Raw genomic sequence first — 143,775 nt, 5'->3', positions numbered from 1 at the left:
TGATGACTCTGGGCTCCTGTCCTTGTTTCTCTAATGGTACCCATCCCTGCATACGATACCTTCTCGATAAATGCTGGTCCAACAAATGAAGCCTTGGGGTACAAGTTCTCTATGCTATGGGCATTCAAAGGTGAGGGAGACCAGGGAAGGCTGGGGGTGAGGGGAGGGCTTCTGGGAGAGCTGAGCAGTCTCTGGAGTGAACAGGTAGAGTTTGGAGGGTTGGGAGATGGAGGCAAGGGCAGGGCAGGAGCATCTTGACCTGAGCCCAGGATTCTTGCTGCAGGCCCTTACAATCATGCAAGTGTCCAGATCTGGGGAGGGCAGTGAGGATCGAGGCTTGAACCATGCACATCTGTGGACAAGGTCCTTCTGAGGACCTGATCCATATAGTGAAGCAAAGGAGGACAGAGAGACAGCCAAGTCTCCTGCATGTTGGGTCAGATGCAGGCACAGAGCAGGGCTTGGGAAAGTCATGCATTCATTCATTCAGCCTTTATTATTATTTTTTATTTTTATTTTTATTGTTTTTCGGTACGTGGGCCTCTCACTGTTGTGGCCTCTCCCGTTGTGGAGCACAGGCTCCAGACGCGCAGGCTCAGCGGCCATGGCTTACAGGCCCAGCCACTCCGCGGCATGTGGGATCCTCCCGGACCGGGGCACGAACCCGCGTCCCCTGCATCGGCAGGCAGACTCTCAACCACTGCACCACCAGGGAAGCCCAGCCTTTATTTTTAAGGTTTAAAAAAATTATAAAATGAATACTTGCTCAATATAGGAAATTTGGACAATATAGAGAAACAGGAAAAAGCTAGAAAAATCGTTCATAGTTCTTACCACCCAAAGACAGCCTTAGTTTACATTCTGTGTGTCTCCTTCTAGCCTTCTCTCTTTATTATTTAAATAATTGTCATGCAATTATTTAAACAGCTATTTAAATAATTGTTAATTTTTATATTTAATTTTTAAGGAAAATTCATTCAATTGAATAGTAAGAAATGTAATTATGAAAGTAAAACAGACTTTATCATTGTAAAAACATATTGTAGACAGGAAGAAAATAAAGGTGCGAATTCTGCCCCACCCTCCAAGTGCCATCCTCCGGGGAAAACCAGTGTTAAGAGCTGCTATGTGTCCTTCTGAACCTTTTTTTCTGTGCATATACACTCAGTTTTATTCTTTTAAAATAAGATCATAGAATACTGTTCATATGCAGTTGTTTTTCTTTTTACAAAGTTAAGGTAATTTTGCATGCCCAATGTTGCATATCCTTTTTTTAACAGCATTTTTTAATGCTATCTAAATTTACATATCTGACATTATGCAAAAAGAATCCATACTATTTAATGCATTACATATGACACAGTTATAGATTGTAATTTACAACTGTTTGAAAATATGGAGTAGTTTGCCTGAAAACACAGGAATATCTAATTTGTACATTTTAGAACATGACTGAAATATCCCATTGATTAATCAAAATGATTTTTTTGTTGTTTTGTTTTGTTTTGGCCGCACCACGAGGCTTGTGGGATGTTAGTTCGCCCACTAGGGATTGAACCCGGGCCCTGCGCAGTGGAAGTGCGGAGTCCTAACCACTGGACTGCCAGGGAATTCCCCAAAATGATTTTTAAAACTTAACATTTATATCTAGTTAAACTATTTCTTAAAAGGAAGGAGAGGAATTTCCCTGGTTGTACAGTGGTTAAGACTCTGCACTTCCAATGCAGGGGGCACGGGTTCGATCCCTGGTCAGGGAACTAGGATCCTGCATGCCAGGCAGCGAGGCCAGGAAAATATAAATAAATAAATAAAAGGAAGGGGAGATACCTTTTAAATTTTGTTTTGGGTATATAAAACTAAAGGAAAAAGTTATTATTCTAAAATCTCTCAAGTGAAATGAAAATGGCCTCTCAAGTGAATATTTTATGGCTAAAATATAAAACGTTAATTATTATTTTGGAAAAATTAAAAATTCCCAGACCTTGACTTCTATCTACATACCATTTTAAGAAACAGTTTTTTCTATGTCAATATGTAAATTTTTGAATACCTGTGTAACCGTTCACCCATATTTTATTCAGTCATCGCAGAATTCTCGCAGACCTTTCCTAAGTTCTGTGCTAGGCCCATGAGACAAACTGTCTGCCCTCTGGAGCTCCCAGGCTGGTTGGGTCCCTAATACCTGAGCAGTTTCCACTTAATAAATACATGGCTGGACTGGATTCTGTGCTGCTTGCAGTAGAAGCTTGCAAGAGGTGGGGGGCTGGGGGTGCAGTCAAGGAAGGCTTTGTGGAGAAGAGACATAGCTATACTGGGTCTTGAAGGACAAGTGGGAGGTCCCAGATGCAGAGGCTGGAGGACAGAGCGGAGGGGCCCCAGCAGTGATGTGACTTATTATCAGCCATCCTCCCAGCCCCGGTGGTTTCTTCCTACTTTTCCCTTGGACATGACAGATTCTGCAAACAAGGGCTCCAGCTGTTTATCAGGGGCCATCCCAGGGCCAGGGGCTCCCACTCCCTGCTGCAGAGGCTGCAGGGCCCTGATTATGGAAACAGCTGAGGCAAGGGACCCAGGGCAGAGGGGGAGGGAGAACTCGAAGGAAGGACGCCAGAGAGGAGAGGGTGCAGGGCAGGGGAGAGCCAGGGCGAAGGACAGGAACGAACAAACTGTGCCCCTCTGGGCTTCCAGGGCGTGCCCCTGCCCTCCTCCCCTTGGCGAGACCCTGCTCCATCAAGGCCCCTTCAGATGGCATCTCCTCTGTCTTCATTCATTCATCACACGTCTCCTGATGACAGCGCTCAGAATTGATTCCTCTCCTTTGCTCATTTAGCAAGTCAGCCTGTTGCAGTGGAAAGAGTGTGAACTTTGGAATCAAGAATCGTAGCAGCAGTAGCTACCATGTAAGAAGCATTTAACTGTAATGAGCACTGTGATGAGTGTTTTGAATCTATTTTCTCACTTAATACTTGCCAACAGTCAGTGAGGTGGGAATTATTATCCCCATGTAGTAGAGGAAGAAACTGAAGGCCAAAGGGGTTAATAAGCTCGAAGTGTCACAGCAGAAATTCACACCCCTGTCTGAGACTCAGTTTCCTCCTTTATAACACAGAGATGAAAATAATATCTTTTTCCCAGAGTAGCTGCAAGAACGAAATGAGGTAATGCATATCAAGCACCTGGTACATTCAATGAATGTTGACTCCCACCCTCCCCATTAGAGCCTTCACCACTATCATTCTGTACCATCATTCCTTGGTTTGTGCTAGTTTGAGTTTATATAACATGGTAGAGTGGTTAAAGAACATCCATTCTGGAGCTGGACTGCGTGGGTTCAAAATCTAGGCCCAGATCCATGACCGGACTCCAGTAAGTGACATTGAGCAAGTCACTTTAATCTCTTTGACCCACAGTTTCTTCATCTATAATATGGAAATGATAATGGTACCGTGTGTGTGTGTGTGTGTGTGTGTGTGTGTGTGTGTGTGTACTGATATTAACTAGACTGGAAACTTTCTGAGGGCTGGGTCAATTTCAGGAAGGTGTCACCTGAGTTCTCACTGCCTTGATGAGGATATGTGTGGCTAAGTAGTCCAGATAATGGTACGACAACAAGGACAACAGGTAGCCATATGTCAGTATTCTTCTCCCTATAAAAGAAGTACTTGGCTGGGCTTCCCTGGTGGTGCAGTGGTTGAGAGTCCGCTTGCCGATGCAGGGGACATGGGTTCGTGCCCCGGTCCGGGAGGATCCCACATGCCGCGCAGCGGCTGGGCCTGTGAGCCATGGCCGCTGAGCCTGCGCGTCCGGAGCCTGTGCTCCACAACGGGAGAGGCCACAGCAGTGAGAGGCCCGCGTACTGAAAAAAAAAAAAGAAGTACTTGCTTATTGTAGAAACTTTGAAAAATATAAGGAAAAAATGAAAATGAACCATGATCCCACTACTCACAAATAATCACTGTTAACATTTTGGTATATTGGTATATTTCTTCTCAGTCTTGTTTCTTTTTCTAAAAATTAATTAATTAATCTATTTATTTATTTATTTGGCTGCATCGGGTCTTAGTTGCGGCATGCAGGATCTTGCATCGTGGTACACGGGCTTCTCTCTAGTTGTGGTGCATGGGCTCTCTAGTTGTGGCGTGAGGGCTCTCGAGTGCGCGGGCTTAGCTGCCCCTCGGCATGTGGGAGCTTAGTTCCCCGACCAGGAATGGAACCTGCGTCCCCTGCATTGGAAGGTGGATTCTTAACCACTGGACCGCCAGGGAAGTCCCTCAGTCTTGTTTCTATGTAGACAGCTATCTTCCTATAATTGGAACCATGGGCTATATTACTGACCACATGCTATACTATATCCTCCACTGACCTGGTTGTATATAAGATGAGCATTTCTAAATGCCATTAAAATACTTTTTGAAATAGGGTTATTAATGGTATTTTGTTTCATTTTGTTTTACTGATGGAAAGACGATGCACTGAGGAGGTTAATTAATAAATTGATACTGTTCTGGAGGGAGGGAGGTCTGTCCCATTGCATATTTTCACCAGTGACTTGGGAGATAACACAGGTGGCATGTGATCAGCTGACCTCTTTGTGTCTTACTCATCTTGGTGTCACATACATTCCTGGGTCCAGAGCAGTTGTCCATTCATTCATTCCACACATATTTATTACATGTCCATTATGTGCCAGGCATTGTTCTGTGTACTTGGGATACATCAGTGAATAAAACGGGCAAGAATTCCTTCCCTTGTATAACAAGGGGTGGGACTGGTAGGGCAGACAGCAAGCAGTACATGCAATAAATAAGCTAGATTACAAAGCTCATTAAAAGGTGATAAGCATTATGGACAAAGCAAAAATATGGAGCTGGGTAAGGAGGATAGTATTGGAGAGGGGGACATTTTGCAGTTTTATGTAGGATGACAGTGTCAGTCTCACTGAGAAGGAAGCATTCAAACAGTGATTGAAGGGACTTCCCTGGCGGTCCAGTGCTTAAGACTCCATGCTTCCACTGCAGGGGGCAAGGTTTCAATCCCTGGTCAGGGAACTAAGATCCCGCATGCCGAGTGGCATGGCCAAAAGCAAAACAAAACAGAAAAACAGACAGTGACTTGAAGGTGAAGAACTGGCAGTGTAGCTATCTGGGGTGGGGGAGGGCGTATAACAGCAGAGGGAACAGCCAAAGCAAAGACCCTGGCACTAGAGCCTCTTAGAGTGTTTGAGGAATAGTAAGACCAGTGTGGCCGCGGTGGCGAGTCATTCTTTTTTTTTTTTTAAGAAGATGTTGGGGGTAGGAGTTTATTAATTTACTTATTTATTTTTGCTGTGTTGGGTCTTCGTTTCTGTGTGAGGGCTTTCTCTAGTTGTGGCAAGTGGGGGCCACTCTTCATCGCGGTGTGCGGGCCTCTCACTATCGCGGCCTCTCTTGTTGCAGAGCACAGGCTCCAGACGCGCAGGTTCAGTAGTTGTGGCTCACGGGCCTAGTTGCTCCACGGCATGTGGGATCCTCCTCTGTGTCCCCTGCATTAGCAGGCAGATTCTCAACCACTGCGCCACCAGGGAGGCCCTGTCGAGTCATTCTTGAATGAATGGCTGGACACTGGGAGGGATAACCAATATGCTGGTTTCAAGAGCCAGGAATTAGATCTCAACAGGCTGTAACTAATGATACAAATTTAATAAAATATAAACAAGAACAAAGTTGGCTCTGAAGTTAAAAAGGCCTCTGCAAAGCAAGTTATCTCAAGTCCCTCGTTAGTAGACGATAAATTACACAAGTATGGGATAAGTGAGATATGGCTTATACGTTATAAATATTCATTTATTCAGCATGTATTTATTGAATGTCCACTATGGGCCTGGACTTGTCCTAGGTGTTGGGGATTCAGAACAAGCCAAAGCCCCTGCCTTCATGAAGCTTACATTCTAGTGGGTAGAGACTGACACTGAGCAAACTCAGAGACGTAATGTGATACTGGGTGGTGATAACTGCTGAAACCAAGAGCAGTGAACCATGGTTCACAAGAGAACTGTGGTTTAAGTTGAGTCTAAATTCATTGAGTCAACTGTGTGATGCAGTCGCCAAAAAGCCTAATTCCATCTGTGGTTGTGTGAACAGAATGCCCAGCACTAGAGAGGTTGTGTTCCCCCTGCTTCTGATTGTCAAGCCGGACCTGGAGTATTGCATTTACATTCTAGAAGGACACTGACAAACGTGAACTTATTCAGGGTAGAATAGCTAAGATCATGGGAGGGGTGAGGGTAGAGGTGCTATAACACCATCCAGAAGACAGGACCAGAATCAGTGGGTAGAGGTTCCAGAGGGTAGGTTTCAACTCAGCAAGTTGAGGAGTTTTCTAGTGGTCAGAACTGACCAGTAATGGAATTGGCTGTGAGAGAGGATGAGAGTCCATTTTCCAAAAGTATTCAAAAAGAGCCTGGATTCACCTGTCTCAGGATATATATGAGGATATAACGAATCTGGTAGAAGCTTGGATTTAATCTGTATGGCTCCTTCAAGTTCCAGGTCATACTGTCCATGAGAAGAAGAAAGGATTTTCTGCATATAACTTGTAACATAGAGAATTCCACATCAGCCACATATTATTTCCACAATAATTTCCACAATAGCCAACAACCACCAAGGGTATAAGTAGAATCTCAACATGCAAGAATCAGAAGTTTTGAGAACTCTTTCACTCATCACTTTAGTTTGGTGTCCAGATCTGGGCTCCAGAAGCTTTGGAGGGTTAAAAAAAAAAAAAAAAGTTCAACAGGAAGGCCTTGGGCTGGTCAGTGGACTTCTCCCCCCTCACCTTTTTATTTTGATAATTTCAGATAAAGAAAAGTTGCAAGAATTGTACAGAAGATCCTCATATAGTCCACGCAGATTCCCCAGATGTTAACATTTTATTACATTTGTTTTGTCATTCTATCTCTCTAACTCATACACACACACACACACACACACACACACACACATGCATTGACTGTAAACTGAAGACATAATGTCCCTTTACTCCTAAACACTTTAGTGTGTATTCTTAAAACAAGGTCTTCTCTTACATAACCTGAATGGAATGATAAAAACCAGGAAAGTAACACTGATACAATACTAGTATCTAATCTACAGACTTTATTCAAATGTCACAACAGTCCCAATGATAAGCTTATAGTCGAAAAAGAAAAAAGTCCCAGACCACATGTTGTATTCAGTTGTCATGTCTCTGTAAGTTTCCTTTAACCTGAAATGGTTCCTTAATTTTTCTTCGTCTTTCATGACGTCAACGTTTTTGATAGGTAGGTAGTGGCCTCCCTCTCTGAGATGGTCAGGGCCTGAGAGTGCCCATCTTCCCCCACCACCTCAGTATATACTGATCCATACTGTGGGTCCTCAGTTCTCTGGTGGGGGTGGGGGATGGGATTCAGGTCTTTTATGTTCACTGTTTCCTCCCTTCCCACCGGATCCTCTGGCCCCTTGTACCTTAATCAAGCCTGAGTTTCTCAGAGTGGGGCCCAGTGTGTGAAACTGTACGAAATTTATCAACATCTGCGGGGTGTGTCAAAAATACACAAGCCAGGACCCCCCTCCAGACCTCCTGAATCAAAATCTTTGGTGGGGAGACCCAGAGCCTGCCTCTTTAATAAACTTCCCAGTGATTCTTACAAGTTTGAGAATTGCTGTTGAAAGCCCTCATCGGATGATTATAAAATGATGGATTGACTGACCCCATTGACTGCTTGGATGAACAGCGGAGGTGTGTTTCTATGGGGCACAGACCAAGAGGAAAGTTTAAGATTTTCCTGCCAATTTTCACAGATCTATTTTTCTGTCACCTAAAACTACTCTAAAAATAAAGTCTATTCTTTTTTTTTTTTTTTTTTTTTTAATGAACGTTATTGCCCACAGAGTAACTAAAGAATGTTGTGGAATGTTGTAGGACTGAAAAACAGAGCGTATGGTGGGCAGGGACTATTTCTACTCAAACTTCCCTCTCTGCAGCATGTCCCATCAGAATCAGAGGGAAATCGGCAGGTCCCTGACCTGGTTCCAACACCACCACCCCCACCCCCCGACCCCTTGCCCAAAACTCTAAGAGCCTGGGGGTAACAGGAGACAGTTGCTCCACACCCCCAGAGGAGTCCAGCTGTTTCCTCGCCCCTCTGTTCAGCCACCTGAACCCATTCACAGTTTTCCTGTCAGTTAACCCGGCCGCAGGGCAGTGTGGGAAGGGGCCCCTCCAGATGGGGTGGGGCTGTGTTTCATTTACTGGTGTCTTTCCTCCGGCCTTAGCTGAACAGGTGCAGGCAGAAGCAGCTGGGTGAGATGAGGACAGCCTTCCTCTCCTTTCCTTTCTCCTCTCCCTCCAACTCCCTCCTCCAACCCAGCCACCCTGAAGCCACATCCAGTTTCCTCCCCAACATTCAAAAGCTTTTCTCCCCCTACACGTCCACCCTCCATCCATCAAAGGGCAGCACCCCCTGGGGAGGGGTTGCTTTAACTGGCAGGGGACATGGTTAAGGGAAAGTGGAAAGCAATAGGTTTGCACTGCCACCTCCCTTTCTGTTCTGGTGGGTTTTGTTTTGTCTTTTTAAGAAGGCAAGGTGGAGAGAGGGAAGTGGTGTCTTAGGAAAAGAGGGGAGGGCTGTTCCCGGGCCTGGGTTGCTGACTTTACCTATGGCCTCTAAGGCATTGAAGAAGCCTGATTTTGAAGTTGGCCAACCTGTCCCCTTCAGGGCAGACTCCTCCCTGTCTCCTCAAAGAATGAGACTGGTAGTGATGGGGAATCAGACTCATATCCACATTCTAGAACAAAGGTACTTGAAGTTGAGTGTACATCCACATCCCCTGGAGGGCTAGTTAAACTGAGATTCTGATTCAGCAGGACTGAGATGGGGCCGGAGAATTTGCATTTCTGATTTGTTTCCCAGTTGATGCTGCTCCTGCCGGCTCAGGGACCGCACTTAGAGAACCAGTGTTCTAGGGCTCCCCTTAAGACTTCTGATAAGTGGGCTCTGCCTAGCCACCGCTGGGAGAAGAACAGGTCACTCAAGGAAGTTGGGCCCCCAGCGGTGGCTTATCACTGAGGCTCAAATCACAACCCTCCCCCCTTGCAGTTCTGTGTGATTTAGCTCAGTTTGGATGGGACTGTGGCTTAAGGGAAGAGGACGGAAAGAAGACCCTGTCTGTCTGCTTTCTCCTCACTCCCATGGCCAGTCCCCTTCTAAGTGATGCCTCCTGCCATCTTGAATCTTTTGTTCCCATATCTTCTTCCCTGCCAATTGTAGGGAAAGAGATGCCCCTGTGTTCTCTGAAGCTTACCCTTCAACTATCTGCTATGGAATATTAGGCAGCTGTTCAAATCATGAATTTAATCTCTATGTAGTGACGTAGGAGTGATCTACCATGACATAGTTAGTGTAGAGTGAAACTGCTCAACTCTAGGTAGAAAATATTCCTGCTTTTGTAAAAAACCACCAACCATAAAATTATAAACGAATATAGACATAGGTATTTCCATGCATTCAGACAAAAATAAAGTCTGGAAGGACCCTTTCCAGACTGCCAACAGAAATTAGCTCAGGAAGATGGGAGATTTCACTGTTTACGTTCTCTAATCCTGTATTTTAACAAGCCTATCTCACTCTAATTTAAAGCCAGTGACCTACTGTATAGCACAGGGAACTCTACCCAATATTCTGTGATAACCTATATGAGAAAATCTAAAAAAGAATGGATATATGTATATGTATAACTGAATCACTTGGCTGTACACCTGAAACTAACACAATATTGTAAATCAACTATACTCCAATCAAGTTAAAATATTTTTTAAAAAGCCAGTGAACTGCAAATAATAGAAAATGGCACAGCTCTGGAAAGCTGTACTATGAACTATCAACAGTAGGAAGTAGGAGGTAGGGCTGAGGGGTCTTTCACTGCACACGCAAACACACACTGGACTGTTTGAATTTGTTAAAAGGAGGATTATAAGTTTTTTAATTAAAAAAGGAAACATAGGCATTAAAGGAAATAGATGGCCTCCCCTTCTCCTCCACCCTTTCCCTGGCAGCCCCTGGCTCGCCTGTGCCAGCTGCTGCCCCAAGCCCTCCGCACTCCTCCAGCTGCTGTGCCATCTCATTCCTTCCTGTCACCATCAGATTTCTCCACCGAGTGGCCTGCACTTGCTGCCTCCATTTCTTCAAGAGCCATTCTTTTGATTTTAAAGAAACATTACATGTTTTTGTTTGCCGATGGCCAGCATTCCAAAGAAGAAAAAAAAAATCCTCATAGCCTTAAAACAGCGTCCACAAACAGGGCTCGATCTGGTCCAGTCCTATCTGCTTCTCACTGCACCCGCATGTCCTTTCATCATTGTAATCTACACAAATGCTATTTTGTGTCCTGAAATTGTTTTACGTCACCTAATTTTGTAAGCCTGTCTGTGTATGGACACAGCATCATTTCTTCTCTGAATGGTACTATGGTTGTTTAACCAGGCCCTGATTGTTAGGCCTTTGGGTGGTTTCCAGTTTTTTGCTATTTATTCATTCATGATTTAACCCCCTTCTTTTGGGCCCCGCCTCCTGCCAGCCTATAAAAACTGCCCTCTTAAAGGTCACTGCTGTCTGTCTTCCCTCCAGATCTACCAGCCTCTTCTCAGTCCTTGACTGAGCCCTTGTCCCGACTTTAATTGAACTTGGCCTTGTTAACCATCCTCACTGCCACCCACCAGCCCATCCATCAAACCCTTCGTGAAATTCCAGCCTCCCTTCATTGGCTTTTGTTTTTTTCTTTCTTTAATCTTTTTTTCTTTCACATACAGACATTTTTACATTTTCATTGTAAAAAAAAATAACATCACTAATAAATGGGTAATATAGAAAGTAAAAATACATTTTATTTTAAATTTCTAAATTGAATTATGAATTATATGATTTGAAAGAACATGAATGCATATATATGAATATATGTATGTGTATATATGTAAATTATAAAGCAGAAATACAGCATCACCAATTCCACGAACGCTTCCTGTGTCCCCCTTTTGCATCATCCATCTAATAAACCCCACTGAGATACTCCAAATTTTGTTTATTTTATCATTCTCCTAATTAATTTTAATAAGTTGTCAATTTGAAGGGGTTATAGCTAGACAAACGTATCATCTATCTATAATAACATTGTTTCCTTCCAATTCTATACCTTTATTTTCCTTTGGTGTCTGCTTTTGCTAGGACATCCAATTCACTGTCAACTAGAAGCAGGAATAGCAGACGTACTTGACTTCTTCCTGAATTTAAAGGAAATGCTTCTAATGTTTTCCCACTAATAATAAGGATTGCTGTAGGTTTTTGGCAGATGCTCTTTAACAGATTAAGGAAGTTTCTTTTTATCTCTAGTTTATTGTTAGATTTTATGAGGGCTTCCCTGGTGGCGCAGTGGTTAAGAATCTGCCTGCCAATGCCGGGGACACGGGTTTGAGCCCTGGTCCAGGAAGAGCCCATATGGCCGTGGAGCAACTAAGCCTGTTCGCCACAACTACTGAGTCTGCCCTGTAGAGCCGGCGAGCTACAACTATTGAGCCCACGTAATGCAACTACTGAAGCCCGCGTGCCTAGAGTCCATGCTCCACAAGAGAAGCCACCGCAGTGGGAATCCTGTGCACCATAACGAAGAGGAGCCCCCATTCGCCACAATGAGAGAAAGCTCACGCACAGCAACGAAGACCCAATGCAGCCCCAAAAAAAAAAAAAAAGTTTTTATGAAATGCTTTTTGTACATCTATTGAAATGATCTTATGGGCTTTCTTTTTCATCTATATATGCTATAAGTTACATTAATATTTTTATGTTAAACTTTCCTTGCATTTCCAGGATAAATTCAATCAGAACATGATATATTATCTTTTTTATATACCACTGGGTTTGATTTGCTTATATTTTGAACAAGGTATCAGCATCTATGGTCATATGTGATATTAAGCTGTAATTTTTCTTTCTCATATTATATTTGTCTAGCTTGGAATTAAGGTTTTCCTAACCTCATTGAATAAGTTGAAAATATCTCTTCCTTATTAAATTTCTAAGAAAAGGTGGTATAAAATTGGAATTGTTGTTTTCAGTGTTTGGTAGAGCATTCCTATAATACCTTCTGGGTTGTAGGAAGATCTTAAAGTACTGATTCAAATTTTGTTTATGGCTATATGTAAGGTAACCATATGCATTCTGGTTTGCCTGGGCTAATAAATCTTAGAATTTATTCTGCTACTCTTTGTTTAACTTCCTAACTTCTATCCTTGATTTATCAATTTTGAATTCTTTTTTCTTTTCTAATATATGCACTTAAGGCTATATATTTCCCTATAAGTGTTAAGTTGCATCCTGTAAATTTTTTTCTTTGTTAACCATACTTGTAATAAAATGCACAGATCTTAAGTATACAGTTTTATGAATTTGGGTACAGTAAACACGCACATTACAATCATCCAAATCAAGATATAGGATATTTCCCTCATCTGAGAAAGCTTTCCTTTCTCTTGGGTAGGTACCTACAAGTAGAGAAGCTGAGTCTTAGTGTAGGCATCCCATAAGTTCTACCGTGTGATATTTTCATTATCATTTAGTTCTGGTTCTTAACAAGTTTCCATTAAGATTTTTTTCTTTGACTTTTAAGTTATTTGGAAGTGTGTTTTTAAGTTTCCACATGTGGGACTTTTTGTTGTTGATGATGATTTCTAACTTAATTGCATTTTGCATTTATAACACTCATTTTTTGAAGTGTTTTGAGACTTGCTTTATGACTTATGTTGTAAATTTCAGTGCTTAAAAAGAATATGGGAACTTCCCTGGTGGTCCAGTGGTTAAGGCTCCATGGTCCCAATGCAGGGGGCCTGGGTTTGATCACTGATCAGGGAACTAGATCCCACATGCATGCTGTAACGAAGAGCCCACATGCCACAACTAAGAGTTTGCATGCTGTAACTAAGAGCCCGCACGCTGCAACTAAAGATCCTGCATGCCACAATGATGATCCCGTGTGCCACAACTAAGACCCAGTGCAAATAAATAAATAACTATTAAAAGAAAAGAATATGTATTTTTCAATTCACACATACACACATATATACATTTATTTAACAAGTTTGATAATATATACACACACATACACATATATAAATAGATATACAAATATATTAGATGCATACATACAGATATAGGTCTCAAGCTTGTTAATGGCATTGTTCAGATCTTCCAAATACTTTCTGATTTTTGTCTGTCTGATCTATCAATTACTAAAAAAGATGTATCGGGCTTCCCTGGTGGCGCAGTGGTTGAGAGTCCGCCTGCCGATGCAGGGGATGCGGGTTCGTGCCCCGGTCCGGGAAGATCCCACATGCTGCTGAGCGGCGGCCCGTGAGCCATGGCCACTGAGCCTGCACGTCTGGAGCCTGTGCTCCGCAACGGGAGAGGCCACAACAGTGAGAGGCCCGCGTACCGCAAAAAAAAAAAAAATAAAAAAAATAAAATAAAATAAAATTAAAAAGATGTATCGATATTAAAATCTCCTACCCCAATTGATAAATGGTGGATTTATCAATTTCTCCTTATAACTTTGTCAAATTTGGCTTTATATATTTTGAACCTTTGTTATTGGGGATGTACAGATTTAGAATTATTATATATCATTCTAGTAAACAATATTATTGTAGCAAATTTTCAAGTCATCCTATAGTGACTATCTCTTACAATGCTTTTTGCCTTAGCACCTATTTTATCTCATGTTACTATTTGGCGTCAGCTTCCTTTCAGTTAGTATTTATTTAGTATATTTTTACCATCATTTAACTTTCAGCCTCTCTATATATTATTTCTTTTCTATCAATGCTTTTAATGAGGCCTAGATTAGAAATCAGAAGACCTCTGTTCTAGTCTCATCATTCAGTTGGGTGTAAGAATTCTTGCATTGCACACTCCCCTTCACCAGTGTTGTGAGATTCAAATGAGATAAGATATGTGAAATCACTTTGCAAACTTTAAAGTATTCTGCAAATTATTGTCTTAGCCACCTAACAATGAGCGTCCTCAAAAGCTTGCTTAAAGCCATAGTGGTTAAGAGCTTAGTTGGTTAACAGAGTCATGCTTTTGCGTTTGCAAATACTATTTCATAGGGCAGTTGCAAGATTAAATGTATTGGGGTGGTGGTGGTGGTGGTGGGATGAATTGGGAGATTGGGATTGACATATATACACTAATATGTATAAAATATATAACTAATAACCTACTGTATAAAAAAAATTCAAAAAAAGATTAAATGCATTAAAAGTACTAAATTATGTGGGGCAGAGTGAGTGTTCAATAAATAGTAACTCAATATTTTTATGATTATGATTATTATGTTGCTTTTGCTTTTACCTGAATTCTAGCTCAACTTACCAGTGTATGACCATACGCAAATTCCTTAACCTCTCTAAGCCTCAGCTTCCTCATCTTTGAAGCTAGAATAATAATAACTACTTCATAGTGTTGTTCTGAGAATGATGTAAAATGATGATGAAAAGAGCTTGGCACTGTGCCTGGTTACCGTGATCTTGAGGATCTCTTCTGCTATTATAGTTCTTTTTAAAAAATAATTAATTAATTAATTAATTTTTGGCTGTGTTGGGTCTTTGTTGCTGGGCATGCGGGCTTTTCTCTAGTTGCAGAGAGCAGGGGCTACTCTTCGTTGCGGTGCATGGGCTTCTCACTGTGGTGGCTTCTCTTGTTGTGGAGCACGGGCTCTAGGCACATGGGCTTCAGTAGTTGTGGCATGTGGGCTCAGTAGTTGTGGCTCAAGGGTTCTAGAGTGCAGGCTCAGTAGTTGCGGCACACGGGCTTAGTTGCTCCACGGCATGTGAGATCTTCCCGGACCAGGGCTCAAACTTGTGTTTTTTTTGTTTTTTGTTTTGGTTTTTTGCGGTACGCGGGCCTCTCACTGTTGTGGCCTCTCCCATTGCAGAGCACAGGCTCCGGACGCGCAAGCTCAGCGGCCATGGCTCACGGGCCCAGCCGCTCTGCGGCATGTGGGATCTTCCCGGACTGGGGCACGAACCCGTATCCCCTGCATCGGCAGGCGGACTCTCAACCACTGCGCCACCACAAAACTGTGTTTTTAAAGCATTCTGTCTAAAGCTAAATTCTCCATCCTTTATCCCCACCAAATCATCTCAGCTTCTTGAGCATCAAAGTGATGGGCTTATGTCAAACCCTATCCTTCAAGAGCTCACTGCCTAGTAGAAGACTGACCCTAAAACATCTGCTAGAAATGCCATTGTAGAAATCCATACAAAGTGCTTCAGGAGACTCTACAAAAGAGATGAGCCCTGTGGGGACAAGGGTGGCCAAGTCGGGGAAAGCTTCCCAGACCAGGGGAAGCCCATTTCCCCATTTCCACCAAACATACCAGAACCATTGTCTATCATTCTGCCAACATATAACAGATTAGGTTTCATAAAATTAAACAGCTCTTTTCATTTCATAACTTCCAAGCAGTGACTCAGGCATCCAGGCTCTTACTTCTTCTGATGACACAGGGTTCATGTTCTGGAAGTCCTTTATTAGCTTCTTCTGCATCCTACTCTTACTGAGAGAGTGTGAGGGCTGTGCTAGGTGTGCTATGTGCCTAAAGAGGCATCATCATCGCTGCCCACATTAATTGGTCAGACCCAGTGGCTGGCTGCAGCCTAACTGCATGGGAAGCTGGGAATTGTAGTTTCCCTGTGTACCCAGGAAGAGGAAGAGGGATTGGTGGGCTTCTAACCGGTCTTAGCCATAGCTGCCTCAGAGACATCTTTGACAGCAGCCTCTCCTGACTTGCTCCCTTTGCTGCTCTTGTGAAAGCCTGGGCCACAGAGCAGAGGGCCATCACCTCAGTAATCCCAGGTGTTCAGTCCCAGCTTGATAAGACCCACAACTTTTTTTTCTGCCGTCTTGTTCACTTTAGTAATCCTTCCAGCTGAGAAAAAGTTATTTTGGCACCCGGACCAGTGTTTGGCACATAGTAGGTATACAAGAAGTATTTTTGAAATGTGTGAATTCTCTCAGCTCTAGGAATTGCTTAGAGGTTACTTAAAAGTGTAAATTAAATTGAGCAGTTGGGTGGGCTAAGAGAGAGAGAGAGAGAGAAAGGGAGAGAGAGGGAGGGAGGGAGGGGGACAGGGGAGGGGAAGGAGGAGGGAGCTTTTGAATGCTTCATAATCAGGGCTGGGAGGACCTCCTTTTTTTTTTTTTTTTTTTTTTTTTTTTTAAGAGCTTGTTTATTGGTCACAGCTGAACTGCTCCTGAAGGCAAATGAAAACAACTCAGTGCTAGAAGCTTTCCAGCATGGCTGCTTCCTTCCGTAGAATCAGAAAGGAAAAGTGACAAGGCTGAGCAGAGGCCCCAAGGGACTGGCGCTGGAAGGGAAGCTTTCACTGTGCCCTCTTGGCACTTAGGGAGCCCGCAGAGCGTGGCTGAGCACAGACTCTGATGGGTTCACAGTCTAGTTTGGCCACCTCTATCCGTGGGACCCTGGACAAGTTACTTAATCTTTTTGTGCCAGTTTCCTCATCTGTACTATGAAGATAATAATACCTACCTCCCCTGGTTTTTAGATTAAGCAGGTTAATGTAATAAAAAGCATAGACCAGTGACTGGCCTGATATAAGCGCTATGTAATTGTGGATGTTGTCATCATTAGGCACAGAAGAGAAATGGTCATAAGAAATCCTAAAATGATAGACTGGAAGGGCCCTTAGCGGGGACTATGTCTAATCCCCAGCACCATGGGCAATTCTTGGTGTCCAGCTGGATTCTTGTGCTGCCTCTGGTTTTCAGCTCACACCATGGCTCTAAGCTATTTGGTAAAGTAGGTGAAATTTATTTTAATGGCTTCCTAAGTCCAGGCTACCCCAGCCCAATCCCTGCCCCGCCTTGCCTGTTTTGCCCCCAGTCTGCCTTTTCTACCCCAGAACACTCACACTATTCCCCACCACCCAGATCTTCCCTCAGCCACCCCCTCAGCACTCCACCTCAGTTCTGCTGGATCTCTGTCCCAGGATCGCAATCTGCGCATCAGTGCCAACTAGTTAATCTGATAAAAAGATTGTTCTGAAAGTACTAATTGGGGATGGTGCAAAGGTTGCTGCTTCATACAAAGGTGCATTATGACTGGGGCCCTTGAGAAAATGCCCCACCCTTTGTGTCCTGGTTGGTGGGAGGGAGAGATGGAACAGCTTTCTAGCTGGGAAGTTGGAGAGATTTAAGGCCATCAACCTTCTCTGAAAGAAGACATCCTCTCTGAGCTTCCATCCTGTTGGCTGGGGAGGGGATAGATGAAGATACTGGCAGAGACCTGGCAGGGGAACATGGTAGGGACCTTTAATCAAGATTTCTAGACACAGAGCTAGGTGCTGGAGTGGGTAGGGCAGGATATAAAAATGGGTTAGACTTGTACCTGCCTTCCAGGAGTGAGGCAAATGCAAATACCCATTTAATAAGCATACAAAGTAAACTATGTCACATGCTAACACAGATACAAATCAGAGTATAGACAAGGATGAGAGATCCATTCAAAGTGGAGGTTCTTGATGATTCCATGAAAAGGCTGATGGTAGCCTTAGAACTGAGTCATGAAGAGGATTTTTTTAAAGTATATTTAATTTTTTACCAGTACTAGAAAATCTACAAATACTAGAGCACAGAAAGAAAAGAAAATCATTCACGGTCTCACTATTCAAGGCGACCTCTGTTATCTCCAGATAATGGGGTTATAGGTAATTTTTGTTTGCTCTACATTTCTGTATTTTTAAGTTTTCTATCATGAGTTTTACAATTTAAAAATATCCCTTCATAAAAACAAAAAAACTAAAACCCAAAGACAACTCAGGCTAACCTTTCAGTGTGTTATCCTCTTAGTTATTTGCAATATACAATTTTTTCATTCCATTCATACAATGATACATACCTGCTCTTTTCAACTTCTCAACATTTGCCCAGCTGTTATAAATGCTTCGTAAATATAACTGAGTGATTGTAGATGTAGTTCATATGGTAATTTCCTTCCATTGGGCTGTAAGCTTGTTTACAAAAATTTGCTGTTCTAAATAGCCCTTGTACATTCCTATGCATAAGTCCTTTTTTTAAATCAATAAACTTTATTATTATTATTTTTATTTTGTGGTACACGGGCCTCTCACTGTTGTGGCCTCTCCCGTTGCGGAGTACAGGCTCCGGATGCGCAGGCTCAGCGGCCATGGCTCACGGGCCCAGCCGCTCCGCGGCATGTGGGATCTTCCCGGATCGGGGCACAAACCCGTGTCCCCTGCATCGGTAGGCGGACTCTCAAGCACTGCGCCACCAGGGAAGCCCAATAAACTTTATTTTTTAGGTTGACAGCAAAGCTGAACGGAAAGTGTACAGAGTTCTCGTATAACCCCTGTCCTCACACGTATACAACCTCCTCCACTACCGACCCCACTCTTGACATCACCCCCCAGAGGGTACATTTGTCATCATCAGTGAACCTACAGTGTCACATCATTTTCACCCAAAGTCCAGTTTACTTTAGGGTTCACTCTTGGTGTACATTCTGTGGGTTTTGACATGTGTCCACCTCTGTAGTGTCATACAGAGTAGTTTCACTGCCCTGAAAGTTCTCCGTGCTCTGCCTGTTCATCCCTTGCTCCCTGCTGAACCCTGGCGACCACTGATCTTTTTACTGTCCCCATAGTTTTGCATTTTCCAAAACGTCATATAGTTGGAATTACACAGTATGTAGCCTTTTCAGATTGGCTTCTTTCATTTAGTAATATGCATCTCTAAGATTCCTCAATGTCTTTCCATGACTTGATAATTCCTTTTTTTTTTTTTTTTTTTGCACTGAATAATATTCCATTGTCTGCATGTACCACAGTTTATTTATCTATCCACCTACTGAAGGACATCTTGGTTGGTTTTAGGTTGGGGCAATTATGAATAAAGCTGCTGTACACATCCATGTGCAGACTTTTATGTGGACATTAAGTTTTCAGTTCATTTAGGTAAATACCAAGGAGCACAATTGCTAGATCATATGGTAAGAGTATGTTTAGTTTTGTAAGAAACCACCAAACTGTCCTCAATGTAGCTGTACCATTTTGCATTTCCAACAGCAATGAATGAGAGTTCCTGTTGCTTCACATCCTCACCAGCATTTGGTGTTGTTAGTGTCCTGGATATCCAGTAGGTATATAGTGGTGTGAAATAATAGAAAAAATGTACATTGGTTTCTGCCCTGGGTTCCTGGCACAGAGGAAACCCTTGTAATTTCCTAAGTGATAAGAGCACGAGGAGCATCTTTTGTTCTAATATTTGATCTTTGACCCCAGTTCCTGATGCAGGGCTCCTAAATCCCTTGGAATTTCCTGGGTGATAGGAGAGTCTTTTGTTCTAATAAGGCAACTCTGGGTGGGCTCCTGGATGGCCTCAGGATATGGGTTGGCCAACAGAAAGATCACGCCATGATTAGAAGCTTGGAATTTTCAGCCCCGTTCCCCCATTCTCTAGAGAGGAGAGAGTGGCTGGAAATCAGTTAATAATTGATCATAGCTACATGAGGAAACCTCCATTAAAAATCTCAATAGCATAGGGTGGGGAGCTTCCAGGAGCGTGAACACGTTCACGTACCAGGAAGGTGATGAACACCACCTCCACTTGGGACCCTCCCAGACCTTACCCTATGTATCTCTTCATCTGGCTGTTCATTTGTTATCCTTTATCATATCCTTTAATAAACTGGTAAACTTAAGTAAGTGTTTCCCTGGGTTCTGTGAGCTGCTCTAGTGAATGAATTGAATCCAAGGAGGGAGGAGGTCATGGGAACCTCTGATTTGTGGCCACGTTGGACAGAAGTTGTGGGTAACCTAGAGACCTACTACTTGCAATTGGCATTTTTGTGTGGGGCATTCTCGTGAGACTGAGCCCTTAATCTGTAGGATCTGACGCTACCTCCAGGTAGATAGTGTCAGAATTGAGTTGAATTGTAGGACACCCAGTTGGTGTCAGCGAATTGCTTGGGTTAGGGGGAAAAAAACACACACATCTCATGTCAGAAATGTTGTGGTGTGGTAATAGTGTGAGAGTAAAGGAGAAAGACGTACAGGAGGAGGACTGTGAGGTTTTTCTTATACAAGTGGTATCTCATTTTTGTTGTAATTTGCATTCCCTAAGGACATACAATGTTGAGCATCTTTTCATATATTTATATGCCGTCTGTATATCTTCTCATGGTAAGGTATCTGTTCAGGACTTTTGCCCACTTTTTAATCAAATTGTTAACTTTCATATTGTTGAGTTTTATCAGTCCTTTATCAGATGTATCTTTTGCAAATACTTTATCTCAGTCTGTAGATTGTCTTCTCATTCTCTTCATATTGTCTTTCACGGAGCAGAAGTTTTAATTTTAAAGAAGTCTAGCTTATCAATCATTTCTTTCATGGATCATGCTTTTGGTGTTGTATCTACAAAGCCATCACCATACCCAAGATCATTTAGGTTTTCTCCTATATTCTCTCTCTATTTTTTTTAATTTTTAAAAATAAATTTATTTATTTATTTTTGGCTGCATTGGGTCTTCATTGCTGTGCACGGGCATTCTCTAGTTGTGGCGAGTGGGGACTACTCTTCATTGTGGTGCGCAGGCTTCTCATTGCGGTGGCTTCTCTTGTTGCGGAGCACAGTCTCTAGGCACGCGGGCTCAGTAGTTGTGGTACGTGGGCTCTAGAGCAGAGGCTCAGTAGTTGTGGCACACGGGCTTAGTTGCTTCGCGGCATGTGGGATCTTCTCGGACCAGGTATCGAGCCCGTGTCCCCTGCATTGGCAGGCAGATTCTTAACCACCAGGGAAGTCCCTCTTTTTATTTTTTAAAATTAATTAATTAATTTTATTTTTGGCTGCATTGGGTCTTTGTTGCTGCGTGCAGGCTCTCTCTAGTTGCGGCGAGTGGGGGCTTCTCTTGTTGCGGAGCATGGGCTCTAGGCTCGCGGGCTTCAGTAGTTGCAGCACACGGGCTCAGTAGTTGTGGCTCGTGGGCTCTAGAGTGCAGGCTCAGGCTCAGTAGTTGCGGCGCACAGGCTTAGTTGCTCCGCGGCATGTGGGATCTTACCAGACCAGGGCTCGAACCCATGTCACCTGCATTAGCAGGCAGATTCTTAACCACCGCACCACCAGGGAAGTCCCTCTCCTATATTCTCTTCTAGGAGTTTTATAGTTTTGTGTTTTACATTTAGGTCTATGATCCATTTTGAGTTAATTTTTGTGAAGGGTGTAGGTCTATGTCTAGATTAATTGATTGATTTGCATATGGATGTCCATTTGTACCAGCACCATTTATTGAAAAGAGTATCTTTGCTCCATTGCATTGCCTTTCCTTTTTTGTCACAAATCAGTTGATTATATTTATGTTGAGCCTATTTCTGGGCTCTCTCTTCTGTTCCATTGACCTATTTGTCTATTCTTTTGTGAATACCACAGTGTCTTGAAGTTGGGTAGTGTCAGTCCTCTGACTTTGTTCTTCTCCTTAATATTGAATTGACTATTTGGGGTCTTTTGTCTCTTCATATAAACTTTAGAAGCAGTTTGTCAATATCCACAAAATAAGTTGCTGGGATTTTTTTGGAATTGTGTTGAATCTTTATATCAAGTTGGGAAGAACGGACATCTTGATAATCTTGAGTATTCCTGTCCATAAACATGGAATATCTCTCTGGCTGTTTAGTACTTCTTTGATATCTTTCATCAGAGTTTTGTAGTTTTCCTCATTTAGATTTGTACTTAGGTATACATCTAACAAAATAAATAAATACTTTGTTTTTGGGGGTTGCTAATGTAAATGGTAATTTCAAATTCCATTTGTTCATTGCTAGTTTATAGGAAAGGAGTTGGCTTTGGTATATTAACTTTGTATCTTGCAGCCTTGCTATAATCACTTATTAGTTCCAGAGGTTTTTGTCGTTGTTGTTGATTCGTTCAGATTTTCTATATAGACAATTATGTCATCTATGAACAAATACAGTTTTATTTCTTCTTTCTCAATCTGTATACCTTTTATTTTATTTTCTTGTTTTGTTTCATTAGCTAGGACTTCCAGTACAATGTTGAAAACAGTGGTGAGAGGGGACATCCTTGCCTTGTTCCTGATCTTAGGGGGAAAACTTCAAGCTTCTCACCATGAAATATGATGTTAGCTGTAGGTTTTTGGTAGATGTTCTTTATCAAGTTCCCCTCTATCCCTAGTTTACTGAGAGATTTTTAAAAATCATGAATGGGTTTTGGATTTTGTCAAATGCTTTTTCTGCATCTATTGATATAATTATGTGATTTTTCTTCTTTAGCCTGCTGATGTGATGGGTTATATTAATTGATTTTTGAATGTTGAACCAGCCTTGCATACCTGTGATAATCTCACTTGGTCGCGGTGTATAATTTTTGTATAATTCTGTATTATTGGATTCAATTTGCTAATATTTTGTTGAGGATTTTTGCATCTACATGAGAGAGTTGGGCTGTGGTTTTCTTTTATAATGCTTTTGTCTGGTTTTGGTATTAGGGTAATACTGGCCTCACAGAATAAGTTAGGACATACTCCTTCTGTATCTATCTTCTGAAAGAGATTGTAGAGAATTTAATTTCTTCTTTAAGTGGTAGAAAGAAGAAATTAACACCCATCTGGGCTTGGTGTGTTCTGTTTTGGAAGGTTATTAGTTATTGATTTGGTTTCTTTAATATACATAGGCCTATTTAGATTGTCCTTTAGTAATTTTTTTAAGGATATATTTCTAAAGGTAGGATTCCTGGTCATGGGTTTGATGTGTGTGTATGTGTGTGTGTGTGTGTGTGTGATTCTGAAAGTAGTACATGCTCATTGTTAAATAAATAAACTGGATAGAAATATACCAAATAAAGAAGTAAAAGTTTCCCAACAACCCCCTTCACCAGGCAGACTCCACAGAAGTGATCACTATTAATTTCTTGCTGTGGATTTTTCCAAACATTTTCTATGCCTGGTTTGAATATTTTCAAAGGCCTTGATACCTACTGATAAACTGCTTTCTAAAAGACCTGTAATAAGGCATGATCATTTCTAACTGGAGTGAGGTTTAATTTTTTTTTTCATTTTTTTAAAGTATAAAAATAGAGCATGTTACTGTAGACAATAAAGAACATTTTTAAAGGAAAATATTTAGATCACCCATAATTCCGCTATGTAGAGATGACCAATAGCAATGTTTTAATTTTATTTATTTTTGGCTGTGTTTTGGGTCTTTGTTGCTGTGCGTGGGTTTTCTGTAGTTGCGGCGAGCAGGGTCTACTCTTCCTTTCAGTGCTCAGGCTTCTCATTGTGGTGGCTTCTCTTGTTGCAGAGCATGGGCTCTAAGCGCAAGGGCTTCAGTAGTTGTGGCGTACGGGCTTAGTTGCTCTGCTGCACGGCATGTGGGATCTTCCCGGACCAGGGATTGAACCCGAGTCCCCTGCATCGGCAGGTGGATTCTTAACCACTGTGCCACCTGGGAAGTCCCAATAGTAATGTGTTTTGTTTTTGTTTTTTTTGTGGTACGTGGGCCTCTCACTGTTGTGGCCTCTCCCGTTGTGAAGCACAGGCTCCGGACGCGCAGGCTCAGCGGCCATGGCTCACAGGCCTAGCCGCTCCGCGGCATGTGGGATCTTCCTGGACCAGGACACGAACTCACGTCCCCTGCACTGGCAGGTGGATTCTTAACCACTGTGCCACCTGGGAAGTCCCGGTAGTAATGTTTTTGAATGTCCCTCTCTGGGCATAAAACAGGAGCACAAATCACAGATGTCATGTGACAAGCACAATGCACCAGATCAAGAGATAGAACATGTCAGTTCCCCCCGCCAGTCATGCATTGATACTTTAGTATAGTCAGAATCATCTTCTCTAGCCAAGTTTGTTTATTCGTTCTTGTTTTTAACCATCTTAACATTCTTTCTTTGCTCAATTTTTTTTTCTGATAATATAGTGAATATTTTTCCATATCTTTAAAAATTCTGTATAATCTTGGGATGATTATCCAAGTATATGTAAATATTTATATCCTTCTCTGGCTTTCTTAGACCAAATTCCTAGAAGAATATGAGTGTTTTAAAAATATCTGGGGGAGGGGCTTCCCTGGTGGCGCAGTGGTTGAGAGTCTGCCTGCCGATGCAGGGGACGCGGGTTCGTGTCCCGGTCTGGGGGGATCCCACATGCCACGGAGCGGCTGGGCCCGTGAGCCATGGCCGCTGGGCCTGCGTGTCCGGGGCCTGTGCTCCGCAACGGGAGAGGCCACAACAGTGAGAGGCCCGTGTACCGCAAAAAAAAAAAAAAAAAAAAATATCTGGGGGAATTCCATGGCAGTCTGGTGGTTAAGACTCGGAGCTTTCATTGCCAAGGGCCTGGGTTCGATCCCTGGTCAGGGAAGTAAAATCCCACAAGCCACACGGTGCAACCAAAAAAAAAAAAAAAAAAAAAAGTTTGGTACTTATTGTCCAACAGTCTTCCAGAAACATATCAAGTTTACACTCTAAAGATAATATTTTAGTGGGGAGGGAGTGTGAGAGGGAAGGAGAGAGGGGGAAAGCTAGGGGATGCCCAGCACATGGCCATTATTCATGGTGACTTTGCTGAGACGTGGCCAGCTTGATGGCTGGTGTCTCCTTCCAGCAGGTTGGCGCCCTCAACTTTGTGGGTCCATGGCTTGAACATTCATTTAGTCATTCAACAAATATGATTGAGCGCCTTCTCTTGCTCTGCATTGTTCTAGGTGCTGAACGTACTGCGTGGAGAAGGCAAAGTTCCGGCCCTTGGAGAGCTTACATTCTGATGGGGGCAGTCAGACCATAAGCATCTAAACAAATGAATATGTAATATGTCTGACAGTGAAAGAATTAAGAAAAAGAAAACAGAGTCTGGGCATGGAGAGTGCCTGCCTGGGCATGTTGGTGCCATTTGAATTGGGCTGGTCAGGGAGGGCAGTAACATTAAAGTTGAGACCTGAGTGAGGAGCTATAGGAAAATCTAGAGCCGTTCTGAGTCTCAGTCCTGGCTGGACATAAAATCACCTGGGAGAGGTTTAAAAAAAGAATCCCAGTCCACACTCCAGGCCATTTGAACATGAATCTCTGGAGATGGAACCCAGGCACCAGTATTTTTTAAGTTCCTTGGGTGATTCCAATGTGCAGCCAGAGTAGAGAACCAGTGGTTTAGGGAAGCTCTGTCCAATAGAAATGCATTTCAAACCACATATATAATTTTTAAAATTCTAGTAGCTTCATTTAAGAAATAAAAAGAAACAGGTGACATTAACTTTAATAATTTTAATTTATCTAATACATCGAAAATATTATTTCATCATATAACCAATATAAAACATTATTAGTGTGATATTTTACATCTTTATACTAAGTCTTTGAGATCCAGTGTGTATTTTACATTCAGAAGTGCATCTCAGTTTAGACCAACCACATTGCAAGTGCTCAATAGAAACTTGTGGCCACCGTATCAGCCAGCACAGAGGAAGAGCTTTCTGAGCAAAAGACCCGAAAACTTCTTGAGTCTGAGGTGCAACTGGGAGGCAGGTGTGGCTGGAGGGGAGTAAAGGATGGGGGGAGTGGTAATAGACGAGGTCCAAGAGATAGTCAGGGCCTAGCGTTTTGGATTTTATTCTAAATGTGATGGAAAGCCATTGGTGACTTTTAAGGCCAGAATAGGTTTGCTTTAATTTACTTTTTTAAAAGACAGTTTGGCTGCTGCATTGGAAACAGTCTGCATGGTGGCCAGAGTGCAGCAGAAAGGTCTAGATATAGGCTATTACATTAGCATGGATGACAGATACAGGCAGCTTGGATTTGAGATGTCATGGGGCAGGTACTGAAAAGTGTCAGGATTCCCAGCAGATATTCCAAGGCAAAGCCCTTTGGAGTTGCTGATGGACTAGATGTGATATGTGAGAAAGAGAAAAGTCAAAGATGACTCCAAGAGTTTTGTCCTGAGCAAATGATGTGGAGCTGGGTTTGGGGTAGGGAGTGGAAATAAGTTTGGGAGGAAAATAAGAGTTGAATTTAACCAACAGCCAGTAAGAAGCCAGGGCCTAATACATCACCAAAGACATGAATCCTGCCAACTTGAATGAACTTGGAAGCAAATTCTTCCCCAGTGGAGTCTCCACATGAGAACGCAGCCCAGCCAAAACCTTGGCTGCAGTCTTGTGAAACCCTGAGCAGAAAGCCCAGCTAAACTCCTGACTCATTTGAAACTATGAGATAATAAATGTGTATTGTTATAAGCCGAAAACAAAACAAAGAGTTGAATTTAAGCATAGACCAATCAACATTGGGTGGTGTCCTCTAAAATCTAGAACGTGTGTGTCAGCAAAGACCCAGGGGGTATGAAAAAGTGCAGGAAGTGTTCAAGCAATGGAGATCCCAAAAGGCACGAATATGTGTTGGGGTAGGGGCCAGGGTATGGAAGAAATAGGAGATAAAACACACTGCAATAGATCATAGAGGGCCTTGAATGCCAAACTAAGGAATTTGAAACTTATTTGATAGGCATGGGGGGAACTCTTGGAAATTTTTGAGCAATAACTGATAGGATCAGAGCTTAACTTTACACTGACAATTCTATGTTTAACAACATGAAAAATGCCCATGAGATAATTTTCACTAAAATTTTAGGTATAGGATGATTAGAGCCAAGGTTTTTTTTTTAAATCTCATGTCTGAAAAAAACAGGCTCATGTATAAAAAAAAGAAGCTGGAAGGAACATTATCAAAATGTTTAATAGAGATGGTTTCAGTGGTTGTAAGACTATAAATAGATTGGTTTTCTTTCCTTTTCTTTCTACTTCTTTATATTTTCCAATTTTCTTTAATTGAACATAACTAATTTTATAGTGAGAATAAGTTTAAACTAACAACTTAAACGTGTCCAGGATTGGAGGAGTATTTTGCATGGAGAGAATGGAGGTAGGGATAGGAGAGGATGAACTGGGGCAGGGGCCATGGGAAGAGGGGGGAAGTGGAAAATGTATTTTTTTGCCTTTGAATTGGATACATAAGGACGCCTTACCACAAACGAGAGTGTCGCGGTTAAGAGGATGGGCCCTGGGGCCAGGCTGCTGGGGTTTGAATCTGAACTTGGCCACTTACTTGGGCAAATTACTCTCTGTGCTTTTTTACAATCTGTAAATAGGAATAACAATTGTACCTACCACATAAGGTTGTTCTAGGAAGTAATTGAGTGAATATGTATTACCCACTTAGAGAGAGCAGTGTTCAGCTCACAGTAGGCACTCAATATATTAGCTATTATTCCTGTTACCCCCAGGGACCCGGCCTCAGTGGAATTGGTGCTGAAGGTGGGTGCAGAATATGTATTGGAGTGGAGTGGGTAGACAAAGGTTATTGAAGCATTATTCCTAATAGTTTAGATCTAATTCTTTTTTACACTTTTAAAAAAACGTTTTAAATTTATTTTTTGGCTGCGTTGGGTCTTCGTTGCTGCGTGCAGGCTTTCTCTAGTTGCAGCGAGTGGGGGCTACTCTTCGTTGCAGTGTGCAGGCTTCTCATTACGGTGGCTTCTCTTGTTGCAGAGCACAGGCTCTAGGCGCACGGGCTTCAGTAACTGTGGCACACAGGCTTAGTTGCTCCGCGACATGTGGGATCCTCCCGGACCAGGGATCGAACCCGTGTACCTTGCATTGACAGGCGGATTGTCAACCACTGCACCACCAGGGAAGTCCCAAGAATATAATTTTTATAAGAATATATTTGTACATTATACAGTTTAAGAAAATCTTAGTAGTTAAAGGTTTTTTTTTTTGTTTTTTTTTTTTTTTTTGCGATACGCGGGCCTCTCACTGTTGTGGCCTCTCCTGTTGCGGAAAACAGGCTCTGGACGCACAGGCTCAGCAGCCATGGCTCACGGGCCCAACCGCTCCGCGGCATGTGGGATCTTCCTGGACCGGGGCACGAACCCGTGTCCCCCGCATCAGCAGGCGGACTCTCAACCACTGCCCCACCAGGGAAGCCCGTTAAAGTTTTTTTGAAAATAAATTGGGCTGTCTCAGAAATTGTGAGTTCCCATCATTGAAGAAGTTCCCACAAGTGCTGCATAGATCATAGGGGGGCGGGTACAGGACTGTGACTGCAAACTAGTTTTCATCAGAGGATGTACTGGGTTTTATACATAACTAGATTCATTCCATTAAAGGTATTGTCCTTTATTCTGAGCCCTCTCAAAGGGTTTGGTGTTCAGGTATTCTTTATTTTATGAAATACGGTATATATAGACTAGGTTTTTTCCCTGATAACCTTACTTGACAACATTCTTACTTTTTGGTCTCCAAAATTTTGGGGGAAATTTTATTGGTCTCTGAAATGTAAATTTCTGGGAACTAGAGTTGTGGGGAAAGTGAATAATTTGGTTAGGCTCAATGAGGTGCCCCTGACTCCCCTTCTGACCCTAAGATTCTCTCATTTCAGGGCCCAGGCTGGACCCCTCATGTCAGTGAGTCATTCTGCAAATGTGAGCTTTGAGATGGGGGGATTGGGTAAAGATGTGATTGGAGCCACACAGCTCTGCCACTACAACTGTCATCTAGTTCTTCGAATATACCCTCCTGGCAGAGAGTCAGACTATTTTCGGGACAGCTGCCCTGTGGCCCCTGAGCAAAGTACAGCCGCACACAGCCTCGCATTTGAACTGGCAAGTGGAAGAGGAAGGCTCCTGGCGGGGAGGCTCTGTGCTGTGCTGTGGTGCCAGGAGGTGTTGTCCAGGTCAGTCCAGTAGGATCTCCACCCCAAGGAGCTGATAGTCTGATATCTTTCACGTGCAGAAGACAGCTTTGTTTTCACAACTTCTCAGAGCCTCAGTTTCCTCATATATAAAATCAGAATAAGAGCAATAATAATACAATCTAACAGCTTCAGTGATGTATTTCTCCCTGCTTCCCTCACCTCCATCCAGAGCTGGAAAGCAGAATCAGACTCTGAGAGGTAGACATGGGGTCAAAAGAGGATGGATGGAGCACAGGAGTGCAGAGTTACTAGAATGGCTTCCAGACCAACAAGACCTAATTGTCATTGGACCAGGAAACTAACATATCCATCTACTTTCTAAGAAAGGTCCATTAGCCCTGGATACTTTTTTTTTTTTTTGGTCATGCTGCGCAGCTTGTGGGATCTTAGTTCCCTGACTGGGGATCGAGCCCGGGGCAGCACTGAAAGCACAGAGCCTAACCACTGGACTGCCGGGGAATTCCCAGCCCTGGATACTTTTTAAAAGAGGAAAGAGGTCACTGAGTGGAGAGGGGGCCTGACCTAGTGATTATTACCTATTGTGAAAAGAGTCACCACTCGGGCTGTGCCCCCAACACTGGAACCCTGTGGCCCCTCCCTTAGTTCAACCCCATACCCCCCTAGCCCCCTTTTGATTCCCCTCTGGTCCCCCCTGGGGAAGGGCCTACCGGGAGAGAATGTGCTGACCGGAGGCCCCTGGGTGCCTCTGTCCACTCAGCAGCTGTGTCTCACACTGTCGGTTAATACTTGGCTGTGTGGGGTGCGCAGCTGTCTTAGGGTGCTGGTTACCTGGAGTCCCCCCAGGAGTGGGGGCCCCTCTGAACATGTTGGTAGGTCAGATTTTAGAGGCTGAGGAGGTAGGTCTGGCATGAGGTGCCTTCGCTAAGGTCACACTGCCTGGGTGGCCCTGAAGCCACCTCCCCAGGCAATGCCCTGTCCCTTCCCCCACTCTAGTTTCTCCAGTTCAGCTCCCAGTGTTCCTGTGAAGATGAAATCAAGACTTCCCTGGCGGTCCAGTGGTTAAGACTCTGCGCTTCCACTGCAGGGGGTACGGGTTGGATCCCTGGAGGAGGAGCTAAGATTCCCCAAGCCAAGCTGCACGGCCGGAAAAAAAAAAAAAAAAGGGTGAAATCAGTTAGTGGAGGAGAAAGCAATTTCTAACATGGTTAAGCATTGTACACACGTAAACGATGATCATTTTTAAATGGGGTCATGTGTGTGTAAACTCTGAAAAAGTATAATGTGCCATATGAATTACCGTCATTCTGCTGGAAGCCCAGAACCATGGGGAACTGACAGTTAAGCTCAAGAGAAATAGCAGATTGGCCCCCACCCCCCTGCCCCCTTTGCAGGGTTAAATTGATGACAGGGCCCGGGTTTACGCAGAGGAAGAGCCAAGGTGGGAACTGAACCGTGCTGTGGTTCAGCAGGTGGCTGCCTCCCTGTGACCCCGGCCGGCCGAGTTGGGCTGTTGTTGAGGGTAATGAGGCGCTTGGGACCCTCCATCAGAAGCCCGCTGCAGACAGCCATCGAGCTTCCAGTTCAGCTCAAGGGCAGTGCGCCCCATCACGTGGCTCACCAGGCCCTGAGCTCGGACTGCTGTTTTTCCGGACCAGAGTGGGCCCCAGCCACCCCCAGCTGCTCGCGTTAGAGGGGAAGGGACGAGGGTTAGCGCCTGCTCAGCCAGTTCTTAGGGATGACGGACGCCCCTGCCAAGGCACCCACCTGATCTGGATGCAGGCACAGCTGGAGTAGCTCAGGTGTTCCTTTTCGAGGTGGCGCGTTCTAAGTGACTTGGATGTGCATTTATATTTAGAAATCACTTGGGGGAGGTTAGAGGCAGGGTGGCAGTGGGGAAAGATAATATCAGATTAGCTGTTCTAAGGGTTTTACATGTGTTAGCTCATTTAATTCGCACCTCCCAAAATCCCCGTGGTAGATTTCATTTACAGTAGAAGAAACTGAGGCACAGAAGGCTTAATTCACCTGTCCAAGATTGTACAGCTATTAGAACGTGACAGAATTGGGATTTAAATCAGGCAGGAAGTCTGACTGCGGAGTCTACAGCTCTTTTTATTATTATTGTCATTTTTCGGATGCACACCTACGGCAGAGAGAGACTTGTCAAGGCCACACAGCTGGTACGTGGCAGACATGGGGTCAGTCCACCTCCAGGGGTCACACTGATAGCTAACACTCTATTTTACATCCATGGTTGATATTATGGTATTCGACCATAATATATAATATAGTATAATATTCTATTATAGTATAATATTTTATTGTAAGGTTATAATTTATTTAATGAATCCTCTATTGTTGGACATTTAGGTTGTTTCCATTTTTTAGTATTTTAAATAAATGCCAAGATTTTTTTTTTTTTTGAAGAGAGAGAAATGGTAGGAATGTTGTTTGTTTTACCAGTTTATTTGTTTGTTTTAAAGGATTTAGGGCAGATGGGCTGGGCTCTCTGAGGCTGGAAGAGTTGGAGGCTTCGAGCTGACTGCTTGAATGGAGAATGAAATTCTGATTAGGAATGGTGCCAATGTGGAGGGAAGGAAAGAACAGATTCTATGCTTGAGCCCAGAGATTTGGCATTGCCTGCTGAGATAGAAAATTTGGAGTGCATTTCAGAAATATCTGTCATTCCCACTTTGGATATTTTCATGTTCTCCAGCATTTTCCAGCCCAACATCTCATTGACGTTGCCCAGACACACGTGGGTGGGGCTGGACAGAGAGTGAGGCCCTTCTCTTCCCCAGATCAGCCAGGTGCAGCCATCCGGAGTCACACCATCTGTCCATCCTATGTCTCTTGCTTCTTCTGCACCTCTCCAACTCAGTCTTCCTTCCAGGGTACCCCTTTCGGTGTCTATATACCAGGTCAAAAATAGACAAGGAGAGCTTCCCTGGTGGCACAGTGGTTAAGAATCCGCCTGCCAATGCAAGGGACACGGGTTCGAGCCCTGGTCCAGGAAGAGACCACATGCCGCAGAGCAACTAAGCCCGTGCGCCACAACTACTGAGCCTGCGCTCTAGAGCCCTCGAGCTACAACTACTGAGCCCGCGTGCCGCAACTACTGAAGCCCGCGCGCCTAGAGCCTGTGCTCCTCAACAAGAGAAGCCACTGCGCACCACAATGAAGAGTAGCCCCCGCTCGCCGCAACTAGAGAAAGCCCGCCCGCAGCAACGAAGACCCAATGCAGCCAAAAAAAAGAAAAAAAAAAAAAGACAAGGAGGCCTGAGGACATCACACATGGTAATGATCGTAAATGGCCTTCTTTCTTGAGTCCTCAGCCTGGCACTAAGTGCTTTCCAGGCCCCATCTCTTTTATCCTCACAACAGCTTTATGGGATGGGGATCACTATGAGACCACCATTTTGTAGAGGAGGAAAAGGAAGCTTCAAGAGGTTAAGGACTTGGCCTTCCCTGGTGGTGCAGTGGTTGAGAGTCCGCCTGCCGATTCAGGGGACGCGGGTTCGTGTCCCGATCCAGGAAGATCCCATGCCACGGAGCGGCTGGGCCCGTGAGCCATGGCCGCTGAGCCTGCGCGTCCGGAGCCTGTGCTCCGCAGCGGGAGGGGCCGCAACGGTGAGAGGCCTGTGTACTGCAAAAAAAAAAAAAAAAAGAGGTTAAGGACTTGCCCAAGACCATGTAGCCAGGGCCTGGGGGAGCCAGGATGCAGAGCCAAGGCTAATCTAAACTCCACAGCCACCTCGTGTTAACCACCATATCTACCTTGCAGCCTTCATGATGCACTATAAACAGAGAACACTCTAGCTCTGGGTGGGGGCAATCTTCAGAATATCAGCAAGAATACGTTCAATAACCTGCATATATGTACTCCAGATGGGCTCACTTGGAGAATGTCAGAACTGCAAAGGATCCTGGGGGTCTGTTCCTACCTTATTTTTACATTGTGGCAAATGAGGTCTAGAGAGGTCCACCAACTTGCCTAAGGGTGAGATGGTGGCCCAACCAGATTAGAACCAGAGTCTTCTGATGCCCACCCCATAGCTCCTCAAGAGGGCAGGCAGCTCTTAGCTCTACTCTGCAGGGAGGATTGGGAGCAAAAGGATGAGTCAGTAGGCAAGTTGAGGGGAGGCAGGAGTAGTTTGGCACCGCTGGGCAATGCTGGGGTTCAGGGGAGCTATGGAAGCACAAGGGTCCTCTAACTGTCCACTCTTGACTCCAGCACACACTTGAGTTCCAATTCCACTGTCCTGAGAAATATAGGAGGGGGCAGTTGGCAGGAAGACAATGTTGTCTGATGATTAGGAGCCTGGGCTCTGACATTAGACAGGTTGGGATTCATATCCAGGCAAGGTGCTTCACCTCTCTGAGCCTCAGTTTCTTTATCCACAAAATGGGGGTAATAACTACTTAACATGTGGAGCCACAGTGAGGAAGAAATGAGATAATGCTTGTAAAGAAACTGGCACAAGTTTGTGGAAAGAAGAGAAGAAACTTGGGGTTGTCTGAGTTGGTGGAAAAAAGAGAACGTAAAACTGGTAACCAAATATATGATTTCAACAAAAGGCCAAGTGTTTCTTCATTTCATCTGATTCATGATTTCTCACAGGCACTGTCAGGATGGGTGCTCGTTTCATATTCCCCACGTGGAGGCGGGTTGTACTGGTGGTGGGAAATGGCTCTGTGACCTCTCTTTGGTGAAGAGGAATGGGTTAGAGTTAGTTGGGCTCACGGATAACATGGGATTGCTTTTTACTTCCTGTCTTGAAAGGGGTGGGGGAGATAGAGAGGAAGGAGGATTGTTAATATAAACTTGAAATCCAGACTTTTTTTTCTAAAGTACATGTCCTCAGCTGTGTGACCTCAAATGAACCTCTCACTGTCTCAATTCTCTCTTTACCACAAGGTCATTGAGATGGCCACATAATAGCCACTTTACATGCAGCATCTTGTTTAATCCTTGAGACAAGCCTGTGAGATAGATATTACATCCCATTTTAGATAAAGGAGAAAACTGTGGTTCACGGGAAGTTAAGTTACTTGTCTAAGGCCACACAGTACACAGCAAGGGATATATCTGTGATTTAAGCCCAGGACTGATACCAAAGCCCATGTGCTTTCCACTCTGCCCCAGGGTAGATTCAGATTTTGTTGGGTGTAAAGCTAATGCAATTTTGGGGGGCCCTCTTTAAGAAAAACACTGCAAAATCCCAAATATAAAAGGTACAAAAGTGAATATTTATTTAGATTTTGAAATGAAATCACGAGATATTAGAAAAATGTTAAAGATGAAAAATGTCACAAATGTCACAAAATCCAGAAAAATAACAGAATATTTGTGTTATCTACTTGATTCCCCTCTATAATACTTTTTTCCTACATCTTTTGGCTGCATCCTCTTTGTACCTTCTTACGACAGTTTCCATAGAGAAAATAAAAAAGATAACCCAGTGTTATCTAGCATGGTTGACTGGAGGTTGTTAAAATTATCGATGGTTTAGAAAAGTTTATTCCAGCTTCACAAGTGACTGGTGATATCATATAAGTATTAGGATAGTTGTCAAATATGGGGAAAACTCCATCAAAGTTCCTGCCATATGTGAGCCATAAGATTTTAGGGCAAGTTATGTTTTCTGGTGCAGTGATTTATCTAAAATAATCTTTGAATTGGTGACACATCTTACCCTGTTTGCTGTCAGCTAAATGTTATCTTTGTTGATAACCACTGTTTTATCAAAATCAGCAAAAAATTCTAATCTTTTCCAATAGTTTCCCCTCTCCTACCCCTTGATATGGAATGAAGATGGTTTACATTAATAAAAGACTCATAATTAAACTCCTTTCTCCTAAATCTATGACCTTTTAAAGGGAATTCATTACAAAATACCGGATGTGAAAATATCTGAAGCATTTGGATGATCTGGCCTAGAAAGGGGAAGGCTGGAGGAAGCAAATAAATAACCACCTTCAAGGACATGAACCTTAGTGGGCAACAGAGTCACCAGGGTGAATCTGAGACTTTGATTCTGGGATCTGGGGAGGGGCTCAGGTAGCTGCCCAGTTACCAGGTTCTGCAAGTCACTTTGAGCAGGTGTCCTAAAATGGATACAAAGAGTAATAGAGAAATTTGTGAGTGTGAGGACAGCTGACAGCTGCCTTGCTGTGGACTCAAAGTGTGATCTCTGGTTCAGAATTGCTGGGGGAGCTGGTTAGAAATGCAGAATCTCAGGCCCCACCCAGAACCGCTGAATTGTAGTCTGCATTTTCACAAAGTCCTGGGTGATTCTGTGCAGGTGATTGTCTGAGAAGCCCTGGACCAGAGACTTCAGCAGAAACTTCCAGATGTGCCCCACCCCAACTTGGAAGCCGGTCTTTTCCCCTTCTGTGTCCTTTGCCTTGGGACCTGGCCTGTCTTCTAGCACTCATCCATTGTGTTGATTCATTGTATCTCTATGTCCCCTCCCACTGGGCTGTGAACTAGAGGACCAGGTGTATTCCTCTTTGATTTCCAACCCCTCTCGGTGCCTGGCACACAGGAGGTACCATTTATGGAATGCCACCGGGTGCCAAGAGTTTTGCCTCTCTTACCTCCCTTGGCCCTCCCCTCAAGCTTGTAGACTGAAACAAACACCCCCATTTTACACGTGAAGAAACTGAGGCTCCGTCGCCTGCCTAGTGTCATGAGTGGCAGAGCTGGAATCCAAGGGGTATCTGATTCCAAAGCCTTCAGTAGGGGATTAGTAAATGTTTGTCCCATCACTTATTGACTTGATCATTCAAGCATTCATTCGTGTTTTAATTTATTCACTGAAGAGACTCAGGGGAAGATGAGGAAGAAGAGCGTAGAATATACTTCCTCCTGGTGAACTATTTTTAGAACAGGTGCTGGGTGGTGTCAGCCTTCCAGGGGCAGGGAGCTGGGCTGCCCTGGAGGCCCCCAGCGAGTCCGGCCTTGGGAGTGGGGACTTGATACTCCGCCACCGCCCCACCCCTTTCAAAATGTCCTCCATGACTCAGCAAAGAAACCATGGGTCTGAAATCAGAGATGAGGGCAAAAAGCCCTCAAAAATGCTGTCTTTTCCTGGAGGAATTTCCCTTTCATGTCTCTCATTCCTCTGCTAGGGAATCCAGGAAGCCTCTGGCCTGTGGTCAGCTGTGACCCCCAGTCTGGTTTCCTGGGACTCAGCCCTCCTCCTCCTGCATCCTCCCCAGGCCTGGGAACAAGGTCAATTTTTCTTCTTCAATGGTCTCTGGTTTGAGGCCGCTGGGGGCTTGCCCAGTCCATGTCTCCTTCGCTTGTCCTTAAATCATTAAATCCAGATCCTGGACCTCTCAGTTTCCTCCTCTGTAAAGAGGGGATAACAATAAATTTGAGGATTAAAATAATTAATTTATGTAACACATTTAGAACCATGCCTGACACACAGTATATATAACTGTTTCTGTTGTTCTTGTTATCATTAATTATGAAGCAGATATTCATACCTGGAGGAGACTTGGATGAACTTGTGCTAAACTTCTTCTCTTTCCATTTGTTCCAACCTCACCCCAGAATGTGTGTGAATTCTCAATTATCCATGTTGTAGAGAGCTTAAAGGGGCAACTGCAAATGAGGGAATATATGAATAAATTAGAAAGCTCCCCGGTTGCCCTTTGACAATGAAATTCTTGTAAATGGATAGGAGGCATGACTCAATAGATTGTTGGTTTGGGAATAACCACATTCATCCTGGGAGGGGGTGGCCCTCTGAGAATGTACGATCCTAGGAGAGACAGACCTTCCTTCTAAGAGGTACTTTACGGATAGACTGAGAAATTCAGCATGAAGATATATAGGAAGGAGGGAGTAATTCCTTGCTGGAGCGGGTCTTGTGGCTCAGCCCTGGACGTGTTTCATAACCACCTGGGGATAAACATACAGAACCTGGGCCCCAGGCCTAGAGATTCTGGTCTCCCGGTCTGGGAGTGGAGTAGGGGCATCAGAATTCTTCATAAGTTCGGCGGTTCCCTGGTAGCCTAGTGGGCCTAGTGGTCAGGATTCCAGGCTTTCACTGCCATGGCCCGGGTTCAATCCCTGGTTGGGGAACTGAGATCCCGCAAGCCACGTGGCGCCGCTAAAAAAAAAAGGATTCTTCACCAGTTCACCAGGTGATCAGGAATGAAGCCAAGCAGTAAATGGAGACAACGTAATAATTACAACACATACCATAAATTGGACGTTGGAGGTGCATTTCTCTCCCTCAGAACCACCCCTGCAAGCAGCTTATATGATCCCCGTTTTATAGGTGAGAAGGCTGAGGGTCAAGGTCACACAGCAGAGCCTGTATTTTAATCTAGATCTGAGTCTACAGGCCTAATAGATAATATTTTTGTTACATTCCACACTGCACGAGGTCAGCCTGGAAGAAACTTCCCAGAAATTGAAATTAAGATCCTCTGCTCTGAGGTAAACTATAAAATCGATACATAATGGGTCAGAGCAAAAATAGGCAAACTGATCTAAAGAGACACAGAGGCTTCTAGAGCCAAGGAGGGCTTGACCTTAACCCTTGGCCTCTGTTAACATATCTGAAGAAGGAATGCGTCAGTGGGGCTGGGGGGTGCTTGGGCTGAGAGAGGGGTCCTGGCCCTGCTGACCTCTGGCAGCATCGTGATCTGGCATCAGCTCTTTGCTTCAGCTTTCTCCCTTCTCTCCCCACCTCTCGGGCTGTTTTGTTCCTTTCCGAGGCTCCTCTTTCTCCACTTAGCCCTTGAATGTGGGTGATCTCTGTATTCTGCTCTCCCCCATTTCCTAGGTGGCAGCATCCAGTCCAGGGCTGGGTTGCCTGTGCTGAGGACTTCAAAGGTGCATGCATACCCCTGACGTCCAGGCTCAAGGCATCAAGGTCAAGGTCGGAGAGAGGGGAGGGTGTCTGCAGCCAGGGCCAGAGTTCACACTCCAGCTGGGCCCATGTTGGCTGTGGACCTTAAAAGTTATTTTTTTAGTCTCAGTCTCTTTACCTGTGAAATGGGATAGTAATGCCTACCTTAAATGATTGTTGTGAGAATGAAAATAGACTCGGCATTCCAAGCACATGGTAAGGACTCTATAAATGACACCTATTTATTATGTCCAGCCGGTGTGGGACTTCACTTGAATGTGGACACTTCAACAGCAACCTGTGAAATAGAGAATCTTTTCCCCCTAAATCTGTTCTTCCACTTAGATTCCTAATTCTAGGAAATAGAAACACCTTCCTTCAAATTGCCAAAGCCAGACTCCCAAGAGTCAGCCTGGACTATTCTCCCCACCACCATCCAAATGGCCACCGAGTTCCAGTGATTCTGTCTCCTGCATTTCTTCTATTATCATAAGCTGCCCTTGGAATCTCTCACTAAGTTATTACAAGAACCTCTTAACTGCTCACTTAGTTTACTCTTCCTGAAACTCCAAATGCTTATGTACTCAGGTTCTGGCACAGATGAAAACCCTTTAATAGCTTTATTGCCTTTGGGGCACAACTCAGATTCTGCTGCAGCCACAAAGCCCTTCATGATCTGCTCTGCCTTCTGTCCGGCCTCCGTTCTTGCCACCATCCTGTCTTGGGCCCTACCTGCTGGCAGTGCTGGACCACACACCAAATATTCCTGGTCCTCACACCTCACTAAGCATCACTAAGTCTTCACTAGGAGAAAAACCACATACACACACACGCACACACACACACACAGCCTGGAGCAGGTGCCCTTCTCCCAAGGTTTCCATCTGTTTTTCCAACAGGACTCTGAGCCCCCAGCTCCGCTTGGGCATTTCTGGGTGCCTGGTATGTGGCAGGCTCTCAGTAGGAGGCTCTCCTAATAAAGTGTACCATTGCATGGGGTGGGCCATGCACAGTTCTGTACAGTTTACAGCCTCACACCTCTGTGGGGTCTGTTTGCTTCATTCATCCATTCTGCTGTATTTGTTGAACACTTCCCTCAAGCCCTGGTCCAGGCACTGGGGATGTGGCAGGGTTAGGAGGATGGGAATTCTAGAGGTAGGGGAAGTGGCTCCCATTTTATCTAAAAAGGTCAGGAAAGCCTCTCTGAGAGGTGAACAATGAGCAGAGGCATGAGAGAAGGGGGAAGGGTGCTGTGTGGGAATCTAGGGGAAGAGTGGTCCAGGCAGATGGAATAGGCAGGACAAAGGGAATCACTAGCCCCATTTGACAGATGAGGAAGGCAACAGTCTAGGTTAAGTCATCCAAAGTCACAGAGTAAGTGGCCACGCTGAGTTTCAAACCCCAGTTCTGTAACTTTTTTTTTTTTTTTGGCGGTACGCGGGCCTCTCACTGTTGTGGCCTCTCCCGTTGCAGAGCACAGGCTCCGGACATGCGGGCTCAGCGGCCATGGCTCACAGGCCCAGCCGCTCTGCGGCACGTGGGATCTTCCTGGACCGGGGCACGAACCCGTGTCCCCTGCATCAGCAGGCGGACTCTCAACCACTGCGCCACCAGGGAAGCCCCAGTTCTGTAACTCTTGACTCACAATGTCGACCATTGCTCTACATGGTCTATCTATCTATGTATCTATCTATTTATGTATGTATGTATGTATGTATGTCAGGTCTTAGTTGTGGCATGCAAATTCTTAGTTGCAGCATGCATGTGGGATCTAGTTCCCTGACCAGGGATCGAACCCAGGCCCCCTTCATTGGGAATGCGGAGTCTTAACCACTGCGCCACCAGGGAAGTCCCTACACGGTCTTTTGTGGGAACGGTGGGCGCCTTGGCTGAGGACAGGCTGCTCTGTTCACCGTGCCGCACTCTGGTTGGACTTTGACTTCCCATGTCAATGACAGCATGGGCGGATCAGCTGGTATTGAGGTTCACCTGTGGCTCTGTTTTTCTGTTTTGTCTCTCCGTTTCTTTCCATGGCCTTTATTGGAGACAATTAGATTGTGTCTACTCCACAGGCAGCCTCAAGAAACACATTTTCTCCTGCAAAGCTGAGGACCCGACCCTGAATTATGATGACTTCGCAAAGGCACACTTCTCCTGGCTGGTCAGTAGTCAGAGTGACCTCTGTGGACCCTGTATCTCACCCCACAGCTCCCTTCAGACTTCAGCAGAGAAACTGAGGCGAGCGTCTCTGCAGAGGTGATATATGAGCTGGCCTTGAAGGACATGGAGCATTTCAAGAGCGGTGGGGATGTGGGGTTTAGGCAGAAAGCAGTGTGTGGGCTGAGCAGGAGCATCCGTGTTGGACACTCAGTGGCCCTGGAGTATAGGTCGGAAGGGGTGGGGGGATTGGAGGGGAGATAAAGCTGGAGGGAGAATTTAGGGTAGATAATGGCAGCCTTTTTTTTTAATGGCTGACTTCGCATGTCCGTTTCAGATAAGTGGCCTGGATTTTGCCCTGTAGACATAGAGATTTTAAGGTTTAAAGAAGCAGAGGGAGCACGTGTGCATTCCTGAAGTTTTGAAAGAGTGGTTGGGCAATCCTGGGGAACACAGGCTGGAGAGGGTGAATGGAGGTAGAGAGACCATGGGAAGAGAGTATTGCAGCAGTGCTAGGCTTAGCTGGGAGTACCGGAGCCTTGAATGGAGGGGCCAGATTCCAGAGACATTTTGGAAGTAGAGGTGACAGGATCTGCTTATAGGCTGATGTGGAAACTCGGAGCCAGAGGAGCTGAGAAAGACTAATGTCCACATTTTCATCTTGGGTGACCCAGTGGATCATGGTTAACCAACACAGAATGCAAAAAAAAAAAAGGAGAGATAGGTTTTGAGCATCTTGTGTTCGAGGTGTCTGTGTGACATCCAGGTGGGGGCGTGGGCTGGGAGTTCGGGATGAAGGTTAGAGCTGGAGAAACATGAAAGCTGAGGCTGAAGGAATAGAGTGAGGTTTCAGAGGTGTATGTGAGAGGAGAAAACCAGGGCCTGGGCTTAAGCCCTGGAAGATGTTATTGTAGTTCTAGAGGCAGATGGACGATGGAGGAGCGAGGGGAGCTATTGATGAGGGTTTTGATTAAGGCGTCACTGGGACTATTTGACACAACTCAGCATCCGATGGTAGGTGATGGAGGGCACATCTTAGGGAGAGCACACGGTTGACCTAGTCTGGGTTATCTGCTCAGAGGCACTCAGACCAGGGGTGCTTCCGTTCAGCCTGGACTTGTTTACATGGCCTTTGTGCCGGCTGCCTTCTTCCTCTGCACACGCCCAGCCTCCCGCTGTTGAGGGGAAACTCCTGAAAGTGGGTACCCTGATCTCTCCCCGTTATTCTCCAGGAAGCTCAGGCTAGGGCTTTGCACCCTGTAGGGCACCGGATGTGGGTGCTGAATGACCAAGCAGAATGGATGACAGCGGGAAACTTGGTCTGCTGCTTCTCCTTGAGTACCTTTTTTTTTTTTTTTGCGGTACGCGGGCCTCTCACTGTTGTGGCCTCTCCTGTTGCGGAGCACAGGTTCCGGACGCGCAGGCTCAGCGGCCATGGCTCACGGGCCCAGCTGCTCCGCGGCATGTGGGATCTTCCCGGACCGGGGCACGAACCCACATCCCCTGCATTGGCAGGCAGACTCTCAACCACTGCGCCACCAGGGAAGCCCTCCTTGAGTACCTTTTTAAGGAGAACAGATCATTTTGTGGAGTGGGTATAACCTGCTCCCTGAATCTTGAGTTGCTTCGGGCTTGCTCCATCCATTGGTCCATCCATTGTTCCATCCGTCTGTTCTGGATCAGACTTTCCCAGTGTAAATATCTACTAAAAGTTGAGTACTTTGAATATGGGATTGGGGGGCTCCCAGCACTTTTCACGCATAAGCTTACTTACATTACAATAGGCCTCTGAGGCAGATATTACTACCCTATTTTGCAGACGAGGAATCAGATAATTTCTCCCAGGTCACACAAGAAGTCAGTGGCAGAGGTGGAATTCAGCCCAGGTCTAACTCAAAAGCCCCTATGCTCTCAATCATTCATGCTAAGGCCACCCTAGGTAAAAGGTGATCATATAACTTATTAATCCAATCTGGAATGCTTTTTAAAATTTTATTTATTTATTTTTGGCTGCATTGGGTCTTCATTGCTGCGCGTGGGCTTTCTCCAGTTGCGGCGAGCTGGGGCTACTCTTCTTTGAGGTGCGCGGGCTTCTCACTGTGTTGCTTCTCTTGTTGCGGAGCACAGGCTCTAGGCGTGCGGGCTTCAGTAGTTGTGGCACACAGGCTCAGTAGTTGTGGCTCACGAGCTCTAGAGCGCAGGCTCAGTAGTTGCTGCGCACGGGCTTCGTTGCTCCGCAGCATGTAGGATCTTCTCGGACCAGGGGTCGAACCCGTATCCCCTGCATTTGCAGGTGGATTCTTAACCACTGCGCCATCAGGGAAGTCCCTCTGTTTAACATTTGGAGGAACTGCCAAATTGTTTTCCAAAGTGGCCGCACCATTTTACATTCCTATCAGCAGTGTAGGAGGGCTCCAATTTCTCCACACCCTCACCAACACTTGTTATTCCAAACTGGGCACTTTTGAGAGTGAAAGGGTGCACCATTAATAATTATATCAGAACAACCAGTACTAACTGGAACATATTCTACTTAGACACAAAAAGATTAGAAGATTCAATTCCTGATTTCAGGGAACTTTCTGGCCACAGGATGAGTCAAACCCCCAAAACCCACATACTTGAGTCAATTGAAGAATCAAGCAAAGGTAAATTATTAAGAAGGAAAGAAAAAAGAAAAAGAAAAAGGAAAGCAAAGTACATTTTGTTTCCCCCAGGAGACTGTATTTTCTTTAAGAGAAAAGAACTGTCTTATTTGTCCTTGTATTCATGGCCCCAGGAGGATCTTGGCATTTGTTAGCGTGTCAATGAAGATCTGTGGAATAAATGAATGAATGAGAGAATAAATGATACAAACACTCTTGGAGGGAATGTTAAAAAAAAAAAGAAAAAGTCACCTGGCTTGGATTTGTGAGTTTGGGGGAAATATGGATCTTTTCTAAAAATGTATTTTTTTGCTCAGTGTTTTAACAACACTAATGACAATTTAAAAAGGAAAAAGTGAATAACCTACAATTAGAGGGATCTTAAACTGGATTTTGCAAGTGTGAGTGACTGAACAGAGGTGGAGGAAAGGCTTTCCAAGCAGGGGAGTTGCCTGAGCAGGAAGTCTAGAACCACAGCCATGTCTTTATCCTACAGGAAGTTAGCAAATTTGGGGAATAAAAAGATGTGGTACCCACCCCCAGGAGTTTCCAGTCTTTTGGGGAAACAATGAAAACAGTCTGTAACAACCTTTAACTGGTTGTGTGCCCTTGGGCAAGTCAGTTCCCCTCTTTGGGCATCAACAATCCTTTTGTCTCAAAATTTCCCTGAATCTTTCAATCTTACAACCTTGCAAGTTTCCTGGAATTGGTGGGCCAGGAGCTAGGCCTTGAAGGAAGGAGCTAGATTTGGAGAAAGGATGCCAGTGGTGGGTGATAAGGTCCTGAGGTGGGCTGGAGTGCTCCAGCTAAGATAAAATGGGATGGGGTGCCTTGGCCCTCTTGAAGGAGAACTTTAAAAGCCAGGCTGGTTGACTTTTAAATTTGACCTGATAAGCAGGTCCTTGGACTGGAGATGAAAGGCATGTCTGTGAGAGATTAATCTGATGGCTCTGGGCCATGGATCCTGGATCTGTCTGGAAGCAGGGTGAAGACCTAGGGCCTCTCAGGGAGGCTTCTGCAATAGTAATGTAGGCCCAGCCTTTCAAAAGAGGGTTTGAGACTCCTTCGGTTAGTCTTACGATACACATGGGTTCCATGGAGTTTCATTTTCCTAACCATAAGTAATTTAAACCATTATTTTTATAACAGTTATGACTGTATTATGGACCATATGCCAAATATATATACATTTTTAAGGCAGAATATTAGACTTTCAAGTTTGCAGAAGGCAATTTTAGATTATGCAACCAGATTCCTCAGAGAGATGAATTCTCTCTGCTGTCAAGGGGGTTTACTTTGGTGGAAAATTTTGAGAAATTTGTTAAAAGCCTACTGGAGGAATAGGAAGAGTGGGATCTAAGTGAGCTTCAGAGAATGGTTTTGTTGGGCCAGGTAACTAATTGGATATAGGAAACCCAAGAAAGGAAGAAATCCAAGAAAGGAAGAAATCCAAGAAAGGAAGAAATCCAAGATGGCTTAAAATCTGAGGACTCTGAAGAAAGATGATGCTATTCATTAAAAAATGTACAAGTTAAGAGAGGGGTGGGAAATGATGGTCTGCCTTGAGAACATTGGGCACAGGTGACCTTGAGAACAAAGGACTGGTTAGGATGGCCATGGAGGAGGAAGCAGTAACCCTTGGCCTTTCCCTGCCTTTGCTAAGGCGTTCAAAGCTCTGTCCAGTGGCCTGGCATGCTTGGCACTTTGCCTGGTTTATTTTTAGTGTATCACTACTAAATAAGATGTTTATGTAGGATTTTATTAGATGCCCTATATCAGACTAAGAAAGTTTTCATCCATCCCTTCTTTGACAAGAGTTTTTTCATATTGTAAACGGATGTTGAATTTTATCAAAAACTTTTTTGGCTGCTGTTGATGTGATCATATGATTTTTTTCCCCTTTAATCTTTTAGTGTGATGAATTATATCAATGTTTTCCAAATAAACTACCGTGCATTAAAAAAATTTTTTTCTATTTGTTTATTTACCTTATTTATTTATTTTGGCTGTGTTGGGTCTTCATTGCTGCACAAGGGCTTTCTCTAGTTGCGGCGAGTGGGGGCTACTCTTCGTTGAGGTGCGCAGGCTTCTCATTGCGGTGGCTTCTCTTGTTGTGGAGCACGGGCTCTAGGCGCGCAGGCTTCAGTAGCTGCAGCTCACGGGCTCAGTAGTTGTGGCTTGCGGGCTCTAGAGCGCAGGCTCAGTAGTAGTGGTGCACAGGCTTAGTTGCTCTGCGGCATGTGGGATCTTCCTGGACCAGGGATAGAACCCGTGTCCCCTGCGTTGGCAGGCGGATTCTCAACTACTGCACCACCAGGGAAGCCCTTACCATGCATTTCTGGTATAAAGTCAATAACATATTGCCCTTTTTACATATTGCTGGAGTCAGTTTGCTAATATCTTGCTTAAGATTTTACATTCATGTTCATAAGTGTAATTTTCTTTTCTCATTTTGTACTCGTTGGGTTTTGGAGTCCAAGTTACACTAAAAATGAGTTGAGATGTGAACCCTCTTCTTACATTCTCTGCAAGAGTTTGATTAAGATTGAAATTACTGTTTTCTTGAATGTCTGGTGGAGTTCTTTGCCTGTTTGCTACTGAAGGCTGTCCTATCATGTGGGTGATAGTAGAGAAAGGAACTTTTATTTGGGGAGTGAAAGTAGCTTAAACAATAAGGAAAATATACTATCTCACACATCACAAAAAGCCCAGAGGTAGGTGGTTCCAAGATTGGTTAATTCAGCCGCTCAGCAACATCAGGGAGGGAAATTTGTTCTGATCTTTCAGCTGTCATTCTCAGGTGTCAGCTCCTTCTCTCATTATTGCAAGATGGGCGCAGCTACTCTGGGCATCACAGCAACATGGTTAAGAGTGTGGGTTCTGTAGCCAAACCTGGTTTCAGATCCCATAGCTATCTGACATTGGGTAAATTGCTTAACCTCTCTGTCAGATGGAATGATAGTAGTGCTTTTCCTTAGAAGTTTAATGTTATATGGATTAAATGAATTAGTTTTTTAAACTCTTAGAATAGTGCACATAGTAAGCATCCAATAAATATTAGCACATCTTACTCCATTCTCACCTGAGGCAGAAATGAATCTATTTTTCTCTTGCACCCCACTTACTGAAGCCCCCTTATTAGACTTACTTCACACCTTACGGCCAGAATATGACAACTGCCCATTCCTAAACCAGCTGTGAAATTATCATGATTTGGTTTGGAAGAATTTAGGTTCAACCTCTGAGATAGGGGAGTGTCGGGCCTCCCCTGAAACAACCATCTGATACCACAACAAAATCTGGGTTCTGTTTGCAAGGCCGAAGTTGGGGTGGTGATAGTGGGGACTTTGGGCGTGGCACAAAGAGGGGCAGAGTAGGATTCCCCATCCCTACTTGTCCACAGTGTTCCTTGGAATCACTCCTTAGATTTGCCGAGCACTTCACAGTTTACTTCATGCTTTTTTTTTTTTTTTTTGCAGTACGCGGGCCTCTCACTGTCGTGGCCTCTCCCGTTGCGGAGCACAGGCTCCGGATGCGCAGGCTCAGCGGCCATGGCTCACGGGCCCAGCCACTCTGCGGCATGTGGGATCCTCCCAGACCGGGGCATGAACCCGTGTCCCCTGCATCGGCAGGCAGACTCTCAACCACTGTGCCACTAGGGAAGCCCAATTTCATGCTTTTTAACTTGTGCATTATCACATCTGGTCTCAGAACCATTCTCTAAGCAGTTTGGCCTCTTGTTATCCTCTTTTATATATGGGGAAACAGGCTCCCAGAGTTGAGGTGCTTGCTTGGTTCTGTGTTTATAGCTGGTACAGAGCTGGGTCCTGGGACTTATATTGAGGTCTTCAGATTCAAAACTCTGCCTTTTGGGGTTTTTTTGGCCACATCACGAGGCATGCGGGATCTTAGTCCCTGACCAGGGATCAAACGCGTGCCCCCTGCAGTGGAAGCATGGAGTCCTAACCACGGGACCGCCAGGGAATTCTCAAAACTCTGCCCTTTTATTCCTCTTCCATGAATTCCCAACTGTCTGTCATTTACATGGTGTCCTCACAACTGCCACATCCATGTGCCTCCTCTGCTATTGTCTACTTCATATTTTCAAAATTAACAGTTTTTCATTAAATAATATATCTTAAAAGGAAGCTTGATAGGACTTCCCTGGTGGCACACTGGTTAAGAATCCACCTGCCAGTGCAGGGGACATGGGTTCAAGCCCTGGTACGGGAAGATCCCACATGCCGCGGAGCAACTAAACCCGTGCGCCACAACTATTGAGCCTGCGCTCTAAAGCCTGTGAGCCACAACTACTGAGCCCACGTGCCACAAGTACTGAGCCCACGTGCTGCAATGACAGAAGCCCGTGCACCCGGTGCCCGTGCTCCGCAACAAGAGAAACCACTGCAATGAGAAGCCCGCGCACTGCAACGAAGAGTAGCCCCCACTCACCGCAATTAGAGAAAGCCCATGCACAGCAGTAAAGACTGAACACAGCCAAAAACAAATAAGTAACATAAATAAATTTAAAAAAATAAAAAAGGAAGCGTGGTAAAGCCCCAGGTTTGATGTTCTGGTACACATACAACTTTCGAATCAGCGGAAACTGTTAAAAATATTTTTATTCAGGATTAGAACTCCTGCCCTGGCACCTACGTTTGAAGCCCACCTCTGACGAGGTAGCACACACTCTCTACCCAGATGCCCGTGGACCTCACATTTTAGGGTGCAGCAGCCCCCTTCCAAGCCCCAGCCTTGTGATTTTGCCTGCTGGCTGTTCTGGCTGTCGGCCCCCGGTGCCATGCCCACTGCCACCCAGGAAAGCTGGAAGTGCTGGTGCTTAATTCCAGACCCACCTCCATCCCCAGCAGCACTCAACCATGGCTGTTAGGAGTTGATGGACAGGTGTCCCTGTTCCCTCGCCCACCCCTCAGGAGCAGGTCCCCCAAGGCACGCGGCTTTTCATCATCTACCAGAGTTCCCAGAAGGACTGAGTGCCACTACCCCACAGTGGTAACTGACCCAATGATGCATTCTTTACCGGCTTCCTTCCTCTCAGGTCTCATTTCCCCACTCTTTCAGGTGCTTCCTGGAATCACCTCCCAGGTACATCACTTCACTTGAATCCTTGTATCAGAGTTGGCTTCTGAGGAGCCCAAACTAAGACCACCACTTGCTCGCTGTCTGGTGTTGGGTGTTACCTAACTTCCCTGTGTCTCTCTGTTCCCATCTGTTATAGGAGGGTAATAATAGCACCTGTGCCTCTTAAAGTGAATTGGTAAAGCTCTCAGTGCCTGGCTAAGAGAAAGTGCTTAGCAAGTGGGATCTACTACTATTATTACTACCTAAAATTCCCAACTGTGGGTACGTGCCCCACAGTTGGGAGCTAAACTTTCTCTGGGTGCCCCCTTCCTGCCTCTCCCCTCTGATGCCCTCACGTACCCTCTGAGCTCCTTCAGTCCCACTTCTTCCACCGTAGGCTGCCTCATGCAATTCAGGTGCCCAGGATCACCCCCCCACCACCACTCCCACTGCAGCCCACCCTGCCCATCACACACAGATCACCCTGCCTGCCTCTGATGGGGGTTGCAGATGCCCAGGTAAATAAGTCTTCTGTCCTAATGACATCTTGGGATTCTCCATGATGCAGGATCACCATAGTCATCCAGTCCAGGCTGGAAGCTCTTAAAACGGAGGCTTCTCATCTCTGACTCGGGTCCAGCATGTTCCAGTAAGTGCGGATTGTTAACGATCACTGCTACCTTTTTTTTTTTTTTTTTTTTTTGCGGTACGCGGGCCTCTCACTGTTGTGGCCTCTCCCGTTGCGGAGCACAGGCTCTGGACGCGCAGGCTCAGCGGCCATGGCTCACGGGCCCAGCTGCTCCACGGCATGTGGGATCTTCCCGGACCGGGGCACGAACCCGCGTCCCCTGCATCGGCAGGCGGACTCTCAACCACTGCGCCACCAGGGAAGCCCCACTGCTACCTTTATTGAGCACTTACTATGAGCCTGGGGCTGTTGTAGGTACTTTCTCTGTATTAATCCTTGCACCCACCCTATGAGGTATGTGCTGTTACTATCCCCATTTTGCAGATGAGAAGCCTAGGACAGAGAAGTTAAGTAACCTGGCCAAGATCACACAACCGGCAAACGGCAACCTAACTCCAGAGCCTCTCTTACTTTTCGTGATGCTAAGCTGGTGCAGGGCTATCTCGTGCCTAGAATGAACAATACTGGCTTCCTTGCTTCCCAGCTGAAAGTCCAAAGACCAGTCTGTCTTTGCCAGGTGTCTTGCTGTAGCAAGTTACCCATCCAAACCTGAGGCCCAGATCTCACCCCACCCTTAGCTGTGGAACAGGAATATCAAACAGGAAGGTCTCATTTATTCAGAGCCGTGGCAGCCAGAACAAGGGAGAAAAAACACATGTGTGAATATATAGGCTGTCTTCTAATTTTATGATAAGGAGAGACTTAACAGGTTCAGGCCAGTACCTGAGGTTTCTTTTCACAAGCAACATATGGACTAGAGATTGCAAACTGCTCCCTGCCCATCAGATCCAGCCCATAGAGCATGTGTGTGCCTTGGAAACTAAAGGAATTGGATGGCTCCTTACCACGGTGTAGCAAAAGGCTGGGGCTAAGCAGAGCCTCCTGGCTTTGTGGGGGGAACACATGCTGTCCACTGTGCCCAGCCCCACCCCTCCCCACTGACCCTGTGCTCTAGAGCTCCACACTGACCACGAGTGAGCTGCCATTTATCATGCAACTTGTGCTGGTGTTTTTCTCACATCTAGTTTGTCTCATTCATGCATTCATTCATTCATGCAAAAAAGATGTTTTGAACAACTTACTATGTACCAGGCACCATTTGGTTTCGGTGGGGTGGTGAGGGAACAGACAAACTATAAACAGAACCTGGAGGTAGAGTATAGTGTATGTTAGTGATTAGTGGTAAGCAGAAAAATAAAGCGGTGAAAGGGCCCAGGGAGAATCAGGGTTGGGGTAGGATGGCCAGAAAAGGCTATATGAGAAATGTGACTGAGTTAAAGCCCAAAGGCAGTGAGGGAGGGGCTTTGGGGACATCGGGGGACAGAACACTGCAGGCAGATGGAACAGCAAATACAAAGGGGACATGTACACCTGGTATGTTCCCAGAGTAACAAGGAGACCAGTGTGGCCAGAGCAGAATGAGTGAGAGATAATCACATGAGTGAATGGAGAGCCCTGGGGGGTTGAGACTAGACTGGATGGGGCAAGGGTGGACCAGTGATGCCCGTCAGGAGACCACCACCCCAATCCAAGCAACAGATGATGCCGCTTAGGCCAGGGTGGTAGCCATAGAAATAGAGAAAAAGCAGAGATTGGAGATGTGTTTTGGACATAGAACCAATCAGAAATGGGTGATGTGTTGGATGTGGGAGACCAGTCAGGACAAAGAAGAATTGAATTTGGACCAGGGAGGTAGCAGAGGAAGAGAAGAAAAGCGGGTGGATTCTGGAGTTATTTTGAAAGTAGATGTTCCATGCTCTGCCGATGGATGGATGTGGGATTTGAAAGAGCAAAGTCAAGAATGACACCAAGGGCTTCCCTGGTGGCGCAGTGGTTGGGGGTCCGCCTGCCGATGCAGGGGACACAGGTTCGTGCCCCGGTCCGGGAAGATCCCACGTGCCGCGGAGCGGCTGGTCCCGTGAGCCATGGCCGCTGAGGCTGCACGTCCGGAGCCTGTGCTCCGCAACGGGAGAGGCCGCGATAGTGAGAGGCCTGCGTACGCAAAAAAAAAAAAAAAAAGAATGACACCAAGTGTTTTGGCCTGAGCAGTTGGAAGGATGGAGTTGCCATGTGCTGATGTGGGGAAGCTGGTGGGAGGAGCAGGTTTGTTGAGGGAAAGCTTAGGATATCCGTTTTGGAGAAGTTGAGTCTGAAGGTGTCTATTGGACATCCCGTGTGGAATTGCCGAGAAGGCAGCCTCCTGTGTAAAACAGAAACAGAAAACAGGTCAACCCACGTGCCCGCTCTGATTTGGTAGCCCTGTCCAGAGTGCTGTGTTGACATTTAAAAAAAATTATTTTTAAAATTATTTATTTATTTATTTGGTTGCACTGGGTCTTAGTTGCAGCAGGCGGGCTCCTTAGTTGCAACACATGGGCTCCTTAGTTGCGACATGCACGTGGGATCCAGTTCCCAGCCAGGGATTGAACCTGAGCCCCACGCATTGGAGCGCTGAGTCTTAACCACTGCACCACCAGGGAAGTCCCGGTGTTAACACTTTTTAAAAGAAAAAAAATTTATTTATTTGTTTATTTATTTTTGGCTGTGTTGGGTCTTTGTTGCTGTGCGCGGGTTTTCTCTGACTGCGTCCAGCGGGGACTACTCTTTGTTGCGGTGTGTGGGCTTCTCATTGTGGTGGCTTCTCTTGTTGCAGAACACGGGCTGTAGGCGTGTGGGCTTCAGTAGTTGCAGCACGCGGGCTCAGTAGTTGTGGCTCGCAGGTTCTAAAGCACAGGCTCAGTCGTTGTGGCGCACGGGCTTAGTTGCTCCGCGGCATGTGGGATTTTCCTGGACCAGGGCTCGAACCCGTGTCCCCTGCATTGGCAGGCGGATTCTTAACCACTTCACCACCAGGGAAGTCCCCGGTGTTAACATTTTAAGACCCATTCAGGCTCAGTGGAAAAGAGTTTCTTAATCAATAGTGAAACCTGTCTTAGGAGCTGGATAGACAAATAATGGCGAACACTGGGTGTAAGACATTCCACTGTAGAGTGGGAAGAAAATGTGAAAAATTCTATTCTATGTATTTTTGTCTTACTCTTTACATTTTCTTCATATGTTCTGTAATGTACATAATATGTTAGAGTAGCAGATTTGGACATAGTTTATAAATTAAGTATTCTGTATCCATTGGAAGAGTATGCTCAGTTTTCACTGAGGAATGGATGAACAAAAACTTTTGGAGATTACTGATCAGAAATATTTTACAACAGATGCTGAAAATAGTGACTGGATTACTGTAAGCCCTGAAGTGTCTCCTGAATCCTAAAAAAAAGAATGTTGTTCAGTTTGGTTTAATGCTTAATTAAAACAATTGGCTTTCCAAAATACCAGTGTTATCAGAGACTTTTTTTTTTTTTTTGGCCACACCGCATGGCATGTGGGATCTTAGTTCCCTCATCAGGGATCAAACCTGTGCCCCCTGCAGTGGAAGCACAGAGTCTTAACCATTGGACCACCAGGGAAGTCCGTCAAAGACTTTTTTAAAAAAGGGTGAGGAACTGTTCTAGAGTAAAGGAGATTAAAGAGGTAACAATGCAAACACAATCCTCGAATGGATCTTGGGTTGAGAAAGCAAAAAGCTATGAAAGGCTATTACTGGAACAACTGGGGACCTTTGTATGTAGAGTGTTTGTGGTATTGTATTAGTATGCAATTTCTAATTGGGATCATTGTTTCATGGTTACTGGGAGACTGTTGCATTCTTAGGAGACACGGGCTGAAAAACGTAGGGGTAAGGAGTCATGATGTCTGTAATTAGGTCTCAAATAGTTCAGCAAAATACACATAGGAATTTAGGTGAAGGGTGTGTTAGTGGTCACTGTGCTATTCTTGCAGCTTTCCTGTAGTTTTGAAATATTTCCAAGTAAAAATTTGGGGGGAGATAGTATTCATATAAGTTTCTCCAGTTCTCGGAAAACTAGGAATCCGATAAAGGCATGTTAGACCGCTTTTCATATACTGGATTGTTTCATTGACCAGAACACTTGTCGTCTTCATCCTTTCTGAAGCAGAATTTGCCAAATCTTTCCCACCACTACAGTAATCCCTGGCATTTTTGATTTTCCAGGTGCCTCCACATTCATCATATTACATTTATTATCATAAATAGTCCCTATAGATAAAGAAATTTGTGCCTGTAAATTCCACAATCATGATGAACATTTTTTTTTAATGGCTCACCATATGCCAGGCACTGTTCTGTGTGTTTGACACGAATGAGTGCATTTCATCCTCCCAACCACTCTTAGGGGAGGTATTACTGATAGTTTATTCCACTAGGGGATTGTAAGTAAAGAAAAAAGTATGGGAGACCCCTGTAAGTTAATAATCACTCAAGAAAGCAGGGCTGCAAAACCGAGCAACTTTGCTTAGCAACAAAACCCTGCAACGTAAGCATGGTTTCATTACTATCATTCTCATTTTCAGAAAAGGAAACTGAGGCACAGAGAGGCGGTATAATTTGCCCAAAGTCACAGCCAGGGAGGGTGGAGTGACAGAGCAGTGTGGCCCCAGGCCCTGCAGTGTTCACCACCAACCCCCTGACCATGTACTTCACACTGTGAGCTGGATCATCTGAGTTTGTTGGAGCTGCCATTCCAGAAGGAGGGCTTCTGGTCCTCAAATTTTGCTTTTCTCTGAGGGGTTCCAGGTGTATGTTCATAGGAGAAAGGGTGCTCCTTGAGAGAGGGAACAACAGCAGCAAAACTACCATCTTTGAATGCTCATATGGGCCAGGCACGGGCAAGATGCTTTCTGCCTGGTTAGTCCTCAGAATCCCTCTGTGGGGTAAAACTATTATTATCTTCATTGGACAAAAGAGGAAACAGTGGAGCCAGGCTTTGGACACAAGCAGCCTGACCCCGCAGCCTTGCCCCAGCCCCCCACCCAGGCTGCCTTGCCTCTACCTGTCATCTCAATGGGTCTGAAGGTAACAGCTATAGAATGTAGCCTGTGGGGCGATGGGCCTCACCCATCACCTTGTCCACCCCCTCAGTTCTCAAATGGGGACATTTCAATGCTGAAGAGGAGGAGGAGTGGGAGAAGGAAGAAGAGGAAGAAAGCATTGCATCCTTCCTCCTTGGGGCTTTTCATCTGGCCTGTGACATTCCATTCCCACCCCTCTAATTTGCCACTTCATTGAGCAACTTTTTCTAATTGAATGCACCTTGGCAGAAACTCCTCCCCATATTGGCCCTGGTCAGTGCTTTGTCTTTTTTTTTTCTTCTTTTATGAAAAAAACAAGGGGAGCCCCTATTTCTTTGAGGTGGAGGTGCTTGGTGAAGTTCCCAAGCAGATCAGCCAGCCCTCCAGAAACTCTTTTGCCTTCGTGCTGTGTTGAGCTCACCTGCCTCCTGGGAGGACAGCCGGCTTGTAGCTGACCTTGGCCTGGAGGCCCAGGATGACTCTGCTCTGGGCATGGCAGTCCCAGCCAGGGGCGAGGCAGAGGTATCCTTCAAAAGGCCCTGCTCACCAGGAGCCACCTTCCCCAGGGTGCAGGTGTTCCCCTTCCTCAGTAAATCAACAACTAATAAGTCAATTCGCACTCATGAAGGAGCACAAGAGGCAATAGAATAAAGTAGTTAAGAGCATGAATTCTTCAGCCGGACTCCCTAGGTTGAATCATGCCTCTACCACTTATTAGCTTTGTGACCTAGGGCAAATTATTTAGCCACTCTGAGTACAGGTTTCCCTTTCTGTAAAATGGGGGGAAATAATAATATACTTCTGAAAAAAATAAAAAATACTGGTGATTTACTGTCTCATCAAAGATGCACAATCTTCTTAACTGAACAGTCCTACTCAATAATTCTGAAAGTAAAGAAACATCTTCCTTCAGGACAGATCTAGTTTCTGGTTATGTATTTAACTTCAAAAGCTACATTTTTTAGTCCCCCTAAAAGCCCTTTACACTTCAACATCTTTGCCTCCCCATAACTTCATATCTAATCTTTATAATTTTAGATTCATTGTTCTCCTTAACAAAAGAGTGCAATGCAATGATTAGTAAACTAAAGAAACTTCTTGTTTGTATTTTTGAAGAGAGTAGACGACTTGCAAGATCAGACAAGGTACACAGCACACATTCACGCTGACACAACAAGAGCTGTTGAATTTAAAAATTTATGCAGATTACTAATAAACCACTTTTCATCTCGCCAGTTGGTAGAGGTGCTTTTTTTTAAAAGTAGATATCTAATGTTTGTTCATTAGATTGGTTCAGCCTTTCAGCAGGGAAATTTGGTAATAAGAACTGTATCAAAAGCCTTAGAATGTTTCATAACCTCAGATTGAGAAATTCCACTTCTAGAAATTAATTCACTTCTAGACATAATCATGAGTGTGCACAAAGATATTACCACAAAAATATTTTACAGTATTATTTCTAATAGAGAAGAACTAGAAACTATCTAAATTGCCAACAATACAGGTTTGGTGATATACATTATATTCACTCAATGGCATACTAGGAAGTCATTAAAAATATGTTGTAGAATATTTAATGAGGTGGAAAATGTGTTGACAGTATACTTTTTAGTGAAAAAAACAGCTTACAAAACTTTGCAGAACGATCTCATTTTTAAAAATATATGTGTTTATTCAGAGAATAATTTTAGAAAAATAAACAATGACATTTTAAAGGGTTATCTGGATGGTGCAATTGTGAGTAATTATTATTTCCTTTTTTGTGTGACTTATCAGTATTTTCTAAGTTTTCTACAATGCAGATGAATATTTCCATGTTATGAAAACAACAAAAAATTATTATATAAAAAAGAACAATTCACTGAGAAAATGCTTAACGCAGAGCTTGCCTCTTCTGTAGGGTGTCATTTCTCTAGTAACTCACTTCCTTAGCGTCCTCCTTGGAGGACCCCAGGAGAGGCAGGGATCCCCAAGGCCTCCTCCCATTTGGAGCATTACTGGAGGCTTGTGGTTTGCCTCCTGGTCATGTGGAATCCAGCTTTGGACAAACTGCAAAGTCCCTAAGTTTGGGAGGTAGAAGAAATGGCAACTGGAAGATTTTACATAGAGTCTGAGCAAGAAACTCTTCCAAAAAAGGAGCTAGTTTTGGACTTCCATGGTGGCGCAGTTGTTAAGAATCCACCTGCTAATGCAGGGGACACAGGTTTGAGCCCTGGTCCAGGAAGATCCTACATACTGGGGAGCAAGTAAGTCTGCGAGCCACAACTACTGAGCCTGCGTGCCTAGAGCCTGTGCTCCGCAACAAGAGAAGCCACCGCAGTGAGAAGCCAGCCCCCTCACTGCAACTAGAGAAAGCCCGTGCGCAGCAACTAAGATCCAACGCAGCCAAAAATAGATAAATTTATTTAAAAAAAAAAGAAACTGGTAAAAAATATATATATTGATTAAAAATATATATATTGATTTTAAAAAAAAGGAGCTACTTTCTCTGCCCATGTTTTCCTCAAACAGAAGCTAAGGCCGACTTCAGGGTTTGTCCAAGGCCACACGGCCAACTTAATGACAAGGTGAGGCCTTGAAGCCATGGCCTTTCCGCCCTGTTGTATTTCTAAAATGTGCTGATTTGGACTATCTCTTCTCACACTTTAATATGCACAGGAATCACCAGGGATCTTGTTGAAATGCAGATTTTGATCCAGCAGGCCAGGGATGGGCCTGAGGGTCTGCATTTCTAACCAGCCCTCAGGCGATGAAGATGTTGCTGGTCTGGGGATCAGTTTAAGTAGCAGTGGTGTAGAGCACAGATTTTAGAGCCAGATCGTCAGCTTCCCAATCTAGCTCTGCCGCAGACGAACTATTATTATAGTTACTGTACTTCAGTTTTCTCAACTGCAGAATCAGTATGACTTAACTCATAGCTTTTTCGTGAAGATTTAATAAGTGCTTAGAACACCCTTCACTAAGAACTAGCTGTTTTATTATTATTATTTATATTCCCTAGAGCAAGCAGCCAAGGGCGAAGCACAGTTTGACGAATGAATGGATAAACTTTGGAGTTCTTCCTGGGCGACTGGAGTCAGAGAAGCAAAATGGGAGGGCTCGGAGGTGAGGAAGAGGCCCACCTCGAAAGAACTTCTCTCCACTGGGTGGTCAGAAGGACCCGGAGCGCCCGGAAGCCGGCCGGCCCGCGCCCCGCGGACCAATGCGGCCGCCCGGGGGGAGGGGGAGCGCCCGCCAGCCCTTTCCGTCTGGGCGCCGGAGGCCCCGCCCCCTGGAACGTCGCGACGTCCGAGCATTCCACGGTTGCTACTCGGTCGCGAGGGGCGGGGCGCCTGTCAGGGAAGCGGCGCGCGCGGCGGCGGGGGCGGGCTGAGGCTCCGCCGCGCAGTGCCAGCGCCAGCACTAGACCCGCGCCCCGCGCTCTCCGGCCCGCCGCCTGCGTTCTGGCTCGCGAGCCCGCACTCCCGCCCTGCCCGTGCGCTGCCCGAGTATGGAGTTGCTGTGCTGCGAGGGCACCCGGCACGCGCCTCGGGCCGGGCCGGACCCGCGGCTGCTGGGGGACCAGCGTGTCCTGCAGAGTTTGCTCCGCCTGGAAGAGCGCTACGTGCCCCGCGCCTCTTACTTCCAGTGTGTGCAGAGGGAGATCAAGCCGCACATGCGGAAGATGCTGGCGTACTGGATGCTGGAGGTACCGCCCGGGGGGTCTCCCCTCCCCCGCCACCCCGGCGTCCCCGGCTCGGGACATCCTGGTCCCAACAACAATCAGCAAGATGTTTCTGTGGCGCAGATCCCCGGGGCCTGGCCTTTCACTCCTTTCACTCGGGCACCCTACCCGGCTGCCTCCCTGGTGTCCCTTTCTTCCCCTTCTCCAACCCTGACTTTGACTGCCAGTTGTTTGGCACCCCAAGTAACCCTCTCTTCGGGCCGGGAAAGCGGGACAAGGGCCACCCTCTTCCCCTCCGGCTTCTCAGCGTCTCCCGCCTCGCTCCCCCGCCCGGTCTTCTAGGGAGAGCGCGCCTGGAAAACCCTGGGCTCGCCCGCCCCCGCCGCAGAGCCGGTTCCTGTGTGTCGCGGGGTTCTGGCGGGGAAGGCGGTGGGGTGGCGCGCTGTTCCGGCAGTCAGGGAAATGAAAAGTGCGGGAGGCAGCCGCTGGCGTCTCCTCCCTTCCCTTTGGGTGTGTGCACTGGGTGGAGGTAATGAGGTTTAAGGTCCCAGTTCTCTGGCTCCCGTGGGTGACTCTTCCGTCCCCTCTCACTCTCGGTATTGGTGTGGGGGGGCAGTCTCAGTTTGGAATCCTTAAGGGAGGGAGCCTCTGGCGTACCCCGCTTCCCCCCACCCCCGGGGGGAAGGAGGCACCGCAGAGGAAGTGGAGGGGGGTCGACACCTTGGGGAAGGCGCATCCTGCGTATTAGTCCTTGTCACTGTAAGTACACCTACCCCCTCCCGATTCTTGCTCCCTATTCCACTTCCCTTCAGCGCACCGCCCCCCCCCTTCAGTGCTGCTGCGTTTCCTTTGCCTCTGCCCCAGAAGTGACTGTGCGTCCTCCCCCAGGTGTGTGAGGAGCAGCGCTGTGAGGAGGAAGTCTTCCCCCTGGCCATGAACTACCTGGATCGCTACCTGTCCTGCGTCCCCACCCGCAAGGCGCAGTTGCAGCTCCTGGGTGCGGTCTGCATGCTGCTGGCCTCCAAGCTGCGCGAGACTACGCCCCTGACCATCGAAAAACTGTGCATCTACACCGACCACTCTGTCTCTCCCCGCCAGCTGCGGGTGCGTGCATGATCCTCCCCACCCCCCAACACACACTGCCTCCTCACTTACCAGGAAAAGGAAAGCTAAGACCCTCAAGAGGCTTTCTGTCCCTGGGGAGGGTAGCAGAGGCTTTTTTTTTTTTTTTTTTGATAAGAGATGGGACAGTGTGGTGTGATGGTCAGGGTAGCCCCTAGCCCAGCCTTGCGCTGCCAGCATGAACCAAACCCCTTCTCCTGACCTCCAGTGGGTGCCACTCCTTCCTGGTCTTTCCCCCAGATAGCAACAAGTCAAACTGCATGTCTACACTCACTAGTACTTTGCCTCTGGGTTTACACAGCCACCATGAGTTATTTATTGGCAGCAGCAGGACATGCCTACGCACCCCCCCTGGAGTGGGGGAGTGGAATGTGCTTCACGTGGGGGAGGGGGGCCGCCCTGGTTGAGTCTTTATCCCAGTGTGTGGACTTTGTTATCAAAAAGCCTCCCAGAGCAGATTATAGCCAGGGTTGCTGTAAGGAAGGGCCAAGGCGTTTCATCCCACCTTCTTTCCTTCCTTTTATATCCCAGGAGAAACAGCTCCTTCCTAATTCTCCGTTCGCTAGCCTCACTCTGGGAAACTTGAGCAGCTGCTTCAGGCCTGTGGAATCATCTCTTCTTTTCCTCTTTAGCCAAAGGCCAGAGCTGAGGCACAGACTGGGGCTGAGCTGCAGCTGCTTCCGATGTGATAATGATGCCCTGTCCCCTGGCCCACCCACTCTGACCAAGGTCTTTCATAACACTGTGGGGAGCTGCTGTCACTCCTGTGGTTTGGGAAGTGGCTCCCTGGGCCTCTTGCTGGGAACTTGGGCTGGGCTCTTCCCGAGGCAGGACAGGGGAGACACCGGTTCTCTTTCCCCACTGAGCCTGGAGAGGAGGTGGGGGAGCTGCTTGGATCTGGAAGAGGTTATTTAGGGCGTGCAGATCGTCTCCCGAGGGGCCGGGGTGGGGGGAGACGGGTGAGCTGGCACCTTCCTCCACCTTGCTCTACAGCAGCCCAGTCTTCTCTTGACCCGGAGAGGAGTCTCTGGGCCCCATCTCCCGGGGAGGAGGGCAGCGTGCAGGCTGCTGTGATTGGCTGGCCAAGAAGCCAGGGTACTGGGGCCCCCGAGTGCTGCTTGTCGAGGAACGGGATTCCTCTTCCTGCCAAGTAGCTCTCGGAGATGGGAGTAGGAGGCCGGAGTTGGGAATCCGGGAGGCCCCACAGCTCTTTGTGATGAATCTGGTAGTTTTTGGCAAGTCTAGTTTTTGGTAGTTTTTGGCAAACCAGTGGAGCTGGTTTTCAGGGCTAATGAGCAAGATGAGTTTGGAGGGGTTTAGGCTAGAAGGTAAAAGGGGACTTCCTTTTTGTGAAAAGATTAGGATGGAGTGTGTGCCTTTATCTGAGGAGAGTTTTTCAGAACAGGCCAAAAGTCCCCCCCATGCCTGAGCTGGGGGGTGGAGTGTGCCGATCGATGACTTCCTAGAAGGTCAGAGTTGGAAGGGACCTCAGAGAGCTCCAGTCAGTCCAAATCCTCGTGCCACAGAGAAGGTTGGGGCCCAGAGAAGGAAGGAAAGGTCCTGCCTCAGCATTGCACTGAGGCTGAGGAGAATATGGATGTTGTAGCACTCAGGTGGCCTAAGAGGTTAGGGATGTGATGGAAGCTGCCAGGGGTGTGTTCTCGGCCAAGTGAGGGCTGAGGTTCTCAGGGGCTGCCCTGATACAGTGTAAGGTGGCTGCCCTCCCTCACGTAGGACCCTATGCCTCCCCACAGGGAAAGCCCCACTCCAAGTTGCCTTCTAGATGTTTCCTTGGATGCTAGGTGCTTTCTGTTCGCTTTTTTTCCCCTAAAGGTTTCTTTTAAATTAATTAATTAATTAATTAATTAGGCTGCATTGGGTCTTCGTTGCCACATGTGGGCTTTCTCTAGTTGGGGCGAGCAGGAGTTACTCTTCCTTGCGGTGCACAGCCTTCTCATTGCGGAGGCTTCTCGGTGCGGAGCACGGGCTCTACGCACGCGGGCTCAGTAGGTGGGGCTCATGGGCTCTAGGGCACAGGCTCAGTAGTTGTGGTGCACGGGCTTAGTTGCTCCGCGGCATGTGGGATCTTCATGGACCAGGGCTCAAACCTGTGTCCCTGGCATGGGCAGGCGGATTCTTAACCACTGCGCCAGCAGGCAAGTCCCTCTGTTCACTTCTGAGTTAGGCGTTTGGCCGCTGGGACAAGCACCAGGAGTAGAACGCTAGCTTCTCTGCCCAACTTCTTCCCGCTCCAGGCTGGGCTGTTTTCTGTGGGGCTCTGTGAGAGGTTCAAGAGGATGACACCTAGGTGGGGGCCAGGAGAGGGACAGCTGTGACTGGGGGCCTAAAAGAGGTTGGATGGGGTTGCCATTTCTACCTCAGTAAGGGGTCAAACCCATGAGTTCCTTCCTGAGATAAAACAATGAAGAAATCCTCATGTGTGCAACTCAGAAATGGGGCCAGGGCTGGGAACCCCAGATGAGTGGATTGGGGTGGGGCTCCCAGCCTCCTTCCAGGACCTAGCAGTGGTATAGAGGCTAGGGCAGGCGGAGAGATGGTTTGATTCCTCAGGGATCATCTGGACCCATCCTGTTTGGCTTGGCCTCCACTTCTCTTCCTAAGACTCAAATGGCACTAGGCACTATGGGTTCCAGCCAAAGAGGTGGAGTGGGGTGCTCTATCTCAGCCCTACACCCCAATGTCCCACCAAGGGGATGTGGGTTGGGTTGGGCAACCTCCACTTTGAGGAACCTCAGGGTTGGCTCAGTGGCTGTGTCACAGGAGGTGTGGCCTCATGCTCACCCCCAGTTGCTTCAAGAGGTGTGGACTTGGATGGGATGCTGAGTTGGGGGTAGGCTAGTGATCTCCCCTTTCACAGATCCTTGGGATTACGGAGAGTCTTTCTGCTTCATGCCAGAGGAGCCTCAAGTTCATGGCGATGGTGGTGGTATCTGCTGCTGCAGTCTTTTCTTTCAGCCCTGGCTGGAGAAGTGCTCAGAGCCTTGCAGGAAGTCAGGAGAAGGCCTGGATTACTGGATCCCAAAAGATAACCCAGCAGGATTGAAAGAGATAATTCACGTAAAGCATGTAGTTCTGGCATCTAGGAAGTGATCAATAGGGCTCAAAGCACGTGCCCCCCCCTTCCCTGCCACAGGGCCAGTCCTTAAATTCAAAAGCAGAACTGGGGTCCTGACCTTCAAGTGTGATGGCCTTCCCTCCCTGTGAGACCTCTGCTTTACTCCCTCCCCTTCCTTTCTTTAGCCACTGACCCTACCCTCTTCCTCAACCTCCAGGACTGGGAGGTGCTGGTCCTGGGGAAGCTCAAGTGGGACCTGGCTGCCGTGATTGCCCATGATTTCCTGGCCCTGATTCTGCACCGGCTCTCTCTGCCCCGTGACCGACAGGCCTTGGTCAAGAAGCACGCCCAGACTTTTTTGGCCCTCTGTGCTACAGGTAAGATTCCTACACACATTTTTACCAAGCCAGGGAAATGAGAAGACTTGGAAGCGTGAGCGGTAACCAGGAGATTCTGGTTTCTTGAACTGAAATCTTGAATAGACTTCTGGTTTCTTAAATTTCTTCTCAAAATTTATTTGTGAAAATTCTATTCCCTCTGAGCCCCCAGTCTCAGTACAGAAAAGCAGCAGAGCTGTATGGGATCTCAAGAGATGATCCCCCCCACCCCCCAAGTATATAGGTGGGTCACTGAGAGCTTAGAGAGAAGTGACTTGCCCAGGGTCTTACAGTGACTAAGTTGAGAGCAGAAACCAGGTCTCTTAACCCTGATTTTGTGTCCACACCAGGAAGACTCATTCACTCCCTGGTCCCTGGCCAGGATCACTTACAGACCACCCTGGACCTGACCCTCTCCAGGAAGAGCCCCTTTCCTGCCTTTCTCCCCTGCTGCTATCTGACACCACTCACTGCTGGGGTTTTCAAGACCCTTGCTCTATTCATACGGCCTGGCACTTTCTGGGTAATAGAAGGTGCGTGCTGATTGTTATCCTTGAAACCACCCTTGCCTCATGGTCCCCTCTTTCTTTCCAAGATTACACCTTTGCCATGTACCCGCCATCCATGATTGCCACGGGAAGCATTGGAGCTGCAGTGCAAGGCCTGGGTGCCTGCTCCACATCTGGGGATGAGCTCACAGAGCTGCTGGCAGGGATCACAGGCACTGAAGTGGTGAGTGCTGGGCAGCTGGGCAAGTGGCCTCAGTTCACGAGGCAGCGCTATTCCCTGAGCCTCCAGAAGAGGGAGCTGTCGCCCTCACACACACCCTGGTCTCCACTCCTGGTTTTGAGTGCCCTGCTTTTGGGGCTTCTGTGGCCTTTTATCTCCTTCTTTGGTCTGGAGAAGAACAAGTGTCTTGGGCGGGCTGAAGGGCACTGTCCCTGGGTACCCTTTTCTTGCCAAACGGTGTGCAGGAGTGGGGGTGGGGGATTTGGTGTCAGATGCTGGGCTGCTCTCACACCCTCTTGCCACATCCTCTTGCCAGTTTCTGAGAATTGAAAGCTGATTCCTGGGGTTGGGCTGTGGCCTAACCTCCCCAGACTTCCCTGTGTGCTGGGAGGTGTCCTCCAGCACCTGCTGCCACATGCTATGGGGGGAGGGACGTGGACCTTCCTCACCGTTCCCCCTTGTTCCCAGGACTGCCTGCGGGCCTGTCAGGAGCAGATTGAAGCTGCCCTCAGGGAGAGCCTCAGGGAAGCCGCCCAGACCTCCCCCAGCCCAGCGCCCAAAGCCCCCAGGGGCTCCAGCAGCCAGGGGCCCAGCCAGACCAGCACTCCCACAGATGTCACAGCCATCCACCTGTAGCCCTGGCGAGGCCCCCTCGAGTGGCCACCGACAGCAGAGGAGGGGACACTGCCACCCCCCTCCCTGCCTGCAGGAACGAACCATGCCACAGCTGAAGCCCGAGGGGGCTCCTTCCTACTTGCCTGTTGCAAGCCGAAGGGGTCGGGTCCTACCTGTCCCTGCAGTGTGCACTAAGGGGCCTGGCCAGCTGCGGCGGGTGGCCAGTCAGGCTCCTCCTCCTCCCTGCATCTGACCAGCTCAGCCCCATCCCAGTCCTAGCTGGGGGTGGGCCAGGCTGGCCAGAGATGAAATTGAAGTCTGTAGAATACATGTGCCAGCATTCCTTTTGGGGGCCCCCTTATCTCTGGGGCTCTCGTGTTCTCAACTGCCAAAGTTGAACCCGGGCCCTCGGCAGTGAAAGCGCGGAGTCCTAACCACTGGACTGCCAGGGAATTCCCTAGTTACTGTATTTGGATTGGGGTCTTTCTGAAGAACCCTCACATGTTCTAGACACATGTGAGAAGAAAGAGTGGACATCTCCTCTCAATGCACTTGGGAGGCCCCTGCATAATCCATGCTCTCAGCTGCTCCTAGAGGGAGGGGCCCTGGCCTCTGCCTGAGGTGCAGGAACCAACCTCCTCGCTTTGCTTTCCGCTCAGCTTCTCCTGTGTGATTGGGGGGTGGAGGGGCAGTGCTGAAGGAAGAGGTTTTTAATTTATTAATTGCTTTGAGTACAGCTGTAAGAGGGTGTGGTGGGGCCCATCTACCCTGAGTGGTGGTGACCCTGGTGGTTGCTGCACTCCTCCCCTATCCGACCGCTAGAAGATCTTCATGGCTGCTAGAGGATCTTCATGGCCGAGGAGCTGCTACAGCCTGGGGTGGGGCCACGCCCTCCTCTCCCTCCGGCCCTCTGCTCCATCTTGCAAGGCTGGGGGATGAAGTAGGGATGACCTGGAGGTGACCAAGCCCCCTCTGGAGAGGGAGGCAAGCCCTAATGACACAGGTCTTTCCCGAGGCCACAAGGTCCAGGCTGGTGGCCCAGGACCACCATGCTACCTTAATAAAGATTCTGAAATAAAACTGTCTTTGGGTTCTTGGACTGGATGGCAGTGTGGGCAAAAGCCTATTTCTAGAGGGTGGAAATCAGTGGTCTCAAGTAGGGGTCATCAAGCCTTTTCTGTAAAGGACCAGAGTAAATACTTCAGGTTTTGTGGGCCATACGGTCTCTGCCCCAGATATAGTCAGTTTTGCTTCATAACGTGATCTATGCATTCCTAAAAATCACTGCACCATGCAAAATTGCACAATAAAAACCACAGGGCTTATGGGGAAAATGGGGCTGGAGGCACAATACTCAATAAGGGACAGTTGTCTTTTAAGAAAAGGAAAGATAGTGCTTTTACACATTAAATGATTAAGAAACACATACTGCAATAAACACGCCCCTTTATCTTGAAAAACAAACAACACCTGAAGTCTGCTGTGGAAGTGGAGGTCGGAAGGATGTGGAAGGTGGGTTTTAACACCAGATGTGGGTGTGGTACCAACCCGCAAGGTGAACTGGTGTCGCTAGCACATGTCTGAGGTGTGTGCATTTTGTGTATCATCTGGCTCAGCTCAGCTGGGTACAGCTTTCTGCTTTCACCTAGCGTTTCTCAAAGACAAAACTGCATATAAATGTGAAATTTGCTTTATGATCAAACTCCTCCCAAATACAGTAATTGGGCTGGAACAAATTCACATTCTCTAAAGCACCTAACAAGGGTTCTAACTAGACTGTACTCGCCTCTGCTGTTGTGGCATGAAAGCAGCCAGAGAGAACATGGAAATGGATGGGTGTGGCTGCATCTTAATAAAACTTTATTTATGGACACTGAAATCTGAATTTCATATAATCTTCACCTATCACAAAATACCCTTCTTTCAATTTTTTCCCTAGTCATTCAAAAATGTAAAAATTCTTAGCTCACGGGCCATAAGGAAACAGGCACGTGACCCTAGTTTGCCAACCCTTGGTCTAAAGCTTTCATTAGCTAAGAAAGTTAGGGAACTGCTCTGGTGGTGACCCTGGGCCTGACCTTTCTTGCCTCTGTATCTCCACTTTCCTCTAGGTGCTTTCTCCTAGCTCTTCCAACCACAGCTGAGACCATCTTGTGAACAACCTCCTGGTTGCTGGCATTCTCCCAAAGTAGCCTGTGTCAGGGGAAGGCAAAGGCTGTGCCCTCTAGGGGCGGGCAGGGTGGGTACAGCCTAGAGAAACAAATTTGTCTGTCTGAGGGGGGCACGGCTCCTATGTAAACTGGGAAGAATCCACTGCTACACAGGAGCAGGGATGCAGTGCCCACCTCCACAAAAGAGGGAAAGCAGAAAGATCTCCATCCACCACATCAAAAACACTGAAGTTCAATAAATACCTGCCTCTTGTTTTTATCTACCTCCCAGTGAACTGACACAACAGCCTGAGAGAAAGTACCCACTCCAACCCCCGAGCGGGGAAGTGGGACGGTTAGGCTGTGGAGTTTCAAGTCAGGTCCCAGAACTGAGCAGGGATGCAGGCCTAGAATGGAAGAGAGAGCCGGCCAGACTCAGTTCTCCCTGTCAGGAACTGGGGAATCAGAGGCCCGTGACCTCTCGTGGCCCTGAACTGGGTCTTCAGCTATAAAGGCTCAGTGTCACCTTCAGTCAGCAGCAGGGATCCTGGAGTCCTCCCCTGCCCTGCAGACCAGGACGAGCACCGCTTCGTCACTCCATGGTGATGGGAACATCTTCTACGTCTCGGGGGATGGCACTCTGAAGCTCACGCCTGATCTCGGGGGACAGCAGGGGATGGGGCTGCAGCCGGAGCAGTTCCAGGAGGGCCTCCTTCTGCTCTGTGGCCAGGTCAGCCTTGTAGCGCTGGACCAAAGTCAGGAGGCACTGGTGCCAGAGCACGGGCAGCTCACGCTTCTCCGTCCGGAAACCCAGGAAGTGGAAGACCAAGGCGTCCAGCACCCGGTAGGGCAGTGCGTACTTCTTATCCAGCAGCAGCCGCAGGAAGATGCTGGTGGCACCGCTGTACTCCATCTCTGCGATTTTCAGCATGGCTGCACTAGTGGAGGTAGAGGGGAGGTAGGGAAATGCTGGAGGAAGGCTTCTCCTCTGCTGGCCCTTACACTGTGCTATCCCTAAAGGGGGAATCTCCGGCATTCTTTTCACCTCCCCTATCTAACTCCCTTGACTCCAGTTACCAGCACTACGCTGACTCACGCCAAATCCCCACGTCTGGCTCAGACTGCTTGTCTCAGTATTCAACTAGAATAAGTCCAAACGTCCTGAGATCTCCACCCCTAACTTACTTTCTTCCCATGTTCCCCATTCTTTCATTCATTCAACTATTTACTGAGCACCTACCATGTGCCAGGCCCTGAGACCTTGTTCCTGTGGAACTGACATTCTTGTGGAGTAACGATACACCCACTGGCTTAAATGAGCTGCAAACCCAGGGCTATGCTTAGCTCCTTCCCCACTCTGCCCCCCCATCCCCAGTCCTGGGACTCTGCCGTGTGGAGATCCACCAACCAGTGGTCCTCCACCCCCACCGACACTACCTGGAGTGCAACACAGGGATGGAGCACTTGGTGATGATGCTGCCCACGATGATGGCTTCCCGGAGGGTACAGGTGCCCGACTCGCACAGCGGGATCAGGATGCCTGGGGAGGGGCAGAGGGGCAGTCACTCTAAGCCCAGAGTGAGACAAAGGAGGTACTGCAGGAGCTCCAGCCCTTCCCTTTCGTAACTGCCTCCTGGGTTCCCACCTTTAAACCAGGCTCCAGGCTTGAATAGAGCCTTCTTCAGTGCCATGTAGAGGTGGAAGTTGAGTCGTTTGTACTCAGCAATGTCATCTCGTACCCGGGGGAGCAGGACCAGGTTATAGAAGCGCTGGGCCATACGTTCCTTTAGGTTAGAGGCGAAAATCCTAGTGTTTTTGGAGGAAAGGGGGGAGATCCCAGGTCACCTGATAGTCTGGAGCTGGCCTTTTAAATACCAGTGGGGATGGTACATGCAAGAGATCGGAGGGTGTGTGAAGCGAGCTGGGTGCATGCAACACCCAGGTCAGATGAGAGAGGGAACAGGAGGGGCTACGAGATGTACCCAAACAGGGTGAACACTGTCTGTCTTTGGGGTGAGCCAGAGCTCTCCCAGGCAGACAGGTACCCAGCTGTTCACCTTCCCCTCTCCATCATGGGTCCCCTCTATCCTGCTGTCACCAGGGACTTGTGCATGCCTGGGGAGCCACAGACTTTTGAGGTCACCCTGACACCCTAGGGTCGTATCCTCATAGCTTTGAGCCTCTCCCCTGGAAACTCATCACAGGACATTCTTAACAGGGTCTCGGCTCCAAAACAGGAAACAGAAAAAGCTGGGAAAATGATGACATAAAGAAGCACAAGACAGCACTGTGGGGGCAAAGCTAGGATGTAATGGCAAAGGGAAGGAAAGCCTGTCCTTCCCACACCCAGCCCTTCCCTACAGACCCAAAGCAGCCCTGACCCCCATCTGCTCTACCTCGTGGCTTGGTACATGGCAGCAGCGGTCCAGGCCTCAGGCTCTGTGACGTAGAGGATTTGCTCCCAGTTGGAGAGGGCAGGGATGATCTTAAATGCCTTGGGCAGTTTCCCACTGCGGTACTTAGACAACACCTGATGATGAGAGAATAAAATCATCATCGTCATTAACATATACAATGTTTACCACGTGCCGGGTGCCAGGCACTTGTCTGGGTGCCTTTCATACATTAACTCACTTAATCCTCACAACCACCCTGTGAGGAGGTGCTATTATCATCCTCATTTTCCAGTGGGGAAACTGAGACCAGAGAGTCAAGTAAGCAGGAGAGCAGGACCCTGGAGCCACGCACTCTGACCCCTGAGCCCGCTCTCAGCCACCAGGCCTTATTTCTACGAGAGGATGTGGGCACCCAAAGCCCCTGTGAGGGAGTCCCATCACAGCTCTCCTCTCAGCTCTTACCTCCCGGACCCCTCTGTAGACCTCCAGGACCCGGGGGTCCAGCTGGGGCACAGGGAAGCCTGACACCTCGGACATGACCGTCTCGACTTCCGTCTGCTTCTCAGTTAACTTCTCCATGATGATGTCAGCTAGGGTGCGCCTGGGAGAAAGGGAGGGAAGGGGTTGGGAGTGCCGTGCTCTCAGTCCAGGAAGCTCGACTCCCCACGCAGTCCCTCGAGAGCCCCGATACACTTGCGATCTTGTTGGGACACGTGACCTCAGTCCCCTCTGGGCCCAACAACCCAGCACAGAATCCCTGCAGAGCACAGAGGACCTGGCAGTCATTCAGCTCAGGACAGAGCTGACGGTCATGTGTGGAGGCGAGGAACCCGGCCTCTGAGGTCAGCCTGCCTGGCTCAGGTCCTGGCTCCCCCGCTCCCTGCATGACCCTGGGCAGGCCACTCTGCCTCTCTCCGCCTCAGCTCCCTCCCCTGTAAAACAGGGATAAGAACAGCACCTACCCTCGTAAGGTTAACATGAGGAGGTAAAAAGTTAGTGTAGGTACTCTACTTGGAACTATCAGTGATAGCAGTAATAAGTTTGTGACGAGTGTTCCTATGTCAAACACATCCACCACATGTTGCCAGTGTGCTGAGGACTCTCCAGTTACAAAACCCTGGTCCGACCTCTCCAGAGTACCAGACACACCTCAATTAAATACCAAGATTTCTGGTAGCTGGGATCATTAGGGAGAGACGATGGCACACACTTACCCCCCTTTTAATTTATTAAAGTTTATGCAAAGAGGTCCAAGATGAATGATCTTTTTTTCCCAGCCTCCTTAAGCACAATCAGACCGTGATGATTCAGAATTATCATTACATTGGGCTTTGGTGCAATAAAGGTGTCTTCAGGGTCTGCTGAAGTCTATTTAAAACAGCTCCTTAAAATAGATAACTAATGAGAACCTACTGTATAGCACACGGAACTCTACTCAGTGCTCTGTGGTGACCTAAATGGGAAGGAAATCCAAAAAAGAGGGGATATATGTACACATATAGCTGATTCACTTTGCTGTACAGTAGAAATTAACACAACCATTGTAAAGCAAATATACTCCAATAAAAATTAATTAAAACAAAACAAACATGGCTCCTGTCTTCCAAGGGCGGGACTTTCCAGATGTGCCCTCACACTGTCCGTGTGACACCCACGCGAGGTATTGTTATTCCCATTACTCAGACATGGGAACCGATATGCAGAGGGGTTAGTAGCTCACCCAAGGCCTCACAGCTCACAAGTAGGGGGAAGAGTCAAAGCCTGGTCTTTCGGGTTCTGAAAGTCAGGCACCTTACAGTACATATGTGCCCCCAAACTAAATGGCCTCTGACTGCTGAGCTCACGTGGGTCTAGCCCACTCTCTGAAGATGCCCGCTGTCACCCCTCAAGACTGTCAGGAGCCCCTGTTCCCAGTAGCTTTACTTTTCTGTTGACAACAAGCTGGAAAACCATCCTGCCAAGCTCGTCAGAATGGGCTGCGAAAGAGGAGTTACGGCCACTGGGTGGGAACCTGAGAGGCTCTCTGGTGGGACCAGCACGCACTTTGTAACATCCACCTCGGGTGCTGCGCGTCACACTGGGAAAGGGGCTCATGGCTTCATTCTGCCTCTCAAATACACAGCCATGGAACTTGTCGTTCAGCCTCCCTGCCTTCCCACAGTATTACTAGCAATGAGACATGCATGAACCCGAGAGCCTGAAGAACCAAGAACAATGTCACATTAACATCACATGGTCAGAATGAACTGGTCGAGGGCCCTTATCCTAGACTCCCTTCTCCTGGGCCCAAATCCACGGGCTCCGGAGTTTGAACACAGGAGCTTAAAAGCCTGTATGTTTTGGACCTAGCATTTACTACAGATGAGAATGAATTAGTGGTTCTAACTGTGGGGTGCTTTTGCCCCCTGGGGGACATCTGGCAACGTCTGGAGACAATTTTTGGTGATTACACCTGGGGGGACGGTCACTACTGGTATCTAGTGGATACATGTCAGGGATGCTGCTAGACATCCTAAATTGCACAGGACAGCCTCCACAGAAGAGAATTATCCAGCCGAAAACGCAGTAGCGCTGGGGCTGGAAAACCCTGGATAAAATGAAGCTTAGGGTATGAAAAAGATGTGGCCAAGGAAACTGAGCTCACCACTAAGAAAACTGAGCGTACCAAGACCAAATGCAATGGGACAGATCATCCAGAGAGAGAACGAGGCCTGTAACTGTTTGCCCAGGTAATTCAGGCAGTTCTAAGGCAGGCAGACAGAGCGGGGAGGAGGTATTTTGAGTCTGGGTCATTCTCATTAAGAACAGTCCTTTGAGGATGGGCCACTTTGGTCAAGGCGGTTCCCCACAACGCGCAATGCTCAGGCCCTTCCCAAAGGTGCGGAATCAAAACCCTGCTAGGACACACGCTTCTCTGAATATAAGGTTTCTTCTCTATAAAGTTGCTACCAGGACCCGCTCTCCCAAATCCCAGGCCATGCCAGCCCTACCTGGCAGGAGGGTTCTTGTTCATGAACATCTCAATGGCCCGCTCATCCTCGGGGTCCACAACCACCTCCGCGTGGTAGCCTGGCCCTGTCATGGTGGCAGCCTTCTCCAGAGTGGGCCACTCCTCGTCATCTGATCCATCCTGTGGCACTCCTGGACCCAGAAGAGGGGAGATGAAATGGGTGAGCAAGGTAAGCGATGGCTTAGGAATTCAGAGGTTAACCATCATGTACATAGTCCAGGGCTGGCTTGTAATAGACACAGACGTGCAAAGTGAAACAGGTGATGCAAATGCTACCTTCCAGTCCCCGGGGGGCGCACAATCTTGCTTGAGAAACAAAATGTACACATATGAACCAATGAGACAGTGATGGTAGTAAATAATAGTTAACACGCTATACTCAGTTATGTAGCACGAACTCTTCTAAACACTGTATGCAACCATCAAACACCCAAGAAATAGGTACTATCATTATACCCAGTTTCAGATGGGGACGCTGAAGCACAGGAAAGTTAAGTGACTTGCCTAAGGCAGGCAATCTAGGTCTAGACTGTGCATTCTTCACCTCTTTTACACGCATGGTAGGGCTTGATTATGTGCCAAAATGAGTGGCAGAAATGGTATATACCACAGGCACCCAGAAGATGATGAGTGCAGAGTATGGTTAGGCTCTGGATAGGCAATATGGGAAACGAAGGAGTGTTTTCCAGACCTGGGTAACAACACTGGCAAGAGGGCTTGGTTACAAGAGTGTCTGTTGAGAATTCCCTGGTGGTCCAGTGGTTAGCACTCTGCGCTTTCACTGCCGAGGGCGAGGGTTCAGTCCCTGATCAGGGAACTAAGATCTTGCAAGCTGCATGGTGCGGCCAATAAATAAATAAATAAATAAATAAATTTTTTAAAGTGTATAATCAATGGTTTAAAAACAAAACAAAACAAAAAAAAACAACAACCCAAGAGTTAGTTGCAAGAAATAAGGCTAGATGGGTAAAGTGAGGCCGGGTAGTGAGTTCAGATTTCAACAGACCAACCCATCTGAAAAAACGATTATTGGAAGACTACAGCTGGCTGGGCGTCGAAAAGGGAGGTAATAATCTAAGTGCGGAGATAAAACGCTACACTTGAACAGGTCATTAAGAACAGAGACAGTGTGTGATAAAAGCTAAATAAGGGGGGAGGGGAACACGTACTAGATCTTTTGTCTCCACATGCTAACAACTCCCAAATCTGTACCTGTAGGTGGACCTCCCTTTGCTCCAGACCCTAACTCCAGCTGCCTCCTGTAGAGCGGGGTCATGGATGACCCACAGGCACTTCAACCTTCACCTGTCATCAACCACACTCACTCCCTTTCCCTCCTAGGTCTACACTACTCACTGTGTTCCACATCTAAGTAAATAGCACCACCATCCAGCCAATACTAAGCCAGAGCCTGGGCAGAAGGCCTGCCTTGTCTCCCACCCTCACTCCCAACATCCAATCAATTACCAAGTCCTATTCCATTGTACCTCACAGAATCCCTCTTAAAGCCTTCACGCCCCTGTCAAAGCCTAGGTCAGTTATCACCTGTTGCCTGGATTAATTCGACAATCCCCTAACTGGCCCCCATAGTCTCCAACAGCTCCCCATTGTCTTTACGGCAGCCTACAAGTCGTTTGTAGCTCTCGCTCTGACCTACCCCACCATCATTCATTCAGCAAACAACGAGTGCCTACTATAAGTGAGGCACTGTTCTGGGTGCTGGAATATAAGCGAACAAGAGAAATAAAAACATTCTGCCCTTACAGAGCTTACATTCTAATGAGGGAAACAGACGATGAACTAATATGACATATATTACGTTAAAAAAAGACAAATGCCACGACAAAAGAAACGTAGCAGAAGAGAGAAGCTGGAGTGTGGAGACAGGGGTGGGGGTGTTGCAATTTTTAATGGAGTGCTCAGAGCAGGCCTAGGGGAAGCAGAAAAGGTCAGACTGACAAAAGGCGCAGATCACACAGGTCTTTGTAGACCACTGTAATCCTCGAGCTGTGGAGCTGAGAGTGGACTGTAGCGGGTATGGGATACTAATTAGCAGGCTACTGCAATCATCCAGGTGAGAGATCACGGTGGTTTGAACAGGATGCTGTTCCCAGATGGTGAGAAGTGATCTGATTCTGGATATATTTTTAAGGTAGAGTCAACAGGACTTCCTAATAGATCAGACGTGGAGTGAGGAAGAGAGCAGTCCAAGGTTTCTGTCTGGAGCAAATGGAAGGACATCATGCCATTAACTGAGACGAAGTAGACCGTGGGTGGAGGTTTGGCAAGATGGTCAGGATTTCTGTTCTGGACATGTGAAATTTGAGATGTCTCAGACTTCAAACTGGAGAGGCTGAAGGGGTAGCTGAAATATAAGAATCTGGGTTTCATGGAAAAGATCAGGGCTAGAATATGACCTGGGAAGCAGTTACCAAATAGATGGCATTTAAACCTGGAAACTGATGACAGCACCAGAGCAGTGAACAGAAGTGAAGAGAAGAGGTCCAAGAATGGAACCCTATGCCACTGCAAGAAGTTGGCGGCAAAAGAGGAGCCAGGGGCTTCCCTGGTGGCGCAGTGGTTGAGAGTCCGCCTGCCGATGCAGGGGACGCAGGTTCGTGCCCCGGTCCGGGAAGATCCCACATGCCGCGGAGCGGCTGGGCCCGTGAGCCATGGCCGCTGAGCCTGCGCGTCCGGAGCCTGTGGTCCACAACGGGAGAGGCCACAACAGGGAGAGGCCCGTGTACCGCAAATAAAGTCTATCTTGTTTACTTTTTTACCTAAACCATCTAAACTCCTAGCACAGTGGAATGTACATAGTAGACATCCCATAAGTATTTACAGAACAAATGGATAAATACCAGCAGAACTTAGTGGCGTGAGCAACCACATCCTGTTGGCCTAACCTTGGGGGTGCCTAAAAGCGAGTGCCTAAAACTAGGAGTGGGAGTGGAGGGCACTGGCCACCCTCATTCCGCCTCAGGGCTGGGTGTCCCACTCCATTACCTTTGCAAGAGTGTAATACGGCCCCCTGTTTTACTATTCCAAGCTATTCCCCTTCCGGAACCTTTCAGCCATCCACCCCAACTACCCACCCTCTTCCTCGTACCCACCCTGGCCACTCACCCAGCCGCGTGGTGCGCTCCCGCGGCGCCGCGGGCCTGCCCCCGGTCCCATGCTCGGCCTCGAGCTCCTCTTGCTGTTGCCGCGCTTGCTGCAAAATCCGTCGGGTCAGCCGGGGCCCCACGTACTCTTCCTCCTCTTCTCCGGTTCCGCGACCCCGTCGCTTTTCCCGGGCCCCTGCCCGCACCGCGTGCCCAGCCAGAATTTGCTCGGCCAGGGGCGCATGCTTCTCCTGACCCCCGGCCCCGCGGGCCGCCTTCAATTTGGGCATTTTTCTCGAAAGCCTTGCCGGGAAGTTTCACACGTGTAGATGAAGGAAAAAAGCCCTAAATGCGCTTGCGCAGTAACCTCCCAGCGCCCAAGATGCCACACGGAGCTCACAGCGCCCCCTCGTGTTGGGAGGCCGGGACTGCCACCAGCGCCGCCCCATCGCCTAAAAGAGCTCACGGGTCCTGGAGCTGGACTCCCGAATAAACTCATTGCATTTAATGTTGGCTTCTCTAAGTGGTGGCAGTACGAGCCACGCTTTCCTAGCTTCCTGGATCTAGGCCCAGGGTTCCCAGTCGAACGGAAATTCCCCGAAGGGGAAGCCGGGGGGTGGAGTGGGGGTGTGGGGGGGGCAGTGACGTCACTGGGGCGCCTAGACACGCCCCTTTTCCTCGTGAGCTCGACGACTGGGCGTTCTGTTTTTACGCTATTTCCGGAGCGTCTCCCTGCTCTGGAGCTTGCATTAGCTGGGCTGATTCACCTCGTGTGGGCTGCTGGAGAGCACTGCATTTCAGTTGTTTGATCCTTCCATCATCCTGGCCCGACACCATGGGAGTGACTTGGTAGGACTTCAAAGGATTTTGTGGGGGCGGGGCTTGGGGTCTTGAAGGCCCTCGGAGCCTCTAGTGTACCCGGGAGGAGGATCGGGACCAGGGTCCGCCGCCCCCCGGGAGCTGAGCAAGATGTCCTCGGGTTGTGTGGGTGAGGGGGCCACCGTGAGGGCTGCGGAATCTGCGGGACTTTTCCCTCGGAGATGCGCCCCTTCCTCCTGGAAGGCGGCAGGTAAAAGGTTTTATCGTAAGAACCCATCAATTGTCATGTACCTCCTTCCCTTTTTCTTGGTACGTTTTCCTGCCCGTGAGGCCATAGTACTGCCCGGGGTGGAACTTTAGGGTCGGAAGTAGAATATCGGGACTAGGACCCATTTGCAGGCAGGGCTGGATGGTGGGGGATAGGCAACAGGCAGACAGTATCTTTTTAAGGTTTTCGCCTGCCCCTCCCTACAGCCACTAAATGCGGTTACACCAGCCTGTGTCTGGTCCTAGTTTGACCATTTTAAGATCTTGGGTCTAGAGGAAAAAAGAAGCTATTGGGAATTAAGAGATTGGGATTCCAGGCACATCACCTCTTCAGGACCTGTTTCTTACTGTTTAATTACATGGTTGGTTTAGTTTCTATAGACTTATTATCTCTAACATGTTTTAAGTCAGTGTGGCAGGGAAAGATATGGGCCTGATTTTCTTGGAGGCATTAGTTCCAAAATGCTAGATTTCAGGGCTTTAAAAAATATATATATCTTGAGCATCTTTCTGGTCAGAGAGGGCTAGAGGCCAGGGTATCTGAAGTCAATGGCTCTAGCCTTCTCATATAAGAGCCTGTGGGAACTCGTCCTTCTGGTAGCCCCGGTCTTGCAGGTTTGTCAGGGACTGCACATTTGCTTCCTGCAGTTGACATCACGAGTTTCCTTCGAAGTCCTTTAGTGTAAGAAGGATGTGAGGAACGTGAATGAAAAGTTTGCTGAGGACTTCCCTGGCGGTCCAGTGGTTAACACTCCATGCTTCCACTGTGCAGGAAACTAAGAGTTCCGCGCCTCCCTGTTCGCGGAATGTTCTCGGAACTAAGATCTGGTATGCCGCGGGGCGCAGCCAAAAAAAAAAAGTTTGCTGCACAGAGGCATGGAACTCTGTTCTTTCAGTGCAGAAGGCAGACAGAGAGAAAGGGCCCTCTGTCGGTTGGGATGCTTCTCAACTTTTTCAGGCTTCTAGGACTTGTGACCCCAGTAGCATTAGCTTAGGGGTTCTCTCTCTCTTTTTTTTTTTTTGGCCTCCGCTGTGCCATGTGGGATCTTAGTTCCCCTACCAGGGATCGAACCCTCGCCCCCTGCATTGGAAGTGCAGATACTTTTTTTTTTTTTTTTCTTTGTGGTACGCGGGCCTCTCACTGTTGTGGCCTCTCTCGTTGCGGAGCACAGGCTCCGGACGCGCAGGCTCAGCGGCCATGGCTCACGGGCCCAGCCACTCCGCGGCATGTGGGATCTTCCCGGACTGGGGCAGGAACCCGCGGCCCCCGCAATGGCAGGCGGACTCCCAACCACTGCGCCACCAGGGAAGCCCGGAAGTGCAGATTCTTAACCATTGGACTGCCAGGGAAGTCCCAGGGGTTCTCTTTTATTTCAAAATCAGGCACATAAGCAGCAGCATCATTGCTTGTTAGTGCTTTTTCTGATGGAGAGTAGTGACAATTTTTTAGCAACAGTAGGACTCTTTTTATAGCTTCCTTTAGTTGATTATGATTGTTCATAAAGCAATGCAGTGTCTCCCCAAATTCAGCCACGTATGACTGTACTTATTATTTTTATTTAGTCATGTAGCACTTGAACTATTATTTATTTGTTAATTTTATTTATTTTTTGGCTGCGTTGGGTCTTCGTTGCTGCACGCGGGCTTTCGCTAGTTGCCGTGAGCAGGGGCTGCTCTTCATTGCTTTGTGCGGGCTTCTCATTGTGGTGGCTTCTCTTGTTGCGGAGCACGGGCTCTAGACACGTGGGCGTCAGTAGGCACGCGGGCTTCAGTAGTTGTGGCACGCGAGCTCAGTAATTGTGGCTCGCAGGCTCTAGAGCGCAGGCTCAGTAGTTGTGGTGCACGGGCTTAGTTGCTCCACGGCATGTGGGATCTGCCCGGACTAGGGCTCGAACCCGTGTCCCCTGCATTGACAGGCGGATTCTTAACCACTGTGCCACCAGGGAAATCCCCTGAACTATTATTTATTAATGTCTTCTTTGGATTCTGTTTCTTTTCCTTAAAAGTATTTTAACAGACAATTGTATTTCTGGGGAAGCATTCTGGTAGACTGGTTAAGAGCACGGATATGGAGCCAGCTCGCCTGGCTTTGAAATTTGGTCACGCCACACCACACCAAGCTTTGTGACCTTGTGTGAGTTATCCAACCCCTCTGTACTTCAGTTTCCTCATTGGCAATGAAGAGATAATAATATTATATCTTATACGGTTGATGTGAAGATTCAAAGAGTTAATTTATCTAAAGGCCTTTGGACACTGCCTGGCACATAGTTGGTGCTTGGCAATTGTTTCCTACCACTCTAAAGGGGAAGCCAGTTTCACTCACCATAGAAGGAAATCTTGGAAATAACTTTTTGTTTCGTTGTTTTGGTTAAATTCTTGTACATACTGTTGCCTCTCACTCCCAAAGATTAGAAACTTGAGGCTTGCTTTCTCTTTGATCCCAGGATCCTTAGAACTTTCTGCATCAATGGAAATGTTCTGTGTCAGCACTACCCAGTGCACTAGCCCCCAGCCATGTGTGACTGTCGAACCCTTGAAATGTGGGTAGTGTGCAGCTGAGGAGTTGAAGTTTTAATTTGTTTTATTCACTTAAGTGTAAATAGCCGCATGTGGCTTGTGGCTACTGTGCTGGACAGCTCACGTGCAAAGTGTTAGAGAGTTGGTAAAAACATAATAACCCCAAGTTGAGGCTTTCTCCTTGATGTAGTCAGAACTGAAAGAAACGCAGAGGAAATCCCTTTCTCATCGTATAATTCAGTGTTACTGCATGCTCAGTCTGTCTGCCACCTAAAATCTTCTCTTGAACATTGGCACACATACCACACTCGGGAAATGCTGTTGCCATAGACCTGAGACCTGCTCTGGTTCTTAGCAAAGCTCTCAGGGACTGTGGGCCTCTGTTTCCCTGTCTTTAAAATGAGGAGGTCCGGGTTGATGGTGTCTAAGGTAACTACTGGCCCTGATGAGCTGTGATTCTGCGGGTGAGTGAGTGACTCAATGAGTACACGTGCGTGACGATTTTGGTCATCTCCCTTCCAGTGTGTCCCAGATGCCCGTGGCCGAGGGCAAGAGTGTCCAGCAGACCGTGGAGCTCCTCACCCGGAAATTGGAGATGCTTGGAGCAGAGAAGCAAGGAACATTTTGTGTGGACTGTGAGACCTACCACATGGCTGCCTCTACCCTTGGCAGCCAAGGTCAGTGAGAGATGGGTCTATGGGATGGCTAGAACCTGGCGTGGAGTTTATAGACATTCATGTTCATTGAAACCTTTCTGCTCTTCTGCTGGGGGTGGTATTCGTGGACATGTGGCAGATGAGTTTCTGAATTCATTAATTTTTGACTTCATCTCTTAGACTGGGCCTGTGTTGTAGTCTTTTTGCACTTTGCACTTTTAAAACAGTGTTTCTCAGAGTGTTGGTCACCGACTAATTGCCTCAAAATCCTCTGGGTTACTTGTTAAAGGTGCAGGTTCCTGGCCTCCCGCTTACCCACTGACTGGTAATCAGTCATAATCTACATTATAATAAGCTCCACAGATGGTCTTCATGCACCCTTAAAATTGAGAAAGACTCCTCTGAGGCTCAGAAGGCTTTGCATTTGATTCTCTTTGAGCTTTAGAGTTTTGGGAACTTTTGTAGAAAGGCTTCCTGTTTCCCACACCTAGCCAGTGGCCTTGGCTACCTCCTTAGCATAACCTTGATCAGTGAAACAGCTTTTTAAAATGCATTTCAAGGTGAGATGGGCTGTGGATGGTGATGTTAGGGAGGTAAAGAGGATTTTTGGATAGGAATTAGGGAACCTGGGTTCTCTTAGTCTTGGCTCTGTAGTAACTTGATTTTGGATGGCTCCATAACACAGTGCCTAAGAGCCTAGGTCGTGGAATCAGATAACTGAGTCCTGGCTCTGCCACAACTAGCTGCAACTTTAGGTCATTCCCGCAGCCTGTGACTGTTCTTATGCTGGTCACTTGCCTGTTTCCCCAGGGATCCATTCCCTGCCCTTCTCCTGCAAACTACATTTGCAAGGCCCCCTATAAGTTATCTTTGGCCAGTGAGAGGCACCGGGGAAGATTCGAGGATGGAAGAAAGAGAGTCCACAGTCTCTCTCTCCCTCTCCCTCTGCCTTGGGCTGTGTCTCTGGCTGTTGTTTCTTCCTTGGTTCTAGCTCCTGTTCAGCAGCCCTTGTTCCTGGCTCTCGTAACAGCACATCTTCTCTTTTTTCTTCCAGCCTTAGGGATGGTAGTGGCTCCCTGTGTTGCTAATCTTTGGGTGGCTTCACCATTCCATTCGATTTTTCAGTTATTCCAACCCCTGTACTTCATTCCCTGTATTAAATCCCCTCTAATGAAACTGCCTGGTGCGGGCTATGTTTTTTACACCCTTCCCAATACAGTTCTCTTATCTGCAAAATGAAGATAATCCCAGTATTTACCTCCTAGTGGTGTTGTGCTAATTAAATAAGTTAATACATGCAAAGCACTTAGAACAAAGGTTGTCATGGAATAAATGTCTAGTAAATGGTAGCTAAGAACTGAACTGAATTTCATCATCAGTAAAATTGCAGTGTTAACGTTTGTTTTGACTGCAATAGGAAGAACAGAAAGAATCAAAAGAGAGAACGGTTATGAAAGCATTTGGAAAACAAAACACTTGTATATAGACATAAGATAGCATCCTACTTCTGAGAAGCTCTTTGGCCTGGGCTCTGTTTTCCTGATTAGACCTTTACTTTCAAGGAACTACAGTCTAGGTGGAGAAACAGCACATTCTCAGCAGGCAGTGGGGTAGAATGGAAGGAGCTCAGAAGGCCTGGCTTGGAGTTCCGGTTCTGCTGCTTTACTGGCTCTGTGCCTTTAGGTCAGAAGCTCGCACACTGACTAGCGTTAGCATCACCTGGAGGGTGGGAAGGCGCACTTGTTATCCCTCAGATCGACCCCCCCACCCACCCCTCACGAGTTTCTGACCCAGTAGCTAGCGGGTGGGGAGGAGAATTTGCATTTCTAACAGGTTCCCAAGTGGTGGTTGGTGCTGCTGATCTGGGACCCAAATCTTGAGTTGCCTTTCGACTGTTTTCGAGACAGTAAGAACACCTGCAGACTCCCGTAGTATGAATTAAGCATGTAATCACAGTGAGTCTGCACAGGAACAGAATGCCAGATTGGCTTTGGATGTCTTTTTACTGGAGGGTTGAAATGTTTTGAACTGGATTTCTCAGATAAAAGGTGTGAATTTGCAGCAGGCAGTGGGGAGGGCGTGGGGGGAGGTTGGTGTGGAGCCTGGTGTGTTCAGAAAGTGGCAGCACAGTGGAGGCCTGTGTAGAGGTCACAGCGCCCCCCACCTGTCTCCTCACTCTTTCCCATCGCTGCGCTCTCATCTGTGCCTGAATCCCACCCTCTCTTCATAACCTGTTTTTTCTTTTTTTTTTTTTTAGTAAATTTATTTATTTATTTATTTATTTGGGGCTGTGTTGGGTCTTCGTTTCTGTGCGAGGGCTTTCTCTAGTTGCAGAGAGCGGGGGCCACTCTTCATCGCGGTGCGCGGGCCTCTCACTGTCGCAGCCTCTCTTGTTGCGGAGCACAGGCTCCAGACGCGCAGGCTCAGTAGTTGTGGCTCACGGGCTTTGTTGCTCCGCGGCATGTGGGATCTTCCCAGACCAGGGCTTGAACCCTTGTCCCGTGCATTGGCAGGCAGATTCTCAACCACTGCGCCATCAGGGAAGCCCCACAACCTGTTTTTTCCATGAAAGTTTTTCCTGCTGACTCTTGCCCACTTTGATCACTTCCTTCCCTGAAGTCTTTCCCTCCTTCCCAAGACTTCTGGTCTCTCCCAGGCAAGCACTTTTGTTTTATTGTCTTCTAAAGAGTTTTCCACCTATCTTTAGTGAGATTGTCAGCTTCTTGAGGCCAGGGGCCAAGCCCTCTGCTTGTGTGCCTCTTAAACCCTGGCACAGTGTTGGAGATAGTTTAAGTACTTAATAAATATTTGGGGTTGTGGCAGTCTGTCCATTAACTCTTGTAGTGAACAAACCTTGCTTTTTTCTACTTAACTAAAAATTTTTCTACTTAACTAAAAATCTATACAGCTTTCCTTCCTTCTTGCAGGAAACCTATAGTAATCAGTGAGAAAACTCATTTCTCAGAAACTGGAATGGGTGAGCTGGGATTTGAAACTGGATCTTGTGATTCTAGATCCTGAGTTCTTTGTGCTGTAGTTGTGCTGCTTGCTTCCCAAGTCGGCTAGATGTCTTAAAATTCTCCAAAGGCTCCCCGTTGCCTTCAGGATGAAGTCTGAACTTGGGCACGGGAACTTCCCTGGCAGTCCAGTGGTTGAGACTTTGCCTTCCACTGCAGGGGCTGTGGGTTGGATCCCTGGTTGGGGAACTAGATCCCACATGCCACAACTAAGAAGTCCACATCCTGGATCCCGTGTGCCTCAACTAAGACCCAGCACAGCCTAAATAAATAAATAAATACATACATACAAATAAATAAATATATTTTTCAAAATCTTAAAAAAAATTATTTTTAAATGAACTTGGAAGAGAAGGCTCTGGCCTCCCTTTCCAGCCTCACGCTCAGATACTCTTCTGTGGGGCCACTTCCTATGTTTCAAAGAGGGAGGAGGCCAAGGAAAGTAGGGATGGACAGAAAAGAGAGCAACTGCTTCGTTTGGTGTGCTCAAATGCTGTTACTTTTATTTTCCTTAATACGTGATACATGACTATACAAAAGACCATATGTAAATCCTCTCTGAGTTATTAATCATCATCCTTAATCATCCATCTGTGAGCCCATCACTCAACTTAAGAATTAAACCATTATCCACTGTCAAAGTTCCCCATGTGCCCCTCACCTTTTTCTGTAGAGCTGGTGGGTTATACCACATGCCACCTTTTCCTCTCCCTTCCTCTCTGGAAAAGGTGGAGGGGCTTCCCTCCACCGCCCTCCAAGACCGTTGAGGTGATGCTGGATTGCCACCTGGCTCGTTCAGCGCATTGGACTCTACTCCGCGGTTTGCTGACGAAGGTCTTGATGCTGAGTAGCATCTCCGTCCCTTGCAGGTCAGGCCGGGAAGCTGATGTATGTGATGCACAATTCCGAGTACCCTTTGAGCTGCTTCGCCCTCTTTGAGAATGGCCCTTGCCTTGTTGCCGACACCAACTTTGATGTGCTCATGGTGAAGCTCAAGGGCTTTTTCCAGAGTGCCAAGGCCAGCAAGATTGAGACCCGGGGCACCCGCTACCAGTACTGTGACTTCCTAGTGAAGGTGGGCACCGTTACAATGGGGCCCAGTGCCCGAGGCATCTCCGTGGAGGTAAGACCTCGGTGAAATAGGAGCATATGTACTGAAGGGGCTGGCTCTGCAGATTTCCACAGCCCCTGAATGCAAACAGATGTTTCTACCTACCTGATTCCTGTCCACAGAGCCACTGTGCTTCCTCTCCCTGCGTCTTTTACCCTTTCTTTAATCACTTAGGGACTCTCTAGCCCAAGATAGGAATGGGAAGCTGGGTTCACAGCAGGAAGAGAGCTTAGGAAGGCTGACTTGCTGGAGAAGGGGAGGGATGGTCAGAGGGGGCAGTGGGAGCAGGTGAATTCTGATATGGAGGGACCAGTCACCCATCACAAGGACTGGAGCAGACCAGGGCAACTTTCAGTGCAGTTAACTTTTGGGAGATGGAAAAGTTGTGCAGCATGGGAATTCCCTGGTGGTTGAGTGGTTAGGACTCGGTGCTTTTACTGCTGGGGCCTGGGTTCAATCCCTGGTCAGGGAACTAAGATCCCACAAGCCGCCACGGCCAAAAAAGTTGTGAAGCAAAGATGTGCCTTTCCCTTTGACATGCTGTCTACTCTCATGGTGTGTGTGATGACTTCATCTTTGACGTATACACTGAAAATGACAAAGATGGAGTGTGTCAGTAGCTGGCTTTGGGACCAGTGAGAGTCTGCAATCTACCACGGTCCCCCCAAAAATAATAAGTAAGCTACAGGGCCTGCCTTTTGAAAATTGACGATTTAGTAAGAGAGCAAGGCCCAAACACACAAACTGTTTTTGAAGTTAGTCTATAAGAAATGCCATAAAAGAGGCACAGATTGCTCTGGGAGTTCAGGCCAAAGAGAGCACTGCTGACTTTGGGGATTGTGATGCCTCCTGCAGGAGTAGCATTTAAGGAGGGACTTAAAATATAGAAACCGGGGATAGATCAGCCCTAAGAAGCACCCCAAGTGAAGAAAAGGGCGTTAGTGGTCATTACTGCTGTGACACTCCAGGGACCTCTAGAGCCAAGATTTCCTGACCCTTTTCATTTGTGATACACCTTGCATTTGCCGAGACCCACTGGAAACCCAGTCTGTTTACCCTTCACGTTTCCAACTTTTGAGTACAAACACAGCCTGGCTGTTTCTTTACTTGTTTCTCCTTATGGTTACCGGTAATTTCCCCGGCCATCTCTCCAGTGAAAAGTCAGGAGAGGAAAATGAGAAAGCCTAGGATATGTGTCCTTTGGCCCCTGTCACATGGGTTGGGAAGTTATTTCTTAGGGTCAGAGCCCAGGTCTTATCTACTTAGGGAGTGATGTTTGGTCTTGAAGTGACTTATGAGTGCATGTGTCTACTTTACCCTCTACTGATCCCCCCCAACACACACACACACACACACACACACACACACACTCACACACACTCACTCTGTGTCCTGCTCTTCATTTTCTCTCTCAGAATTTTCCTGAGCTCTCCATGAATCTGCATCCAGCATAGCTGGGACTATATAGTTCTGAGATAATTCAAAGGGTCCTAAATCTGCTTCTGGGTCTTGTGCATAGGACTGTGGCTTGATAACCCCAAGATGAGACTGTCTGAGCCTAAAGGGAACTATGCTGGGTGTTTCGAATCCCTGGTGTTTGGGTTGGATATTTCCTGTGGGGCAGCACTGTGCTGGAAGGTGTGTGTCTTTGCCTCAGGCTTGGGGAAGAGGGGCACAGGGGGCAAGAGGCGCACGAGAAGCAGACGACCTGTCCTGGCCCTCGCTTACCCTCCATCTCTGTTCTTCTGGTCCCCAGGTGGAGTATGGCCCCTGTGTGGTAGCTAGCGACTGCTGGAGCCTACTGCTCGAGTTCCTGCAGAGCTTTCTAGGCAGCCACACCCCAGGGGCTCCCACTGTGTTTGGGAACAGGCACGACGCTGTCTACAGCCCAGCAGACACCATGGTCCAGTACATGGAACTCTTCAACAAGATCCGCAAGCAGCAGCAGGTGCCGGTGGCGGGAATTCGTTAGTGACTGGCAACTGCCCGGCTGAGCTGTCGCCAAGGGGACTCCACAGGAAGAGCAGGTGCTGCACCCTTAGGCCTCTGGACCCCAGAAACCCAGGGCAGACGGGAAGTTTTTCCTCCCTCTCTAGTTCCCAGCTGTGGCTTTTGTTCTGGGGCTCTGGACTCCCCTCCCCTGACCCTCACACACAGAGCCCCGACAGGTGTTTCAGCTGCACTTGGCCTGTCCTCAAGAACAGTAATTATGAAGAGTGGAGAAGTTTGGAGCTTTCCTGCTTTAGGGGAAAACATAGGATAGGGGTGTCCCTGCCTAGTGAGGGTGGGGAAGGCAGTCTATATTGCTAGCTACTGGGGATTTGGTCCAGGCCCACAGTAGACAGGCTGCGGGTTGTGTTTGGGTTGGGCTGTAATAAAGGCCTCTCCCTCTGCTCAAAGGACGTGGCTGGGCCCCTCCTGGAAAAGGAGTAAGAGGCACAGCTTATTTGATGGTTATCATTTTCTGACCTGTTTGCTGAAGTGAATTGTGAGTCACTTTTCTAGGGTGTTGCCTGAGTCCTTTGAAGTCTTCCTCTGGACATCTTTCCATTCTGTTGTGAATTATATTAAAGCACAGGCTAAGGTGCTATAACAAGGAGAACCTAAAGTACAGTGGCTCTTAGAAGTTTATTTTTCTCTTTTCTAATAGTACAGGGGTAATCAAATGGTCCAGGGCAGATTGAACTCCACAGGGTCATCAGGAACTTGGTTTCCTTCTGTCTTGTTCAGACACCCCTAGGGTGTTGTCCTTAGGTGAGTCAAAGTAGACATCGGCTCCATGTCCACATCCCACTGGGGAAAGAGAGAGAGAAAGCAGTTTCTTTTTTAAAGGACGTGACCTGGAGTTGCTTAAATCACTCTGGCCACATCTTGCTGAAAGGAACTCTGGGACATAGAGCCTCTTACTTGGGTGATCATGTGCCCAATTAAAACGCTGGGGGTTCTGTGACTAAAAGATGAAGGAGAAAATGGATGTGGGGACCCAGTTAGTAGCCTCTGCTACACGGAGCTCAATGGATGTGCCCAGGAATGTTCTTGGCTGTTACTTTGCAGAGAGTACCCCTGTAAGCAAGCCATTCGTTTATGAGTTGGATTGTGATAGGGCTGATGCCAGAGCCACTATAGCTGGATTAGTCGCACGGGAAGTCACTTCCACACCCCTTGCCTAAGTCTCAGCATCAAGACCTCTCCAGTTCTCATGCGCCCAGAGCTTAGGGTTAGACAGTTGACCTCGTACTCACACTGTGCTTCATGCTTTCCTGAGCTCTTTCTTCTCATCTCATTTGAGCCTCCAAGCTGCTCATTTGACCTACATTGTCTGCCTACCCCACTCCTGCTGCAGAAATGTTCAGTCCAGCTAGCATTGAGATATACAGAGATGGTCTTAGGAAATGTATTAATGTACATACTGCAGTATTGTCCCCAAGGATACTGTCCCTCATTGAAGGCACCTAAAGAGAAATTGTTTTCAGATCTAAGTGCTCAGATCTAAAGCCTCTGTAACAAGAATCATGCAGTGGTCATGTTTCCCTTTTAGCTTTGGCTGGCCGGAAGCTCAGTTCAACTTTCTAACTGTAGGACCTGTCATTTGTGTTTCTTGTTCTCACCTCCCCCTGGCTTCTTGTTTGTTTCTTTGCTTTGTTTTTACTTTTTTAAATAGAGGTATGTTTTAGATATTATTTACACATAATAAAATGCAGAGATTTTTTTAATGTTTTTGGCCTTCTGATTTATGTTTGCTTTTGTCGAGATTTATCTATTTGTATTTTTCTGTAGGCTGCCTCAAATTTTCTATGAGATGAGATAGCATTTTGAACATAATGTGTTCCCGAAAATATATAGAAATTGAGTGTGGTAAATATAACTCCAGACTTATGCATTATAAGGAGGGGTTCCTTAAAAACTAAAAAAGTAGTATAAACTCCCTAACTATCTATGCCTTTTAGACATAATCTTGACTCATAAATTTCCAGCATACTTCACTTTTGTTCTTTTCCCTTATTTTGAGCACACATTTGACCAAGATTTAAGTTCAATAAACACCAGATCAAGCTTTAAGAATTGCCACCTTTTGTCCATCTTTGTCCTTTGCGTCAGTTAAAGAAAGCTTATTACTAAAAGAAGCCGGTAATGCAATACATTTTTTAATTTAACAAATTCAACTCCACTAGCAAAGTTGCCAGAACTGAACTGGTACCTAGTGGGAAGGGCCCAAATGTCATCCAGCTTTTGTATGTAAGTCTGAATGGGGCTTTCAAGGGTAGTTTAGGATTGTCGGTGTATAGTTTTTGAAAGTTAAGGTTGAATGAAAGTTGAGGAGCATTTATATAAAGGTAAAAGAGGCATGGTTATCCTCATTTTAAAAATGAACAAAACTTAAACTCAGCTAGTAAATGGAGATGCTGTATTTTGGGTTCAAATCTGACATTCCTCCTTTTACACTAGACTGTCTTCCTGTCACTCCTTCCTTTGTTCCAGATGCCTTACCCCTCTCCCTGTCTATAGCTACCCCGAAAGAGCAGAAACCAGGACATTTCTGGGATTCTGCTAACATGTCATCTTGGTGGGTACCTTTGTCAGAGTCACATGGAAATCTGCCAACCTTGACTGTCAGAACCATGCAGGGCAGCTTTAGAGTTTACCTGGTTCTCCTTCACTGTAAGATGGGGAGGTGGTGGCTCCCAGCGGGGTCATGCTGAGAGGTGAGGCTGCAGTCAGGACCAGACTTCAGACTCAGGACTCATGGCTCCCAGCATGTGACAAAGGGTGGCACCTGGACCTCTGTGTGGTGTCAGGTGATTTTAGGTGGAATGTGGAATACATTTTTATTTTAGTACTTATGCCTTATTCTAATGTACATTAGAGAAAAGTACAACTGGCACTTTATGTCTTAGGATGAGGGTAAATAAGTTTTTTAAGAAGAGTCCACTTAAAGGGAACTGTTAAGTTATGGTGCAGGTGATACCTGCAAAAGGCAAAACCTGGAGGAGGAAGGAGGATGCTAGGATTTGGGGAAACACTACGTTTCGTCCACTTCGTGTATCCATTGATAGTTCCTGCTCTTTCCTCCTGTGCTGTTCTGATTCTCTGTACCTGTTTCCATGCTGCCTCCCGCTTGCTTTCCTCAGGTCTTGAGTACCAAGTCGTCACATGTCCCCCACTGTGTATTGGTGTCACTGCTCCACTGAGGGAATACCTAGGGACTGGCCACTCCTCCCCACCACCAGTCTGCCCCAACCCACTGTGTCCAGTGTTCATTCCTCAGGCTTCAGGATGAGTGAAAACTTTTCTCTCCGAATCCTGGAGGGAGGGTGAAGGGAGCAGAAGCGTGTCCTCCAGCTGTCAAAAGTTGAGACTTAAAATATGGGAAGGGCTCTAGGCTGAACATTTTGAGGACATTCACAGTGGATTTAGAGCCAGGCAGGACTGATGTGTGGCCTTTCCCTCGCCACAGCCTCCCTCTCCATATCTGCTACTGTCTGGGAGCCTTGGGCTGCAGTCCCTGGTCACAGTTGCCTTGCGGAATGGCTGAGACCGGCTAGGTTACAAGTTTGGTCCTCTCCTGGGGGGTTGGTGTCTTTGGCCTTCAGTCACTTGTGGGGGGGATTTTCCCCCAAGGTGAGAACTCTGCCATTGTGTAGAGCATTCCAAAAACAGTCTCTTGGGTTAGAAGGGACCCTTGAGGTCACACAGTTTGACCATCATTCAGTATTCACATCTTTACATGATCTCCCAGAGATCATGCAGCATTAACTTGGCCTCATCTAGGGAAATCTGTTTCCTGTGTGTATTTCATTTTTGTCATTACCTCTGAGACAAAAAGCAAAGCAAAGCATACCTGTCCTTTCCCTTGCAGGTTGTGGAGACCGTGTGTACTTAATGAGGGAGTAGACCATTAGTTGGGGCTATAGTATGAGCAAGCCGTGACTCTTAAATGCACTGTGGGTTCTCAACCCCTGAGGGGAGCCTCAGGAGGCCTAAGATGCCTTGAAAGTGGACACGGCTTTGTGTATACGTGCAGTTTTCTGGGAGTAGGATTTATAGGGTTCATTAGAGTATTTCAAAGATCCGTGGTCCAAAAAAAAGAACCTCTAAAGGGAGTACATCGTGAAGGGAAAGAGCAGGAAGACAAAGATAAAGCAGGTGTGACATACATCCGGCTGACTTACTGCAAGCGAGACCTTCCACTGACTTTTGAACCCTCACCTCGGGTCCCATCTAGGGATTTCCCTCCTTCATTTTATAGGTCTTCAGGCCTTTCAGTCAGTTTCTGGGAAGCTGGACTGTGTTCCTGCTTTCTTTCCTATAGGTTCCTGCTTCTCATCTTGTCACTACATATACATACACACAACCTCTCAGAAATGAGTAGGAGCAAATATGTGTGAAGCAATCTTTATAGTGCTCTTTGTGGCCCCAGGAGTTACTCTTCCATTATGACATACTCCATGGGATCTGAAAATTATCCTGCTGTAATGGCATTTTGCTTAATGAGCGTATTTTCATTTTTCAGGATGGTGTGATTGATGAGGCAGAGAAATAGTTCCTTGCCTCTGTGATGAAATTAGTAAGTTAAAAAAAAAGATTCTTGGAACTCTCAGGGCAAAGATTCCTAATTCTCTTGGAGTCTCCTGTTTTATTCCCCAACATATCCCTGCCCCATCAGATGGCATAGACCTGTTTTTAAGGTTAATCTGAATTCTACTGAGTTTTCTTTGGAGGCTTTAAAAGACAATTTAGGGACCACATTTGTACATCCTAGATTGTCCCAAAGGCAGAAGTCAATATTGGACATCTGTTGTGTGGGAAAGGCAAGGCTAGGAATGTGGAGGTGACAGGTGTTCCGAGGCAGCCTACTAAATGGAAGAGAACACTGCTTTACGAGACAGATGTCTGGGTGCTAGCCATAGTACTGTCCCTAACTTGCCAGGTAACTTCAATCACGTTGGCCTTTCTGGATCTCATCTGTGTAGTGGGAGTAATGATGCCCTCTTTCCGTATTTCATAGGCTTGTTGAGAGGCTCAAGGGAGAACAGATGTAAAGAGTGCTTTGGAGACAAGGTGATGCTGTCTGTGCTCTTGCACCTTTTAATGGTGCTAAAGGTATTGTGTGTAGTTAGGATGTTTGAGATGGGAAGCTATAGGGTTATTACTGCTTGGTAGCAGGTTAAAATTCTCCTCCAGTGCAAAGGAAATAGTTGTAATAGAGAAGAAGCAATGTGGAGAGAGTCCAGAGAAAGTATCTATCATACAGGTGTATTTTTGTAATCAGTGAGACCAGTGAGCACAGTTGTAGGGACCATTTCTAGAGCATGGAAATATATTTTTAATATTTACTCATAGTGTTGGGATTTTACTTGTTCTCCTGCAACCTAAAGGAAAAGAAGCTGAGCTTTAAAAAAAAAAAAAAAAAAGTGGGGTAGAAATGACTATATTTTCTTTGTGTAACACATCCATCCCTGTTTCCCCTCAACCCCCAAGCCTTAGTTGTGCCTGCTTCTGAACTGCTTTTTGGGTGCCATGTATATTGTGTATATGGTGACTGGAGAAAGTTGTGTCTATAGAAAGTTCAGTGTTCCTGATTCTATTTTCCATTCCTCATTGATGAACCACCTAAGCTTTTAACTCTGAAGCTACAATAAAACCTTTTTGTTAGCTATCTTGCACAGCCTTTTCATATTTGAATTATCTAAAATAGCCTTCTTATTCTTTCTGCTTCCATCTGATACACAATTCTCAAACTTTTTGGTATCAGGATTCCTTGATGCTCTTAAAAATTACTGAGTACCCCAAAGAGCTTTTGTTTATGTAGGTTATATCTGTTGGTACTTACCTTATTAAAACTTATTTATAATGAAAAATGAAAGTATTAATTCACTTAAAAGTAACAGTAAACACATCACATGTTAACATAAGGAAAATATTTTAATGAAAAATAACTTTTTATTCAAAGAAAAAATTTAGAAGAGTGGCATTGTTTTATATTTTTGCAAATCTCTTGAATGTCTGACATAATAGAAGACAGTGGATTCTAATATCTGCTTCTGCAGTCAGTGTGTTGAAATTTGTTGTTTGGTTGAAGAATATGAAGAAAATCCAACCTCACACAGATGTGTAGTTGGAAAAAGGGAGAAGTATAGTGATACCGTCTTCCGATAATTGTGTATGTTTTTTGATACTACATCACAGCTCCGCTAAAGGTTAGTTGCAATGTGGAATCTCAAATTCTATCAGTGAACTTTTTGTACTCTATTATATTAACATTCATTGGTTTATTTTGCACTTTGAAGGGATCTTTTACCCATACACAATTTTGTAGCATCATGCATTGGTCATCTGGGAAATACTGCAGATCTTTTAAATGTTGACACATTTCATTTTGCAACATCAAAAAATCATATTTGTTAATATCACCACCAATCTCATCAGAAAAGTCTTGGGAAGCTATTAAGCCCACAGTGGCAGATATGTTTTCAAAAATTCTAAGTTTTGCCTGAGAGCTTGAGTTTGATCAATGCTGTCAGGCTCAATTTGTTTATATTTGAGAAAATATCTTTCAGATACCCAAGGCTGAATGACTATAGTTTATCTGTTAGCTGTTCTTCCAAGTAAAAATGGTATTGCATGAATTGCTACTTCAGCTCAAAATTCAGAGAAATTGCACAAGTTCTTTTCCTCAAGAAATACATTGTAAGGAACAAAAGTGCTTTATGCCTACATCCACTTAATCACATAGAGGAGTATTATTGAAAAAATTTGTTCTTACATAAAACAAATAGTTTTTATTTTAGTGCTTCATCAAGGACTTCCTTAAAGTGACACAGATATTATTTTTTTCCTGTGAATGGGTGGCAGTGAAGAACACCTTGACTGCTAGTACAATTTAGTGCCATTGGCTTGATTTGTGTTAAGGCAGCAGCAATTTTACCCATTGTGACTTTTGTATCATTAGTGCAAATGTCATCACAGTGACAAAGGCAAGTGATATCTTATTACTATGAAAATAGTTTTGATTTCAGGGACCCTCCTGAAAAAAGTCTGTAGCTACCAGGGCTCCGCAGGCCACACTTTTGAGAACCACTGGTCTAATACATACTCACAGCACTGAGAATCACCGCCCCCATTGCTATTTTGAGATCACTCCTTCCTTCAGAAGGCTTAAGTGGCTCCAAAATACTTCACTCAAAAAAGCACCTATAATGGTGTCACGTACTTTGTTAGGGAAATAACATTGAATAAGATCCAATCTTTATTCTCCAAGAATTTTCTCGAGGGGCTGGGGAGTAAGAGGAGAAAAAAGATGAGTTATAATGTAAGATAAGAGTTCCTTAAAGAAAATTATGTTAAAGGTGTTAGACAGCAAAGGGAATGCTAAATTTTGGGTCTAACTCTGAGCTCTTGAACCACATGGCAAATCCTCACCAAATCAGTCAGTCAACCACTAGGTCTTCTCCTTTCATCAAAAGTCTTAAAAGCCTAAGTTAGCTACCTTTGGAAATGTTTTCACAGATTTGGCTCCGGGCATTGTAGATTCTTGCTTACACATGCATATGCTCTTTCCCCCTTCTTATTTTATTTGTTGTTCTTTGGCTTTTGTTGCTTCTATATTTCATATTTACAGGTGTGTAGCTTTGAGCCAGTGTAGGTGTTAACACATATGTTTATTTCTTTTCCTTGCCCTTGTACTTAAACGTAAGCCTTTACCTGTTTTATTAGCCCTGCGTTGGATGATGTAACTGTTGGTCTTATTTGGAGGAAACCCCCCCATCCCAAGCTGTGTCAGGGCAATGCAGCCAAGAGGCTGCTCGGGAAGAAAACCTTTTCTTAGACTGAGAAGATTTGTAGAAATAACCGCTGTTCTATTTCCCTGGGGTCTCCATCCCCACGATCTGCCGAACTTCAGTTTACAGCAGCGAAACTCTTAGGGGGATTTCCATAAAACAGCTGAATTCCGACTTGGGTCATCAGTGGCAAAAGTCAGACACGTGCTCACTCGCCTGGGAGCCAATAGTAACTTTTGCAAAAGCTGCCTCAGGAAACCCCACTGTTCGGAAGCTGCATCTTTCGGACACTGAAAAATAATAGTCTTTTAACAGAACAAAACAAAAACCTAGACGAGATAATGAGAAAGGCTTTTCCCCTTGGCATTGGGAAGCGATGTCAAAGACGCTCCATCCAAAAGGAGTACGGGGAGCTATCGTAAAATTCCTTTACAGTTCCGCGGGCTAATGGGCTGGGGAGAAGGGGGCGGAGATGGGCTCGGGTGAGTCTCTGGCCCTTTAAGGAGGAGGGACAGGCATAAGACTCTGTACCTTTAAGAGTCTCTTTGTCTGGAAACCTCATTTACCCTCCTGTGCTTCAACCAAACTTCGACCCGCGATTCACAACGCCCCTCTAAGCCGCCGCCCCTTACGGCAGGCTCAAATCGGCCGCGCGTCGGTAGCTAACCCTAAACTTGGCAGCCGCGGCGCGAACCCTCGGAGGGGATGTCTGTGTCGGGTCAGGGCCCAGCGCTGCGCCGTTGGCGCAATGCGGGGCCCGGGGGCGGGGCTCCGGCGGGCGGGCCAATGGGTGGGCAGGGGGCGGGGCCGTGTTCGGTTGTCTCGCGCCCTGGTGACAGCTCGCGCGTGCTGATGATGGCGGTAAATAGAGGGGGGTCAGGGGAGGGGGCGGAGGAGGTGGGGAGGCAGCAAAGGGGATAGCTCCAGGGGGTGGGGGGACGAGGACCGGGGAGGGCGCGACGGCCAGGGAGCCCATTCTGAGACTCGGAGGCGGGGACAGGAGTCTCCGGCACACTGACCCTCCCCTTTAAAGAAGCAAAACCTCACACACCGGGTGAGGGGCGACAAAGGCGGCGCGCGCCTCACGGGCGGGAGGAGCGGCGGCAGGGGGCGGGACCGCGGCGCCGGCGAGCTGGGGGCGCCTGGGGCGAGGGCCGGCGGGAGGCGAGAGCCGGCTGTCCGGGAGCGCCGGCCCTTTATTTTGGCGGGGTGGGCGACCGCTGGGTTTGGGGTAAAAGCTTTGAGGGGAGAAGGGAAGGAAGGCTTGGGAACGGTTGGGGGGAACGGGTCTGTGAATGAGACGAGGAGGATTAAGGGGAGAAAGGGTTAGAAGGCAGGGAGAGGAGTGAGAAAAAGCCAGCCAAGGAGGTTGGAAGGAGGCAAAACCTAGGGTGGGTGATAAGGAAGCCGGGCCGGGAATGAGGTTAGGAAGACAGAGCCTAGGAAGACGGCTCCTCGGCTTAGGTGTGAGAGCAGGGGTTTGGAGGGGAAAGCTCTGAAGGGGATGGTAGTGGGGTGACGGTTACTGGGGTGAGAGTTGCAAGTGGAAGGCAAGGAGGGGCAGAGCTGGGGTAGTAGTTGGGAGTAGAGGAGAGAGAGTGATTAAGAGCCAGACGTGACAAGGGTGTGAACTAGTGCAGAGCGAGATGAGCTGAAGGTCTAGGACCGGCGGTGGGTGGGAACTGCGAGGTTCTGAGAAAGGTATGGGTTAGTGGGTGGGCAGTGGGTGTAAATTCTTGAAAGTGAGGGAGGGGGAATGAGACGCTGGGCTAGAACCAGGTGGAGTTAGGAATAAGTGCGGTGGGAGTGGAAGGGTGAAAGGAAATAGAGGTGAGAGATGGGGCGTCTGTAGGACAATTCGGGGACCAGAAAGCTGAAAGGAGAAGAGGGTGAGGGTGTGAGAAGTGATGACGGTCTGGGACAGGGTAACTGGGGAATTGTGTTAACTGACGAGGTTCAGCAAGATCCAAGGTACAAACAGGGAGGTTAAGAGACAGGGTGTAAAGCGGACCAGCAGAGGAGCAAGGAAGAGGTGGGCCCCAGGATTTAAAGGATGAGATGGCGAGTGAGGGAAGGGAACAGGGTTAAGGGCAGCTTGGGGAAGCCTGATGGATGTAGAGGTGGGGTAGACTGCACAGGGGTGGGAATTAAGTGTGCAGTTAGGGGAGATGCTCCAGAAGGTCCTCGTGGATCAGGGCAGAGACGCTGTAGTGAAGGATCAAGTGTAGGGAGCCTTTGGTGCAGAAGAGGAGGAACCATGGTGAGTGCAAAGAGACCTAGAAATAGGAGCAAAAACCAAAAAGTAACAGTGGAGGTAGGGGGTGAAGGAAAGGAATTCTTTGTTGAGAAGAGAACTGTGAGTGTGTTGAAACTGTGAGTCCTTTTGTCCATGAATGTAGGATATTCCAGAAACCTCTTTCTCTCTTCAGGGAATCTTGAATCTGCTTCCACCTTTCATGGCTTTTTAAATCGACTTTTCATGTCCACTTTGAAAAGATGAGACCCATTTTGATTTGATTTTGTTCTTGTATGAATGAGGAAGCATCAACTGGGTGCTGAGAAGCTCTGCATTTCACCAGTGTTGTGATAATGGGTTGTATTTCCAGTGTGGTTGTGCCTGTCTGGTGTGACACTGTTGTGTTATAGCAGTGTGATAAATGACAAGCACTGGGCAGTGCTTTGTCAATAGCCTTTTCATTTTCAATGGGGAACACACTGTTGTTGAGATAGGGAAAGGTGAAAAATCTTTTTGTTTTGTTTGATCAACCAGATTTCTGCCTGATTGTTTTTGGTGGCTGGAGAATATTGAGAAATCATTTCAGAGAAAGGCGAATAGCCAACCAGGGAAGTTTGCCGGGGATGACACTTAAATCAGGGCAGTGAGGACACCTAGTTCCTAGGCTACCTTTAGCTTTGTGTGGGACTCTTTATACTGTAGTAGGGAACTCACCCATTTAACAAAAATGGAATAAAGAAAGGGAGGTTTAGAATTGTAGAGGATTTTAGAGTGGGACTTACCTTTTAGGTTAAATAATGGGTTTATGGGTAATTTTTATCATGAAAAAACCTCAAAGATAATGCAAGCTGGAGCCTTGGACAGCTCCACTGCCTCTCCTGTTTTGTAGTTGTGAATAAAAAAGATTAATATTTTCTAGAAGAAGTTTTTGATTTTTAAGACATTTTTGGAAATTAAAAGGAAGATAAGAAATTTGGGACAAAATTTAGGTTATTCTTAACCAAGTATTTTGTTTTGATGATTTTTATCCTGAAGCTTTTACATTTAGCTAAGAATATGAATGATTATTTGCATTTGATGGTGCCAAAGATAGCATATAATGTACTTAAGAAAAAAATGCAAACTATTCTCGAGACTTATGTGAGGTTTTTTCGTTAGTGTACATTCAGTTACACAAAGATGCTTTTTCTTCAAAGTTGTATAAATTTTGGATTGCCGCTGTTTTGTGGGTATTTGTACAAACGGCAAAAATCAAATGGTTGATAGCATCTGTGATAGTTAGCAAAGATTAGATTTTGATTAGTGGATATCAGAGACATTGGTTATTAATATATTTTAATAATTTAGGATCTTAAATCTTTCTGGATGCAGCTGCTATGTTCATGGATTCTAGATTCTGTTGAGAGGTGTTCAGGGTGACTAGATTGATTTAGCAGTTTAACAGGATTTTTAAAAATTACTATTTTTCCTGCTAAGTTTCAAGAAGATTAGTCTGAAATGTTAACTTTCAAGCTGAAGAGTAACTTTGGTATGAGGCACCTGTTTCTGTGAGATGTGTGTGCGTGTTCCCTTCATTTCTAGATATGTCTGGCATTGCTAGTAGGTTGTACTCTGTGTGTGGTATTGCCATATTTATTTATTTATAAATATTTAATATTTATTTATTTATTTATTTATTTTGGCTGCACTGGGTCTTTGTTGCAGCATGCAGACTCTTAGTTGTGGCATGCAGGCTTCTTAGTTGTGGCATGTGTGTGGGATCTAGTTCCCCAACCAGGGATTGAACCTGGGCCCTCTGCACTGCGAGCGCGGAGTCTTACCCACTGGACCACCAGGGAAGTCCCGCCATTTTTATAATGTAATTGTTTTGTACCTGATATCTTTACATAAATTATTTTAGATTTATTTGATAATGATGAAAAGAAAATATAAACTATACGCTAAACAAAGGGAAAGTCCGTTTGGGTCTTATCTATTGTTTCTGTATGCTGCCATAGTGTGTTAAATCACCACTTCTTGTTGTGAGTGGTTATTTCTAAGTTGATATTTCTGTTTTTAAAAAAATTTATTTATTTATTCACGTATTTATTTATTTTGTTGGGCTGGGTCTTTAGTTGCGGCAGGTGGGCTCCTTAGTTGTGGCTCACGGGCTCCTTAGTTGCAGTGTGCATGTGGGATCTAGTTCCCTGACCAGGGATTGAACCCGGGTCCCCTGCATTGGGAGCATAGAGTCTTTTTTTTAATATATGAATTTATTTTTTTATTTATTTACTTTTGGCTGCGTTGGGTCTTCGTTGCTGCACGTGGGCTTTCTCTAGTTGCAGTGAGTGGGGGCTACTCTTCGTTGTGGTGTGTGCCTTCTCTTGTTGTGGAGCATGGGCTCTAGGCATGCGGGCTCTAGAGTGCAGGCTCAGTAGCCGCGGCGCACGGGCTCAGTTGCTCCGCGTCATGTGGGATCTTTCCGGACCAGGGCTTAAACGTGTGTCCCCTGCATTGGCAGGTGGATCCTTAACACTGCGCCACCAAGGAAGCCCCAGGAGCACGGAGTCTTAATCACTGCACCACCAGGGAAGTCCCTCAGTTGATATTTCTAAAACTGAAATTGGACAGTCTTTTAGTACAAATAATACTATTTATCAATAAAGAATCCAATGATAAATTTAAGCTTTATCTTCATTTGTTCATCCAGTAGAATTCTACTCCGTTTACTTTATTTTGGCTACAATCTTATTTGCTAAGCCGAAAACTTTTTTTTTTGACTGCATTGGGTCAATGGTCCTCGTTGCTGACCGTGGGCTTTCCCAAGTTGTGGCAAGCGGGGGCTACTCTTTGTTGTGGTGTGTGGGCTTCTCATTGCAGTGGCTTCTCTTGTCGCGGAGCACGGGCTCTAGGCGCATGGGCTTCAGTAGTTGCAGCACACAGGCTCAGTAGTTGCGGTACGTGGGCCCTAGGGCTCGTAGGCTTCAGTAGTTGTGGCACACAGGCTCAGTAGTTGTGGCTCCCAGGCTCTAGAGCGCAGGCTCAGTAGTTGTGGCGCACGGGCTTAGTTGCTCCACGGCATGTGGGGTCTTCTGGGACCAGGGATTGAACCTGTGTGCCCTGCATTGCCAGGCAGATTCTCAACCACTGCACCACCAGAGAAGTCCCTAAGCCAAAAACTTTTAAGTTTATATATTCAACAAGTAGGTTGTACATAATTAAATGTTTTTCTGGTTAATTGTAGATTCTTTGGATGGGAAGAGACCTTGAAAGGACCTCTAGTTTATCCTTCAACTTCAGTCAATATCCCACTTAAATCATTCCAGGTAGATAAAAATGTATCCTTTTTGTGTAAATCTTCAGAGGTAATGTGGCAACCTTTGTAGGTACTGTTTTCCAGCATTTAATTATTTTCTCTATAGGACAGTGTCTTCTGTCTAAGCAGAACACACTACAATATTTGTTTGTTCTCTCTTGCCCCATTCTCGATTTTTGAGTAAAAATACCTGCTTACTATAGTATTAAGAAGACCCTATTTCTTTGTAAACTCAGTAATAGTAGCTACCCATGTATAGTGCTTTTGTGCCAGACACTGTTGTAAGCTCTTTGCAGATTGTAACTCACTTACTCCTTACAGCAATCCAATGAGGCCAGCACTATTACTGTTCGCACTTTACATGTGTTGAAATACAGGCTCCTTGAGATTAAATGACTTGCCCGGGGTTATATTCAGACCTTTCTACAGCTACTTGTTTGATAGTTGATAATCTTGTAGTACAGATAATGCTGTTTTTTTGTCAAGTAGTAACTAAATGATACATTTAATCTTTCTTTTTAGTTTATAAAGTAGAATAAGGTGGGGATGGGATTTGAACCTTGGCATTTTGTGGGCAGTCTTCTTCTGTATTACCTCTGCGTGACTATTGTGAAATGATCCCCCACCATGCTCTTCTCCACATTATTTTAACCCTAACCAGTTTTGTTTGCCAATCCTTAAATTAGCCTTATGGTTCTGTTATTAACTGTTTCTCAGTTCCTTCCTAGATGGGAACCTGGGACAGATACCAATAAGGGCCATATTTCATGCAAAGATTACATCACGGTTCTTACATGCTCGTATTTTTTTTGTTGCAAAATTGTATTTATAAAACAAAACAACCCCAAATCAATAAAATGCCTAATTGCATCGCAGATTAATGAATTACCTTTTTAGCTAGAAAAAGGCGCTGGACTTTTCCTCAGTGGGCAACAGTCTCTCATCTGCAAACCTGTATGATATATAACAAGTCCATACAGGTTTGCAGATGAGAGATTATTGCCCATTGAGGAAAAAATGGAACTCAGATTTCAGTGTGGCTATCCATAAGCAAAATCTGTTCAGACTCTTGCTGATTTTTTCTATATTCTCTTTATGTGTGCCTATGCAAGCAACATACTAAATACTATTTATTCATGCTTTAATTTGCTTAAATAATTGATTCACTTTTTTTTTTAAGACTTTAATTTTTTTAGAGCAGTTTTAGGTTCACAGTAAAATTGAAGGGAAGGTACAGAGATTTCCCTGCCCCAACACATGCATAGCCTCCCCCTGCCCCCGTTATCAACATCCCTCATCCAAGTGGTTCATTTGTTACAATTGACCTACTCTTTTTTTTAAAAATTTATTTATTTTTGGCTGCATTGGGTCGTCGTTGCTGCGCACAAGCTTTCTCTAGTTGCGGAGAGTGGGGGCTACTCTTCGTTGCGGTGCGCGGGCTTCTCATTGCAGTGGCTTCTCTTGTTGCGGAGCACAGGCTCTAGGTGCGCGAGCTTCAGTAGTTGTGGCACGCAGGCTCAGTAGTTGTGGCGCACGGGCTTAGTTGCTCCACAACATGTGGGATCTTCCCGGACTAGGGCTTGAACCCGTGTTCCCTGCATTGGCAGGTGGGTTCTTAACCACTGTGCCACCAAGGAAACCCCGACCCACTCATTTTTCAAAATAACTAATAATTAATGTTTCTAAGTGCCCAGCATGAGCTAAGTAGGTAAATTGTTTGAAACTCAAAACAACCCTAGCAGAAAGCTTTTTTGTTACTACTCAATTTTTTTCTGACTTTGGATTTTTTTACAATGTTTCAAACCTTATAGAAAAGTTGCAAAAATGATACAGGGAACTTCTATATACCCTTCTTCAAATTCACGAATTGTTTTTTATCTTGCCCCATTTGCTTTATCATTTTCCTCTCACGTGCGTATATTTAAACAAGTAAATTTGAAAAAAAAATGGATATCAAGGCCTTACTTTTAAAAAGAAAAGGGAAGAATGTTTTGAGTATATCAGCAAGTTGGTATGTGTTTGATTTTAGTCAAGCATGTGAAGCAAAGGAATCTCAAGGTTGGATTTGGAGTGGATTTTGTCGTTTTATGGTTTGTTGTCTTTACTGTATTTTGAAAAACATCCCTCATTAGCAAAAACTGTCGTGGTCTGCCCTTTTGTAGGGGACCTCCTTAGCGCCTGGCATGATGTGGTCACACACAGTGGGTCCTCAGTATATGCTAGCTCTTGATGATGTATAGGTGATTATTATGTGAAAACAGGAGCCACAGCACTGTTCAACACCATGACTGAGACATATGTAGGTAAAATACATATTTTACCTAAAGATCCTTACGTTGCTTCAAGGAACTGGAAAAGATCTAAGTGTAAAATAGACTGCCTGAGGAATACTGCTTGCAATTAATACAAGTAGGTTTGCCTTATCGTAAGGAGAGGAATATAAATATCTTAACATTCTGTTACCACCCCCCAAAATTAACAGAAATTTGTGGAGTCTTTTCAGTAGTCGTGATATAAGGAGATTTCACTGACCCCCATTCCCATTGCCCCTCCAGCTCATCCTCGGTCTTTATTAAAATGGTGGCCTGTCTGTTTGATAAAGGCATGACCTGCAGAATGAGGCCTGTCTGATTTCAGTGAAAGGATTATTAACTGGATTCCGACAAATGTAAAATACAGCAGTTGAAGCCACCTCCCCTCCTCCGTTAGGTGATCATCAAAGCTATGAAATATCGCTCTGTATTAAAGCTGATTGTAATAATGAAAAACACTTTGCTCTCATAAGGATGAGAAAATTACAGATTATTTGGAAAGCATTCTTTCCAGTCGTGTGTTATTGTTCCTGAGACATGGGCAGTTTTTAAAGACTATAATACTGTTCCTTTTCCATTTACATGTTAACAGCAGTCTGAAAAGTAAGACACTCTTCTGAAATTTTCAGGGTTGTTTTTATTATGTGTCAAGTTGTAAACAGCATTCTGTGACAGGTATTTTCTCTCTTTTCTTCTATTGAGCTAATTAGTAATTTACACTCTAGTAACATCTCTTTCAGCCTCGCTGTGTGAAAATGCCTGATACTCTGTGCCTTCTATGCAGCCTGGGCTGGCAAATGATCAGGGGCAGATGTTGGTTAGCATATCAGAAGGATCAGGGATAAAATTTATTTTTGTGTTGTATTTTTATAAACATACAGGCTTTTGTATCTGCCCTTCGCCTGCCACACCGTCCCCCGCTCCCTCCCCCATTCAAACAGAAATGTTATGACCTCCTATAATCCAGAGCTACTGCCCTTGATTCAACTTTGGATTGTTTTCTATTCTGTCTCCCACCCTCACCCCCACCCCCACCCCAACAGTGTGGGATTTAGGGGGGATTAGCAGGGCAGTCTGGCATAGTTTAGAGCCCAGGAAGCTGGTCTTCATTGCTCCCTCCCATCGACAGAATACAGAGCTTTTTGTCATTGTCTTTAGAAACCAGCAGTGCTTCTCTTGCTGGGCAAGTTATGTGAGGGGTGGGAGGGCAGCACTGTTGCTAGTGAGTTAGGAAGATGCTTTTATATGACAGTTGATTCTCTCCAAAGGAAAGATAGGCCCTACTTTTCCGTCAGCTTCTTCAAAATGCAGCCTGAGTGACCAAAAGACAATTTACAGCTTGCCTTTGGCACTTTGTCACATTGGTGTTCTGCTCTTTCCTGCCCCCACTCTGTCTCTGTCTTTCAGTCTCTGACATGGAAAAGATGATGTGTAGTATCTGTCATGTGTTCACTCAGATAGGCCATGTGGGCATGTTAATGTAGCACGAGCTTTTGACTTTGAAATAAAGTCTTAAGTATCAGTTTGTTCTGTGAAGAATATAAATTTAAATGGAGAATTGAAGGGCAGAGAGGAGTTTACTGGTTTATCAGTTCTGAGCCAAAACCTTTCTAGAATGCTAGATAATTTGTGGTACTTATTTTTTCAGTTATGGATACTAATTTATCGGGATAATAAGGTCAAAATCCCTGTTAGAGCTAGTTAGAGTCTCCCTGACAAAAATTGTTACCTGGAGGTGGCCACAAAGAAAATCAGGTGAGAAAATGTGTGAATAGCTCAGTTCAGCCATCGTTGCTAATAGCATTATAATCATAGACATCTAGCCTTTGACAGTGAATCAGTGTTCATGAACAGAGGGCATCTCATTTATGTTAGCATTCATTGAGTATGTGGGGCTCTGTTAGTGTTTTGTCTTCATAATCCAGAATGTAGAATGTTTCTATGGTTGGCCATTGCTAACATTTGCTTTTTTTACTCTCCTTTTTCTATGTTCTAATACAACCACCTGTATCAATTGTCTTAATTATATTGGATGTTCATGGTTAGACATTGATTACACTCTTGTGCTTTAACATCTAAAAGAGGTCAAAGGTCAGATTAATAAACAACATATGAAAAAGTAAAATATCAAAGTGGCCTGATCACACAGGGGTGTTGTGAGAAAGTAAAAATAAGAAAGTGAATGTATGACTAGGAAGTTGAATATACTCTTTTTTTTTTTTTTTTTTTTGCGGTACGCGGGCCTCTCACTGTTGTGGCCTCTCCCGTTGCGGAGCACAGGCTCCGGAGCGCAGGCTCAGCGGCCATGGCTCACAGGCCCAGCCGCTCCGCGGCATGTGGGATCCTCCCGGACCGGGGCACGAACCCGTGTCCCCTGCATCGGCAGGCGGACTCTCAACCACTGCGCCACCAGGGAAGCCCTGAATATACTCTTTTAAAAGAAACATTTCTAAAATATATGGCATAATGTGAAGAACTGATAGCAATGAATTTCAAGTGAAAGGTAAGTATCGTGCTTTAGTGAAGAGATCAGACTCATTTGTGATGACGTCATTGTCCACTCCATGCTAAAATCCCAAATTGGTTAAACATTACCAGTCTCCCTAGTTATACTGTTAATGTGCTTCTTGAATTATTTTTTTTCTCCATAGGCCGTTCAGCTTAGCCTACAGCTAATAATAAGTTCCAAACCTATTTAAGCTATAAATTCTAGTTCTACTCATTTAAATAAACATAACATAAAGCATAAGTACCACTTTTTTACCTATTAGATGAAGAGATTAAACAAGTTGATGATAGCTAGTAGTGATGAGGATGTGGGGAAATTGGAATTCTCACACACTACTGATGGGAACATAAGTTCCCTTGAAGGTAAATTTGCAATGTCTGTTGGAATTTTAAATGTGCATACCCTGTGACCCAGAGATTCCACTTCTAGAAATTTGTCCTATAGATATATTTATACACGTGCATGAAAAATACGAGTACAAAGTTTTTCTTTATAGCATTGTTTGTTCCTGCAAAAAAATGATGTCTGTCAGTTAGGAACTGGTTAAGTAATGTATGGTGGGTCCATACAACAGAATACCATTAAGCTATTAAGGAATGCAATGAATCTTTATTTGCTGATGTAGAAAGATGTCCACTGTTAACTTTTTTTTTTTTAAGTCACGTTATAGGACAGTAAGTATAGAATATTCCTATTTTTGTAAAATGTTAAGGAGTGCTGTTGAGGTGTTCCCTTTTTTGGGGGTAGGTACTCACTTTTTACTCTATGTACTTCTATAGTGGTCACTTCTAATAAGCACGTGAGGAAGGGGTTAAGTGAGAACATCTTCATGAAGGAAACTTCTGTTAGTAAGGGAGGAGAAAGAAGCTGGCTAGAGAAGAGAACTCCTTTCATATGAGAAAGGATATATGAGATATATCAGTCAAGTTTTTAAGTAAGAAATGAGGACTGGAATGGCAAGAAGAGGGGATATAGTGGAAGTTGAGAACATTTGGTGGAGATTTTAAAGGCAGTGATAAAGAGCTTGCATTTGATTTGAAAAATGAACTATAAAATGGAAGTGATAATAATACCTAGTCCACTGGCTTGTTGTGAGGACTAAAGTAAATAATGCATAAAAAATATTTAGAACAGTGACACATAGTAAGTGCTCAATGTTAGCTGTTATTACTGAGTGAAAATACATTATCTTTTGTAAGCCAGAATAAATTAATGCGTTGTCTTTTATTGTGTGCGGTGATGATTCTGCTAACCCCACTGACAGACATGTAGATTGGGTTTTTTTCCAGTAGTATTGGTGGTTGGCCTAACCATTCCTAGTCTTCACCTTTGATCCTCCCACCTACTAACACTTAGTATCAAAATCTGAAAACTGAAATCTGAATACAATTTTAGAGCTTTAGACATATGATGTCCTACCAGTTGCTATTGGGTTTGTTTACCAATATTATCATGTATACTAGCTAACATTTGGGGCTTGTAAAAAGAGGGGAACAGGTAATTTGGGGGGAAAACGTCATTTTCTGTGCCCATGGGATATGGAATAGATATGTCACTTTGCACTGAATGTGTTAATCAGTTTTGTTAGCAGTGCAATGTAATGAGCATATTAGCTCCAGCACCTTCATTGGCAGCCAGCAGTCTGCTTGTGAAATCTTTTAGAAAACAGAAATCTGGCGAGAAGTATTCCTGAGCAGTGGAAATATCTTTGGGGGGAAAATAAAGTAGAAGAAAATTTTCTACCAAAAAGAAATTGTTTCACTACTGCGAACCACGAGAAAAGTTGTTTTACCTGTGGGCTAAGATGTGACGACATAATTTTTTACGGCTTTAAAGTGAGTTCTTTTCGTATTTCGATTTTTCATTTTTAAGTTTGTTATTTAAAGAACTTCAAGGTATATTTACATTTGATGAAAAATATTGATAAAACTATTTTAAGAATGGTGAATTTCTCATTTTATAGTATGTATTCTAATGTAAATTATTTTCCCCTTCCACTTTCAGTTAAAACGTATCTTAAAACATATCTTTTTGTTGTTTTTAAAAAAATCTTCAGCTGAAATAACAAAAGTTTATATTTAAGCACAGCACTTGGCACTTAAGAGGTGTTCAATAAGTTTTTATTGAATAAATTAATGTATGCATGAATGAAAAATATTCTGAATTTGGACTTTATACTCTGTGATTTGGGCACAGCCTAGCATTGCTGTATAAAGGCCTTCTGTTCAGCTCCCGTTTTCATGCCCATTTTCCTCTCCCACCCCACAAGCACCCTCTCAAATGTGTTTGACATATGTCCTTGATTCTATATGTATCTTTATAAGATACTTAGTGATTTTTGTGTGTGTGTGTGTGTGTGTGTGTGTGTATCTTTAATTCTGAAATTGCTCATTATACCACGCTGGCGTAGAATTTGGCTATAGAACTCTCCCTGTAAAAATGCTGTAGATCTTACTCTAGTTTTTACTTTTTTGGTCAGCACTGTTTTAAGATCTGTGTGTGCATATTGGGATGTACTTTTAGCTAATTGCTCCTAACTTCAGCATGGTATTCCGTGGTGTGTATCATTCCCATAGTGATGGATGCCTAGGCTACCGCAAACAATGCTATCAATAAACAGTCTTGTCCATGTCCATTATGGACACGTTTGAGAATTTCTTTGGGATACAGACTCAGGAGTGGCATTGTGGCATAAGTATTGTCAGGCTGCTGAATGGTCGTATCACTTTACACCCCACAGGCATTGCATTCCCAACCTCCCCAATGCGTGGTATTCACATTTCTAATTTTGGCCATTTAATAATGTCTCATTTTAATTTGTATTTTCTAATTACTAGTAAGTTTGAGCATTTCTTCATATTCTAGTTAGCAATTTCCCTTCTGTGAAATAAGCATGAAAGATTGAACGTAGTATTTTATTAATTTTTTTCAAGCCGGAGGAACTTTTGGTTATGCATTGTATTTTGTAAGATATTAATATATTTTCTCAAGCTTCAAAAAGGGAAGAATATCATCCTTATGCAGAATCTTAAAATATTATTTTTCTTCCTGATCCCAAGAGATGATGAAACAAACTTTTTTAAGTATTCAACTTAAAAGCTATAAAGTATGCTACAGTTAAAGCATCTTGCTGATCTATTCTCAGTGTCTCCATGTATTATGCTAAACATTGAGAGCAAGTGTTTTTGCCAGAGTAGATTTGGTGGGAAAGTGCTTCATTGTGTTAGTTAAAAAAAGAAAATCTCCCCTGGTCAAAAACCAGTAGACGATTATTAAAAAAATCAGATCCAGCTGCTTCTCCCTGTTTATAGTCTCCCTAGATGTCAGGAAACTGAGTAAATAGCAGGCAGCACCTTCTCTAACTTGCCTTTCCGTGAAGAGCCCAGCACTTGATCGAGGAGAACCGTCTTAACACTCATTGAATATAAGCAGATAATATAAAAAATGATGAAGAGATACCATATTATACTCCTCATTTTTCTATGAAAGGGCAATAGAAAATATGGATGTTTTGGTTTTTAAAGTGTTTGTGGATAGAGAAAGGCATATTTCCTAATTGAGATGCCACTTCTCAGGGTCTTGGAGAAAGTTGGGCAGCAGTTTCAAATTTGCTTGTGAATCTCACTCCTGTTAATTTCAGGTCTCAGGAAAGGAGGAGTGGCTGATTTAAAATGCCCTTTCCTTGTTCAAACAGGTTCGCAGTATTTGTACTTTGCTTTCCTGAGGAAGCAATGCAGTTTTTAAGTGTTTTCATTTCTGACCAAGATGTGATACAATCAAATCGTTATGTTGACTTTGGTTTAGCATCTGCCTGACTGAGCGGAAAAGGAATTTTAATTTGTGACATGATTGACATAGCCATAAACCATGAACTTTTCCCAATAATACCATAATATGTTAAAGCAAATTACTCCTTTTTCTCTTTTTGCTGGTTTTGTGGTTATGTCTTTTGAGTAAGTTTCTATCAGCAAAACATTTTTTCCTGCTCTTAATTTTTTTCAAACTAAGCCACACTGTATGCTAAGATGTAGAGTTTTCCAAGTGCTTTGATTTTGCTCTGCCTTGAAAATTACTGTTTTTCTTTCATTATTTTTTTCCTCAGAAATCTTGCTTGGAAAATTATATTTTTAGATGTGATTTTAAAACGTTCTTTTTAACCTTTCAAGAATCTTTTAAAATTTAATATTTATCAATGCTAAGTCTGAATATAGCATAAAAAGTGTACTATCTGCTTTTCTCCTCCCCAACATTCTGCCTCTTCAGAGACCTCCATTTTCTACTCCTCCAGCAGTTCTTTTTATATTTAATGCCATTTTTTCTAAACAGTAGGTTAAGCTGCTGTTTTTAAAAATCTGTATAGGGTTTTCTCTAGACCTGAACAGCGCTCATCCTGGGATCTACCTTCCTGAATAGCCTAGGTATTTTCTTCACCTCCCTATGTTGGAACTCCCTGTTTCCTGGACCCCATATCTTCCCCCTTCATTGTTTATATTTTAATTAAGCAATTCCTCCAGAAGGTTTCTAAGAAAAGGGTGCATGGGATGTAAATCTGCATGTATGAAAATGTCTTCATTTTCTCTCATACTTGATTTATAGTTTACCTGGCTCTAGAATTCTAGATTGGAGAATATTTTCTCTGAGTTTAAAAGGCATTTCTGTATTGATTTCTAGCTTCTATTATTGCTATGAGAAGGCTGGTGGTGTTCTGATTCTTGTTTTTTTTCCCCCTCCTTTGTTGGTTTTAGGATCTGATCTTTGTCCCTGATGTTCTGAAATTTTATGATAATCTGCCTCACTTGTTTTATCTGTTGTGCCGGGCACACTGAGAGCCTTTTCAGTTTGGAAACATAGATTTTTTTCAGTTCTGGGAGATTTCCTTGAATTCTTTTTTCTTTTTCTTTCTTTTTTTTTTTTTTTTTGTCTGTGTCGGGTCTTAGTTGCAGCATGCAGGATCTTTTCCTTGTGGCATGGGCTCTTTGTTGCAGTGTGCGGGCTTCTCTCTAGTTGTGGCATGTGGGTTTTCTCTCTCTAGTTGTGACACGCGGGCTCCAGGGCACATGGGCTCTGTAGTTTGCGGCACGCGGACTCTCTCTTTGAGGCGCGCCAGCTCAGTAGTTGTGGCACGCAGGCTTAGTTGCCCTGACCAGGGCTCGAACCTGTGTCCCCTGCATTGCAAGGTGAATTCTTTACCACTTGACCACCAGGCAAGTCCCTTGAATTCTTAAATTATAACCAACCTCCCCCTTGTCCCCCTTGTCCCCCGTTTTCCTATTCTTTCTCTCTGGAACACTTATTTGTGTTTGGAACTTGTGGACTGATGAGTCCTTTAATTTTACCATCTTTTCTATTTCTCATTTTTTTGGTCTCTGTTCTACTTTCTGGGATGTGTCTTGAACTTCATCTTCAGACTCTTCTAATTAGTTTTATATTTTCTCTATCATTTTTAATTTTCAAGAGGTTTTTCTCTGACTGCTGCTTTTTATTGTTTTCTATTTTTGTTTCATTGATGGAATAACTCTTCTCTGTTTATATTAGTTACAATTTTTAAAAGTTTTCTGCAGCTTCCAGTATCATCTCTGTTTTCCTTAAAGTACCTTTACTTGATTGTTTGTTTTGGTCTTTCTTTTAGGGAATTTCCTTAAATGTATGGCCTTGGCCGTCTTACTCATATTCCAGAATGAGCTACTGAAAACCTGAAAGCTGAATTTGCCTGAGTGGGGGCTTCTAAAAGTTAAATGGTGGTCTTCATTATAAGGTGATTAGCCAGGAACCCAATTTTGTGTGTGTGTGTGTTGGGGCTGGGGGGATGTCACATCCAACAGTCAGTATTTGTAGGTGTTTTTCTTTTCTCTTAACCAGGTTTTCCCCAGAGAGAATGCTCCAACCATCGGCTTACACACCTGCCTTCAACATTTGGGGAGCTGAGTGGGGAAAAAGCTGGGAATATCTACCTTTCAGGATCTCAGCCTTCCTTGAATCCCCATCTTTTTATAGACTGGTCGGCCTGCCCCTGGTTGTGCCTAAGTCCAGAGTCTCTTTAGTTTCCAGAGAGTAAATTCCCTTCCTCTGACCAGTGGCTACTTGGAGTCAGGGTGGGAACCTTGGAGTAGAACTTTCACCCTGTGCTCCTTTATTCAGCCCTGCCTGCTGTTCCCACTTTCAGATCATTCTGAGCTTTTCTGGTGTTTCCCAGTACAATTCAGTTTGCTCTGAGCTTCCCCTTAACATGCTCTTAGTTTTTGCTTTCTTTACTCTGCTAAATCAAATAGCTAATCAATCTGCTTTTCAGCTTCCAAAAACTTTTTTGTAGTTGTTTCCTTTCCTAGTCTTTGTCCTTATGAATTTTATGTTTTTAATGCCATTTTAGTGGAGTTAGGGAGAGAGCAGAGGTAAATGGAGGTGTTCAATGCATCATTTTTCATTGAAGATCCAAATTTATTTCTTTGATGCCCTGTTTCAACACTACTTAATAGGTAGATGGTTTATAGCAGTTGAAAAATTTTGCTACAGTAACAGGATTGTACAAGATATAAATTCATTTGGTCTTTGCTACCCCTTTGGATTAATGCCTAGCCTATAGCTTGCTATAAGAGAATGACATCTAAATGACTTCGGGAAGTTTGCAGATAGTGTAATAGAAATTTAGGTCATAAAGTAACTTAAATATTCCTTTTTCAGATGTGGGAACTGAGACCCAGAGAGCAGAGGTGGCTTACCTATGGTCACTTATCTGTCTAGAACTAGAACTGAGTCTCTTCCCCAGTGTTCTTTTCCTTGGCAATGTGGTTCTGTCTTCTTTCATTAAAGTAGCTGGAAATAGGAGCCCTTTATCATGGCTTATGTCACCCAAATATCCTGTTAGTTTAGTGTTGGCTTTAGGTTGCAGTCATGGAAGTTTTTTTTTTTAATGTCCTTCTTCCTGTTAAAGATTGGGGTCTGGTTTTATTGGGGTGAACGTTCAAACTCAAGAAAAGTTGTGTCTTACCCTTTGAAAGATGTTTCTGTTTTGAAGAATCTATATTGAGCATTTAAAAGGTTTCTTTTTTCTTCCTACTATTCACTTTTCAGTGGCCTCCAAAAGTTCTTTGTCAGGGAGGGTAGAAACTCTTTCCTGAATGTAATTATAGCAGATAAAATTATTTAGAACAAATTAATATGCCTGTTAAAATGTTTAAATAATGTGGAAAAAGGAAACTCTTGTAAAAATGTCAAGTTCCTTTGGAGAAATCCTAGAATGCTTTCTCTATCAATTTTTCAAATCTCAATTCTCCTCTTCCAGGACCCCTTCCTGCATTTTACCCCATGACATAAATCTTTTGTCTTATTTCCCTTTCCCTCCTATATTTTGTACTTTGTACCGTTTGCCCCAGAACACTACCGAATTCGTTGTATGTTGACTCGGATTCTTTGGTGATTTTCATTTACATGTAATTCTTGGGGGCAGAAACCCTGCTTTATACTTTTGAATAAATTCACTTCTACACATATTTATGGAGTGCCTTCTTTGAGGCATTGGGTTCCTCTGTAGGTCCCAGCATCTTTGGGGTACACGTTAGGACACTGACAGGTGCTGATGGTCGGGAAAACTCACCTTTTCTCCAGTCACTATTAGGAGACGATTGAAAGAATGGGCTTTGCCCCTTCCTTTGTGTCACGTTGGTGACTAGTAATAACAGCTGGGAGCAGAGTGGGAAAAGCCTGTTGTTTGGAAGCTAAGGAGTCTAATGTTTCCTTAACTGGAAAGTGAACATGTTGGAATAGAAGCCCTCTGAGCTTCCTTACACTCTCCAGATTTCATGATTATAAAGGGGTGCTCCTGGTGAATCAATGACACCCTTTAAAACAACTGACCCACAGAGAAAAATGTCTCTTAGGATTGAGTGGAATCCAATGGAAATCTTTCCTTGACTGAGCTAAGCTGTTGCATACATAATCTGAAGCACCTGGAACGCTTAGAATGATAAAGCATTGTTTTCTTGTTGTCGTTTTTTTTTTCCTCTCATCCTCTTCTAAGGTTAAATAATGCTTTCTCATTATTATTCTTTGGAAATGTATTAACTTTTACTTTTTCCAATTTTTTAAAATTGTGAAATATGACATACATGAAATACATTTTAAAATATATGTACATTTTAAAGACTAGTAAAACAAAAGCTGGAGTAACATCCTACAAGCGTAAAAGTTCTCTATGTGATCCTCCCTCATGTCCCACCCCAGGTTAACCACTGTCCTGACTATTATCAAGAAAGTTAGGAATTTGCTTCTCTTTATTATGTTTTAAATTTCTAAACTTGAAAAATAACCCAGTAATGAAAGGCCTTCAGTCTTTTTACGTGTATATATATATATAGATATATATTTTTAATTTATTTATTTTATTTATTTTTGGCTGCATTTGGTCTTCATTGCTGCACATGGGCTTTCTCTAGTTGCAGCGAGCGGGCTTCTCATTGCAGTGGTTTCTCTTGTTGCAGAACACAGGCTCTAGGCTCGCGGGCTCAGTAGATGTGGCTCACGGGCTCTAGAGCGCAGGCTCAGTAGTTGTGGCACACAGGCTTAGTTGCTCCGCCGCATGTGGGTTCTTCCCAGACCAGGGCTCGAACCCGTGTCCCCTGCATTGGCAGGTGGATTCTTAACCACTGTGCCACCAGGGAAGCCCATATATTTTATGTTTTACACAACGTAATACTAGAAAAATAATAGGTAACATTTATTGATCATTTACCTCATGCCACTGAGTTTTCTGAACTCTGTACACATTGTAACTGAACTCTGTACACATTGTAACTCCCTAATAATTGTATGAGATAAGTGAGGAAACTGAGTCATGGAGCTAGGAATTTGGTCCCACTGGGATTCTAATCCAGCCAATCTGAGTCCTAAACCTGTTCTCTTAACTACACCTAATTAGGGTATTGTCTTATTATTTGATGCAATCTTATATTTTTAATATCTGCATCTATTTTGTATCTTTGAATACTCTAACCAGATCACAAGCTAGAACAATACAGAGTTGGAAAGCTCTGCAGGTGTTAGATCTTGACCAAATATCTTCTCATTGCTTGACACAGATATACAATCCATCAAGTTATCTAAATCTTATTATATGTTTAGTATTGTCCATTTCAGAGCACTCCTAAAATGTTTATTTTATAAATGTTATTTTTTATGGGAATTTTCAGGGAAAACCAACATATCACTTATATCTGTAGTGTAGTGAATAGTGATATTTCACTTAGAGTTAAATTTTTAAAAGAAGAGCTTTGATTATAGGAAGCATTTTCTAATATAATATTTCAAAATTCTTTTTAAAAATACTTTTATGTTTGTAAGACACAAGTAATTTTTGGCGCTTGTTTAGATATGGTCACCAAGAGATAGCTTCTTTATACAACAGTTACTGACTCTATTTAGTGAATTAATGTTTCCTTTACAGTGTTTTCTCTAAAAACAGCTAGCTGTAGTGACAAGTCTTTATGTTTCAATTTTAAAATTAGATACTGTTTCTGTAGAAGGAGTACAGATTTACAGCTCAGTAGCTCCTGAACAAGGCATATAAAGTGCCTTAGAATATTTCTATCTGCCAACTAAGTTTTACCAGGGCACAAAACTTTACTTAAATAAACCTCATGTTGTTTGCCGCTGATGTGGAGTTACTGGCAACTTAAAGCGATTATCTTGGGCCTAGGCACTGCTGTTTTCTTGCTGTATGATATTGGACTAGTCATCTAATCACCATTTGAGTATCTATTCTTCATCTGTAAAATGCTGCTGATGTCTACCTCATTGTGAGAATTAACTGAGCAAATATATATGAAAACCCCTCACACAGCATGGTATCTACTAAAAGTATTATAAATGTTTGTAAATGTTCTCTTCCCATTATAAATTGCTGCTCTGTGCTGACAAAACTGTTGTATGGTATTTATAAAATGTGCTTGGTAATGACCAAATTAATGCTTTAAAAATGGCTTGAATGAATGCTGGCAGACTGAACTCTACCAATTAGTAATATTTATGATATGTGGAGATTATAAAAAACAGGATTATATTTAAGCACAGTGATGAAATAGCAACTCCAGCATATGCTATATGGAAGGTCATTTTTGTGGCTGACACTGCTGCTCTACAAACTAAATGGGATTTTGTCTTGCTTTTGTTTGTGTATATTTATCTTGGATAAGTGAGAATGCAAGCATATTATGCTATTGCTTTTAGGTCATTTTATTTTTTGGTGAGAAGGAATTCCCAATCTTGCTAAGGTTGTATTTTCTTTATTCCTTATTAAGTAGTTAATTAAGACCAGAATGTTATTTGAAACATAATAAAGAGAAGCAAATTTCTAACTTTCTTGATAAGAGTCAGGACAGTGGTTAACCTGGGGTGGGACATGAGGGAGGATCACATAGTTAACTTTTACACTTGTAAAACACAGCTTCATAAGCCCATGGACCGAGACTTCCCTGGTGGCACAGTAGATAAGACTCTGCGCTCCCAATGCAGGGGGCCCGGGTTCGATCCCTGGTCAGGGAACTAGATCCCACATGCATGTCACAACTAAGAGTTCACATGCCACAGCTAAGGAGCCGGCGAGCTGCAACTAAAGAGCCTGCCTGCTACAACTAAGGAGTCGGTGAGCCACAACTAAGGAGCCCATGTGCTGCAACTAGGGAGCTGGTTAGCTGCAACTAGGGAGCTGGTTAGCTGCAACTAGGGAGCTGGCGAGCAGCAACTAAGGAGCCAGTGAGCTGCAACTAAGGAGCCCTGGAGCCGCAACTAAGGAGCCTACATGCTGCAACTAAGGAGCTGGTGAGCAGCAACTAAGGAGCCTGTCTGCCACAACTAAGACCCAGCGCAACCAAATAAATAAATAAATATTTAAAAAATAAAATAAAATAAACCCATGGACCACATTTCTGTCTAATGCTGAAAAAGCATTTTAATAAATAGCTTATAAGATTCATTTGGCAAGTGAACTTAGAATTTACCACCTAGATTATTCTGAACCAAGGTCAAAGTGTATAAATGCAGTCCTAGCACACTTTCTGTTTCACAGAAAATCGTAAATCTGTCTATTTTGCAGTTTCTGTTCAGAGGTCCTGAATTTGAACTTAAAACATTATTCAGGGCTTCCCTGGTGGCGCAGTGGTTGAGAGTCCGCCTGCCGATGCAGGGGACACGGGTTCGTGCCCCGGTCTGGGAAGATCCCACATGCCGCGGAGCGGCTGGGCCCATGAGCCATGGCCGCTGAGCCTGCGCATCCGGAGCCTGCACTCCACAACGGGAGAGGCCACAACTGTGAGAGGCCCGCGTACCGCAAAAAAAACCAAAAAAACAAAAAACATTATTCAGAGCCACTAATGGGTAAAACCCATGGCAAACTAATAACTTAGAATCTCAGAACAGTAAAGTCAGCAGATCTTAAGCCCTTGTTCGTGCTGTCCATACTGCACAATGTTTTATGTTTCTTTTTGCATTATTACCCTGGTGATATGTACACAATTTTAGAATTTTAAATTTGAGTGGGACTGGAGATCACATAGCTCTTCAGTGGCAGAGTGTGGACTGAGACCCAGACTTCCTGCTACCTAATCTCACTCTCTCTCTTCCCACCAGTCTATGCTGAGCTTCCTAACTTAGCGGCCGAGAGAGATTTAATTGTGTTCTTCTTAAAATTTGATATGAGGTCTCTTTATTTAGTTGTGGATGCATGTAAACTTTTTCCTTATTTAGTTGTGTGAGTTTCCTCTGCCTTTGTATCTTCCAAGCCTTTTGGCCTGTTTTTACTTTAATTAGATATGACTGATCATTTTTGATTTAAAAAATTATTTATGACAGTATGACTTAAAAATATGTCATTTCATAGACTTTCTGCCCAATTACCGAGAAAGCATCTAACTCAGGTTCTGAGCCATTGACTCTTTGGCAGAGACAATGAGAATATGTATTCACTCCAAAACAATCAGCATTAGCTGTAGCTTCCTGGATTATCACACCTGCTTTGTCTACTCTCAGGGTTGTCTTGAGGCATCTGAGAGATATGTGGGGAAGCACTTTGAAAACCATAAAGTGCCATAACAATATGTTGCATGCATGCATTCATGCATGAGTCTTCTGGTTAATTGTATACTTGAGACCTTTTGTCATAAGACATTTTGTTACATGAGCTCATACATTGGAATATGAGCAAAGATGTGACTGGGTCAAGGGAAACACTTAAATCCAGCAAGGACTTGCTGATAGGAAAATTAAGGAGTGAATGGGTGGTGGGAAATAAGCCTAGAATGTTAGTGCCTTAGAATGTAAATGGAAATAACAGATGGACTTGAAAACTTTTTCTTTGTTTAATATCCAGTCTTTTCATTCTTTCATCAATATTGAGCGCCTAGTGAGCACTAGGCACTTTTTTAGACATCACTGTTGTTCACAGTTAGTTAGATAAGATGCTACTGCTGTCCTCCAGGAGCTTATGGGGAAGGCAGTTACAGACAAGATACAACATAGGATAATAAATGTTTATATTTTGCAATGTGCCACATGGCTGACCTTGCTGAAAAAGGTACAGTCTTGGTTAATTTCTTTTTTTTTTTGCCATGTGGCATGTGGGATCTTAGTTCCCTGACCAGGGATCGAACCTGTGCCCCCTGCAGAGAAGTGCAGAGCCTTAACCACTGGGCCACCAGGGACGTCCCTTGGTTAAATTTTTATCTGACTTAAATTTATTAATATTCTCTTGTTCAACTTTTTAAACTTTTAAAACTATGAAATATGTAATATATTAAAATATTTTGAGATATATAATATAAATCTGTAATTTAACTATATATAAAATATATATTTTTAGATAACCTTAGTTACCTAAAATATGGATCTTTTCTACTTGGTAAATCATCTGAACATTCCCTACCTGACTACATTAATATTAGAGATCTCTTAAAGGGCATTGCTGCTGTCACCTTGATGTTAGTTGCTGATGCTAGATTTTCTTTTTTGGGGGGGACGGGCTGAGTTGGGTCTTTGTTGCTGCTCGCAGGCTTTCTCTAGTTGTGGCGAGCGGGGGCTACTCTTTGTTGCAGTGCTCAGGCTTCTCATTGCAGTGGCTTCTCTTGTTGTGGAGCACAGGCTCTAGGCATGTTGGTTCAGTAGTTGCAGCAGGTGGGCCCTAGAGCATGCAGGCTTCAGTAGTTGTGGCACGTGGGCTCAGTAGTTGCAGCGCACCGGCTTAGTTGCTCCGCGGCATGTGGGATCTTCCCGGGCCAGGGCTCGAACCCGTGTCCCCTGCATTGGCAGGCAGATTCTTAACCACTGTGCCACCAGGGAAGTCCCAATGCTAGTATTTCTTAAGAGCAGAAACCTGGGTTTGAATCCTAGCTCTGCCACTTATCAGCTGTCAAACTTACTTGTACCTCCGTTTCAGTGTCTGTGAAATGGGAGTAAAAATAATACCTACCTCACAGTTATTGAGAGAATTGAATGAGTTAATATATGTTAGAGTGCTTAGATGAGTGTCTGGCGCACATTAAAGGCTATATAAGTGTTATCAGCAGCCATCATCATCATCATTATTGTTATTTGGCAGAATAAAAGTAAGTTGAGTAAAGTTTTCAGGAATGGATTTTCTCCTCAATCCCTGAAAATTAAACTAAAGGTAGAAAGATAAAGGAAGGAAACTAAACATTTTTTAGTCATCAGCTACGTGCCAGGCAGCATGCTAGCATTTTACCTGCATTTTCATTTAATCCTTACACCAGTGCTCTGAAGTAGATGAGAAAACAGGCTCAGAGAAGTTAAATTACTTGCAAAAGGTCTGGTATGGCCACCGTGATGATAACTGGTCTCTGTTACTCTACATCCTATACTCTTGCGTTGCACATGCCACAAAGCCTGAGAGTTCAGCAAGTTTCACTCATGATAGGTACACTTGGAATGTGCTTGTTAGGGACTTTATTTCTAATGATGGTTTAAAGGGATGTCATCCACATTTTTAGTTCCTACTGCAGTGATTTGTTTTATATATCTGAATTTCCATCCCCCCCATTCAAAAGTATATTACAGTAGTATAAATAATATAAATGGGACCTAGATGGAAAATATTTGAATGTGTGTAGTCTTATTAAGTTTGCAGAATTAAGCTGACCTATTATAATTTCCCAGTTTTCAAGATCACCATCATAATTATTGAAGTCATTACTCTTCAAATTAATAGCTATTTCATAGGACTTTTAAGCCTAACCTCTGTGTAGTTAATGTATTCTAGGTGCTCAGTATAGAACTGATTATTTTGGTCAGCTTTTGGAGAACATCCAGAATTAATTCAAATAACTTGGATTTAAAAGTAATTAAGTTAACTTTTAATGGTTTGGTGTTCTCATATTGAAAGTAAGGCTGTTTGGATAGGAAAGAGGGAAATTTTATGGGGTATTCCCTGGTGGTCCAGTGGTTAGGACTCTGTGCTTTCACTGCCGAGGATACGGGTCAATCCCTGGTTGGGAACTAAGATCCCACAAGCCACGTGGTGCGCCCCCCCCCCCAAAAAAAAAGGTAAAGAGGGAAATTTTATGGATGTAAAACACCCATCCATACAATGTCAGCTTAGCTTCCTGGATGAGGTTGCCTCAAACCCCTAACCTAGAATGTGGAAGTTGTAAGCTCTTCTCTTCCTGAAAATATTTGTGCATTTCCTGGGTTTTATCATCTTGCAATTGCTTCTGCCTCCTAGGCACCTATTTTTCTTGCCTTGTGCCTCTGATGTGCACCATGGTGCTCTCAGATGTGATACTTGGCTCCTTCTCTGATTCTCAGAAAGGCTCTATTCATAGAGGGCATTTGTGTTTTTAGTACACCTAACTGAAGAAAGGAGGCAAAATAGAGGTGGGTGAGCCCTATATTGCATTAATGCAACTTCTATTAAGGCATCCCTGTTCTGAAAATGTTCCAGGCTTCCCTTGACTGGAGAACTTCACCCCCACGTAACCCCAGCTTTGCTCCACTGTACTAACTATTCTTTTCTCCTCTTCCTTTCCCTCTCCTCATCATCCTTCTCTCTTTCAGAAATAAAATAACAAGTTCTTCCCCTTGTCTAGTGTAAAGCAATTTCCCTTTCTTGACAGTCATTCTGGGATCTTGACAGGCATTCTGCAGGGAACCGTCCACCCTAAGGGAACATGAGTGGTGGGGGACCCTACTGAGGGAACATATTTTCACAAGGAAGGCTTCTTCTAAGAGAAATTCTTGTGTTAGTTATTAGGATAGCAAAATAGAGAATTTTTCATTTTGTTACGTGGTGGCAGATGGTGTATTAATCTCAAGCTTATTGAGTCCTACCTCCTCAATAAAGTGTCAGAAACCTAAAAATTGATTATGCATGTAATTTGTCCAAATTCTACATTCTAGATAACTTTGACTAATACAGTGTCCTTGTGTATAGAATGCATGCTGCTTACCTAAAAGTCATGAACCCACCTAACACAAAGATGTCACCTCCTGGCATTTTCATTATTACATATTTCACTTATACAAAAAGAATTTTGGCTTTTGAAACACAATTATTTTTGTTGCCATGAATTTGTTTTGGTTTTTCTGACAGTTTCAAGTTATATGCAAAGACAGTGTATAATCTTTAAAACCTAAAACAAATGCAGAAGTGCATTTCTCAGGAAGTAAACCTTTCGTACTTCCATCAGCCTCTTCATAAATGACTGTCTGGTTGCTCTTAGCTGAAAAAAAGATCACAGCTATTTTTTTTTTTTTACTCTTTTACCTCAATTTTGAGGACTTGTGGGGATTTCACTAAATGGCATTGTAATACACTGATCCTGTTTTTGAATTTATAAATAAAATTCATGAAATTGCTTTTCTCTTACTATATATCAGCCCGACCTCACAGATTTTTTTCCCTTGTAGGTAATAGAGAAGAGGAAACCTAACCAATGACTGTGGAGTAATATGGAAGAAGATGGAAAAAACTTGTTTAATGAGTAAGAAATAAAACTATAATAAAAAGTTATTCATGAAAACTATTCACAATCGTATTATGTATGACCAGTCTGTAATAGGTGGCCAAGGTTCGTATACTATTAGAGTGAGTGATCAGTGATCAGTCACTATCTTTGTTTTATTGCCATTTTGAGCTTTCACCACCTTTCTTACCCTTGTGAATTTCTGAGTGCTATAAATTACTTAAGAGGGGACACAGCTATATTTGAAGAAAAAGATGGGACCTGGAGACCAGCACCTATACTGAAACAAGTCTAGGGTAGGTCTTGAAGCTTACTGGTGGTTGGATAGAGACTTTGTCTGTCATGACCTCTCAAGAGTGTTAGCAACCCCTTCTCGCTCTCCAGATATTGCCAGCTGCTGTGATGTTAGGCTCACCCTGGGGATCCTGTTCATTTAGCCAAGTGCAGATTGTGTGTCAGGTGATAATCAAATAGAATTCCACAGAAAATCCAATAAAAGGTGTAACTAAATTTATGAGATATAAAAATTTTAAATTACATAAGTCCATACATGCTTACTGTCAGTAATTCAAACATTATAGATAACTAAAACCTATCTGAAACTTAGCCCCCCCTCCCAGATAATATAAGTGTATGATGTGTCTTCTTCTTTGCCTACTGGTTGAAAACTTGGGCTTAGGAGCTAGACTGTTTTTGACTAGGCATTATTTTTTCTTTTTTAAATATATTTATTTATTTATTTATTTATTTTTGGCTGCGTTGGGTCTTCATTGCTGCGCACGTGGGCTTTCCCTTGTTGCAGCGAGTGGGGGCTACTCTTCGTTGCAGTGCACGGGCTTCTCATTGTGGTGGCTTCTCTTGTTGCAGAGCACGGGCTCTAGGCAAGCAGGCTTCAGTAATTGTGGCACGTGGGCTCAGTAGTTGTGGCTCGTGGGCTCTAGAGCGCAGGCTCAGTAGTTGTGGTGCAAGGGCTTAGTTGCTCCGCGGCATGTGGAATCTTCCCGGACCAGGGATCGAACCTGTGTCCCCTGCATTGGCAGGCGGATTCTTAACCACTGTGCCACCAGGGAAGTCCCTGACTAGCCATTATTAACTTGACGTTTGGGCAGGTTAATTTCTCTGTGCCTCAATTCCTTGGGTATAAATGGGGACAATAAAATGCCTATGTCATAGTGATGTTGAAGATTAATTAGTTAATCTATATAAAAAACTTGGAATAATGCCTGGAACATAGTGAGTGTTGAGTAAATGTTAGCTATAATTTTCTTATGTATCCCAGTTAGCATTTTTGTGTACCAGCCTTCCACAGATGAATCTTTTTCTGATACACCGCAAGAGTTAAACCATTTTGAATAAGGTCAACCCTGATGGCAAGGATTTTTAAATTTTTTCATGAATGTTTTCTTTTTGGCTTTGAGCTTCATTTCTCTCAGAGTATGCTGCTAGACTATGTGTGAGAATAGTGTTATACACCTTCAACTCTTACTACATATCTTACAGTGTAAATGATGCTTACAGGTATGTATGAATAAACAGCTGTCTTCGGGCTATGATAGTTTCATCTTACCCATAAAAGTATATCTATGTCAAAAGGATGCACAATTCTCTTGTTTCTAGATAGTGATATCACATTTTCTGTAAAGATTCCTTTAATCTGTTTTGAAGGACAAGTCTTCTTGAGTTTCTTTTTTTCTTCTTTCATAGAATCATAATAGTTTTGAAAATGTCTTTGCTATCTTTTCCATGACTTGTCAGCACTTTCTTAGGTAATACAGACAACTATGTATTTTAAGAAGGAAGGGGACTTCCCTGGTGGCTCAGTGATTAAGAATCCACCTGCCAATGCAGGGGACGTGGTTTCGAGCCCTGGTCCGGGAAGATCCCACATGCCGTGGAACAACTAAGCCTGAGAGCCACAACTACTGGGCCTGCATGCCACAACTACTGAAGCCTGTGCACCTAGAGCCCATGCTCCACAACAAGAGAAGCCACTGCAATGAGAAGCCCACGCACCGCAACAAAGAGTAGCCCCTGCTCACTGCAACTAGAGAAAGCCCATGCACAGTAACGACCCCACACAGACATAAATAAATAAATAAATAAATAAATAAATTTATTTATTTTTTAAAAATGGAAGGACACTAAAACAGCCATCTCTTTTGAATATTTTCCTCCTGTATTGTTCTGGGGCTCTAGATTATTATGGACTATTCTGTCTGCTATGACTTTTTTTCTTTCTTTTTTTAAAAAAATATTCATTTGGGCTTCCCTGGTGGCGCAGTGGTTGAGAATCTGCCTGGTTGAGAATCTGCCTGCCAATGCAGGGGACACGGGTTCGAGCCCTGGTCTGGGAAGATCCCACATGCCACGGAGCAACTAGCCCCGTGAGCCACAATTACTGAGCCTGCGCATCTGGAGCCTGTTCTCCGCAACAAGGGAGGCCGCGATAGTGAGAGGCCCGTGCACCGCGATGAGGAGTGGCCCCCACTTGCCGCAACTAGAGAAAGCCCTCGCACAGAAACAAAGAGCCAACACAGCCAAAAATAAATAAATAAATAAATTAAAAAAATATTCATTTTTGGTTGCGTCAGGTCTTAGTTGCAACACACGGGATCTTTCGTTGTGGCATACGGGCTCTTTGTTGCAGTGCACAGGCTTCTCTCTAGTTGTGGTGCGCCGGCTCCAGAGCGCGTGGGCTCTGTAGTTGCAGCACGCGGGCTTAGTTGCCCCGCGGCATGTGGGATCTTAGTACTCCGACCAGGGATCAAACCCGCGTCCCCTGCATTGGAAGGTGGGTTCGTAACCACTGGACCACCAGGGAAGTCCCTGCTGTGACTATTTTAGAAGACAAATATATAAAAACAGAAGTTAACATTGACTATTTATTATGTGTCAGGCAGAGCTTTAAGTGCTTTACTCATTTATTCATTATCTCATTTAATCCTGTCATCCACTTATGAGGCAGATGCTATTATTATCTTCATTTTAAAAGCTGAGAAAAGTGAGGCACAGATTAAGTAACTTGCTCAGTCACGTCGCAAGTGCAGCTTCAGGATTCAAACCTAGGTCCTCTGCTGCAGAGCATGTGCTGTTGATCAGTGGGGTGCTGGCCTAGTAATAAACTTAGAAGGTTTGCTAAGGTGGGTGTGGATTTAAATAATAAGATAATAAGGCCAAATATTGCCTGAAAAAGTCACCATAATTAATCTGTTTTTGCTTGCTTGTGGAAAGGAAAATTTGAAATCGTGTATCTTCTTAAATTTGGGAAAAATAATGATATGAGATGATGTGAGATTCATAAATAATTATTTTTTTCTTGACCATACTTAAATGAATACAACTGTTTTACACCTTTATGAATTATTTATAGTATATAGAAATCACCTGAATCTAGCTAAGGAACAGTACATCTTTAGAACTGAGTTGATTTGTAGATTACCATTTAATTGCTATTGGTATAAACATGCAGACAGAAGACTGAACTGTGCAGCAGGTTGGAACTGATTGGTAATTGGAAATTGTTCTTTTGTCCTGTTAAATAATATTTGAATGACAGTCAGCAGGAAGTTGTTGAAGAGAAGAAAAGGCAGGAGAAAGGTGACTTATGGGTCTTACAATTAGAATGTCACAAGTGATGGTCTAAAAAGTAAATGTAAATTAACAGTCAACATTTATATAGCAACTGGAAGGAGTTATACTGCGTGGGTTTTGTTCTGGGGTGTGTCTTGTCAGAGAGAAATACTGGCTTTTCTTTTCTTCAAATAACAGTTCATTTCCTGTTGAAATATGGTAAAGTACAAAGAGTAAGCATCATTTAAAGTAACAGCGAGTATGCTGATAAAATGTTTTGGCTTTACTGTAAGGTGTGGCTACAGGTAGTTATGCTTTCCTCTCTCCATCTTCTTGAACTCTCTTTCCTTGTTTGAGGATCCCTTCTGAATGTTCATCAAAGTTATGGCTCTTAGTGTACATGTCTTTTTTTTAATGTGAAACATTTTTAAAGTCTTTTTTGAATTTATTACAGTACTGCTTCTGTTTTATGTTTTGGTTTTTTTACCATGAGTTGGCCGCGAGGCATGTGGGATCTTAGCTCCCTGACCAGGGATGGAACCCGCATTGGAAGGCAAAGTCTTTTACAGCAATGTCTTAAATTGTGGCCCAGAAGCTCCCTCAGGAGCCCCTGAGACCCTTTTGGGAGTAAAAGCTATTTTGATAACGATATTAAAACATACTTGTGTATGAGTATGCAGTGGAGTTTTCCAAAGACTTCATGATGTACAATCAACTGAATTCAGACTCTCTTCCTTATTCCAGACACTAAAAAGATTTGTAAAAATGTAGAATAAGGCCACTCTTCTCATTAGATTTACAATGAGAATTACTGAGGTTTATCTCTACATTAGAACATTACAATGACCCCATCGTGGGCCAGAAAGTCACGGTGCTCTCTCTAGGAACTGGGCGGACTGTGCCTGCCACACAGCACCTCCATGTAGGTTCTAGTGACATCCTGATTGGTTGCGGCTGTGTCTCCCAGTCTAGAAAAGTGAATATTCTGTTCCTTTTTCATAATTGTGCTAGAGGGTATGTTCCAGATTATAAGGAGCTGTGGAAATATGCATTTAAAGGTGAAAGGAGGGTTTGATTTTAAGGAGGAAGACTGTCCAACCTTGCCAATCAGTGGCCCCACTGATATATACCAAATTCAGAATGTTCTTTGTATCGGTTGCTCCCAACTTTGGGAGGACCAAAAGGACCTTTCAGGACAGCCTTTTATTTTTCAGTATTAATTGAGCATCTATGATGTTCCAATACTGTTCTAGGGGCTAGGGCTGGAAATAAGTCAGTGAACAAAAGGAAAGCAAAAAAACCTCTACCCTCACAGAGCTTCCATCCCAGCCTTCGAGTCTTTTGCCATAGTCACAGCTCCCTCTTCAGGGGAGTCTCAGAGTTCATGGTAGCGTAGCTGCTGTGGAGCTTGAACACTGACTGCTGTCTCTCACTGGCTAAGTGCTGAGGACAGAGTGGGAACTGCTTGACATTTTGTGATTTTTTTTTTTTAAGGGAACCAAATTGGGATTTTTCAAATCTTACCTGGAACCCCAATATAGCAATAAAGGTGGGCCTATCCAGTTACCCTTGTTGTGGTTGTTTTAATCTTATTTTGTTTTCAAAGTTAGCGCCACTTTTGTTAAAAAGTTTAACTTTTAAAACAATTCAATACCAACTTATGTTAAATTTATTCTAATTGTTTTTTATTATTTGAAGGAAAATGTTCATATATGCGTGAGATTTTCATTGGCTGGTGAGTTGCTCCCAAGACCCTATAATTTGTTTAATAGACTTTTATACAGAAAGAGATTACTTGGCTCATTAGATTGAGTCATTTAATAATGGCTGGAAGGTTAACAAATGTGGCCATCAGACTCCTGCTCAGCGGCTGGGTGTCTCTTGTATCACTCACAACTTCAGCCATTTCCAAACGCAGACGATTGGGAATACCATTAGAATATTAATGGAAAAAGAAACTGACATGCAAAATGTGAATGGCCAAAAATTGTCCCTAAAGATTATTTTAACATTTTTAATTTCCAGGAGTTCTACATCAAACTTGGCCTTCCAGCTTAAGGAATTCTCAGTTGTAACAGGAGTGCCATGAAATAATTGCTTTTCAGCTGCTTCTGCTTCTTTTTCTTTTTGTTTTTTTTCTTCTTTTATAGTTTTTATTTGATCTGCCATTTCACTTAATTTTTCTTGCACAGCTGTCACTAAAGTAGAGATCATCACCATACCAAGGTTTTCTTCTGCCTGTAATGCTAATAATTCTTTTTAATGTCTGAAACATCATTATCTTCTAGATTTTTCTGGGAGAATATTTCCTAGAGGGGTGCCTCATCTGGGTACTTTTCACTGTATGTAAACTTGAGGATAGTCTAGACAGTTTCACCACTTTCTTCAGCCTCAGATGTCACAGTAATAGTGAAACTGGGTAGATTTTCTGATAACACTTAGCAGGAACTTGTCAAGTGAAACATTACTGAAGGAGAATGTGGTCTCAGGAGAGTCCATTCATATTTTGGAAGACTTTGTTAGGGAGGTTGAATTATGTACAGTCAAGTTGTGAAAGAGTTGGGGTAGATTGCATGGCTTCTTGCCATCATCTGTCACCATGGCCCTCCCTGATGCCCATGAATTGCCCAGACATCCTGGTGGCCACAGCATTGGCCAGGTGGGCTCAGGTACAAAGTTCCAGGCTAAGAGGCCTGGGGCCCAAACCCAGGTCAGGAGCAACGCCTGCTCCCTTGGCAAACTTCTAAAAGAAGAAGGTGACTTCTGAATCCATGCCTTCTTCATTTACTGCCTAATCTGTGTGTAACACGCCCGTCTACCTTCTGTCCTTTGGGAATCCCTCAGACCCATCTTCCCTAGGAAGACTTTGTTTACAGGTCCCTGAACGACCTTCCTTGTTCTTTCCCAGGATTCTGTAGACTATAATAGCCAGAAGGACAAAACTATAAGGTCAGTTAATAAAACAAATAATATAAGCAGGTTCATATGTAGTTTATATTTATTTATAATTAAAAATAATAATGCTATTATAAAAATAGAACTATATAGAAGTAGCTCTAAAAATAAAGTGGCTTCTATCCTGTAGATAAGTATTTCTCAAACTTCTGACATTTGATACCACTGCATGATTTTTACCACATTCCAATAACATCTGTAGAGTTACTTAATATTTTTCTGTGAACCAGATTACTTTTTTTTAACCTAAAAGCCTACTTGAATCTCACCCTAAAAAATATCTATGGAGTTATGGATTTTCTGTTCTTTTATAAAACACATTATAATCATATATGACTACTACGTTTAAAAATATTTACCTCTGGAGAGTTCCATTTCTGGATAAGACAGAGTAAGCACACTTGGCCCAGTGTCTCCCACTGGATGCAGCTAAAAACCTGGTTAGAACTCATGGAACAGCAATTTGAGGACTCTGAAAAGTCAATAGTAGCAGGTGGATTAGAGAAGACCAGGATTTGAAGTACCGCCATTAGTGTCCCCTGGCCTGGACGGAGTGCAGCCCACACCTAGAAGTGGGCACCAGTCATGGACAGAGAGCTCCAGGAGAAACCCTCCAGTTTTGACTTGAGTGGGAGAGGAGAACACTCTTCTAACACTCAGAGAAAGAGGGGTAGAAACTTCCTCCTTTAAAAAATTTCCCACTTTCTCTCAGGCCCCAGCCGCCAGGAAATCTTGTGATGTTGGTGCTGGCCATGACAACAGCAGGGAGCCACAGATGCCTAAAACTCTTAAGGGAGAGGAACATTCCTCTCCAGCTGGAGAAGCTATAGTCCTAAAAAGGGTCCCTCAGTTTTTTTCTTCCTTTTTGTCTTCCTGTTGCCTAGCCCTCAAAATATGTGATAGAATGGGATAACAAAAGCCTCAGCTTTCTGGCTAGAAGACAAAAAGGGAAGCTCCAAGGAACTGAAAAGTACCTGGGAGACAGTGGAGAAGGAGGAGCTCAGGAAAGCAACCCCATAGAATTATTTGTGAACTCGTGGGTCCACCCCTCAACAGCACATGCATGGATCTGATCCTGAACAGCATACCAAAAACTATTAGAATCGACTATGAGATAAATCTCTGTCCAGGGCCTAGACTGGCCACTGGGTAGCGCTCATGCCAGACAGATCCTAATACCTCTACAAAGGCTAGACTGTGGAACTGATACTTCAACCGTACCTCACAGAAGGGTTGGTTGGGACTTGTGATTTGAAGCCAACCAGGTTGATTCCTTGCCAAAACAAATATTAACATTTTCCTTAGGATTTAAGCAAGACTCAGAATCTCGTAATATTAAATGTGCAGGATACGGTAAAAAATTATTCAACCTACAAGAAACCAGGAAAACTCAACTAATGGGAAAAAGACAACCAATAGATGCCAACACTAAGATAATACCTCTCCCCTACACATGGATTATCCCTTCCCTTTGATTTGATTGGCAAGCCTAGGCCACATGCCCGCTGCTGGACTTGTGACCATTGCCAGGGGGTGCCATGCACAAACTGGCTGAGACCTCACAGGACCCACCCCTGGAGCTAGTGCTTCTCCTGAAGCACATGGCCCTATCGAGGAAGAGTGGCTGCTCAGGGTAAAAGCAAACAAGCAAAAAGACCAACCCCTACTTTCAGACTTCATAAAAACTTATCTAACTTTGCTCTCAGATTTTAAGGGACTTTTCTATGGTAAGGTACAAAGATGATTGAGAAGAGATAATCTATCATAGGACTCAATACAAATTTTATTAAGCCCTTTGTGTGTTTTCCCTTTGTGTATGATTCTATTTTTATTTTTTAGGCAGATGGGTAAACGTGCCTCTAGGCTAACTGTCACTTTAGCACTGAGATAAATAACCGGTTGAAGAATACAGATGTAATGAGCTACACCTTAGCCTTTGTAGCTGAAGATGACTGACCAATAATTACCATCTAGCCAGCGGGTCCCCACCAGCTGTCCACACTGGCCTGTGATTTGCAGCTGCAGCCTCCATGTGCTGAGTTTGGCACTGTGTGCACCTGCTATCCTCTCTTCAGAAAGAAATACTCCAGGTGCTCATCAATGCTCCCTAGGTTTATCTGCCGCTGTGATTTCTCTGAGTCCCCAGTGGTGCTGTATCATTTTAAGTCTTGCTTTAGTGTGTCTTCAAAGTGTTTCTTTTTCCTATTCTGCTTGAGTTATCTCTGTTTAGCTCATCACACAGCAGCTACTTGGGAATGCAAAGCTGAGCATTTCAGAAAGCATGCTTGAGAGAGAGGCTACTGAAAGTGGTAGAGCTTATTAATATTACAGGTTCTTAAAGCGTTAAGTGCGTCAAGTTTCGAGTTGTGCAAACGTTTTCCATCTGAAAAATGTCTGAAAGAAGGCAGTTTTAAATTGTAAACAAACCTGCAGCATTAAAATGGCAGGATCCGATTGTGAGGGACTAAACAGTTGGATTCTGCTTGAAGAGGTGTGCCATATTGTGTTTATAAGAAATATATATTTGATCATTCAGATGACCAAAATATATTTCTCATATATAGTTGGTCTTTGTCCACAGTTCCTGGCTCACAGCCTCCAAAATCCATGGACTTTCCTAAGTACTGAATGATAAAGGTGTCTTTGGTTATGTTAATGAGGTGACTTTTGGAAAGCATCTAAGGATGGGAGCTGGTTGGCAATGAAGCCAACCATGTGATTAGAGGGTTGGAACTTTTAGTTTTGCCCCCTGACCTCTGGGGTTGGGAGTAGGGCTGGAGGTTGAATCAACCCCCAGTGGTCAATGATTTAATCAACTGTGCCTATGTAATGAAGCCTCCATAAAAACCCAAAAGGATGGGGTTCAGAGAGCTTCCACGTTGGGGAACCAGAATGCTTCCATGTGCCACTGTGCTGGACCCCCAGCTCCATGGGAACAGAGGTCCCTTTGTTCAGGACCTCACCCTATGTATCTCTTTGTCTGGTTGTTGATTCATATTCTTTGTGATAAATTGGTAATCTAGTTAGTAAACAGGTTTTCCTAAGTTATGTGAGTCATTCTAGCAAATTAATTGAACCCAAAGGGGGAGTCATGGGAACCTCTAATTTATAGCCAGTTGGTCAGAAGCACAGGTAACAAACTGGGCTTGCGACTGATGTCTGAAGCGGAGGTGGTTTTGTAGGACTGCGCCTGTGGAATCTGATTCTGTCTCTGGGTAGTGTCAGAATTGAGTTGAATTCTGAGGCACCCTGATGGCGTCCAGGAATTGCCTGTTGGTGTGGGGAAGCCTCCATATGCACACATGTTGAATTGGGCCCAGGAACCTAATGTAAGGTGACTGAGAAGAGTCCAGAGTAATAATTTGCCCCAAAATACCTGTACATTACCTTTATAATATTGGACCAATGGGAAGAAGAGTTTGTGTGGGTCAGATTGAAGGATCTCAGCAGAGAGCGTAATCCTTGTCATAGTCCTAACTTTGTTGGCAGTGTCAGTGTGTGATGTGGAGCAAGTCACAGGATCACTTTACATAATGACTATCATTTCTTGAGCTCTGACTTGTGCCGGGCATTGCTCTAAGCATTTTACATATGTTAATTCATTTAATTTTCACAACAACCCTATGAGGTAAAAACCATTATTGTCCCCATATTACAGATAAGGAAACTGAGGCCCAGAGAGATTGTTTTCTCAAGACCATATATAACTAATAAGGACAGAGCTAGAAGTCCAAACCCAGCAGCTTGGCTTGAACTTTTAATCACACTATGCTATACTGCCTCTCAGTTTATTTGTAAATGACACATTAAAAATACGTACCCTAACTATTTTACAGAGTTATAGGAAGCAGAAAATAAAATAATAAAAGTACTTTTAATAAGGAAATAATGCTATGCAAAAGAAAACTATAGCCAAGAGCCAACACCAGTGTTGGCAATTACCATGAGAAACCCTTCTCTAGAGGACTGTGACATTTATTTTTATTTTTAAAAAATATTTATCAATTTATTTGGTTGAGCCAGGTCTTAGTTGTAGCAGGCGGGCTCCTTATTTGTGGCTCGTGGGCTCCTTAGTTGCGGCATGCAAACTCTTAGTTGCAGCATGCATGTGGGATCTGGTTCCCTGATGAGGGATCAAACCCGGGTACCCTGCATTGGGAGTGCGGAGTCTTATCCACTGTGCCACCAGGGAAGTCCTGAGGACTGTGACCTTTAGAATCATAGATTCTTAAGGTTAAAAGACTCTCCAAAGCTTTGGTCCAAGAGGACTTTATCTAAAACATTGGTTCCCAGGTTTTTTTTTTAATTTCATGGATCTATAAAATACACACTTGCATGCACACATGTATGCCAACCCAAACTACCATTTGTTATCATTGCCGAAAGAGAAAGGGCACTTAACACCAAGAACATGGAGAGATACAATATCTTAACAAAGAACATTATTTCCCAAGAACAAAACAGATAGGAATCTTACCCTGGCCAGTGGAATTATGGGTCTGAAGAGTAGTTGGGGAATGCCTTCATCTGGACTGGTGGATTTAGATCCTGTTTGGGTTAGGAGGAATTACCTTGGGATAGAATGAACTCCCAAGTGATTGCATCAGTCATATCAGTTGGAAGCACATTCAGGGAAATACTAGTTGAACTGTAGTTTACCTTGCTTCTTAGTAAAGCTTTTAGTGTGTTTGCTTTGGCAGCCTAATAAGAGGCCATTACCTACTCAGGTTCTCTGTGTTTATTTCTCATCTTCCATGTGAGGTTGAAAATGCTGAGATCACAGGTCTCATTTGTGCTAAACAAATGTTTTAATGCTTTTTCTTTAAAAAAAAAAAAAGGAAAAAACATATAAAATTAACATCTTAACCAGTTTTGGTTAAAATGTGGTAAAAAAAATACCATTTTAACCATTTTTAAGTGTACAATTCAGTAGTGTTGAGTATATTGACATTGTTGTGAAACAGATCTCCAGAACTTTTTCATCTTGTAAATCTAAAACTCTATACCCTTTTTCTCCTCTCCCCAGTTCCTGGTAACCAACATTATACTTTCTGTTCCTAGGAATTTGACTATTTTAGATACCTCATGTAAACGGAATCATACAGTGTTTGTCTTTTTTTGTGACTGGCATATTTCATTTAGCATAATGTCCTTAAGGTTCATCCACGTTATAGCATGCGTCAGAATTCCTTCCTTTTTAAGGCTGAATAATATTCCAGTGTGTGTGTGTGTGTGTGTGTGTGTGTGTGTGTGTGTGTGTGTGTGTGTGTGTACCAGTTTGTTTATTCATCCATTGATGGGCATTTCTCTGATGATTAGTGATGTTGAGCATCTTTTCAATGCATGTTGGCCATTTTCTATATCATCTTTGGAGAAATGTCTGTTCAGGTCCTTTGCCCATTTTTTAATTGGGTTATTTGATTTTTTTGTTGTTGAGTTGTAGAAGTTCTTTATATATTCTGGATATTAACCCCTTATGAGATACATTTGAAAATATTTTTTCCCACTCTGTAGGTTGCCTTTCACTCTGTTGTGTCCTTTGATGCACAAAAGTTTTTAAGTTTGATGTAGTCTACCTCTCTATTCTTGCTTTTGTTGCCTGTGTTTTTGGTATAATATCCAAGAAATCATTGCAAAGTCCAATGTCATGAAGATTTTCCCCTATGTTTTCTTCTAGGAATTATATAGTTTTAGGTCTTATGGTCAGGTCTTTAATCCATTTTGGGTTAATTTTTGTATATGGTGTAAGTTAAGAGTCCAGCTTCATTCCTTTACATGTGGATATCAGTTTTCCCAACACCATTTGTTGAAGAGACAGTTCTTTCTTCACTGAGTGGTCTTGGCACCCTTGCTAAAGTTCATTTGACCATATACATAAGAGTTTGTTTCAGGACTGTCTGTTCTATTCCATTTGTCTATTTGTCTTTATGCCAGTACCATACTGTTTTGTACTATAGCTTTGTGGTAGGTTTTGAAATCAGAAAGTATGAATGTGTTCTTCCAACTGTGTTTTTTTTCAAAATTGTCTTGGCTCTTTGGAGTCCCTTGAGATTCCATATGAATTTTAGGATGTATTTTCCTATTTCTGCAAAAAATGCCATTGGAATTTTGATAGGGATTTCACTGAACCTGTAGATTATTTGGGGTAGTATGGACATCTTAACAATGTTAAGTTTTCCAATCCATGAACATGAGATGTCTTTTCATGTATTTGTGTTTTCTGTAACTTCTTTCAGCAATGTTTTGTAGTTTCAGTATACAAGTCTTTTACCTCCTTGGTAAGGTTTATTCCCAAGTACTTATTCTTTCTTATTCCATTGTAAATGGAATTGTTTTCTTAGTTTCCTTTTCAGATTTAATTGTTAGTGTATAGGAACACACTGACTTTTGTATGTTGCTTTTGTGTACTACAACTTTGCTGAATTTATTAGTTCTAACTGTGTGTGTGTGTGTGTATGTGTGTGTGTGTGTTTGTAACCTTTAGAGTTTTCTACATATAAGATCATGTCATCTATGAACAGAGGTCATTTTACTTCTTCTTTTCTGGTTTAGATGCCTTTTGATTTTTTTCTTGCCTACTTGCTCTGGCTAGGACTTTTAATACTATGTTAAACGGAAGTGGTGAGAGCAGGCATCCTTGCCTTGTTCCTGATCTTAGAAGAAAAGCTTTCAGTTTTCATCACTGAGTATGATGTTAGCCATGGGCTTTTCATAAATGGGTTTGGGGGTCCCCAGAACTCTGCAGTCACTCAGACCTCAGGATTTTGGTGTTTTTAACAGATGGATTATTGCGTCCACTACATTTTCCTTCTTTTGAACTTCAGTCTCAGAAGATAAAGCCTTATCTGCAGTTTTAGAGACATTCTATGTCATTGACATGTACGAACACAAAATGAGGATTCCTTATTTCTTAAACCTGTTGAATGACATCAGCACCTTAATGGGTCCTGCCCCACTTTCCACTAAAGTCTAGGTCATATCTGGAACAATTCTATGAGATATTTTCTTTACTTGCAGACTCATAAGCTGGCCTCTTAGAATAAGTAGTGCATTAAGTGGTCCCTTAGAAGTCTGTTGATTGGTCTCTTGGAATATGTAATGTTTATTATTTTGCTTCTGCCAATATTAGGTATGATTTTTTTTACTGATAGTTCCTTCAAAGCAGTTTAGTTCTTATTAATTCTGGTAAGTTCTTGTGTGAGTGATAGGTATAGTGATAATGTATATGTTTTGATAAATTGGCTGTAGTGGAGTTGGGTGATTTGATGGGGACTTTATCGTTGGCTATAGGCTGTTAGTGACCAGTAACTTAAAAATAACAAACTGAAATTTACTAAGATGTCCGACTCAGAAGCGCATGTTCAGAAACGAAAGGTTTAACTTTAGAATAATTACTTTTCTAGTTATTCATATGTATTTAAAGCTACACGTAATGAATCACGTATTTACCTTGTTTCATTATACCTCACTGATATTATAACTAGATAGGTGTGGACAACGTTCAGCACAGTTACCACAGGCAACGTGGGAAGGATGCAGGAAAAAAAATGATGAAGTCAGTGAGGCTTATTTTTTTGTTCTCATACCGTTTTTTAGGGACCTCCCTCCTTGCTGTCCAATACTCCTTAAGGCTCAAGTCTCCCCTCTACAGGGTCTCAGTCAGTGATTCTTACTTTCCTTTCCCTCTTTAGTTTCTTCCTCACTGCATTTAGCTCTGCAGTATCCTGCCCCTTAGCACCCAGCTTTCTGCTTCCTGCTATGGTAAATTAATCTACGCTTAATTATTAGCAGTTGATTGGCTTTATGTGTTTCCCTTATAAGATTCTCTGTTTGCCTTTAATGAGAGTGTCAGTGCCTTAATCCAAGTGGTGGGACTCACTGGCAGGCCAGGAGGCTGATATCTTTAAAATAGGAGAAGTGGCTAGGACTTGTGGGATTTAAACTACATGAAGTTCGCTGCCTGGGTGTGCACTGGCCCTCTATTCTCTTGTGCCAGCTCACTATAGTTGAGTTCCCAGAAGTACTTCTGCTTTATTCTTAAGGAGAGATGAGGGTTCATGCACAGTTCACGTCTTTGAAATGCCTTCTATGCCTTATTTGAAAGAAGGCCCCTTTTATATTTTTGCCACGCAGCACATTCTGTTGGACCTGTAAGTATTCAATGGGCATACCCCTGTTGGAGAGTGTGAGCTGAGCCTGATTCTGCTTCTTTAATTCAACAGCATTTTATGGTGCTCTGGGTTTGTTTTTAACATCTTAATTGGACTTTTACTAGCCTTGCTCTGTGTTGCTATTAAACACAATTTTTAAAGACCTAAGAAAAATAGATAATAAATAATAAAACCTTTAAATTTGTTTTGGAAAGATAGTGATTTTTCTCATTTTTAATATAAAAGTATCCTCTAATTTCTCATTTAAGAATATTTTAGTATGAAGACCTTATTAGATGAAACTATCTGGGTAAAGTCAAGACCAGATAGTCAGTTACTGTAAGCTGCTCAATTAGCCAGCCTGACTCTAAGCCCTGTGGAAGCAAAAATAACTTTTTGGGAATGAGTGACAAGGTGGCCAAGTCAGCCAGTACTTTGTTTAGAGTCAGTCACTTTCAGAACGCAGTTATGTGGCCATCTCATTTGAGTCTCCCTCAGAACAATTCTTTGAAGTAGGTATTATTGCTCCCCGGTTTTATAGACTTGAGAAACTGAGGCTTATAGTATACTTTTATACTTGGAATGGTATGTGTGTGTGTGTGGGGGGTCCTCCATCATTCAGCTGATTGCCTTCACCATCCCAAAACACACCCACACTCTCACACCCACGCTCCTTCAGAGAGGTTGGTTGGGTGTTGAGAGAGAGATTTTGCTGCCCGGTACACTGGTATAATGTTAGGAGCTGTCCACGAAGGAAATGAAGATCTCTTGAGAGTTGGAAGGGTCTGCTTACAGGATTCCCTTCTACTGACAATTTTCGGTAGTGGCCTCTGGGGAAGCAGAGTAGAAATTACCTTGGTACCTTGGCTGATATGAAATTTCAAATGATTGACACGACCGACTGAGGCTGTGCTATATAAGCCCCTCTGCAATAAGCCGAAGAGGTCTGCACTTTGCTGGTCATAAGCTTGTGGAAAAAGAAGTGGGGGGTTCTTTTTGCAGTGATTAGTGCTACTAGAATATAATTCCTTGGGTTCTCCATATGCCATAAATATCATCAGACTGCCTGTCCCTAAATCCTATTTTCTAATAAAAGCATAGTAAATCATATATGCCCTGCACTTATCTTCAGCCATCTTGCTGATGCCTGAATTTTTAAGATTATTGAAACAGTTTCCTCAGTGCTGTATCCTTTTTGAAAATAGATAATACATGATTTTTTTCCCCCAAAAGGTACAAATGTTGATGACTCTCTTTTCCATCTCCACCCCCCGTTTGCCACTACAGCGCATGTGGTGTTACCAGTTTCTTGTTTATCTTCTTAATTGCATATGAGAGAGAGATTCTGCATGTGTAGTTTTTTTAGTCTTGATGCATATTATATACACTATTCTACCCCTTTTCTTTTTCACATACTGTATTTTGAATTGTTGTACACATAGGCCTGCCTCTTTAGAAAACAAAACAAAAAACTACAGGTAGTTTCAGTTATATGGCCAATTTATAATTTATTTAAACTGTTCTCAACTAAAGTGCCTGAGTGTTTTCTTTGTAGCTTCAGGTTTTCTCCTTTTGTATGTATGTAACAAATACCGCTTTGTATTTGGCCCCTTCTCTTTGGACATCTGTCTTCTTTGCTCTTGAAATAAAGTGCTGAAAAGTTGTGTCTTGGGACTTCCCTGGTGGCGCAGTGGTTAAGGATCCACCTGCCAATGCAGGGGACATGGGTTCAAGCCCTGGTCCGGGAAGATCCCACATACCGCAGAGCAACTAAGCCTGTGCTGAACCTGCGCTCTAGAGCCTGCGAGCCACAACTACTGAGCCCACGTGCCACAACTACTGAAGCCTGCGCATCTAGAGCCCAAGCTCCGCAACAAGAGAAACCACTGCAATGAGAAGCCCGCGCCCCGCGATGAAGAGTAGCCCCCACTCGCCGCAACTAGAGAAAGCCCAGGCGCAGCATCAAAGACCCAACACAGCCAAAAATAAATAAATACATACATACATTTTTTAAAAAGTTGTGTCTCCATTTATGCAAAATATGATGGACCTCCGTCCTGACAGATGTGCTTTGGTATATTATTGGGGAAGGCACAGGGTTAAATATACTACTATCCTTTTAAGAAACAGGACATCAGGAAGATGGGGTTTCCTTTCCTTAGAGCAGCCACTGAAATCACCAACTAATCCTGATGATCCATTTGTAAATTCTAGTCAGATTTATTTTCTATCCACAGAAATTGTTCCTTCTTTTCCTCTGCAGGCAGTTCCTAACATATATATGTGTCTTCCATACAAATGGCCATGTGTGGAAAGCCCTCTTTAGCCATGTGGGGAAAGTGGGAGGAGGGAGATTCCCAATTTCACTGCCTGGGCTGCAGCTGGGAAAGCAGTTCTTGGCATTTCAAGTTGAAACTTTGCATTAATTTTCTCAGAATAATGCATTTGATAGCTTCCGTAGTGGTAGCACTAGTATTCTGGTACGACACCAAGGATACATGATGGGCTCAATAAGCTTTTTAACTGGACCAAGTGCTATTTGTAGCATTGCTTCTATGAGAAAATATATTCCAAAGTCTCAGCTGAAAACAACCTGTTGGTTGATGTTTGTGAATATTATATTGGATCTTTGTGGCCAAATTTCGCTTCCCCAGACATCACATGGACTGGGAGTAACCTTTACCTGACTGGAGTCAGAGAAACAAATTTTTTTTTTTTTTTTTTTGCGGTACACGGGCCTCTCACTGTTGTGACCTCTTCCGTTGCAGAGCACAGGCTCGGGACGTGCAGGCTCAGCGGCCATGGCTCACGGGCCTAGCCGCTCCAAGGCATGTGAGATCTTCCCGGACCAGGGCACGAACCCGTGTTCCCTGCATCGGCAGGCGGACTCTCAACCACTGTGACACCAGGGAAGCCCCAGAAATTTTTTTTAATATAATTTTTGTGCTACCGTTTTTTGCTGTGACTACAGTGAAATTCAGAAAGGCATAGGATGAGCTCCTTGCCACCTGGGTAATCAGAGTTAGTGAGGAAGAAGCAGAATTGAAAAAAAAAAAAAGAGAGATTTACCTTCTCAATAAAGGAGGAAGTTTCAGAAAGAGAGAAAACATTACACTAAGCAAGGACGTTTCAACAGATCAACTAAAGTGGCTTTGTGCCCCCAAAAGAGAAACATGCTCGGGAAATTTTTGTGGGCAAAATTCTGGTGAAGTTTCTGAAAGAAAGTTTGGGGGGCTGCAAAGAAGTTGCTACCTGAGTCTAAAGGATATACTTGAGGCCCAGACCAAAGGACTATGCAAGCAATCTCTGTGACTAACACTGCCAAGAAAAACTGCACTGCTTTTGTTGGGTGTGTCTTGAGGGGTGGGGAGGGTGCATCTCAAGGTAAGACTAGATATGATGGTAAAATGACAGAGATGCAAGGTGTCTCGTAATTTGTCTAATTTGTGAATGGTTCATATCTCAAGGTTTTCTTTTGCTATCAGAGAGTATATTGTTTGCTTTTTGTCTTTAAAAATTTTTTTTGGAACTTTTCAAGCATACACAAAAATAAAGGGAATAGTATAATGAACTCCATGTGCCCATCAATCAGCTTCAACAATTATGAGCGTTTTGACAATCTTGTTTCATCTATCTTTCTGCCACTAGAGTATTTTAAAGCAAATTCCATGCATCATATTATTTCACCTATAAATATTTCAGAGGTGTCTCTAACATATGAAGACTGAAAAAATACAGCCACAGTACTATTGTCACATCAAACTAATAATTATTAATATTAGCTAATACTTAGTCTGTGTTTATTTTTATTTTTTTGGCTGCATTGGGTCTTTGTTGCTGTGTGTGGACTTTCTCTAGTTGCAGCACGCGGGCTTCTCATTGCAGTGGCTTCTCTTGTTGCGGAGCACGGGCTCTAGGCGTGCGGGCTTCAGTAGTTGCAGCACGTGGGCTCAGTAGTTGTGGCACACGGGCTTAGTTGCTCCATGGCATGTGGGATCTTCCCAGATCAGGGATCGAACCCGTGTCCCCTGCATTGGCAGGTGGATTCTTAACCGCTGTGCCACCAGGGAAGTCCTAGTCCGTGTTTAAATTTCTCCAGTTTTGGACTGGGGGTTTAAGGGAGGGAGGCTGGGGGAAAGGATTACAAAGGGACATGAAACTTTTGGGGGTGATTGATGTGTTCATTATTTTGGTTGTGGTGATTTCACAAGTATATGCAAAATGTATCAAGTTGTACATTTTAAATATGTGCAGTTCACTGTATGTCAATTCTACCTCAACGAAACTGTTAAAAAATATAGTGGTATAGCTAGAGGCAAGCAGTATTTTAAAACATTTCTCCCAGTTTTCTCAAAAATATATTTTTATATTTGGTTTGTTCAAATCAGGATCTAAATAAGAACCACACATTACATTTGGTTGATATGTTTTTAGGTTTCTTATAATCTGTAGCAAATCTATCCCCCCCTTTTTTCTTCATGTCACTTATTTCTTAAAGACTCCAGATCACTGATCCTGTAGCATTTGCCACACTCTGATTTGGTCCGTTGGCTAATTGCAGCCTTGTGGTAGCACATTCCTGTCTCCCACATTTCTTATAACTTGGTTAGATCCAAAGGCTTCATTGGACTCAGGTTCAGTTTTGTTTTGTTTTTTTAATTCACTTATTATTTATTTTTGGCTGCTTTGGGTCTTTGCTGCTGCACGCGGGCTTTCTCTAGTTGTGGTGAGCAGGGGCTACTCTTTGTTGCAGTGCACGGGCTTCTCATTGCTGTGGCTTTTCTTGTTGCATAGCACAGGCCCTAGGTGCGCAGGCTTCAGTAGTTGTGGCATGTGGGTTCTAGAGCGCAGGCTCAGTAGTTGTGGTGCACGGGCTTAGTTGCTCTGCGGCATGTGGGATTTTCCTGGACCAGGGCTTGAACCCGTGTTCCCTGCATTGGCAGGCGGATTCTTAACCACTGCGCCACCAGGGAAGCCCAGGTTCAGTTCTTTTAGCAAGAGTACTTTATAGGTGATGCTGCTGTGAACCTCTTATTGCATCATAGCAGGGAAGCATATAATGTCTGCTTGTCCTATTTTCAATGTGAAATTGATCACTGGAGTCAGGTGCTGTCAGCCTTGTCCATCCATTGTAAAGTTTCCTGTCAGCTTTCACCTAGTGGTTGAAGGAGCTACTGACTAGATCCATTATTTCATTAGGGGTATATTATTCACTTGTGTGTGTATATGTGTCTGTGCGTGTGTGTCTATGCAATTTTAAACAAATGTATTGAGATGTAATTTACATACAATAAACTGCATGTATTTAAAGGGCACAATTCTAGAAGTTTGACATATATGTACAGTTTGACATATGTATACACATATGTACACACTTATGATGACTGCCCAGCTGCTGTAGAGAACAGTGTTTTGGAGGCATACTGCAGGGACAAACCATAATTCCTGCGGTGAGATGTTTAAAGGGTAAACCCTGATTCTCTCAGCGGTAGCGATAGAATTTTTCCATGTGGCAGTGGAGTAGAAGAGGGAGCCTTTAGTTTGGACCTTGCCTTAACACTAGCTTGTCAGGGAGATCATACTAAAAGCATCACCAGGTTTGATCTGGAAGTGCCACAAATTACTAAGCTCTGAAGCAGACCTGTTTAATCCTTACACAGCCAAGCTAGTTATCTCCACTCTCGGCTGCCACTTCTCCACACAGAGTCACAGGTAACATTTCTGTGTGTGTGTGTGCACGCGTGTGTGCACACGCACACACGTGTGCACAGGCTCCCAGTGTATTCAGAATTTCTCTGAATTTTATATGAGCAGTCTTCCTTGGCCCCCTTGCGCCTAGTCTACTATCCTCCTGGAAAAGGGGTTAAGTTTTAGGCACAGACCTCTTTGGCAAGAGTAGGTTAATGAATCAAAAAGTCTGATCCTTTGAAGGCCAACTAGCTTAGCTTTGTTCCACAGATGGCATTTCCTTAACCCCCTGTCTGTCATTTTACATGTCTTGATCATCAGGAGACTTGGATGAAACAGTGTGTATAACTCAGGACATGATCTCAGTGTGTATAGCTCAGTACATCACTGCTACCAAACAAACAACTGCAAAACATATTCAGAAGCTTCATCCCGCAAATAGCATTAACAGTAGTATACCATAATGCGGGTATCAGAGTGGGAAGATCCAACCTGAGACCAAGCCTCTGTAAGGAAATGGACAGATTTTATAGGCAAAAGTATTTATGGGACTCTGTGAGTGTACTAAAAATTATTGAGTTGCGTGGTTTAAATGAGTGAATTTTATGGTATGTCAACTATATCTCAATAAAGTGGTTTTTAAAAAGTGTTTGTGAGAATTAAAATACATTAATAGAAATGATACTTGATGTTCTAGGAACAGATGAAATCATCAAGAAGAGAGTTGAGGACAGAATCTTAAGGAGAGTCTATATTTCAAGGAGGAGAGACACACATGAAAACAGAGAAGGTGTATTTACAGACGTAGGAAGAGAACAGTAGCCTAAAATGCAGGCGTGAGTGTGTGTTCAGTGTCAGGGGCAGAATAGATGTGGATGGGCACTGAGAAAGGGCTGATGAACTCAGCTCTGAGGAAATTGCAGAAACCTTTGAGAAAACAGTTGCTATGAAATGAAGGTGCAAAGGGGTGAGTTGTGAGAAAGATGAAGCTGCACATCATTCTTGCCAGAAATAAAGTAGGCAGAAGGAGAAAAAGCCTAAAAACAGTGTCAAGGATAGTCTAGAGGCAGGGCAAAGTTGGGTCTGTGTGTTTTTTAGACAGGAGAGACTTGGGCATGTTGCAGCTGGAGAGGAAGGAGGCAAACAAAAGAGAGCAGAGACTGGAGGTACAGAGAGCTTCCACCCAATTCTGGCTCTTAATACAGTTCGATCCGTTGGTACTTGGCACAGAGCAAAGCATCTGTACTGTGCTGGTCGTTCAGTCTTTGTCATCTCCCTGCGCCGTGGCAATCGGTTGTGTGCTGGCTGGCTCTCTAGATGAACTCTACTGCTTTCTCACTGAGGAAAGCAGATCCTAATGCCAGAGAGAGAGACATTATCGTGCAGACATAACCTTAAATCTGTAACTCGTGATTAAACAGGCTCATTCTCGAACATCAGCGCTTGATGACTGACGAGTGATGGCCCACCTCGCAAGGCCCCGGCGCACCCAGCGCATCAGCATACCATCGCCTGTGGCCAGGAGCCGCTCGCTGCTCAAGTGGCCGTTCCGCTCTCGGGTTTAAGAGCTCAAGAACACATTTGGTTAGAGCTTCCAACCTCGTCCCAGAGAATTCAGCCTCTGCAGGAGTCTCTGAGGGACGGACGCTCTGACCTACAGGTTATCCGTCCCCCATCCACCCACCCACCCCCACATTCAGGGAGAATGGAAACGAAGGGGAACAAGGGAAAGTGCAGCAGCTGTGAGGACCCTCCACCCCTTCAGCCATCTTCCCCCGCCCCCCGCCCCCCCGCTGCGTGCTCCCCCCCTACACACTGCCCTTAGCCGAGGGCTAGCCTCACCCTTCTCAGTCTCTGCCCCTAGTTTTTGTTTTTGTTATTTTGTATCTATTTCTTTGTTTTGTTTTTATTTTAGCCATAATGCAAAAATTCAAAAGGCTAGTTTCATTGTACTTAAAATACAGCCTTTTAAAGCCCTATATAATACTCTAAAATGTAGCATTCTTCCCTTTTGGGTTATTAACTGTATCTTAATGTGATTTCTACCTTGTTTTAAAAAATCTTTTTCTTAACTGGATATTGATACTAAATTATATTTTCCCATATCTCTTAGAAATAAACTGTTAGCTGAAAATAAAATTCATTTTCAACACTTGTTATTTGTAAAAATGTGTTCATTGTGTCTTTAAGCACCCTTTGCAGGTTTTGTGGGACATGTAATGTAGGGTATGTGTAGCAGGTTGAAGGGTTAAAATACCCTGCTCTGTCGCATATGGCGGTGAGCAGAATCGCAGATGTTGATGATACCACGTAATTAGTATTCTTTTATGTAAATGAAGGCTGTCAGCATGTTACCATAGTGTCTACTCTCTCTGAAGCTGGAATTTATGCCGCTTGGTCTCACCAAGATCAGGCAGGATTTTTCCACTATCCTTAGTCAAGAACTGAGAAGAAATCAATAAGATGAGAGAGAAGAAATGGAAATCTCCCTAAAGTAGATTCTCTTAAATTTTTCCTATTTTGTTTTTGTTGAATTTCTCCCCAGAAATTTTATTTCGGGTGATGCTGTTATCCATTTCGGATCGGCTAAGAAATCTGCTATTTGAGAATAATTGGAATAGTCCAATTAAAAGATGAATCATGTTTTCAAGCTATAGGTTTTTGAAAGATTTTGTAATGCTCAGTCATCTCTCTCATACAGAGACCTTTAAAAAATAATGTGATAAATCTAGAAGTTTCTCATCAGAACAAAAGGCAAACATTGAACAGATTCCATTACCTTCTTTTACTATTTGGTGATATTAACTATAGTAGAATCCTTTTAAATATTAATTATGGTTTTTAGCTCAAGTTGATTCAGATTTTTAAATTAAAACTACATTACTTAAAGAAGCAAACGCTAATATTTTGTCAGGTTTGCTTTCCCTGTATGCAGATTGATCCTGGGTGAGCAGGACATTTATTTACAGTTACTGATCTACTTAACGATGGAGAACTATTAAGGCACATCATGTTCATTCCCAGTTACACTGCAAGTTTCTCTCTTTTGGATACTGGGTGCCTGTCACACTGGATGATACATGTTTTAAGTGGAAGTGTTAGGACTTTTATGACCTTTAGCAATTATGAAGGAAAAGGGGTCCATGTCAGAAAAATATAAAATAGATTTCCTCTTTGTGCCTGTGAGTGTTAGGCCTTGTTCTTAAAATAAAATGGTCAGAGGATGTGTGAGGGGTGAGTGAAATACATGGTCTTTCTTGAACTGAGTATACCCAAGATTGTATTCTCTTTATTCTCTATTGTGTGCGTTGACTTTTGTGTCACTTTTGAGCGATTTCCATTTCATGATCAGCTATGTTTTTCCTCTAGAGAAGCTAGTCTGCCTAGGTTAAATCAGTGTAGTGAGGTGCAGAGTAGCCCTGTGTTTTCCTGAATGGATTTACTCTGCCATATGGCAGGTTAGTGAGTTGCCGCGACAGATCTGTAATGGGAAAAAGGCTGTGCAGGAAAGGATGTGCGTGATCAGCAGATTTATAGATCAGAAAATGAAATTGGAAGAAAGAATTTCCAGAGTGCCCTTTCCATGTGACAGCATTCCATGAAGAGGGTGTGGAATGGTTTTTTAGTGTTTTTCTATTTTGGCTTTTGGTTGTTCCAGCATGTTTTTTCTAGCACAGAAGTTGATTTCATAAGGTATTGATGTCCTGGGTGTTGTGTTGCTGTATTCCTGTTCATAGAAATATTCTCTCTTTGTAGGATTTGAAGCTGTGCTATGTTTCATGTGATAAGATCTCAGGAGCAATTAAATTTCTGAAGACACATCAAGGTTCCTTTTGGCTAAAATGGGGATTTGTCAGGTTTTGAGTTAGAAGAGGCTATTCAGACATGATTCAGTGAGTAGTGAATCTTCCAAAGGGAAGAAAACAAAAAGAAAACCCAAGTGAGCTAAAGATAGTATGTCCTGGTGTATTTAAATCTGTGCTATCTAATACTGCAGCCACCAGTCACATGTGGCTATTTAAATTTAAATTAATTAAAATTAAATAAAATTAAAAGTCAGTCCCTCAGTTTCACTAGCCACATTTCAAGTTCTCAGGAGGCACATGTGGCTAGTTAGTACAGTATTGGACAACGCAGATAAAGAATATTTCATTTCTATCGTTGCAGAAAGTTCTGTTGAACAATGTCTAAGTGAAAGATCTTGAGAAATAAAATTTTTGATTCTTTGATTTCTATGAGGAGTTCTTCATCCCTATATAATTTACTGGATTAGTACAGTGGTTCTAAGGCTTTAATGTACAAATGAATCATCTGTAGAGCTTGTTTAAAATGGAGATTTTATTTTATTTTATTTTATTTATTTATTTTTTTTTGTGGTACGCGGGCCTCTCACTGTTGTGGCTTCTCCCGTTGCGGAGCACAGGCTCCGGATGCGCAGGCTCAGCAGCCATGGCTCACGGGCCCAGCCGCTCCGCGGCATATGGGATCCTCCCAGACCGGGGCACGAACCCGTATCCCCTGCATCGGCAGGCGGACTCTCAACCACTGCGCCACCAGGGAGGCCCCTAAAATGGAGATTTTAGACCCCTCTCCCAAAATCTGATTCATCACATTTGGAGTCATGACCAGAAATCTGTACATATGACAAGTATCCTAAGGAATTCTGATGCTGGTAGGTGGTTCAGAGACTACATTTTGAAAAATATGAAGTTAGTGACAAACTTGGGAATTGCCAATCTTTTGATTTTTTTCCCCCCTTTTCATTCTTTTATTACTGACTTTCTTTTGTGTCCCCAGTAATTGGTTGCAAGCATCATGTGTATCCAACTTAAATTCTTGATTGGTAATAGGTAGCAAAAAGACAATTCATTTGTTTACCATTTTATCTTTTAAATGTATGTCTGTTTTAATTTGGTTATGCCCTACAAAAAGTAAACAGAAATGGTTATTTCAATACTGTTCTGGTCTGTGTGGAGAGGTAATTCTGACAGAACACCTTTTTTTTTTTTTTTTTTTAATTTATTTATTTTTGCTGTGTTGGGTCTTCGTTTCTGTGCGAGGGCTTTCTCCAGTTGTGGCGAGCGGGGGCCACTCTTCATCGCGGTGCGCGGGCTTCTCACTATCGCGGCCTCTCTTGTTGCGGAGCACAGGCTCCAGATGCGCAGGCTCAGTAGCTGTGGCTCACGGGCCTAGTTGCTCCGCGGCATGTGGGATCCTCCCAGCCAGGGCTCGAACCCATGTCCCCTGCATTAGCAGGCAGACTCTCGACCACTGCGCCACCAGGGAAGCCCTGACAGAACACCTTTGACCACTCAAGAATTGAGCACCCACAAGTCTTGAAATTATAAAGAATTATAAAGAAAATTTTCTTTTTTAAAAGAAAAATAGGGGGCTTCCCTGGTGGCGCAGTGGTTGAGAGTCCGCCTGCCGATGCAGGGGACACAGGTTCGTGCCCCTGTCCGGGAAGATCCCACATGCCGCAGAGCGGCTAGGCCCGTG

General features: G+C 44.4%; 3 protein-coding genes across 5 annotated transcripts; 2 read left to right on the top strand and 1 right to left on the bottom strand.

Moving 5' to 3' along the window:
* Positions 1-56,680: 56,680 nt before the first annotated feature.
* On the top strand, positions 56,681-62,794 carry CCND3 (cyclin D3; the record flags this gene model as incomplete). The annotated part of the gene is given in 8 exon segments (XM_079712732.1): positions 56,681-56,878; positions 57,162-57,256; positions 57,258-57,296; positions 57,298-57,364; positions 57,743-57,958; positions 61,270-61,429; positions 62,025-62,161; positions 62,627-62,794. Coding segments are annotated over 8 exon segments (1,080 nt in total).
* Positions 62,795-64,202: 1,408 nt separating this feature from the next.
* On the bottom strand, positions 64,203-73,723 carry BYSL (bystin like; the record flags this gene model as incomplete). The annotated part of the gene is made up of 7 exons (XM_079712731.1): positions 64,203-65,861; positions 66,361-66,463; positions 66,569-66,729; positions 67,320-67,453; positions 67,782-67,920; positions 70,310-70,460; positions 73,456-73,723. The coding sequence occupies 7 exons, from the start codon at positions 73,721-73,723 to the stop codon at positions 65,516-65,518; spliced, it is 1,302 nt and encodes a 433-aa protein (XP_079568857.1). The 3' UTR covers positions 64,203-65,515.
* A 473-nt stretch (positions 73,724-74,196) lies between these two features.
* Positions 74,197-135,919, top strand: MED20 (mediator complex subunit 20). 3 transcript variants are annotated; one of them, XM_079712866.1, is made up of 6 exons: positions 74,197-74,282; positions 77,562-77,716; positions 81,582-81,835; positions 83,580-83,850; positions 117,858-117,931; positions 135,357-135,919. In XM_079712866.1, exons 1-4 carry the CDS (start codon positions 74,269-74,271, stop codon positions 83,793-83,795), a joined length of 639 nt encoding a protein of 212 aa, XP_079568992.1. In that variant the 5' UTR covers positions 74,197-74,268; the 3' UTR covers positions 83,796-83,850; positions 117,858-117,931; positions 135,357-135,919. The 3 variants fall into 3 exon arrangements, with proteins under 3 accessions (XP_079568992.1, XP_079568993.1, XP_079568991.1); XM_079712867.1 differs by lacking the exon at positions 135,357-135,919 and having other exon boundaries at positions 81,582-81,787; positions 117,858-117,973; XM_079712865.1 differs by lacking the exon at positions 135,357-135,919 and having other exon boundaries at positions 117,858-117,973.
* The last annotated feature ends 7,856 nt before the right edge of the window (positions 135,920-143,775 follow it).

Source organism: Hyperoodon ampullatus (assembly GCF_949752795.1).
Source record: "Hyperoodon ampullatus genome assembly, chromosome: 10".
Lineage (NCBI taxonomy): Eukaryota > Metazoa > Chordata > Mammalia > Artiodactyla > Ziphiidae > Hyperoodon > Hyperoodon ampullatus.
The sequence above is the reverse complement of the archived record's forward strand: the minus strand, read 5'-3'. Positions and strand labels throughout refer to the sequence as shown.

What these genes read in the sequence shown, in the direction of transcription:
- MED20 (XM_079712866.1), top strand. An exon ending in CTCTACCCTTGGCAGCCAAG is followed by an intron (nt 77,717 to 81,581) that starts GTCAGTGAGAGA and finishes CGTCCCTTGCAG; the next exon opens with GTCAGGCCGGGAAGCTGATG. An exon ending in CCCGAGGCATCTCCGTGGAG is followed by an intron (nt 81,836 to 83,579) that starts GTAAGACCTCGG and finishes TCTGGTCCCCAG; the next exon opens with GTGGAGTATGGCCCCTGTGT.